This window comes from Scyliorhinus torazame, chromosome 3 (assembly GCF_047496885.1).
Source record: "Scyliorhinus torazame isolate Kashiwa2021f chromosome 3, sScyTor2.1, whole genome shotgun sequence".
Classification (NCBI taxonomy): Eukaryota; Metazoa; Chordata; class Chondrichthyes; order Carcharhiniformes; family Scyliorhinidae; genus Scyliorhinus; species Scyliorhinus torazame.
This window is the reverse complement of record NC_092709.1, coordinates 262,143,437-262,287,615: the sequence shown is the minus strand read 5'-3', so window position 1 is coordinate 262,287,615 and position 144,179 is coordinate 262,143,437. Positions and strand designations below refer to the sequence as shown.

Sequence of the window (144,179 nt, the reverse complement as noted above, 5' to 3'; positions counted from 1 at the left end):
AGCGGTGGAGAACAGGGAATCCTGCCCATCTTCACACACAGGACCCTGTCAGAAAGAACATATCCACATTCTGCCTTTTTCGACTCATCAAAAGCTTGAGGAAAAGCTTGAGGATCAGTCATCCCCTGGTTCATTCCCCATGGCAATGCCTTGACCAATCAGAGTCGATCTACCCGTTTTGAATTTGAACAACGCTGGGCAGTTAACAGTTCCATGCTGCATTCTCAATGGCAACGCCTCCACCAATCAGAGCCCACTTTCCAGCAAATCAGCACCCTCTCCTCATACAGTATAAACAGTTGGTAATTCCTTGCAAATTGTCCTGATGGGTAAAAGACAAAAAGCTTTGATCGCATGTTAATAATCAAGTTCTGTGCTATCTAATGACTATAAATTTAATTAATTAATAATTGATGAGTAAAATGCTAATCTCATTGCTAATGAGCAGGAAACTACCAGATTGTCGTACAACATATCTGGTTCACTAATACCCTTTGAGGGACTACATGTGATTCCAAACCTACGGCAATATGGGCGACTCTGAAATGTTCCTCTGAATTTGCTGAACAAGCCACTCAGTTATAGGTGGCCAACCGCCACTTGCTGAAGGCAATTGGGATGGTCAACAAATGTTGATCTTGCCAGCAATGTTCACAGTCTATGCAACAAATTTTTAAAAACCTGACCTCCATAATGTACCCTGACTCTTGTGTCAGTTTGTTCCAGGTACAAAATTGTGATACTTGATATAATTTTGCTATTTTTCCTACAATAATTTATCCATTGCTTATCTTGCAGGATAGATTTACAGGATTACTATTTGTATCCTGGTAAAATAGAAGGCAGGTTTCTGGATTGACCTCATGTTGTGAGCTCAGTGTGTGTCACCTTTGAAGTGACCAAAGGCGATAATCCCTTGCAGTTTAGGGATTTCAGATTTCACTTACTGATCTCACTTACTTAGATCTACATTACTTGGCTCGCAGCAAGAAAAGTACAGAATTGTTAGCGAGAGGCGATATTTTTATGACACAAAATATTCATAGCAGGCCAATAAACTGACCAAGGTTAGATCACAACACATACACAGTAAGCATTTCCAAAAGGCATCCTAATTCTCCCTCTGTGGACCTGAACAGATGCCGGAACTTGGCGACTAGGGGCTTTTCACAGTAACTTCATTGAAGCCTACTTGTAACAATAAACGATTGTTAACCCTTTTTTTGGACACTTAGGGCAATTTAGCATGGCCAAGCCACCTAACCCGCACATCTTTGGATTGTGGGAGGAAACCGGAGCACCCGGAGGAATCCCACGCAGACACGGGGAGAACGTGCAGACTCCGCACAGACAGTGACCCGGCCGGGAATCGAACCTGGACCCTGGAGCTGTGAAGCAACTGAGCTAACCACTATGCTACCATGCTGCCCCATGTGTGGAAGATGGCATCGGCAGATGATGGAAAGGGAGAAAGTGGGAGAAAGGACTATAGTCCTGACAGGCCTCGGTTGAGAAGTAGTGTAATAAGATAGCCGTGGCAGAGTGAGTGGGCTGACAGTAGAAATTGGTTGACAGCCTAGCCCCGTTAATGGCGTAATGCTCATATCCGCTGAACTATGTATTGACAACAAATGAGAAGGAGCATCTGTTTTGTACTCTTAGTTTTCCACTTCCTCTGTTTCTGGCACATGGAATCATAGCCCCTAAAGATTTAGTAGTGTCGGTGAAAGGGATCGGTCATTTTTCACCAATACATGTTCAGCGGCATTTGTAATAGACACTCATATCTCCAAGTCTTCCTTTTATTAGTAATAGTAAAAGTAGTAAATAGTAGAGCACCAAACATCACTGAGAATATTGATCACATGCAATGTGCACAAACTGTGCATGTGTTATTTCAAACCAGACATAACCAGCTCACAGAACAATGCCGTTCATTGATGTTAAATAAATAAATTTATAAATAACCTGTATGGCCACAAGTAGTGGGGGTTACTGGGTTATGGGGATAGGGTATAATGATAATAATAGAATAATCGCTTATTGTCACAAGTAGACTTCAATGAAGTTACTGTGAAAAGCCCCGAGTCGCCACATTCCGGCGCCTGGTCGGGGAGGCTGGTACGGGAATTGAACCCGCGCTGCTGGGCTTGTTCTGCATTACAAGCCAGCTGTTTAGCCCACTGTGCTAAACCAGGCCCTAAATACGCGGGCTGAGTGGGGTGCTCTTTGTAAGGGCCGGTGCAGACTCGATGGGCCGAATGGCCTCCTTCTGCACTGTAAATTCTATGATTCTATGAACAAAAGATTGCATTTCACCACGGATGAAAAGGCCCTCAACCACGTCCGTTCCATTGCCCACACTTCTGCTCTCTCCTTTTCCCCTCTGACCTTCTCCACTGGGAACGCTCAGTCGTAGCCTACTCTGTACACCGTACGCTTTACCAGTGGCTTCAGATTTGGGAGTGTGGGCCATTTGACTACAATCATGGAGGTACGAGTGAAATATTGACTGCTTCCTAAGGGTGACTAGAGGAAGCCAGTTGACAATTTAGGGTTGTCAACTGTGATGAAATGCATTTCTGGAGGTTTTGTCACATGACTTTCCCCTGCACTCCAGCCATTTGTCAGCCAACACACCGATCCTTGTGAAGAAGTGCTTTCCTTTACCAATTAGAAAGCAAAAAGATTCATTACCTATTTGGATTAATCTTGACAGTTAGCCAAATGAACTCCCCCCCCCCCCCCCCCCTCCATTTTCAAACTTTTTGGGCGAGATTCCCTGTCCCAGGGCATAGGGACACTCCTAACCGCCCCCCCCCGCCCCCGCCCCCGCCCGCCCCCAAACCGGTACATGAACGAGATCCGTGCCGGCAGTGGGGGGGATGTAAATAAATGCTTATAGTCTTAATGACTATTTGCATCTATTTAACAGGCCCCGGGCCTCCCGTTATTCTCTGGTCCCTGCGGTCAGGAATCAAGTGGGCGCGGATCACTTATGGTCTCAGCAATTGTGAGCCTGATGTGCTGGACCTCGCGGTGCGCTAGCCCCCTTGGTCCATCGTGAGGTCCACCACATCAGGACCATGCTGGTGGAGACCTTTTGAGGTCCCCCTCCCCGACAAAGCACTGTCTTCCCATGCCTCATCTAGCAGAACCCCCTCCCCCACAACCCCATACAGGACCTCTGTAATAGGGAGACCCCTCACAGGGCCCCCTGTAGTAGGGGGACCCCCTGAGATCTGCAAATTATGGCGTCTGAGATCTCCCGGCATGGTCTCTTCCTTCCAGACAAGGGTGATGAGTTCATACATTCATGTCAAGAATGCCTCTCCACTATTTTGTATCTCAGTGGAGATTCCATCTATACCAGATGCCTTGTTGCTTTTCAGCTGTTGGATACCTTTTTCAACCTCATGGTGGACTTGGACTGGGGTTGTGCTGGGTCGGTGATGGGTGGTGTATTGCAGATGGCAGCGAGGGCTGCGTCATGGTTTAGTTGGTCCTCGAAGTGATCTCTCCAACTGGCGTGACTGCCCCTGTCTTTGTTGAGTACATCTCCATTTTTGGCTCTCAATGGGGTAGGTCCCTGGGTATTGGACGGCAGATGGTTTGCACTGAAGAAGCTGTGCACTGCCATGGTTGTCGGTGAGTTGCTGAGTTTCCTGCACTCTTTTCACTCACCATCCGTGCTTTAGGTCACAGCTTCTTCGTTGCACCTTGGCCTTAAGTTGCCTGTAGGCTTGCCTCTTCTCGTTCGAGGTGTGATGGAGCTGCCAGTTCAGGAATGCATTGGGTTTGCAGTTTAGAAGATCATTCTCGTCGAACCAATTTTGTTGTTTCCTGGTTGAGAGACCAACCGTCTCCTCACAGATGCTGACTATGTTGGATTTTCGGGTGGACCAGACATTGTGGGCACTCTGCAGCTCTGGCTAGTTCATCATTACCAGGTTGACTGTGAGGGGCCAACTGAGTAGGTCTTTATTCTCAGGGTCTTTGAGTCCAGCAACATTTAGTCTCCTGTGACAGAGTTCCTTCTGCCAGGTTGATGAAGATTGTGCAGCAGATTAATAGGTGGTCAGGCCAGCAGTTGTCAGTTCCAGTCATGGCACGGTTACGGTCCCTCACTCGGACAATGATGCAGTCTATTAGGTCCCAGTGCTTAGAGTGGGGGTGTTGTTATGAGCTCTTGTGCATATTTCTCTGGCGGAACAGGGTTTTAAAGTTTTTGGCATTTGGTCAGGAGAAAGACTCCGTTGGAGTTTGTTTTCCCTATGCCTTCCCTGCCTCACATACCTTCCCAAAGGATGGAATGATGGCACAGTGGTTAGCACTGCTGCACCACACGCCAAGGACCCAGGTTTGATTCCGACCTTGGGTGATTGTCTGTGTGGAGTTGGCACATTCCCCCGTGTCTGTGTGAGTTTCCTCTGGGTGATCCTACAGTCCAAAATGTGCACATTATGTGGGGTACGGGGAACTGGGATAAGGCGGGGAGTGGGCCTAGGTAGGGTGCTCTTTCAGAAGGTGCAGACCTCGATGGGCTGAATGGCTTCCTTCTGCACTGCAGGAATTCTCTGGTTCTAAAAGAACTGAGTGCCGGAGGTGAGGTGAGGGTGACTGCCCCAAGCCAGCATTTGACCGAGTGTGGCATCAAGGGGCCCTAGCTAAACTGGAGTCAATGGGAATCAGGGAGAAAACTCTCCGCTGGTTGGAATCTTACCTGGCACAAAGGAAGATGGTTGCAGTGGTTGGAGATCACTCATCTCAGCTCCAGGACATCACTGAATTACTTCCTCGGGGTAGTGTCCTAGGCCCAACTATCTTCAGCTGTTTCATCAATGACCTCCGTTCCATCATAAGGTCAGAAGTGGGGATGTTTGCAGATGGCTGCACAATGTGCAGCACCATTCGCAACTCCTCAAATAATGAAGCAGTCCATGTCCAAATGCAGCAAGACCTGGATAATATCCAGGCTTGGGCTGACAAGTGGCAGGTTACATCCGTGTCACACAAGTGCCAGGCAATGACCATCTCCTACAAGAGAGGATCTAACCACCGCCCCTTGACATTCAATGGCATTACCATCGCTGAATCCCCCACGATCAACATCCTGGGGGTTACCATTGACAAGAAACTGAACTGGACTAGCTATATTAATACTGTGGCTACCAGGGCAGGTCAAATGCTAGGAATTCTACGGCAAGTAACTCATCTCCTGACCCCCCAAAGCCTGTCCACCATCTACAAGACACAAGTCAGGAGTATGATGGCATACTCTCCACTTGCCTGGATGAGTGCAGCTCCAACAACACTCAAGAAGCTCGATACCATCCAGGACAAAGCAGCCCACTTGATTGCTCCTCCTTCCATAAACGTTCAAACCCTGCACCACCAACGAGCAGTGGCGACTGTGTGTACCACCAACAAGATGCCCTGCAGTAACTCACCAAGGTTCCTTAGACAGCATCTTCCAAACCCACGACCACTACCATCTAGAAGGACAAGAGCAGCAGATACCTGGGAACCCCACCACCTGGAGGTTCCCCTCCAAGTCACTCACCACCCTGACTTGGAAATATATCACCGTTTCTTCGCTGTCGCTGGGGCAAAGTGCTGGAACTCCCTCCCCAACAGCACAGTGGGTGTACCTACACCTCAAAGACTGCAGCGGTTCAAGAAGGCTACCACCTTCTGAAGGGCAATTAGGATAATAAACATTATATTAGGGTTGGGCAATAAATGCTGCTCTATCCGGCGATGCCCACATCCATGAAGGAATAAAGAAAGGTGGCCCTCAATCTGAGCCACACAAGCTGGGAAGAAAACTTGTTCCAATTTTTAGTTTTGTGTTGAATTAATTTTCTTCCCCCTTCCATTTTTACTGTTTCACTCCCTCTTTACTTATCCTTTTTCAGAAGTGGCACTTCAGCAAAGTCGGGTTGACTCCAGCTCCCTTGCATTAGTCACAAAAACACAACATTTCCCTTATTCTTTCATGGGATGTGGGTGTCCCTAGTAATGCCACCCCTGATTGCCCTTGAACTGAGTGGCTTATGAGGCCATTTCAGAGGGAAGTTAAGAGTCAGCTACATAAGCCCTTGAAGGAAATAATCACCCCATGGCTTTAGCGTTTCAAGCGTTCGAGTGAGAAACCAATTGTAGTTTGATCATCTCTCCCCACCCCCCTCCAGCATTGCTTTAAAACTCTTATTTGAAGAGGTTTTGCCACCACATCACTTCTGATGAACGTTCTAACAAAGACAAGTTGCACGAAACAGGGGAAAGTATTTCGAGGAGATGGTGGCGTAATGTCACTAGACCAGAAGCTGAGGCTAAAGCTCTGATGCCTTGGGTTCAAATCGCACCATGGCAGGTGGATTCTGGAATTGAAAGCTAGTCTCAGTAATGGTGATGATGAAACTACTATCAATTGTTGTAAAAACCCATCTGGTTCATGTCCTTCTATTAGGAATGGTGTTTGCCATCCTTATGGCTCTGGCCTCGAGATTCACAGCAATGTAATTCACTCTTAACTGCCCTCTGCCCTAGCAACCACTCAAGGGCAATTAGGGATGGGTAAAAAATGTTGACCGTACCAGCAGTGCACACAGCCACCTGCTCCAACTGGTCAGGAAATCCAGCAAATGTAAAGCGCCACGATAAAACCCATTCCATGAACTTTCAGTTTCCAACCAGCTACAGACCTCCTCCCCCCCCCCCCCACCCCCTCCAAGCAGGTCCAGGAGTGAAAACTCTGCTCTTTTCTTGAACATAATTAATTGTGAAACAACCTTTTTACCCATCCCTTACACTTTCGCAATTAGTAAACGGAAGGGTTCAAAGAAAATGAAAAAAAAAAGCAAGTGAAGGTGCAGGATTAAGGAGTTGCACCAGATAATTGATCCATCTTCTCAGGAAGTCCATCTCCCAACCTCCATGCTGCCAACAAATGATGCAGACTGCACCGGAAGCACTCCGCATATATTTACATAAAAGGACCACAGGAGTCCCAAAGCAGCCCATCAGCTACACTAGAAATGTAAGACATGCCAACACGAATGTAACATGTTGCCCTTTTCAGCTCTAACTATTCAAATACTGCCCGAACAAGCTGTTTCTTCCAAATGACTGCAGAATAAGCTGGCTCTCAAAGGTTCAGGATTGCTCACTCGTCTGGTGCAATGAGTGAGTCTTAGAAAATAGAAGCAGGAGGAGGCCATTCGGCCCCTCGAGACTGTTCTGCCATTTAAAAAATATATATTTTTATTAGGGTATTTGCAAGTTTTTATCATAATAACAATAACAGGGACATAAACATGGTACAATAAACATTTCCACCCACATCACAATCTTCACGCACCCCAACCACAAAACAACAGTCCAGCCCTCTCTCCCCTCCCCTTTGGAATTCGGCTTCTGCTGACACTTTAATTTTCCCCCAGAAAGTCGACGAACGGCTGCCACCTCCGGGTGAACCCAACCATTGACCCTATTAAGGCGAAATTTATTTTCTCGACACTGAGAAACCCAACCATGTCACTAACCCAGGTCTCTACACTCGGGGGCTTCGAGTCCCTCCACATTAATAAGATCCGCCTCCGGGCTACCAGGGAGGCAAAGGCCAAGACGTCGGCCTCTTTCACCCCCTGAACTCCCAGCTCTTCCGACACTCCAAAGATCACCACCTCCGGACTCGGCACCACCTCTGTTTTTAGTACCATGGATATTGCCTTAGCGAAACCCTGCCAAAACCCGCTAAGCTTTGGGCATGCCCAAAACATGTGGACATGATTTGCAGGGCTTCACGTGCACCTCGCACACATGTCCTCTACCCCCAAAAACTTGCTCATCCGGGCCACCGTCATGTGTGTCCGGTGGACTACCTTAAATTGTATCAGGCTAAGCCTGGCACATGATGAGGATGTGTTAACCCTGCATAGGGCATCCGCCCACAGATCCGACTCTATCTCTCCTCCTAGCTCATCTTCCCACTTGCCCTTAAGCTCCTCCACCGGAGTTTCCTCCGCATCCAAAATGTCCTGGTAAATATCTGATACCTTCCCCTCTCCCACCCAGGTACTGCAGACAACTCTGTCCTGTATCCCCCGTGGCGGCAGCAACGGGAAGGCCGGAACCTGCCTTCTGAAGAAGTCTCGCACCTGCAAATACCTAAACCTTGCTGGCAATTCAAATTTATCCTCCAAGGCTTTCAAGCTGGGGAAGCTCCCGTCTATAAATAGATCCCCCATCCTCCTAATTCCTGCCGTTTGCCATCTCCGGAACCCACCATCCAGCCTACCCGGTACAAACCGATGGTTATTATAAATCGGAGTCCAAACCGATGCTCCCTCCACTCTCTTATATCTCCTCCACTGCCCCCAGATTTTCATAGCCGCCACCACCACCGGACTTGTGGTGTATCGGGCCGGTGAGAATGGAAGAGGTGCTGTTATCAGTGCTCCCAAACTTGTGTCTTTGCATGACGTGGCCTCCATCCGGTCCCACACCGACCCCTCCCCCACTACCCACTTTCTAATCATGACTATATTAACCGCCCAGTAGTAACTGCAAACGCTCGACAGCGCCAACCCACCCTCTCCCCGACTACGCTCCAGCAACACTTTCTTCACTCGCGGGGTTTTACCCACCCACACAAAGCACGAGATAACTTTATTCACCTGTTTAAAAAAGGCCCTCGGGATGAAGATGGGGAGGCACTGAAAGACAACCAGAAATCTGGGGAGGACCGTCATTTTCACAGCCTGTACCCTCCCCACCAGTGATAGCGGGAGCATGTCCCTTCTCTTAAAGTCCTCTTTCATTTGTTCTACGAGCCGGGATAGGTTTAACATGTGCAGTGCCTCCCATTCCCGGGCTACCTGGATTCCCAGATATCGAAAGTTCCTTCCTAGCATTCTAAAAGCTCCTGCTCTGCCATTTATTATGATAAGAAGTCTTACAACACCAGGTTAATGTTCAACTGGTTTGTTTCAAATCACTAGCTTTCGGAGCACTGCTCCTTCCTCAGGTGAATGAAGAGGTATGTTCCAGAAACATATATATATAGACAAAGTCAAAGATGCAAGACAATGCTTTGGAAGCGAGCATTTGCAGGTAATTAAGTCTTTACAGATCCTACCAACTGTCCTGGCTTGAGACAATTCACACCTCTTCAAACTGGGTTACCCCTATCTCTGGATCTGTAAAGACTTCATTACCTGCAAATGCTCGCATTCAAAGCATTGTCTTGCATCTTTGACTTTGTCTATATATATGTTTCTGGAACATACCTCTTCATTCACCTGAGGAAGGAGCAGCGCTCCGAAAGCTAGTGATTTGAAACAAACCAGTTGGACTTTAACCTGGTGTTGTAAGACTTCTTACTGTGCTCACCCTAGTCCAATGCCGGCATCTCCACATCATTTATTATGATCATGGTTGATCAGCATGTTCAATACCCTGATCCCACCTTCCCCCCATATCCCTTGATCCCTCAGCCCCAAGAGCTATATCGAATTCCTTCTTGAAATTACACAACGTTTTAGCCTCAACTACTTTCTGTGGTAGTGAATTCCACAGATTCACCACTCTCTGGGTGAAGACATTTCTCCTCACCTCAGTCCTAAAAGGTTTACCCCTTATCCTCAAACTATGACCCCTAAATCTGGGGTCCCCGTGGAGTGGAGTGGAGGTATGTCCTACGCAGAGGCGTCGTCTGTAAGCTGATCTCAGCTTGGTGGTAGTTTGGATGCTGCGAAGGGTGTCAGAGAAAGGAAAAGTCAAGGATGGGGAGAGGAAATATCAGTCAACATTTTGACCCGAGTGTTTTCCCAAGGAGGATGTTTGCAGGGATGTGCAGATTTCAGATTTGCTCATGATCTGCCAATTTGTAGTTTAATTTTCTGCTAATGCTCATTGTCCAAGTTCACACAGGAAGAATGATCACTTTGGTAATGTATGGTAGAATTTCCAGCAGCGATGGAACCGTATCCCCTATGTAGAGAGAGAGAGTGCTAGCAGTGCAACATGATTGCTGTTGTTGCAGCGCCCTCTGGTGGGCCTGGATGTTATATTCATGCATAATCGTTGGAACCTCTGTCGTTTCATGTTTCCTGCAGCAAGTCTCCAGTTTGTGGTTTTTAACTCTTGTACGCACTGCTCAACTCAAATTCATTCGCAAGCAGGGGGCGGCATGGTGGCATAGTGGTTAGCACTGCTGCCTCACAGCACCAGGGTTCAATTCCGAACGTCGGTCATTGCCTGTGTGGAGTTTTCCCTTGCTCCCGTGTGTGCGTGGGTTTCCTCCGGATGCTCCGGTTTCCTCCCACGGTCCAAAGATGTGCAGGTTAGGTGGATTGGCCATGCTTAATTACCACTTAGTGTCCAAAAGATTAGGTGGCGTTATGGGGAAGTGGTGGAGTGTGGGCCTAAGTACAGTGCTCTTCCCAAGGGTTGGCGCAGACCTGATGGGCCGAATGGTCTCCTTCTGCACTGTAGGGATTCTATGATTCTATGATATATAATTCTTCTGTCCAATCAGCAAAATGATCAACGCACACAGAATAGTTGAAGCAACAGCTTTTCTAGGCATTTCCTAACTGTAAACCGATGGGTAGGACGTCTCCAAGCTTCATGCAGTGCTGTAAACAGATTGTAGCCAAGAATGCTACAGGATCATCGATATCTGAAAAGATAAATGACAGCCTTCAGTCGAGACTCTTCACAAAACTATTAAGTGATGAACTTGCATATTTGCAAATGAAATGGTTACATTCTGTCATAACCTGTATCCATATGATATTTACGGCGTCAGGGATCTTGTACTCATAGAATCCCTGGGGGAATATGCGCTTCCCACTAAGGGGGCGGGGAGACTCATGTACGTCCGGTACAAAACTGGCCAGTCAGGGACTGGCCGACACTGATTTGGTTGGGTAGCACCGAGTGCCATATATCTAGGAAATAAAACGTTGTTATTTCATTCAACTCAGTGTGGGCTCCCCCTTCTTGCAGATACAGACCTGGCAACGAGGAGTCAATTGTCTATACTGAGGGCTCACAGCTCAGCCAACTCTTGAGTTTGTGTTGCAAGTCTGAGCCTGTGTTTCTTCGCCATGCTCCTGTTCGGACGGCTAGATGCCTTCAACGCCGGGGTCAAGGACTCGACCTGGTATACAGAGCGCATGCGCTATTATTTTTGCATCATCAATATCGCAGAGGATGAGCAGCAAACAGTGATCTGGCTAACTTGCGGGGGCCATACATTTGGGATTATCCAGAGCCTCACGTACCCGACGGTGCCGGACACCCACAGCATTAACCAGCTTGTGGAGTTCATTGATCAGCATTTTAGCCAACCACCATCCGCAATCATCCAGCGGTATAGATTTAACACAGCTGAGTGAGCCCCGGTGAGTCAGTTACCGAGTTTATCACCCAATTGCGGAAACTCGCCGAATTTTGCGAATACGGGACTTCATTATCCGAGCATTATCCGGGCAGCACGGTAGCATTGTGGATAGCACAATTGCTTCACAGCTCCAGGGTCCCAGGTTCGATTCCGGCTTGGGTCACTGTCTGTGCGGAGTCTGCACATCCTCCCTGTGTGTGCGTGGGTTTCCTCCGGGTGCTCCGGTTTCCTCCCACAGTCCAAAGATGTGCAGGTTAGGTGGATTGGCCATGATAAATTGCCCTGAGTGTTGGGTGAGGTTATGGACCACAAACCTCTACTGGGCCTCTTTCGTGAGGACAACGGATCCCGCCCATTGCATCGGCACACATCCAGTGCTGGGCACTACTACTGGCCACATATGAGTACTCTTTTGTGCATCAGCTGGGGGCCTACATAGCACATGCGGACACAGCTGGGCTGCTTGCCCCTACCAACTGAGGCCTCGCCTCCCGCTCAGGCAGACGCAGTCGAGGCCATACTGAGCTACATGGACTCCCTACTGATCACCTCATCACATCATCCGCGAATAGATCCAGGTGGCCTCCATCCATGCCACGGTGCAGCATATCGTCTTGGTTTGAGGCCAGCATCGACAGTTACCCAGAGAACTGCAGACTTTATCTTCCAGGATGTCTGAGTTCAGCCTGGAGGATGGTATCCTCCTTTGGGTATGTAGGTTGTAATCCCAGCGAAAGGCAGGAGCTCCTATTGAAAGACCTGCATATCAGGCACCCAGGGATGTCTAAAATGAGAGTCATACTAATCGGCTTTAATCAGCTAGAACTGTACCCAGCAGCTTTGATACGGAAAGTGAAGGCTGTTGGGATGGCATTGGTTCTTATACCCCGCCTCTCAGGGCGGCGCTACGTACGTTGGCCAATGGTAGACTCCTAAGTCTAGCCAATGGGCATCCACCTCTCGGGTACTGCAATACCTGGTATTACCACAGTCATCAAAACAATTTATCCAACTATCCATCTCATTGTTGCATGTCAAATCTCAATAGACATTAATTATCTTCTGGGATTCCCTACATTATCAGAGTTAGTATACTTCAAAAACAACTTGACTGTGAAGTATTTTGTGATGTCTTGAGATCATAAAATGCACTATATAAATACAAGTCTTGCTTTCATAGAAATGTAATTTAAAAAGTGAATGGCAGCAATTTCTTGAACAAAAACGTCGGTCAAAGAAGTGGGCATTGAGAAGGGTATTGAAGAAGAAAATGGAGGATGTAGTGGTAGTGGGATTCTGCTGGAGAAATTAAAACCATAAGGCCCAGGCTCAGACTCAGCTGCCATCACTGGAGGAAAGGAAGCAAAATGCTCAAGAGGCCATAGTCAGAGGGATGGAGAGATTGAGGATGTTTTAACACCAGAGGATGTTCCATAGATAAGGAAAATTGAAGGGATTTCAACTGTTTAGAATTTTAAATTGAAGTCTTTTGGACACTGGGAGCCAGCAAGGGCTGAGGTGATGGATGTGCAAGACTTGGCACTGTTTGCAATATATACACATTGATTTATTTTTTATGTTAAAGGCACTTCATAAATGCAAGTTATTGATGATGGTTGATCTTGGGTATGAGGATGTAGAATCCATATAGGTGGAGGTAAGAAATAACAAGGGGAAGAAGAGGCTGGTGGAGTAGTCCCTCACAGGCCCCCTAACAGTAGCTATATTATGGGACAGAGAATAAATCAGGGGAGAATGAGGGCATGTAAAAAAGGCAGCACCTTAATCATGGATGACTTTAATCTTCATGTGGGTTGGGAAAATCAAATTGGCAGCGTGAGTCATGAGGAATAATTCATAGAGCGCATTCAGGACCGTTCTGAGAACAATATATTGTGGATCCAACCAGTATATGGTAATGTGTAATGAGGGAGGTTTAATAACAACCTCAGAGGAAAAGGTCCCCCAGAAAACAGTGACCAGAACTTAGCATTCACCCAAGTGAGAGCCTTGGGTCAGAAACAACTGTGCTAAACTGAAGGTAGAGTTGGCTCGAGTGGACTGGGAAAGGGATTGAGCAGAAAGGATGGTTGATCAGCAATGACAGATATTTATGAAAATAGTTCATGACTCATAACAAAGATGAGGAAGAAAGATTCTAGGAAGGGAATAAATCAATCACAGCTAACCAAGGAAGTTTTTCTTATAAAATAAATTTAGAGTACCCAAATCTTTTTTTCCCATCAACGGGGCAATTTAGCGTGGCCAATCCATCTACTCTGCATATTTCTGGATTGTGGGGGTGAGGCCCACGCAGACACAAGGAGAATGTGCAAACTCCACACGGATAGTGACCTGAGGCCGGGATCGAAACTGGGTCCTCAGTGCCGTGAGGCAGCAGTGCTAACCACTGCATCACCATGCCGCTGCCTAACCATGGAAGTTAAGGATAGCATTAAACTGAAAGAAAAAAACATACAATGTGGCAGGGATTAATGGTAAACTAGAGGATTGGGAAAGTTTTAAAAACCAACAAAAGATGACCAAAAAATAAAGAGAGAGAAGATAAACTAGCAATTAATGTAAAAACAGACAGGAAAAGCTTCTTTAAATTTACCAAAGGGAACAGAGGGGCCAAAGTGAACGTAAATCCCTTAGAGGATGAGACTAGGGAAATAATAATCAGGAACCAGGAAATGGCAGAGGAGTGTCAAAACACTCACGTACAATCACCTAGTGGTATCATGAGGAGATATTCACATATGTTCATTTGGGACGGGAATTGTATTTGCCCAGTCATATTGTGTGCTTAATTGGGACTTTGTGTTAAAGAGACCACTGTAAATTAAGATTACCTTGTAATCCGTGTTAATCCTAAAACCTGTGTGTAATTGCTAAACTAAGGGGGAGTAAAGGTGTATTTGTATCATATCCAATTCAATAAATGTTAATAAATGTTTTTTTCCTGTTGTCAAAACTAATTAATGGTCCTGTGACTCTGTCCTCCACATTTTAGAATAAAAAAATATAGGGTGGGATTCTCCCAGCCCGCGCCGGGTCGGAGAAATGCCGGGCGCGTGTGAAATTCCCGCCACGCCACTCCGACGCCGGGACTCGATTCTCCGGTGACCAGAGACTCGGCGCCAATTGCGCCCGCCCGGTCGGGGGCCACATGAAATTGGCCTCTGCGATGATTCTCCGCGGGCAACTGACCGAACTCCTGTCAGCGTGGTTCCAACGTGGTGGACGTGCTAGTGGGGGAGGATCTGACTCCGGGTGAGGGGGCCTCCATGGGGTCCAGGCCCGTGATCGGGGGCTTCCGATCGGTGGGCGGCCGTGTTCTGGTAGGGGCCTACCTCCTTCCGCGCAGCCCACTGTTAGGTCCCTGACATGTTGCTCCGCGCCTGCGCAGAGACGGCAAACACGCGCATGCGCCAGCGCGGAGATGGCCGTCGCGCGCATACGCGGACCCGTGCCGGCTGTACAGGGCCACCTTTCGGGGCCGCAGCGGCGCGCAGCACTCCGGCACCATGCTAGCCCCCTGAACACCGGTACATTGCTGAGCCAGGAGGCCGATTGACACCGACGTACACCACTCCGGTGTTTACGATGGCGTCGACACTTGGTCGGGGTTTCGGAGAATCCCGGCCATGGTCTTTTGAGCCAGAGTTCCATTGATAGTACCATAGAATTTACAGTGCAGAAGGAGGCCATTCGGCCCATCGAGCCCATCCCAGTCCTTGGGAAGAGCACTCTACCTAAGCCCACACGTCCACCCTATCCCTGTAACCTCACCTAATCTTTTTTGGACACTAAGGGCAATTTATCATGGCCAGTCCACCTAAACTGCACATCTTTGGACTGTGGGAGGGAACCTGAGCACCCGGAGGAAACCCACGCAGACACGGGGAGAACGTGCCGACTCCGCACAGTCAGTGACCCAAGCTGGGAATTGAACCTGGGACCCTGGAGCTGTGAATTAACTGTGCTAACCGCTGTGCTACCGTGCCTTCCAATTCCCATTCAGGGATCTTTCGCTCCAATTATAATATCAACTGGGATTGCAATAGATCAAACCATATTGGCGTGTTTTTAAAGTATTTTTATTCATATTTTTAGCATTTCGACATTTGAAAAACATGACATCACAAAGAACAAAGAATAAAGAAAAGTGCAGCACAGGAACAGGCCCTTCGGCCCTCCAAGCCTGTGCCGACCATGCTGCCCGTCTAAACTAAAATCTTCTGCACTTCCGGGGTCCGTATCCCTCTATTCCCATCCTATTCATGTATTTGTCAAGATGCCCCTTAAACGTCACTATCGTCCCTGCTTCCACCAGCTCCTCCGGCAGCGAGTTCCAGGCACTCACTACCCTCTGTGTACAAAACCTGCCTCGTACATCTCCTCTAAACCTTGCCCCTTGCACCTTAAACCCATGCTCCCTAGTAATTGACCCCTTACCCTGGGAAAAAGCCTCTGAATATCCACTCTGTCTATGCCCCTCATAATTTTGTAGACCTCTATTAGGTCACCCCTCAACCTCCGTCGTTCCAGTGAGAACAAACCAAGTTTATTCAACCTCTCGTCATAGCTAATGCCCTCCAAACCAGGCAACATCCTAGTAAATCTCTTCCGCACCCACTCTAAAGCCTCCACATCCTTCTGGTAGCGTGGCGACCAGAATCGAACACTATACTCCAAGTGTGGCCTAACTAAGGTTCTATACAGCTGCAACATGACTTGCCAATTATTGTACTCAATGCCCCGGCCAATGAAGGCAAGCATGCCGTATGCCTTCTTGACTACCTTCTCCACCTGTGTTGTCCCTTTCAGTGACCTGTGGATCTGTACACCTAGATTTCTCTGACTGTCAATACTCTTGAGGGTTCTACCATTCACTATATATTCCCTACCTGCATTAGACCTTCCAAAATGCATTACCTCACATTTGTCCGGATTAAACTCCATCTGCCATCTCTCCGCCCAAGTCTCCAAACGATCTAAATCCTGGTGTATCCTCTGACAGTCCTCATCGCTATCCGCAATTCCACCAACCTTTGTGTCGTTTGCAAACTTACTAATCAGACCAGTTACATTTTCTTCCAAATCATTTATATATACTACGAACAGCCAAGGTCCCAGCACTGGTCCCTGTGGAACACCACTGGTCACAGCCCTCCAATCAGTAAAGCACCCTTCCATTGCTACTCTCTGCCTTCGATGACCTAGCCACTTCTATATCCATTTTGCCAGCTCACCCCTGATCTCGTGTGACTTCACCTTTTGTACCAGTCTGCCATGAGGGACCTTGTCAAAGGCCTTACTGAAGTCCATATAGACAACATCCACTGCCCTACCTGCACCAATCATCTTTGTGACCTCCTCGAAAAACTCTACCAAGTTAACGAGACACAACCTCCCCTTCAGAAAACCGTGCTGCCTCATGCTAATACGTCCATTTGCTTCCAAATGGGAGTAGATCCTGTCTCGAAGAATTCTCTCCAGTAATTTCCCTACCACTGACGTAAGGCTCACCGGCCTGTAGAACAAACAAAGAAAATTACAGCACAAGAACAGGCCCTTCGGCCCTCCCAGCCTGCGCCGATCCAGATCCTTTATCTAAACCTGTCTTCTATTTTCCAAGGATCTACTTCCCTCTGTTCCCCGCCCGTTCATATATCTCTCGAGGTGCATCTTAAATGATGCTATCGTGCCTGCCTCTACCACCTCCGCTGGCAAAGCGTTCCAGGCACCCACCACCCTCTGCGTAAAAAACTTTCCACGCACATCTCCCTTAAACGCTCTCCCTCTCACCTTGAAATCGTGACCCCTTGTAATTGACACCCCCACTCTTGGAAAAAGCTTGTTGCTATCCACCCTGTCCATACCTCTCATAATTTTGTTGACCTCAATCAGGTCCCCCCTCAACCTCCGTCTTTCCAACGAAAACAATCATAATCTACTCAATCTTTCTTCATAGCTAGCACCCTCCATACCAGGCAACATCCTGGTGAACCTCCTCTGCACCCTCTCTAAAGCATCCACATCCTTCTGGTAATGTGGCGTCAAGAACTGCACGCAGTATTCCAAATGTGGCCTAACCAAAGTCCAATACAACTGTAACATGACCTGCCGACCCTTGTACTCAATACCCCGTCCGATGAAGGCAAGCATGCTGTATGCCTTCTTGACCACTCTATCGACCTGCGTTGCCACCTTCAGGGTACAATGGACCTGAACTCCCAGATCTCTCTGTCCATCAATTTTCCCCAGGACAGACTTCCGGGTGCGGCGATGACCAGCTAAGTCGCACGTTTCGGCAGCACCCGGTGGAAAGGACTTTTGGGCTCTTGATAGGAGCCCCAACGGCAATTTTAACGGCTAAAAACACTGTGCGGTAAACCAGAAGGGAATCCCCCCTGGACACGGATGGAAAAAGGAGAGGAAAGTGGCCGGATTGCGGTGGATCCTCTAGAGCAGCGGCAAGGAAGGCAAGCACAAAGCAAGATGGCGTCGGAAGGAGGCAGTTTAATATGGGGCCCTGAACAACAAGAGTTCCTGCGGCGTTGCGTGAAAGAACTTAAAAAGGAGATGAAGAAGGAGCTGTTGGCCCCGATATTACAGGCGATTGAAGGGCTAAAGGAGGAGCAAAAGACCCAGGAGCAGGAGCTTCGGGTCGTGAAGGCAAAGGCTGCTGAGAATGAGGACGACATACAGGGCCTGGTGGTGAAGACAGAGATGCACGAGGCACAACACAAAAGGTGTGCGGAAAGGCTGGAGGTGCTGGAGAATAATGCGAGGAGGAAGAATTTAAGGATTCTTGGTCTTCCCGAAGGTGCAGAAGGGGCGGACATCGGGGCATATGTGAGCACGATGCTGCACTCGTTAATGGGATCGGAGGCCCCGATGGGCCCGTTGGAGGTGGAGGGAGCCTATCGAGTTATGGCGCGAAGACCGAGAGCTGGAGAAATTCCTCGAGCCATAGTGGTGAGATTTCTCCGATATAAGGACAGAGAGATGGTCCTCAGATGGGCAAAGAAAACTCGGAGCAGTAGGTGGGAGAACGCGGTGATCCGCGTATATCAAGATTGGAGTGCGGAGGTGGCAAGAAGGAGGGCAAGCTTTAATCGGGCCACAGGGGGGTGGCTATATTAGTGGGGAAGCGGGTAATGTTTGAGGCAAAGACCATAGTGGCGGATAGTGGGGGCAGATACGTGATGGTGAGTGGCAAATTGCAAGGGGAGGCGGTGGTCTTAGTGAACGTATATGCCCCGAACTGGGATGATGCCAACTTTATGAGGCATATGTTAGGACGTATCCCGGACCTAGAGGTGGGGAAGTTGGTAATGGGTGGAGATTTTAATACGGTGCTGGACCCAGGGCTGGACAGATCGAGGTCCAGGACCGGAAGGAGGCCGGCTGCAGCTAGGGTGCTTAAGGACTTTATGGAGCAGATGGGAGGAGTAGACCCCTGGAGATTTAGTAGACCTAGGAGTAAGGAGTTTTCGTTTTTCTCCTATGTCCACAAAGTTTATTCACGGATAGACTTTTTTGTTTTGGGAAGGGCACTGATCCCGAAGGTGACGGGAACGGAGTACACGGCTATAGCTATTTCGGATCATGCTCCACATTGGGTGGACCTGGAGATAGGGGAGGAAAAAGAACAGCGTCCACCCTGGAGAATAGACATGGGATTATTGGCAGATGAGGGAGTGTGTTTAAGGGTGAGGGGGTGTATTGAAAGGTACTTGGAACTCAATGATAATGAGGAGGTCCAGGTGGGAGTGGTCTGGGAGGCACTGAAGGCAGTGGTTAGAGGGGAGCTGATATCTATTAGGGCACATAAAGGAAAGCAGGAGGGTAGGAAAAGGGAGCGGTTGTTGAAAGAACTTCTGAGGGTGGACAGACAATATGCGGAGGCACCGGAGGAGGGACTGTACAGGGAAAGGCAAAGGCTACATGTAGAATTTGACTTGTTGACTACGGGTAATGCAGAGGCACAATGGAGGAAGGCACAGGGTGTACAGTACGAATATGGGGAGAAGGCGAGCAGGTTGCTGGCCCACCAACTGAGGAAAAGGGGAGCAGCGAGGGAGATAGGGGGGGGTGAGAGATGAGGAGGGAGAGATGGAGCGGGGAGCGGAGAGAGTGAATGGAGTGTCAAGGCATTTTATGAAAGATCATATGAAGCTCAGCCCCCAGATGGGAAGGAGAGAATGATGTGCTTTCTGGATCAGCTGGAATTCCCTAAGGTGGAGGAGCAGGAGAGGGCGGGACTGGGAGCACAGATTGAGACGGAGGAAGTAGTGAAAGGGATTGGGAGCATGCAGGCGGGGAAGGCCCCGGGACCAGACGGATTCCCAGTTGAATTCTATAGGAAATATATGGACTTGCTGGCCCCGCTACTGATGAGAACCTTTAATGAGGCGAGGGAAAGGGGGCAGCTGCCCCCGACTATGTCAGAGGCAACGATATCGCTCCTCCTAAAGAAGGAAAAAGACCCGCTGCAATGCGGGTCCTATAGGCCCATTTCCCTCCTGAATGTGGATGCTAAGATTCTGGCCAAGGTAATGGCAACGAGGATAGAGGATTGTGTCCCGGGGGTGGTTCATGAGGACCAAACTGGGTTTGTGAAGGGGAGACAGCTGAATACAAATATACGATGGCTGCTAGGGGTAATGATGATGCCCCCACCAGAGGGGGAAGCGGAGAGAGTGGTGGCGATGGATGCCGAGAAATCATTTGATAGAGTGGAGTGGGATTATTTGTGGGAGGTGCTGAGGAGATTTGGCTTTGGAGATGGGTATATCAGATGGGTACAGTTGCTGTATAGGGCCCCGATGGCGAGCGTGGTCACGAATGTACGGGGGTCTGATTATTTTCGGCTCCATAGAGGGACGAGGCAGGGATGTCCTCTGTCCCCGTTACTGTTTGCACTGGCGATTGAGCCCCTGGCCATAGCATTGAGGGGTTCCAGGAAGTGGAGGGGAGTACTCAGGGGAGGAGAAGAACACCGGGTATCTCTGTATGCGGATGATTTGTTGCTATATGTGGCGGACCCGGCGGAGGGGATGCCAGAGATAATGCGGATACTTGGGGAGTTTGGGGATTTTTCAGGGTATAAATTGAACATGGGGAAAAGTGAGTTGTTTGTGGTGCATCCAGGGGAGCAGAGCAGAGAAATAGAGGATTTACTGTTGAGGAAGGTAACAAGGGACTTTTGGTACTTGGGGATCCAGATAGCCAAGAATTGGGGTACATTACATAGGCTTAATTTAACGCGGTTGGTGGAACAGATGGAGGAGGACTTTAAGAGATGGGACATGGTGTCCCTGTCACTGGCAGGTAGGGTGCAGGCGGTTAAAATGGTGGTCCTCCCGAGATTCCTTTTTGTGTTTCAGTGCCTCCCGGTGGTGGTCACGAAGGCTTTTTTCAAAAGAATCGAGAAGAGTATTATGAGTTTTGTGTGGACCGGGAAGACCCCGAGAGTGAGGAGGGGATTTTTGCAGCGCAGTAGGGACAGTGGGGGGGGGGCTGGCACTACCGAGCCTAAGTGAGTACTACTGGGCCGCCAATATTTCAATGGTGTGTAAGTGGATGGGAGAAGAGGAGGGAGCGGCGTGGAAGAGATTGGAGAGGGCGTCCTGCAGGGGGACTAGCCTACAAGCTATGGTGACGGCACCATTGCCGTTCTCACCGAAGAAATACACCACAAGCCTGGTGGTGGTGGCTACATTGAAAATTTGGGGGCAGTGGAGACGGCATAGGGGAAGGACGGGAGCCTCGGTGCGGTCCCCGATAAGAAATAACCATAGGTTTGTTCCGGGGAGAATGGATGGGGGATTTGGAGCATGGCAAAGAGCAGGGGTAGCACAATTGAGAGATCTGTTCGTAGATGGGACGTTTGCGAGTCTGGGAGCGCCGACGGAAAAATATGGGTTGCCCCAAGGGAATGCATTTCGGTATATGCAACTGAGGGCTTTTGCGAGGCAACAGGTGAGGGAATTCCCGCAGCTCCCGACGCAGGAGGTGCAGGATAGAGTGATCTCAGAGACATGGGTGGGGGATGGTAAGGTGTCGGACATATATAGGGAAATGAGGAATTGGACGGACTCTCAGGGATGTTATTGTATATGTATAGGCACTTGTTTTAGGTAATGTATATTGGACTGTTGGATTGAATCTTTGGAGAGTATTTATTTTTGACAAGGCAGTTGCCATTTAGTTTGGTTTTTGTTTCTGTTCATATATTATTTATTTATTTGTTTAAAACTGGCCACTGTTATTTATATTGCTTTATTGTTGTTTAAAAGAAACACTACGTACTGTTATGTTTGGCCAAAAAATCTTGAATAAATTATATATTTTAAAAAGAAAATTTCCCCAGGACTCTTCCATTGACCGTATAGTCCGCTCTTGAATTAGATCTTCCAAAATGCATCACCTCGCATTTGCCTGGATTGAACTCCATCTGCCATTTCTCTGCCCAACTCTCCATACTATCTATATTTTGCTGTATTCTCTGACAGTCCTCCTTGTTATCTGCAACTCCACCAATCTTAGTATCATCTGCAAACTTGCTAATCAGACCACCTATACCTTCGTCCAGATCATTTATGTATATCACAAACAACAGTGGTCCGAGCACGGATCCCTGTGGAATACCACTAGTCACCTTTCTCCATTTTGAGACACACTACTCTCTGTCTCCTGTTGCCCAGCCAGTTCTTTATCCATCTAGCTAGCACACCCTGAACCCCATACAACTTCACTTTTTCCATCAACCTGCCATGGGAAACTTTATCAAATGCTAGTAGTTCCCTGGATTATCCTTGCTGCCCTTCTTAAACATCCCACCCCATCCCCCCAATCCACCTCCACCCTAACAGTTGACGGTAACTAGTTCTCCAGTCCTCCGGGACATTCCCTGAAGACAGTGAGGATCCAAAGAATTCTGTCAAGGCCTCAGCAATTTCCTCTCCAGCCTCCTTCAGTATTCTGGGGTAGATCCCATCAGGCCCTTGGGACTTATCTACCTTAATATTTTTCAAGGCACCCAACACCTCGTCTTTTTGGATCTCACTGTGACCCAAGCTATCAACACGCCCTTCTCCAGACTCAACATCCACCAATTCCTTCTCTTTGGTGAATACTGATGCAAAGTATTCATTTAGTACCTCGCCCATTTCCTCTGGCTCCATACATAGATTCCCTCGCCTGTCCTTCAGTGGGGCAACCCTTTCCCTGCCTACCCTCTTGCTTTTTATGTACGTACAAAAAGCCTTGGGATTTTCCTTAACCCTATTTGCCAATGACTTTTCATGACCCCTTTTAGCCCTCCTGACTCCTTGCTTCAGTTTATCACAAAAATAAACCCAACACAAAACCCCAGACCCACCCCATCCCCCCAATCCACCTCCACCCTAACAGTTGACGGTAACTTGTTCTTCAAAATGCAGAAAAAACAAACCCCATCTCTTGTAGAACCCCTCATATACCCCTCTTAGGGCAAATTTCACTTTCTCCAGGGCCAAAACCTCCGGCAGACACCCTCGTCACATTGATGCATAGGGTGGAGAAGCTGACCTCCGCCCCAACAAAATCTACCTGTGAGCGATCAGCGAGACAAAGGCTAAAACATCTGCTCCCGCTCCCGTCTGCAACTCCAGCAGGTCTGACACCCCGAATACAGCCCCCAGGGGACTAGGCTCTGTTGCTAACTTTTGGTTGGCTCTTAATTCGTAATTTGCTCTGTTTGTTTAACCTTTGCTCTAGAGTCGCCAGGTATCTTTATGATACTGCCACGAGGTTTAAGTTCAAGTACTGATCAATAACTCAACACACCAATTAGTAAGATTCAAATCAAAACGCATTTATTATATACAGTAAGTCGCTACTTATGCATAGAACTCTACTTTCTAGACTATTTCTATCACTAAAAGGCCTATACTTAGCTTTGGACTGGCCCACCAGGTCAGGGGAACAAATGGCCTTTCGTTCAGGTCCTGAGTCTGCAGGATTCAAAAGCTGGTATGGACTTGTAGCTAGGAGCGCCTATCTCGTAGCGAGCGTTGACTGGAGACTTACCTGGTTGATGTGGCCGCTTGGGCAGTTCACTCTCAGGGGTTGATTCGCGTTGTTGAGTGACCCTGCCAAGAAGGATGATTTGAACTTGGGGGCTTTACTTTATAGTCCCCAGGGGCTTCCTGCCCTTCGGGGCGGACCCCGTATCTCGTTCCAAGTAACTGGACTGCATTCCGATCACTTGGATCGATTTCTCCAATACTGGAGTTGTTCCCTGATCGCTGGGCGGTCCCTAAATGTCCGTTGGCATTCCTTTGTCTTGGCTCCTGTGGCGCCAAGGAGTCTGGCTTGGCTTTATTCACCTGAAATGTTTCCATTGTGCCTGGGAATCGCTCATTACTATGCAGATGGCTGCTGGTTTCAGTGCTGTCTGGTTTTTGCAAGTTCCAATACACAGGATTTCTGCACTTGCTCGTTTTTGCCTGTGTTGACTTAATTTCCCTTTAGTCTTTGCGGTTCTCCATTTTAAGTCGGGAAGTGGCCAACCCAGGTGGCTACACTCCCTCCTTGTGATTCCTAACGCGAAGCGTGAAGGATCACATAACTGCGTTGTCTTCATTCCCTGACCCAGCGAGCACTCTTCCATGGCCTCTACACTGACCATAACTATGCAGTAAAATTTTTTAACTAGCATTCTAAGTGGCGCTATATCATAAGCAGGGACATGCATTACAAAATATAAAAAACGTTACCTCTAACTGTCCTCAATAAACTACACTCACTAAACATTCAGTCATATTAACTTCTTAAACAATACAAAATAATAGCAGCATTTACATTTTTCCTGGCTTGGCAGTCAAGCACAGGGGAGTACAATATTTCCATTTCTTTATTTACAAAAATGCAACACAGATGGTCTTTATTGTAGATCAAGGGGTTCGGGGGCCTGGTGATAACCGAAAATAGGGGATCTTATCCTGTATACCGGGATGTGAGAGCGGTAGGCTCTCCTTCACCATTTCCTCATGCGGATAGTCTGCACGATGCTGCAGAGGATCGCCAATGCTAATAGGGATTCGACTAGGTAGGAAAGGGAGTACCATGTTATGAGCTTATCACACCATGATGGTGTGGTGTTGCCTGTTACTGGGCTCTGGGTGCTATGGGGAAGTGAATCATTAACGGCCGGGGGGGGGGGTTGGTTGGGGTCAGGGGGTTCACGTTCGCACGCAACCGAATACACATTATAATGGTGGTGATCAACACAGAGGATGTCCTCATCGTTCTTCTTCTTTCTCTTCTCGTCTTTTCTTTCCTTGGGGCTTCTGGAGTTCTGTGGGATCAAGCATAGTTTCTGTTACTATCTTGGTTAATATCTCGTCTGTAGTATGTCTGTCTGTGGTGCCAATTTCCCTTTATAATTTGTCACCATGTGTGACTCACTCATTTTTTAAAAAAAACCGAATATTCAGGACAAGACACACTTACAAATACTGAAACAGTGCGAGCCGTCTCGCAGGCTGTGCGATTTACCATCCAAATGTTTGAGGATGTAAATAGCATAGGGATGGCAACCTAAGGGTTGCCGGAAAACAAAACAAAAGTTTTTGAACCTAAAGTACCGAAATGAGGTGCGTATGGGCCGCGACCGGTAAAATTTGGATGGAATCTCCGGGTAGGACGGTGACCTATGCCGTGTGTGCCCTACCCGAGCGTAGCTGACCAGAGGGGGGTTGTCAGGCAGGGCGGGTCCCAAGCCGTTTCTCCACTGCCTGAGCAACCGGCAAGAACGGGCAAGAAATGTAGTCATCGTGGGGGTTGCCGTATTGGTTCTACCTTCGAACCAGAAGAGCATTTATGAACGGGGGCTGGCAAGCTCTCAGCGGTTTCTGCCGATGAGCGTGTTGGCAAGTTTTCATAGGTTTCGACAGACAAATATGGCGTGGGGCCGTGGAAAAAAAATTCCGATCTTACGTACAACACATAACAATAACAGTAACAAACAACATAAAACATGCGGCAGGTTCCATCAGAAAGGACACCGTTTCTCCCAAGCGGTTCCTTTTTAAAACATCATCTGGACACCTCAGTTATCGGTTGCGAACAGGGTCGCAAAGGGGTTCTCGCTTTGGGAGTCAGACTTAAAGTCGTCATCTTCTCCCGGATGCCATACTCTTGAGTGTATAAGGGCTGATAGGGCTGCATGGTGTGATTTGGGGTCCATCTCGTCGTTCCGGACGAGCCTGTATGAATTATCGTGGTGCCAAAAGGTGGAGTCTAGTTCTGTGGGGACGGAATCGTCATCGTAGGGCGGTGGTCTTTCGTGGGGTTTGTTGAGGAATGTGATGAGGAAGGGATCACTCGAATCGTGGTCATATTCGCTGGGTGTGGGTCCTGTTGCCTGGGGATAGTAGGGAGGCGTGCTGTGGCTAGTGTCTGAGTCACAGTCGTGTCGCTGCTGCCGCTGTCTGTGGGCATTCTGGGGCGGAGTCTAGAGGTCGGGGGTGGAGTCGAGGGCGAGTCCGTGGATGGGGTGGACGTGATGGGGGAGGGTAGGGATACTTTGGCTGTGGGCGGGTTGTGGTCTGCTGCGTCGAGCATGACGTGGTGTGCGTGATTGGACTGTGGGCCATATGCCTTAAGCTGCTTAATATGGAACCACACAGTCTTTCCGTTGGGGTGCTTAATTTTATAGATGGAGGGACTTACTTTGTCTGCAATGGAGTATGGACTCGAATATTTAGGTGACAGGAATGTGCTGGGGTTGTAAATGGAGAGCATGACCTGCTGTCCTACCTCAAACTCAGTCGTATGCACTGTCTTGTCGAAACAGGCCTTGCTCTGTTTCTTTCTTGTGCCTAATCTTACTGCGGCTGCTAGCTGAGCCGTTTTCACATTTTCCATTAACTGTTTGACTGCGTTCTCGTGTGTGAGGGCCGTCACTTCGGGGCTGGTCAAGTCCAATCCTAATAAAAATTCTGTGCCTTTCATGGGGCGTCCGGTCATGAGAGTGTGTGGGGTGTAACCTGTAGATGTTGAAACTGTATTTCGCAAAAACATCAGTGCAAAAGGGAGGACTGAATCCCAAGAGGTGTTGTTTTGTTGGACTATTGTTCTGAGGGTGGCTTTTATGGTCCGATTCATGCGCTTCATGATACCACTCAACTGTGGGTGGTATGTGATGTGGAATTTTTGGGTAATGCCGAATATCGTGAGGACGTTCTTCATGACACGTCCCGTAAAATGGGAACCTTGGTCGGATTCAATGCTGCGGGGGAGTCCCCATCTCGTAAAGATGTGGTGGGTTAAGATCTTTGCGGTGGTCTTTGCCGTGTTCGTTCTGGATGGGAATGCCTCTACCCATTTCGTAAAAGTGTCTATGACAACTAATACGTACTTGTAACCATTCCTGCAAGGGGGCAATGGTCCTATAAAATCAACCTGGAGGTTAGTCCAGGGGCCATTAACGGGGCGGGTGTGGCTAAGTTGAGCTTTCTTTGCGTATCTGTCCGGATTTCTTTGCGTATCTGTCCACCCTCAGAAAAATGGGCACAGATAAGGCAATTCTCAACGTAGCGCGTTACATCTTCTTTTAAACTTGGCCACCAACAGAGCTGCCTGAGGAGGGCTGTAGTGGGATCAATTCCCTGATTTCCATGACTGTCATGGAATAAACAAATAAGTTGATTCCTGTCATGTTCAGGAACCACATAAAGGGTGTCTTTTAACACCACACCGTCATGTGTGGTCAGTGCATTTTTAAACCCATCGTATGGTGCTGTAAATTGTCCTTTTAAAATCTCCCTGAGATTGCTATCCTGTTTCTGGGCCTGCACTAAATCCTCGATATTAGTCTGCGAGACCTGAACTGCATTCACTGGTGTGCTTTCGGGGGGTGTCCAAAAATATCCATGCCTGGAACCTGCCTTAGACAGTGTGTCGGCTTTTACATTTCCAGGTGGGGAGGAATGGTGGTGACTGCGATCTTTAACAATACCAAATGTCCTGTCCTGTGCTTTCTCTAAAATGTGGCGGAGCAATGAGGCTGAAGGGAGGGGTTTTCCATCTGCAGAAACAAATCCTCTTGCTTTCCACAGGGGTAGGAATTCTGTAAGGCTGTTGCAGACATAGAGGCTGTCCGAGTATATGTCTGCTGGGCTGGGGAAGGAATCTGGATGTTCCACTATGTATGCGATGGCCGCAAGTTCTGCCACCTGCGTGCCTAAGTGTCCTGGAAGTTTTATTGCTATCTCTTCTAGGGCACGTCCCTGGGCGTCCTCGACATAAATACCGCAACGTGTTATGCGCTTCCCTTCCAATATCGTGGAAGATCCATCCACATATATCTTTATGGGTTCGCATGTGTCTGTGTGCTTGGGGCTCTGGTTTGAACTACCTATCTTCCTGGGGGGGGGGGGGTCGCAATAAAGGGGCCTGTGTTGTGGTGTGGAGAGATAATTTCACATTCATGGGGGGTTCTGGGGTACTGTAGGCTGTCGGCTAAAAAAGTGTGGGTCTTTGTCCTTTTAACAGTGATGTCCCATCCCTGCAAAAGGGTCCAGCTAGCTGCACTAGTCTGACTGACTGTACCATCCTTGAGTCGCCCGTCCAGTAAAAGTTGGGTGGGGGTGTGTTCCGTGAGGAGTGTGATGGAGTTTAGTCCGGTAATGTACGGAAAATACTGTACTACCCAGAATACTGCGAGCAAGTGCCTTTCACAGGCTGAAAATCCCTGCTCCACAGCATCTAAAACTCTGGAGGCGTAAGCCACGGGCCTTAACTGGTTGTGCCATTCCTGAAGGAGCACGGCTGAAAGGGTGCGTTTGCGAACTCTATTGCATAGGGGGAAAGCGGGTCTGGAACTTGTAGTGCTGGGACTGTTATGAGTGCTCTTTTCAACGAGTCCACAGCATCCGTATGCTGCGGAAGCCATTCCCAGGGGGCTCCCTTCTTTAGGAAGTCTGAGAGGGGTGCTGCCTTGCTGGCGAAACCGTCAATGTGGTTTCGGCAGTAGCCAACCAGTCCTAAAAACGACCGGAGGGCTGAAACGTTCTGGGGAAGGGGCAATTTAGCAATCGAGTCAATCCTTTTATGCTCGATCTCGCGTTTACCGTGCGTGATAATTGTACCCAAATATATCACCTTATTTTCCAAAATCTGGGCCTTTTTGGGATTAATTTTACATCCAATTACTTGTAGGAGTTCCAGGAGTTCGGACAGAAGCTCAATGTGCTCTTCCTTGGTGTCTGTCTGCAGTAATAGGTCGTCTACGTACTGGATCAGACATTTGGGGCGAGAAAATTTGGCTAAACCATTTGCCAGCTGTCGGTGGAAAATGATGGGGGGAGTTGTGGATTCCTTGTGGAAGGCATGTCCACATATACTGCTGACTTTTAAAAGTGAAGGCAAATTTGTATTGGCATGCTTTTGCCAATGGAATGGACCAGAATCCGTTACTGACGTCCAAAACCGTAAAGTATTGTGAGTTGAGTCCCTGTTTGAGCATGGTCTCGGGACTTGTGGCTACCGTGGGGGCTGCTGCGGGGGTGACTTTGTTGAGTTCCCGGTAATCGATGGTCAGTCGCCATGATCCATCGGGCTTTCTCACTGGCCAAATCGGGGCGTTATTAGTGGAGGCTACAGATCTGAGTATGCCCTGCTCTAATAAGCTGTTGATATCTTTTGCAATTTCTCCCTCTGCCTCTTGGGGAAATCCGTATTGCTTTTGGGGTCCAGGTCAGGTCCTGTGATTTGAACGGAACCAGTCATCCGGCCACAGTCGTGTTTGTGGGTCGCGAATGCTGTCCTGTGCTTCTGCAGAACTGCCCTAACCTGCTTGTCTGTGCTAATCGTGGTCGGGTCAAACCAAAATTCGCCGACTGCGCTAATCTTGTTTGCGTATTCACCTATTGTGTGCGTTGCGGGGGCTCTTGCGGATTTTGCCATTCTCCAAACACATTGGTTTACCGGATCAAATGAAAGGTGGTGGGAGTTCATAAAGTCAATTCCCAAAATGTGTTCTGCTGTGTGGGGTAGATCGACTAAAACTATGGGGTGCTTTGTCATTATATTGCCAATCTGAATGGGTACAGGGGCTGTGATGTGTCCCTGCTGTGAGTGGCCTGTGAAGCCGCTGAGGGTGATGGTGGCTGTAGTGGGCCACGTGTCTTTCTGGAATATGGTGGAGGAATTAATTGTGGTGCGAGAGCCTCCAGTGTCGCAGAGAAATTAGATGGGCTGTCCCCATATCTTTGCTGCAACTACTGGTCGGCCGGACCTATCCCAAAGGGTGTCGCAGACCCAACTGGGGGAGTCCGAACACCGTCAGTCCGTTCCGTTCAGTTCTGTCTGGTCTGAACGGGTGCCTACACTATGTATGGGCTCTGTCCTATTCTTATTCAGAGTGCCTGCCTGCTGGGCTCTCTGTGGCTTTCGTGGGGCATTGCATTCTCGTGCAAAGTGTCCTAACTGTCCACAGTTGTAACACTCCTGTGGCTTTTGTGGGGGGCTGTTCCTGCCGTCGTTCACCCATGCGGGGTTCTGGTGCGTTTTCACCGCTTGGATGTCTGCTTCTGCCAGCTGTTCCTCTGGTTTCCTAACTGCGGGTTTGTTTTGGACAGATTGCTCCCAGGTGGGGACAATCTTTTTAAAACCTATTTCTCATTGTGGGCTTCCTCTGAGGGGTCATAATTCGTACAGGCTTTTTGTCCTGCCTCTGTGGCATGGTAGATAAGGGTGTGGGTCCATTTGGCCATACCGTCTTGGGACAAATGGGTCTAAGTTACCGAAAACTGCTGTGAAATGAATCCACAGGCGTCCAGCAAACGCTGTGGGGTGTTCCGTCTTTTTCTGCCTGCACTTATTCAGGCCTTCTATGGGGTCACCTCTGTTGCAGCCGATCGCATCTAGGATCGCTGCGTGCATTTCTGCAAGGGTGCCTCCTCCTACATTCTGTGGGTCGGGAAGGGCTGCTACGACCGAAGGGTTTAAACTCAAAACTGTGAGCTTCACGTGCTCACGCTCATCCAGGAGGTACTTGGTCGCCTGCTGCTTTACTCTAGCAAAGAAGTGGTGGGGGTCTGAGGTGGGGAGGAACGGTGAGATTTTCTCGCACGCGTCCCGTAATTGGGTCACGGTTAAGGGGGTGGTATAAAGAAATTCTGTATCTCCGTCCGGTGTGACTGTGCGATGGGTGGTTACTGGATTCATTGGAACCTGATCTGCCTGCGATGTGGAGGGTTGGGGCGCTTTTCTCTTCTGGGGCTTTCCTTGCTCACATGTTCCCTGAACATATCTATATATCATATCATGTAATTCTTCCCAATCCGGGCTGTCTTCTGTATCTAACTGAGATCCAAAGGTGCTCTGGAATCCATTCTGAACTGAAAGCAAAGACTGCAGTTCTGCAATCTGCTTCCTGCACTCCACATGATACAGTGAGCTCTGTCTCTGCTCCGTGGTGGCAGCATGGAGTGCTCGTAATGCTGCTTTCAGGTCGCCACACTGCCTTTGCAATGCCAATACCTGTTTCTCTGTTTCCTCTCTTACCAGGACTGCACGTTGCGTGTCCTTATAGGCCTTTTCGTACTGTGTTTGGAAGCTGCTTAAATGCGCCAGACAAGACTGGTGTGCCCACTTGGCATCATCCACCTCTCCGTCCTTTGCTGCTAACTTCCTTCTCAACTCTATGTTCTCTTTCTCAACCTCACTTACATCGACCTTGTTCATTCGATGTACTCCTTCTATCTCTTTACGGAGCATCCGAACGACCTCCTCTCTGCCTCGCAATTGTGCCAGACAGGACACGATTGCCATCGGCTTGCGAGCTTTTCCCAAGCTTTTCTTATGAATCTCTGACAGGTGCTCCCACCAAGTATATCCTATACACCCGGGTCCTGTTTCCTTATTCTCACAGAATTCACTCCAAAGGGGCATCCTTTCCCTTTGAGGTACTTCCTGATTTCCTCTTCCCAAACGGGACACTGTCCTTCTCTGCTGCTGGTCGCTACGACCACAAATTCTTCAGGGTTCATGAGGCGTTGCATTGCCTGCATTGTCATCTTTCCTCTCTAAATACTCTCTTAAAATTTGGAACGAGGGGTACTAAGGCAGTGCTGTAATTACGGGTATGGCTTTCGCTATTTTCCGGAATACAAACTCCCGACAGTTTTTCGCATCAAAAATCTATCAGATTTACCTTATAGCCCTGTTAGTTACGCATGCATTAACACACTTCCGAATTACGAGGATTGATCAGAACTGCTTGAACACTTGTGGTTTTTCTGTTCCCAATCGGATTTCTAATTCAAATTTTGGGTTCTCCCGGAGTGGTTAAGCCACTTCTAAGTCCGGTCCCGGCGGAGTCGCCAGTAATATGTTGCTATCTTTTGGTTGGCTCTTAATTCGTAATTTGCTCTGTTTGTTTAACCTTTGCTCTCGAGTCGCCAGGTATCTTTATGATACCGCCACGAGGTTCAAGTTCAAGTACTGATCAATAACTCAACACACCAATTAGTAAGATTCAAATCAAAGCGCATTTATTATATACAGTAAGTCACTACTTATGCATATAACTCTACTTTCTAGACTATTTCTATCACTAAAAGGCCGATACTTAGCTTTGGAATTGGCCCACCAGGTCAGGGGAACAAATGGCCTTTCGTTCAGGTCCTGAGTCTGCAGGATTCAAAAGCTGGTATGGACTTGTAGCTAGGAGCGCCTATCTCGTAGCGAGCGTTGACTGGAGACTTACTTGGTTGATATGACCGCTTGGGCAGTTCACTCTCAGGGGTTGATTCGCGTTGTTGAGTGACCCTGCCAAGAAGGACGATTTGAACTTGGGGGCTTTACTTTATAGTCCCCAGGGGCTTCCCGCCCTTCGGGGCGGATCCCGTACCTGGTTCCAAGTGATTGGACTGCGTTCCGATCACTTGGATCGATTTCTCCCATACTGGAGTTGTTCCCTGATCGCTCGGTGGTCCCTAAATATCCATTGGCCTTCCTTTGTCTTGGCTCCTGCTGGCGCCAAGGAGTCTGGCTTGGCTTTATTCACCTGAAATGTTTCCATTGTGCCTGGGAATCGCTCATTACTATGCAGATGGCTGCTGGTTTCAGTGCTGTCTGGTTTTTGCAAGTTCCAATACACAGGATTTCTGCACTTGCTCGTTTTTGCCTGTGTTGGCTGAATTTCCATTTAGTCTTTGCGGTTCTCCATTTTAAGTCATGAAGTGGCCAACCCAGGTGGCTACAGCTCCAAGTCCATATGCAAGATCGCCGACATGGTACTGAGAATCCTCCAAAATGTCTCCAACTTTGGGCAGGCCCAGAACATACGTACATGATTAGCTGGGCCCCTCCCACACCGTCCACAAATACCCTCTACCCCCTCAAACAGCCGGCTCATTCTCGACTTTGTCAGGTGTGCCCTGTCTACTACCTTTAGCTGTATCAACCCCAGCCTCGCACATGAGGTTGAGGCATTCACCCGCCGCAGCACCTCGCACAACCCCTCCTCTAGCGCCAAGCCCAGCTCCTCCTCCAGCTTGACCTTAACCCCCTCCAGAGACACCATATGTTCCTCCAATCTCCTCCCATAAATCGCCAAGATGACCCCACCCTCCAACCCCATCACCGACAACACCTCCTCCAGCTACTGGACAGGTCGGAAAGACCTTTTGCGAACCATGTTGTCTCATGGTACTTTACATATATGTCAATAAAAGTAGAGGGGGCTGGTTTAGCCACTTGGCCATCGGCGTGGGTTCACATTCCCATACCAGCTGAGGTTATTCATGAAGCCTCCATCTTCTCAAGCTTGCTCCTCACCTGTGCCGTGGTGATCCTCAGATTAAATGACCACCAGTCAGCTCTCCCTTTCAAAAGAGAAAGCAGACTATGGTGACTTTACCTTATAAGTCAATAATTATTTACACCATAAACCCTCCAGTCAGTATGTCCAATGCTCAGAAAGTCCACTTGTACAGATTTTTTTGAATGAGACCAAGCAACTCATGTCATCACTTTAGTATTACTTTGGGAATGGAATGATGGACGATGCAGTATTTGAATAAGTAAAACAATTCTAATTACTCTTTTATAATGTTTTAGCACTGTTTTATGCTTCTGATGAATGTTTATATGTATGTTTTTTCCCGTTTGCACACCAGTCGTTAGACATTCAACATTCTATAATCTCAAAAACTCTAAAATCCAGGAATGACTTGGTCCAAAGTATTCCAGGCTGGAGGTTATAGTTTAGTGGACTTTTCCTCTTTTTAAATATACCCCAGATCAAACACCAGCCCAACCTGTAGATTGCTTTATACAGAATAATAGAAAAGTACAGTACAGGAGGCTCTTTGGCCCATCTGTGTGCACCAGCCCTTTGAACAGCAATCTAGCTAGTCCCACTCCCGAGCCCTTTCCAAGTATTCCCGCAATCTGTCAGCTATGCGCCTCTCCCATTTCCGACTGGAAATTATTGTTGAGTCTGTTTCCACCACCCTATCAGACAGTGTATTCCTATCCTCACCACTTGTTGCACAAAAAGTTATACATTCTCCCTGTTTTTGATACATTACACCGGCAGGCTCTGGTTTACCGGCAGTGCGCGTGCGTAATACGCTACCCTCCTCCACCCCACCTTTGTTACTCCCACCGTAACGCATAGGGCGCATGCGCGGAGCTGGGTTCAAAATAAATTGGCACGCACGTGCGTGGGTTGCTCTGAAAAAAGTGAGGGAAGGAGGAATGGACAGACAGAGCGGGGCGGAAGGAAAGGAGGGACGGACATAGAGGGGCGGAAGGAAAGGAGGGACGGACATAGAGGGGCGGAAGGAAAGGAGGGACGGACATAGAGGGGCGGGAGGAAAGGAGGGACGGACATAGAGGGGCGGAAGGAAAGGAGGGACGGACATAGAGGGGCGGAAGGAAAGGAGGGACGGACATAGAGGGGCGGAAGGAAAGGAGGGACGCACTGAGCGGGGCGGAAGGAAAGGAGGGACGCACTGAGCGGGGCGGAACGGAAGGAGGGAACGGACCGATGGGGCGGAGCAGGAGAGAGGAGTCGCACCGACAGGGACTGTGTGGCGGTTGGGTTGATTGTATGAGGCGAGGAGCAAAAGTAGGGATGGGGAGCAGGAAGCCGTCGAGTGCGGAGCTAATGCAGGAGTACGCGGGCGGCGCGGACGGAGCCGGGCTCCCGCTCTTCGGGTGGAGGATCTGCCTGGCCCATCAGTTCAGGGAGCAGAGGAAACCGTTCGAGGCCAGCGATGTCTCCCTGGCTCACATGATCGACCACCTGGGCCTGGGGATCCGGTGAGTGGGCGGCAGGAGCCTATTTACTTCCTTTTGCTGCTCTAAAAGGCGGTGCTGTTTGGTTTTTGAGCTGTGCAAATGTGTTCAACTCCCAGTTGGTGCCGCTGACCAGCTCGGGGGTATTTTAATGTGTATTTGAATGGCAGAAATGTTACGGCGCCGAATGAGGCCACTTGGCCCATTGTGTCAGCACAAGCTCTCCAAACGACCATCATGACTGAGTGCCGTTCACTCTCACTGCACATTGTTTCTATTCGAATAACCATCTAACGATCTCTTGAATACCTCGGTTGAACCTGCCTCCATCACACTGGGCCAGGCAGTGCATTCCCGACCGAACCACTGGTCGTGTGGAGAACCTTTTTCTCGCATCACATTTGCTTCTTTTGCAAATCACTTTAAATCTGTGCCCATTCGTTCTTGATCCTTTTACGACTGGGAACAGTTTCTCCCCATCTACTCCGTCCAGCCCCCTCATGATTTGCGCATCTCAATCAAATCTCCTTTTCACCACCTTCTCTCCAAGAACAATCTCAAGCACTAATCTAACCTCGTAATTGAAGTTTCCCATTCCTGTAACCGATGTTTTCATATACTTCCTCTAGTGTGCCACCCAGAACTGTACACAATATTCCAGCTGAGATCTGTATGAGTTCAACATAAACTCCTTGCTCTTGTACTCTATGCGCCTATTAATAAAGCTCAGAATAATAATCTTTATTGTCACAAGTAGGCTTACATTATCACTGCAATGAAGTTACTGTGAAAAGCCCCTGTATACTGTATGCTTCTATTAACTGTTCTCTCCACCCGTCCTCACACCTTCAATGATATGTGCACATATACACCCAGGTTACTTTTGTATCCCTTTAAGAATTTTACCCGTTATTTTATATTGTGTCTCCATGTTCTACCTACCAAAATGCATCACCTCGCACTTCTCTGCATTGAACTTCATCTGTCACCTATCTGCCCAACTTGTCTATGTAGTTTTGAGTTTCTATACTCTCCTCTTCAGAGTTTAAAGTACTTCCAAGTTTTGGATCATCTACAAACTTTGAAAGTATTTCCTGTAGACCAAGATCTAGATCATTAGTATACATCAGGAAAATTCATGGGCAGCACGGTAGCATTGTGGATAGCACAATTGCTTCACAGCTCCAGGGTCCTAGGTTTGATTCCGGCTTGGGTCACTGTCTGTGCGGAGTCTGCACATCATCCCCGTGTGTGCGTGGGTTTCCTCCCGGGTGCTCCGGTTTCCTCCCACAGTCCAAAGATGTGCAGGTTAGGTGGATTGGCCATGATAAATTGCCCTTAGTGTCCAAATTGCCCTTAGTGTTGGGTGGGGTTACTGGGTTATGGGGATAGGGTGGAGGTGTTGACCTTGGGTAGGGTGCTCTTTCCAAGAGCCGGTGCAGACTCGATGGGCCAAATGGCCTCCTGCACTGTAAATTCTATGATCTATCTCCTTGGTTAAAATGGATGCTAAGCATTAATTAACTCAGCCATGCACCCTGCCTCCATGTGCAAATCCCATTTTAGGTCCCTAATTAATCCTACTCTTCCTTACTCTTTATATGCCTTTGAAGACTTTGGGACCCCCTGTGTCATGGCCGCCAGTCTTTTCTGATAATCCATCTTCATTTCTCTAATGTGTTTTTACACCTCCCCTCTGAACCTTCTGAATTTCTTTTGGTTTCTCAAATGCATTTTCTACTTGACACCTGTCACACTCCTTCCTTTAATTTCTATCTCCATTTTCATCCAAGGAGGTCTGGATTGTTTGCCCTACCTTTCCCTTTTAAGGGACTATAACTATGTGCCTGGAACATTTCTGTTTTGATGGTAGCCCTTTTTCAACTGCAGTTTTCCCCACGAACCTATCATTTCAGTCTAACTGGCCCAGCTTTGTTCTTGCCCCATTGAAGTCGGCACTCTACCTGTTCATTATTTTTATTGTATATTGCCTATTTTCCTTTTCTGTCATCACCCTAAACATTGCAATGTAATGACCACTCTCTCGTAAATGTTCCCTCGCTGACACTTGATCTACTTGGCCCACTTTTCCAACAATCAGGTTCAACAGTGCTTTCTTTCTTATTGAAATGGGCACACACTGCTGAGCAAACTTTCCTGAATGCAATCTAGGAACCTTTGCCACTCTCCGCCCTTTACACTACCACTGTAATAACCTACATTTGAGTGATTAAAAATCCCCTGTTTAAACTGCTCTATGATATTTGCATCTCTCTGTAACTTGGTGTTGTTTCCTTTCCTGATTTGAATTTATGACGGTTTTAGAAAGATTTCCTGAGTACAGGTGTCCCTCTACAGGAGTGAGTCTCTGGAAAATGCCACTGTAAAGACAAACACACAACATCCACTTGTACTACAAGCAACTCCTGCCCACTGGAAAAATGCCCTTGGCCTGCACTGGCAGAGGGTCATTTCGCCAGTGAAGTTCCCATATACAAATCTGGAAAAAGAATGCTTCATATAAATAATTCTACTCATTTACAATTTCCTTGGAGTTTGTTGATATTCATCATTGCCTTTTAGATTTCTATAGGTTAGTTAGAAGCAGCAATCCAATATCTTCCTCTAAAAACATTTCACTTCATGTTGCTAAAGCAAAAAATGCCTGCAACTAAAGTTACCAGCGAACACTAGTTTTACAGGGGAGAGAGATAGACCGAAACCTCCAATTCCCTAACTCTGTCCAAGTTTATTCTTGAAACGGTTAATGTGTGTTCCCAACCCCTGTTACCGTGCAGTCAATTTAAAAGTCACCAGTAGCAGACGTCCATGAATTTAAACAGGGAGTGTTATTTATTTGCAGGGACACACCCTGGACAGGTCTGTTGCTATATCAATTGCGCAATACACATCCAAGAAAAATACAATTAAAGGCAGGCAAATCATCAATAAATACTCAACAGCAGGAGTGAGGAATGAGCCAGAGCTGCGTTACAGACTGCAACACCAGGAGCATCTCATACCTGATGACCAAGTTCTTGCCCACAAGCACAAGCATTACTTTCACGTGCTCAGGTGGTGCAGTGGTTAGCACTGATGCCTAATGGCGGCGAGGACCCAGGCTCGATCCTGGCCCCGGGTCACTGTATGTGCACATTCTCCCTGGGCCTGCGTGGGTCTCCCCCAACAACCCAAACATGTGCAGTGTAGGTGAATTGGCTACGTTAAATTGCCCGTTAATTGCGGGGGTAGAAAAGAATTGGGCACTTTTTAAAATTAAAAATCACTTCCATGAGCCCAGTTTTTGTTTCGGCACTCGTATGCGCTCTTCCTATTAGTCTGACCTAATGGTGAAGTGGGCAGCGGATTGGTCAGCCCAGTTCCCAAAGAACATAGCCTTGCCCTTGGCTTTGCCACAATTTAGCTAGGTTCTGGAAGACAGTTCAGACTGGTCACAGTCGTTCACACTCTGCACGTCGACAATGGAGACAGCAAAGTTATCCATGTACAAAGAGGTTTTGACCTTCATGGCCCTGCTGCCGGGGATCATCAGCTCTCATATGCCCGCATCCTTCCTGATGGTCTCGGCAACATACTAATGAGAGCGCGTTGGGGTGGGGGGAGGGAGGGGGGGGGGGAGTGAGAGGAGATAGCCCTGATGGTCTTTCAAAGGTCTTCTGTTCTAGGCTGATGAGGCAGGTGTCCATCCCCTGTCCCACACATAGGCAATTTGAGTTGCGTAAAGCGTTATGTTGGATATAGCGCTGGGCTGGTCAGGATGGATTACCAGCTCCAGAGCAGACTTACCCCAATTACCAAAGACCTTTAACAGAATTTAGTACTCCAGACTGATGAGCAGCCAATTTTAAATTTCCTCCCTTTCCCCTTTAGGTGAGGAAGATGGCTTTTCTCATGGATTGTGACATGTCAGCCAGAAGCTCACTTCCAGTGGACCTGGGCTGATCCAGCCCCACAGAAGCCCATTCCTAACAGCACTGTGGCTGTATCTACAACACATGAACTGCAGCGGTTCAAGAATAGGGCTCCCACGACCACCTCAATGGCAATTATCGATGGGAAACAAATAAGAGTGGCATAGCTAGTGATGTCCCCATTACATTAAAAAAATAATAGGATAAAGCTTTTGTCCTGTCTCTGGACAGAAGAGGAATGAGTTGATCAGGTATACTCCGTCTCAGTGTGCGTTCCGATGAGAGTTAATTATGTAATTCAGACTCCCCTCTTTAGCTGTTATTAAATATGTACTGTAATTCTATTTTTGAACAGTTATTTGAAATGGTGGTACAGAAAAACTAGAATAGAGAAGAAGGCACCTTTTATTGACTCGTTCAATTCCATTCCATTGCGTCAGATTTATGGTAAGTGCAAATGAGTACATTTTCAAATGTTGCTGTGCAATAATTGGAAAGATTTTATTTCAGACTATAGTCTGATTTTCCAATCCCTGTTGTCAATTGAATAATAATGGGATATTTTATTCCAAAGACCGAATAGGTCGTTTACCCAGAACATAATGGGATATGTGCAAAGAATAAAGACAAGTAAGGGTAAGGTGAAGTCGCGATAGTCCCAGATGACCATGGGTTGCTTTCCCCTTTGAGGGGGGGAGCTGACTGGTGGCGATTTAACCTGAGGATCACCACACCTCTGGCGAGGGGCAAGGTTGAGAAGGCAAGGCCTTCATGTCTAACCATGAAAAGACAGAAGTACAGGTATTATCACACCTTTAGTACTGATCTTAACCAGGTAATTAGGCTGCCAAACTGATATGGTTTCTTTATAATGTGTAAGGACTAGGATGAATTTTGATAATATCAGAGTTGAAAAGGTACAGTGAATGGTAGAACTGATTTTGTTAAAATACCAGTTCTCTTTTTCTTTTCAGGGGCTCCACTAGGTGGGTTTGGAGGAGGTACTATTACAAGGGGATGGCGAGGGGAATTCTGCAGGTGGCAGTTAAACCCAGGAATGTACACTTATGACACTGTGATTGAGAACCAGGTATGTGTTTGTGTAGGAGGTGACACATGAGGGACTGTGAAATTTAACAGTATTGCTTTTGGCTGTTCTTGTAAAATTGAGCCGTTGTGAAGAAATATTCCCTGGAAAATATGTTTGGATGTATTTCCACTTGCACAATGGGTGCTGGGTAAGAAAAACAAAAATGATCTTTAGATTTCCGTTTTTTCAGTAATTATAAACCAGCTGGATTTGTATTGCCTGTAAACCCAAGTCAGATATTGGGATAGCTGATAGTTTGATATCATTTAATCTGTAAAACAGCATACTATTTTGTGCCAAGTTATTTTTAACTTTCTGGAACCTACTGTTTATTGGCTCTTAGGTTCTATCCCCAGGGTTACCACCCTGGAGATATTAAACCAGTTAAGATTCCATGCAGTGCTTGTTTACTACTTAATTAATATATTGTGGAGTATCTCTCATAAGATTTCTCCAAAGTAAAATATAGTTTTGAGTCTGCATTAGTGTCAAAACAATATTGTTACTTTGGTCATAACTGATCGTCTAAGGAGAATTAACATTATTGAAGATTTGGCTGCTAAGAAGATGAGAAACTGTTTATGGAATATTCCAAGAAATGTCCATCCTAAGTAAGGGGGCATTGATTAAAGGATTTGTTAAAAAAACAAAAGAACAGAATAGGAATAAATAGACCGTTTTCAGGTCAGCAGGCTGTTATGAGCAGGGTGCTGCACGGATCTGTGCTGGGGCCTCGCCTTGAATGAAGGAACCAAGTCGGGACTTGTGAGAAGAAACTGGAGCACCCAGAGGAAACCAATGCAGGCACGGGGTGAATGTGCAGACTCCGTACAGCCAGTGACCCAAGCCGGGAATCGAACCTGAGACCCTGGTGGTAACCACTGTACTACCATGCCGCCCAAGCAGGAAAAAAGGGGAGGCTTATGGCAGATATCGAGGGCTCAAAACAGCAGAAATCCTAGAGGCGTATAGATTGTGCAAAGTGGACCTTAAAAGGGAAATTAGGAGAGCAAAAATTGGGCATGAACGGATACAGGCAGGTCAAATAAAGGAAAATCCTAAATTGTTTTACAAGTACATTAAGGGTAAAAGGATAACTCCGGAAAGAGTAGGGCTCATTAAGGACCACAGTGGTAATTTGTGTGTGGAGCCGGAGGGTGTAGGTAGAGTTCTAAATGAGTACTTTGTGTCGGTGTTCACTTGCAAGAGGGACAGTATAGGTGTGGGTTTAAGTGGGGTACTCTTTCCAAGGTCCGGTGCAGACTTGATGGGCCGAATGGCCTCCTGCACTGCAAATTCTATGAACAGCTATGAGTAGGAGCCCTACAGATCCAAGGAAATTTGGTCAATTGGATCCAGAATTGGCTGAGTGACATGAAGCAGATGTTATGGGCCAGGGTTTAGAGGACCCCAAAGCGTATCATGGAGTTCACCTGACCCACAACTTTTAATAGATTGTGGTATGGGGAGCACACGGCCCACTCTACAGGTGTGGTACAGCAGAAATGGAAAAGTATTTTTTGAAACAATGTTTATTCTATGAACTCAAGTTAACCTTTTTAAAACACACCGTGAACATCTTAGCAACCATCAATTCAAATACAACCCCCAAAGACTACAACACTAAGTAATCCTTTAAGCTTTCCTTTTAACATCCATACGACGTAAAACACCTTGTACCAGAAGCACATCAGGTTAAAGTCTACTGTTATTAGTTTTAAATCACCAGGATCGATTTACAGTCTTTAGATTACAGAGAGAGATTCATACACCTTCTGGCTGTGACTGCAGCTATCCAGCTCTGAAAACGAAACTAAAACACACCCTACAGCAAACAGCCTAAAACGAAAGTAAAAAGCTGACATGACTGCCCAGCTCCACCCACTCTCTGACATCACTGCAGTAGTAAACACCCATTTCTTAAAGGTACTCACTACAGATATTTATATACACAGCCATTTATAAACACCCATTTCTTAAAGGTACTCTCACATGACACCTCCCCGCAAGAAAAAAAAACATCAACTTCAATATGGTTTCATTTTTCACATTTTCACTATCCTTTAAGAAATGCACACAGTAAATATACTTTATCGTTTCAAAAAACAACACATGCAAACAGGTATAATAATATAGTCCATTTTTTTTCCGTTCGTCTTCCTCCAACTGAAATCCGTCTCGATTGACAGTCTCTGAACAAGCAGCTCTGCACGATCCGTCCATTGCTCTACGCCTCGGCAGTTCTCTTTAAAGTCAGATACTTTTGTTCAATCTCATCACAGAGTTCCTTGCAATTCTCCAACACAGGAGCATTGGTTATCACAGCTTTCAGGCAGTCAAATGCCTGTTAAAAGTCCGCTGTCCATTGAAATTTTCGATGTTTCTTCTGCAAATCCATCAGTGGAGCAATCATGCGACAAAACATTTTCACAAATGTTTGATCAAATCCACTCATGCCAAGAAATCACATTATTTCCCTTTGTCTTGAGGGTATCGGAAACTCCTCAATAACTGTTAGTTTCACATCCCGTGTGACCATTCGACCCTGTCCAATTGTGTGGCCAAGGAAAGTGACTTGGGCTTTTCCAAATTCACTTTTGGCTACGTTTATCACCAAACCCACCTCCTGAAGACGATCGAATAACTCCATCAGATGTTTTAAATGTTCTTTCCATGTCTGGCTGAAAATTACCAGACCGTCGATGTATACCGCACAATTGGGTAATCCTGAAACAACTTTGCTAGTTAACCGTTGAAATGTGACTGGTGCGTTTTTCATGCCAAATGGCATAACCTTGAATTGGTATATACCATCTGGAGTCACAAAAGCTGAAATCTCCTTCGCCCTTTCGGATAAAGGTACCTGCCAGTAACCTTTAAGTAAATCCAATTTGGAAATAAAAGCTGATTGTCCCACTTTGTCAATGCAATCCTCCAAACGTGGGATAGGATAAGAGTCCGTTCTTGTAACTGCATTAACCTTTCTCTAGTCCACACACAACCGTTGGGTACCGTCTGGTTTTGGTACCATCACTGAGTGTGCTCCATTGGCTGCAACCCACTTCAATTATGCCATTATTAAGCATACTCTCAATCTCTTTGCTAACCTGTGCCAATTTTAAAGGGTTCAGTCTGTATGGATGTTGTTTGATTGGAACAGCATTTCCCACATCTACATCATGTACAGCCATTTTAGTACTTCCCAATTTATCTCCACAAATTTGCCCATGTGATATCAATAACTCTTTCAGGTCAGTCCATTTTTCCTCTGAAAGGTAACTCAACAATTTATCCCAATTTTTAAGAACATCCTCGTTTTCCAATTTAATTTGAGGTATGTCACATTCAAAGTCATCTAGATTTGGTTCGCCACTTTGAGTTAGAACCATTAAAACCTCCTCCTTTTTCTCTCCTTCCCTTTCAAAGAACCTTTTAAGCATATTCACATGACACACTCGGTGAGTCTTCCTTCTATCTGCTGTTTTTACCACATAATTCACCTCACTTAATTTCCTTTCAATCTGATAAGGTCCACAAAACCTTGTTTATAAAGGTTCACCTACCACTGGTAACAATACTAAAAGTTCATCTCCACAGGCAAAACTACGAACTTTGGATTTCTTGTTCGCTACCCGTCTCATCACCTGTTGTGCACCTTTTAAATGCTGTCTAGCCAATTCACCTGCACTATTTAATCGTTCCGTAAAATTTGTCACGTAATCCAATGATGTAATTTCCGATTGCTCACTCACCAATTTTTCCTTAATCAATTTAAGTGGTCCCCTTACCTCATGACCAAAAATTAGTTCAAAAGGACTAAATTTGGTTGATTCATTTGGTGCATCCCTAAGTGCAAACAGTACGAATGGAATTCCTTTATCCCAATCCTCTGGATAATCATGACAATAAGCCCTCAACATTGTCTTGAATGTCTGATGCCACCTTCCTAACGCTCCCTGTGATTCTGGATGGTACGCAGTTGATTTAAATTGTTTTATTCCTAAGCTGTCCATAAATTCTTTGAATAACCTTGGTAAAATTTGATCCTTGATCCGATTGTATTTCTGTGGGTAGTCCATATCTAGTAAAGAATTTAAGTAACTCCTCCACAATCTTTTTAGCTGTAATATATTACATACTGGAATGGCCTCTGGAAATCTAGTAGACACATCCATTATAGTCAAAAGATATTGATTCCCACTTTTTGTTTTAGGAAGTGGTCCTACGCAATCAATTAGGACCCTTGTAAAATGTTCCTCAAATGCTGGAATGGGTATTAAGGGCGCTGGTTTTATCACTGCTTGAGATTTCCCTATCGCTTGACATGTGTGACAAGATTGACAAAATTTAACTGCATCTTTATGTATCCAGGCCAATAAAAATGTTTTTGGATTTTAGCTTGAGTTTTCCTTATTCCCAAATGGCCTCCCACTGGTACCTCATGTACAACTCGCAACACCTCCTTTCTATACCCAACTGGCAATACTACTTGATGAACTTCTGCCCACTTTTCATCCGCCTGCATATGTAAAGGTCTCCATTTTCTCATCAAGACATTACTTTTACGGTAATAACGCTTCCTCTTCCGTGTATGCTTTCTCATACATCCGTTTTATTTCTATATCTTTTTGTTGTAACTCTGCCAATTTTCCTGAACTAAAAATATCCGCCTCGTGCTCCACCTGTTCTTGTTCTTTTTCAACCATCTGATCAAAAATCGTTTCTCATAATTGCACTTCAACTTCATCTTCACTCTGATTTCTCCTCTTGTCTTAACCTGTGACTTTGCGACCTTGTTATTACACAATCTGGAAAAATCGTAGAATATTCGTCCTTCAACACTTATGATTTTCCACTGGCTGATCAACCACAGTAGGCATCACTCCCACCTGCGATCCAGCTATATCATTGCCCAAGATAAACTGTATTCCTGGACAAGGTAGTTTCTCTATTACTCCTACTACCACTTCACCAGTCTTCACTGGACTTTCCAACCTTACTTTATATAATGGAACACTACTCCTCTCACCCCGAGTTCCACATATTACCACCTTTTCTGTCAATATTCTTCCCAGACTACATAACTCCTCATCTCTTACCATTTAAAGATTGACTAGCTCCCGTATCTCTTAAAATTGTGACTTCTTTACCTGCTCCTCCTGATACACATGAGTAAACTTTACCCACACAAGTAAATTCTTTAAAGACATCTGGCACCTTCTTAACAATTACTTCTTGATCAGGCTGTACAATATTTTGCACCTCCTTTGCTTCACTTGGGCTTTCCTTTACCACTTTAACAAACCCCACTGTCTTACCCTGTTTTACTACATCAGCTTTCCCAGTGCTTTTCTTCAACCACCTACACTGTGACTTTACATGGCCTTGTTTATTACAGTGAAAACATTTGAAATTTTTCTTTTCGTTTCCAGCCTCCTGGATTTATTTTTTAATCTGAGGTACACTCTCCTTATTAACTCCCATCAAATCACCTTTACCTTTTACCACTTGAGTATTTCTCATGTCCCAGTTTCTATTGTTGCTCTCTTTGGTGTTGTCTCTTAATTTGCCTCTGGTTAATTACGTTTGCTCAAGAGTCGGCAGGTATCTTTCGACACCACCACAAGGTTCAGAACCGAATACTGATCACAAGACCTGATACGTCAGTTAGTAAATTCAAAAGCAATGCTCTTTTATTTACACACAGTCAAATCTACTCATGCATAAACTCTACAAACTAAACTATCACTATTACTAAAGCCTGTACTTAGCTTCGGGTGCCCACTCAGTCAGAGGAACAATGGCCGTTGCTCGGTTCTGAGGCTGCTGGGTTGAGCTGTTCACAGGATAGCAACTAGGAGCGTCTATCTCGTAGCGTGCGTTGACTTGGAACTTACTTGGTCTGGAGTAGCTTTGGCAGGTCTCCTCGCTGAGAGCCAAGGCCAAAGAAGAAGGATTCTCTCTTGGGGAATACCTTTTATACCTAAAAGAGCTTTGCGTGCTTTTGGGCGGGCCTTGAACTTGACCTCAATTAATTGGGCCTTTCCCAATCATTCTTATCGATCTTTATCCAATAGAGGGGTGGGTTCCCTGGTTGCTGGGCGTGTCCTAGGTGGCCGTTGGTTTGCTTTGTTTGAGTCTCCTCTGGTGCCGGGGTGTCTGCCTTTACATTGTTTATCTAAATGTTTCCCTTTTGTCCCCGTAGATGGCTTAGCAGTTTCTGTCCTGTCTGAGAGCCAAGGCTCTAATCAACAGGGAGACCTTGCACCTGCTTGTTTCTCAGTATTGTCCAATTTTCCCTGCATTCTTTGCCAGTGTCCATTTTGTAATCTGGACGTGGCCATCCCAGATGGCTACACTATCCCTCCTTGTGATCCTCAATGCGAAGCGTGAAGGATCACACTACTGCGCCGTCTTCATTCTCTGACCAAACGGGGCACTCATACTTCGGCTCTACACTGTCCTATCCTATGCAACACAATTTTACCTAAATCATTTTAAATACATTCATTATCATAAAGCTCTACGGGGTGCTATGACATTAATACATGCATTACAGAAAAGTAAAAAAACTGGAACCTCTAACTATTCTCAATAAACTATCCTTATTCAAACAATCCAAAAATCTATACATCTTAAACTACAAAATAGCAGCACACAAATTTCTCTGGCCTGGCAGTCAGCCACCGAGGTTTACATCTCTTTATTCCACAAAATACATAAAGAAAAATGGATGCACTTTAATCCGTCCCAATGGGTTCGGGGGTCTGGTGAAATCCGAAAATGGGGGACCTAAACCTGTATACCAGGGTGCGAGAGCGATATGCTCTCTTTCGCCATTTTCTAACTCTAAACGTTTGCATGACACTGCAAAGTATCGCCAGCACTAAGAATGCTTCGACTACATATGAGAGTGAGTACCAGGTGATAAACTTATCACACCAGGTCAGAGTATTGCGAGCAGTTGCTGGGCTAGTTATCTCGGGGTTCCGTGTATTACAGGGGTGAGAATCATTTACGGTTTGTGTGGTAGGGGTCAGGGGGGGTAGCATCCGTACGCAATTGAAGGGACCCCGCTAAGATCCATGTGAACACGAAGGCTGTCTTCTTCTTTGTCGGTCTTCTTCTTTGTCTTCCTCTGGGGTTCCTGAGGTTCTGGAGTTCTGTGAACACCAGCATAATTTCTGTTATTATCTTGCTTAAGATCTCGTATGTCTGTCTGCCTGTCCTTTACTGCCAATTTCCCTTTATAATTGGTCACCATCTGTGACTCACTCATTTTATTTTTTTAATTTTTTTAAACCAAATATTTAGGACAAGACATCTAAGGAAAATACTGCCATACTGTGAGCCATCTCGCAGCCTGTGTGATTTACTATCCTAGTGGTTGAGGATGTAAATAGCATACGGAAGCAACCTAAGGGTTGCCAAAACCAAACAAAAGAATTTTGAACGTAACAAGCCAAAATGGGGTGCGTATGGGCCGCAGCGGGTAAGAAATGGGTGGAATCCCCGGGTAGGACGGTGATCAATGCCGTATGTGCTCTAGCCGAGTGTAGTCGACCAGAGGGGGGGTGCTCAGGCAGGGCGGGGACCAATGCCGTTTCTCCACTGCCTGAGCAACCAGCAAGAACGGGTAAGAATGTAGTCGTCGTGGGGGCTTCCTCTCAAATCAGGAGAGCAACTGTGAGTCGTGTTCTGTCGACAAACTATTTCCTCTGAACTATTGTCTGGGGACAAACTTGTTCCATTAACAGGAGGAGGAGTGGGGCCGTGAAAACTTTTGAGTTTACAAACAACACTTAACATTAACACTAACGAACAAACGTACAATGAAAATGGTGCAGGTTCCATCAGAAAGGACACCGTATCTCTCCATCGGTTCCTTTTTCTCCATCATCTGGACACCTCACTGCTCAATAGCGAACAGGGTCGCAAAGGGATTTGTTTGGTGGGAGTCAGTCTCTAAGTCATCATCTTCTCCCGGCTGCCAAACTCTTGACTGTAGTAACCGTGCTAAAGCTGCTTGGGGCGAATTGGGGTCCATCTCATCATTCCGGATGAGTCCGAACGAATTGTCTCGGTGCCAGAATCGTGTGTCGAGGTTGGAGCTACTATGCTTCAGTCCGTAATCGATGGGCGGTGGGTCTGGGTCAGGGCTTTGATATATGTAATGTCGAAGTGGTCAGTGGAATCATGCTCTGATTCTCTGGGAGTGGGGCCTGGTGCAGGGGTATAGTCGTAACGTGGTGTGCTGTGGCTATCGTCATCGTGATCGCTATCGCTGCTGGTTGAGGGAAGGGAGAGGCAGAGTCGTGCCTCTGGGGCGCGGAGTTGAAGTCGTGTCTGAGGGCGGGCTGGAGTGGTTGGAGGAGGGTAGGAATACGTAATCTGTGGACGGGGTGTGATCGTCTGCTGCTGCGAGCAGGATGGTGTGGTTATTCTGCGAGCCGCAAGCCTTGAGCTGGTTTATATAAAACCACGCAGACACACCATTGGGATAGGTTATTTTGTATACTGAGGGGCTGACTTTGTCCAAAATGGAGTACGGTCCGGAGACTTTTGGGGAAAGGAATGAACTGGGGTTGTAAAGGGACAGCATAACTTGTTGCCCTACTGTAAACTCAGTGGCGTGTACTGTTTTGTCGAAACAAGCCTTGTTCTGTTTCTTCCTAGTTCCAAGTCCCACAGCTGCTGCCTTTATGTTCTCTAACAATTGTTTAACCGCATTTTCATGCGTGACGGCTGTAACTGCGGGGCTGGCCAAATCCAGTCCTAATAAATACTCCGTGCCTTTCCTGGGACGTTCGGTCATGGGGGTGTGGGGGGGGTGTATCCTGTGGATGTGGCTATCGTGTTTCTTATAAACATTAAAGCAATGGGAGAACTGAATCCCAAGTGCTGATATTCTGCAGTACCATCTTCCTGAGGGTGTCTTTTAATGTCCTATTCATCCGTTCAACAATACCACTTGACTGGGGGTGGTATGCAATGTGAAACTTTTGTCGAATGCTGAAAATCGTGAGGAAGTTTTTCATAACACGTCCTGTGAAATGGGAGCCTTGATCGGGCTCTATACTGCGGGGGAGGCCCCATCTTGTAAAGACGTGGTGTGTTAATATTTTAGCCATTGTCTTGGCCGTATTAGTTCGCAATGGAAAAGCTTCCACCCATTTTGTGAAGGTGTCTATGACGACCAACACATACTTATATAACCATTTCTGCACGGGGGTAGGGGTCCTATGTAATCTATCTGGAGATTTGTCCAGGGTCCATTAACGGGGCGGGTATGGCTAAGTTGAGTCTTTTTAGCATATCTGTCCGGATTGTTCTGGGCACAGATTAAGCAATTCTCTATGTAGTGGGTAACATCGGCTTTTAAATCAGGCCACCAGCAGAGCGGTCTGAGGTGGGCTAGGGTGGGTTCAATTCCTTGGTGTCCATGATTGTCATGGAACTGACAAATGATCTGGTTCCTGTCCTGGCTGGGAACTATATAAATGCCATCCTTTAAAATCACACCGTGTGGCTATTGCGTTTTTGTATTTATCATATGGGGCTAGGAAGGTACCCGTTAAAACTTCGCTGAGTTTCTCGTCCTCTTTCTGTGCCTTTGCTAAATCCTGAATGTTGGTCTGTGAGACCTGAACTGCGTGTACTGGGGTGCTTTCGGGGGGTTCCAAAAATAACCGTGCCTGGAGCCTGCCTTCGCTAGGGCGTCTGCTTTAACGTTACCAGGGAGGGGAAGAACGGTGATGACTGCGAACCTTAATTATTCCGTATTTCCTATCCTTCGCTGTCTCTAAGATATGGCGGAGTAATGGGGTTGAGGGTAGGGTTTACCGTCCGCGGAAACAAATTCTCTTGTTTCCCACAGGGGTAGGAATTCCGTCAAACTGCTGCATACATACAAGCTATCTGAATAGATGTCTGCTGGGGTCGGGAACAAGTCGGGGTGGTCTACAAAGTATGCAATCGCTGCCTGCGAGCCGAAGTGTCCTGGCAACTTTAATGAAATCTCATCTAGGGCGCGTCCCTGCGCATCCTCTACATATATACCGCAACCGGTAATTCTCTTTCCATTTAACACTGTGGAGGAGCTATCCACATAAATCTTGAGGGGTGCGCACATGTCTGTGGGCTGGGGTCTCTGGGGTGTACTACCTGTTTTCCTGGGAGGTGTTTTGGGAATAAATGGGCCTGTGTTCTTGTGGTTATATTTTTGTGGTTATGATCTCACACTCGTGTGGGGTGCCTGCATACTTCAAATTATCGGCAAGGAGGTGTGGGTCTTGGTTCTTTTCACTGTGATGTCCCGTCCCTGTAAAAGAAGGGTCCAACGGGCTGCTCGGATTTGGCTGACTGTGCCACCCTTAAGTCTGCCGTCTAACAATAGTTGTGTCGGGGTGTGTTCTGAGAGGATGGTGATGGGGTTGAGTCCTGTAATATAGGCGAAGTATTGTACTGCCCAAAAAACTGCAAGCAGGTGCCTTTCACAGGCAGAAAATCCTTGCTTTACGGGGTCTAACACGTGTGAGGCGTATGCTACGGGGCGTAATTGGTCGTGGCGTTCCTGGAGGAGTATGGCCGAAAGGGTTTGGTCGGTTCTTGCAACTTCAATTGCGTATGGGGAAAGTGGATCTGGGTGGGACCTGTAGTGCGGGGGTTGTGCTGAGGGCTCTTTTTAAAGCATCCACGGCATCCATATGCTGTGGAAGCCATTCCCAAGGTGCCTGCTTCTTGAGAAGGTCAGAAAGGGGCGCTGCTTTTGTGGCGAAACCATCTATGTGGTTTCGGCAGTAGCCAACCAGTCCTAAAAATGACCGGAGGGCTGAGACATTGTGGGGAAGGAGCAATTTGATGATCGAGTCAATTATCTTTTGCTCGATCTCGCGTTTACCATGAGTGATCACTGCTCCCAAGTAAATCACCTTTTCTTTCGAAATCTTGGCCTTCTGTGGGTTGACTTTACAACCAATTTCTTTTAGGAGTGCTAGGAGTTCGGCGAGAAGCGAAATGTGCTCTCCTTTTGTGTCTGTCTGTAGTAACAAGTCGTCTACATACTGGGCCAGACAATCTGGGCGGGAATATTTTGTTAAACCATTTGCCAGCTGCCGGTGGAAAATGGAGGGGGAGTTGTGGAAGGCTCGTCCACGTGTATTGTTGCCCTTAGAATGTAAAGGCGAATTTGTACTGGCACGCTTTAGCCAATGGAATGGACCAAAAGCCGTTACTAATGTCCAAAACCGAAAAAAAATTTGACTGGAGTCCCCATTTGAGCATGGTCTCGGAACTCGTGGCTACGGGGCTGCTGCTGGGGTTACTTTGTTCAGTTCCCGGTAGTCAGTGGTCAGTTGCCCTGACCCATCCGGTTTTCTGACGGGCCAAATTGGTGCGTTATTTGTGGAGGCTACTGATCTGAGTACGCCTTGATGCATCAAACTCTCTATCACTTTGGAGATTTCTCCCTCTGCTTCCTGGGGAAATCCATACTGCTTCTGGGGTTTAGGGTCGGGGCCCGTAATGTTCACAAAGCCAGCCAATTTGCCATAGTCGTGCTTGTGCTGTGCAAATACTGCTTTATGTTCCTGCAGGACTGCCCTAACCTGTTTGTCTGCACTAATGGTTCGAGGGTCGAACCAGAAGTCTCCTACTGAGCTAATCCTGTTTACGGGGGCTCGTGCTGCATTTGCCATTTTCCAAACACATTTGTTAACTGGGTCAAAAGAAAGGTTATGGGAGTTCATGAAATCGATCCCAAGGATATGTTCTGCTGTCTGGGGCAGATCAACCAAAACTACGGGGTGCTTAGTCGCGATGTTCCCTATCTGTATCGCTACAGCGGCTGTGATGTGTCCCTGTTGTCAATGGCCTGTAAAACCGCTGAGTGTGATGGTGTCTGTTGTGGGCCACGTGTCTCGCTGGAACACCGTGGAGGAATTGAGTGTGGTGCGGGACCCTCCTGTGTCCCAAAGAAATTCTACGGGGTGTCCCCGAACTTTGCCTGCTACTACCTGTCTACCGGACTTGTCCCAAAGGGTGTTGCAGCCCCAGGTTGGGAGCCTGAACACCGTCGGTCGGTGCCGTTCATATCTGCATTCTCTGAACAGGGGCTAACACTATGGATCGGCTTTGCCCTATTCTTGTTTGGGGTGCCTGTATGTTGGCTTCTCTGCTGCTTTTGGGGAGTGTTGCACTGTTGTGCAAAGTGTCGTAGCTGTCCACAATTGTAACATTCCTGAGCTCTGGGCTGGGGTGGTCTGTTCCTGCCCTCATTTACCTATGCGGGGTTCTGGTGCGCTTTAACTGGGTTCATCTCTGCCTGCTCTTCATCAGGTGTTATAAATGCGGTTTTGCCTGCAATTGATTGCTCCCAAGTGCGGGACAATCTCTTCAAAACCCATTTTTCATTGTGTGCCTCATCTGAGGGGTCATAATTTGCGCAAGCTTTTCGTCCTCCGTCTGTGACGTGGGAGACTAGAATTCGGGACCATTTGGCCATATTATCTGGGGACAAATGGGCGCGGGCTAACTCTCCAAAAGCTGCTGTGAAGTGTATCCACAAGCGTCCAGAAAACGCTATGGGGTGCTCTGTCTTTTGCCTACACTTATTTAGGCCTTCTACGGGGTCTCCTCTGGTAAAGCCGATCGCATCAAGGATCGCTGTGTGCATCTCTTGGAGTGGGCCTCCTCCTACGTTCTGTGGGCCGGGAAGGGCTGCCACGACTGAAGGGTCGAGGCTTAAAACTGTGAGCTTCACTTGCTCCTTTTCATCCAGGCCGTACATGGTAGCCTGCTGTTTGACTTTCGCGAAAAATTGGTGGGGGTCTGATGTGGGAAGGAACGGTGTAATTTTTCCACCTGCGTCACGTAATTGGGTCACGGTTAACGGGGTTGTGTAAAGGAAATCTGTGTTTCCTTCTGCTGCGGCCCTGAGGTGTGTGGTTCCAGGGTTCATGGGGGTGTGTTCTGTCTGTTCGGTTGGGGGTTGGGGTTTTTCCTGCGTACATGTCCCATGTATGTATCTATGGGCAGTCTCTTTCAATTCCTGCCAGTCGGGTCGCTTTTTTGACCTAATTGTGGTCCAAATGTGCTTTAGAAACCCATTTTGAACGGAAAGTAGAGATTGGAATTCTGTAATTTGCTTCCGGCACTTTGCGTGGTCTACGGAGCTCTGCCTTTGTTCCGTCGTGGAAGTATGGAGTGCTCGGAGGGCTGCTTTTAAATCATTGCACTGTTTCTGTAATTTCTCGACTTGCTGTTCTGACTCTGGTCTTACCAAGACCTCATGTTGCATGTCCTGGTAGGCCTTATCATATTGCGTCTGAAAACTGGTCAAATGCGCGAGACAAGAGTGATGTGCCTTCTTGGCATCATCCACCTCTCTGTCCCTTGCTGCTAACTGCTCTTTTAAATCTCTATTCTCCTTCTCTACCTCTCTCACGTCTACCTCACTACTTCTGTCTCTCTCCTCTATCTCTCTAGGGAGCGTCCTAACGACCTCCTCTGTGCCTCACAATTGTGCTAAACAGGACACAATTGCCATCGCCTTTCAAGCTTTTCCTAAGCTCTTGTGTATCTCTGACAGGTTCTCCCACCAAGTATGTCCTATACTCCCGGGACCTGTTTCCTCATTATAGCAGAATTCACTCCAAAGGGGCCATCCATTCCCTTTGAGATATTTCCTGATCTCTTCTTCCCAAACAGGACACTGTCCTACTCGACTGGTCACTGCGACCTCAAATTCCTGGGGGTTCATAAGGCGTTCCATTGCCTTCATTGCCATTTTCTCTGTCTAGGTTCTCTATTGAATTTGGAACAGGGGTGATAAAAGTGGTCATGTAAACACTGGTACGGCTTACCCTAATTTCCGGCCTACAAAACTCCCGACAGTTTTGCGCAACAAAATCTCTCGGGTTTACCTTGTATCCCTGTTAGTACGCATGCATTAACATACATCTGAATCTCAGAGGCTTGATCAGTACTGTTCTTACGCTTTTGGTTTTCTGTTTCCAATTGGATTCTCAATTCAAATTTTGGGTATTCTCTGAGTGGTTAGGCCACTTCGAAGTCTAGTCCCACCAGAGTCGCCAGTAAATGTTTCCCTCTGTGGTGTTGTCTCTTAATTTGGCTCTGTTTAATTACATTTGCTCAAGAGTCGCCATGTATCTTTTGACACCGCCACAAGGTTCAGAACCGAATACTGATCACAGACTCGATACACCAGTTAGTAAGTTCAAAAGCAATGCTCTTTTATTTACACACAGTCAAAACTACTCATGCATAAACTCTACAAACTAAACTATCACTATTACTAAAGCCTGTACTTAGCTTCGGGTGCCCACTCAGTCAGAGGAACAATGGCCGTTGCTCGGTTCTGAGGCTGCTGGGTTGAGCTGTTTACAGGATAGCAACTAGGAGCGTCTATCTTGTAGTGTGCGTTGACTTGGAAATTACTTGGTCTGGCGTAGCTGCTAGGCTGGTCTCTCTTCGCTGAGAGCCAAGGCCAAAGAAGAAGGATTCTCTCTTGGGGAATACCATTTTATACCTAAAAGGCTTCGCGCGCTTCTGGGCGGGCCTTGAACTTTGCCTCAATTAATTGGGCCTTTCCCAATCATTTTTATCGATCTTCCTCCAATAGAGGGGTGGGTTCCCTGGTTGCTGGGCGTGTCCTAGGTGGCCGTTGGTTTGCTTTGTTTGAGTCTCCTCTGGCGCCGGGGTGTCTGCCTTAACATTGTTTATCTAAATGTTTCCCTTTTGTCTCCGGAGACGGCTCATTAGTATGTAGCTGGCTTAGCTGTTTCTGTCCTGTCTGAGAGCCAAGGCTGTAATCAACAGACAGATCTTGCACCTGCTTGTTTCTCAGTATTGTCCAATTTTCCCTGCATTCTTTGCAAGTGTCCATTTTGTAATCGGGACGTGGCCATCCCAGATGGCTACACTATCCCTCACAGGCTGCAACTGATGTCGGAAACCAAACTTTGATTTATGAACTAATTCATAATCATCTGCCATTTCTGCTGCTAATCTCGCAGTTTTAACCTTCTGCTCTTCCACATGAGTTCTCACTACACAGGAATTTAATTTTTAAACTCCTCCAAAAGTATAATTTCTCTGAGAGCTTCATACGTTTGGTCTGTTTTCAAAGCCCTTATCCACCTTTCAAAAGTACTTTGTTTGATCCTTTCAAACTCCATGTATGTTTGACCAAATTCTTTCCTTAAATTTCTGAACCTTTGTCTGTAGGCTTCAGGCACTATTTCATATGCACCTAAAATGGATCTTTTCACCTCCTCATACGTCCCAGATACCTCCTCCGGTAGTGATGCAAACACTTCACCAGCTTTGTTTGAATCAGTAATACCCACATGTCCTGTGGCCATTTGATTTGTTTAGCTACCTTCTCCGATTAAATGAACAAGGCTTCCACTTCCTTCTCGTCAAACCGTGGCAATGCTTGGACATGTTTAAATAGATCCCCACCAAACCTTCGACTGTGACGCTCTTTCTCACTATCCTCATCACTATCAACCAACTGTACATTTCCCTTTGCGTCTGCCAATTTTAACTGACTTATGTTTCATGGCCATTTTCTGAAGTTCAAACTCTCTTTTTTTTCCCTTTCCTCTCTATCCCTTTTTGTTTTGCTAGGGCTATTCTTTCTTTGTTTCTTTCTTCTCCTTTTCTTTTTCCCCGATCTGTATCTCCTTTTCTCTTTCTTTTTCTCTCATTGCATACTCAAGCTGCTTTAATTCTTTTTCATGTTCAAGTTGCTTAATCTGCAACTGGATCTTTGCCATTTCTAATGAGTCAGACTGTATCTCAGGCAACTTTAAATGCTTAGCCACCACCATAATTACCTCATCTTTTCACATTTTGTCAGGTAATGTTAACTGCAATGTTTTTGCCAAATCTAACAGTCTGCTTTTAGTCTCTGTCCGTAAGGTACTGCATGTGACCGTCTCCACCACCAAAAACTTCTGAGCCTCTGAAAGAGCCATTCTCCACAACACACAACCTACTTAACTGAAATACCACACCTGAAAATCAACCACAATATGCTCACACCTCACTGTTTTTTAAGTTAATAAAGCCAATCCAATAGATAGACTTTTATCCCCCTCGAGCCCCCAATTTGTTATGGGCCAGGGTTTTGAGAACCCCAAAGTGTATCATGGAGTTCACCTGACCCACAACTTTTAATAGATTGTGGTATGGGGAGCACATGGCCCACTCTACAGGTGTGGTACAGCAGAAATGGAAAAGTATTTTTTGAAACAATGTTTATTCTATGAACTCAAGTTAACCTTTTTAAAACATACAGTGAACATCTTAGCAACCATCAATTCAAATACAACCCCCAAAGACTACAACACTAAGTAATCCTTTAAACTTTCCTTTTAACATCCATACGACTTAAAACACCTTTTACCAGAAGCACATCAGGTTAAAATGAAAATGAAATGAAATGAAAATCGCTTATTGTCACAAGTAGGCTTCAAATGAAGTTACTGTGAAAAGCCCCTAGTCGCCACATTCCGGCACCTGTTCGGGGAGGCTGGTACGGGAATTGAACTGTGCTGCTGGCCTGCCTTAGTCTGCTTTCAAAGCCAGTGACTTAGCCCTGTGCTAAACAGCCCCTACTGTTAAAGCCTCTACTGTTATTAGTTTTAAATCACCAGGATCAATTTACAGTCTTTAGATTACAGAGAGCGATTCATGTACCTTCTGGCTGTGACTGCAGCTATCCAGCTCTGAAAACAAAACTAAAATACACCCTGCAGCACACAGCCTAAAACGGAAGTAAAAAGCTGACAGGACAGCCCAGCTCCACCCACTCTCTGACATCACTGCAGTAGTAAACACCCATTTCTTAAAGGTACTCTCACTACAGATATTTATATACACACCCATTTATAAACACTCATTTCTTCAAGGTACTCTCACATGACACACAGGGTGATGGTTGAGGGATGTTTTTCTGATTGGAACCCTGTTTCCAGTGGGGTCTGCAGGGATCAGTATTGGGGCCATTGCTGTTGTGATTTATATAAATGATTTAGACATGAATGCAGGAGGGTTCATCGATAATTCCGTAGATGAAACAAATATTGGTGGGGTGTTAACTAGGGAGGAGCATAGCATTAGATTACCGGAAGATATAGACTGGCTGGTCAGATGGGCTGATCGTGGCAAATGGAATTCAATCCAGATAAGTGAGGTGATGCACAAGGCAAGGGAATACATGATAAATGGCAGGACCCTGGGAAGCACTGAGGACCAGAGGAACCTTGATGTGCATGTACAGTCCCTTAAGGTAACAGGTCAGGTGGATACAGTGGTTGACAAGGCATATGGTATACTTGCCTTTATTAGCTGAAGTTTAAGAGCTGGAACTGTATGAAACGTTGGTTAGATAGATAGGATAGAATAGATAGATAGTGCAGGAGGAGGCCATTCGACCCATCGAGTCTGCACCGACCCTTGGAAGGAGCACCTAACCCTTTTGGACACTAAGAGGCAATTTAGCATGGCCAATCCACCTAGCCTGCACATCTTTGGACTGTGGGAGGTTAGACCACAGCTGGAGTGTTGTGGGTATTTCTGAAATCCACACCATAGGAGGAATCTAATAGTACTTGAAAGCAGCAGAGATTTACCAGGATGTTAGCTGTGAAGAGAGATTGGATGGACTGGGGTTGTTTTCCGTGGTGCAGAGGAAACTGAGATGTATAAAATTATGAGAGGCATAGATAGAGTAGACAGGAAGAAACCTTTCCCCTTGGTGGAGGGATCCATGACCAAGGGGCATAGATTTAACTTGAGGAGCAGGAGGATTAGAGGGGATGTGAAGAAAATGTTTTCACCAAGAGAGAAGTGGTAGTCTGGAACTCGCTGCCTGAAAGGGTGGTGGAGTCAGAGACCCTCCACATTTAAGAAGAATTTAAATGTTCTGTTGCAATGCCATGGCCTACAAGGCTTTGGGTGAAGTGCTGGAAAATGGAATTAGAATAATTAGATGGTTTTTAACCAGCGCAGACATGATGGGCCAAAGGGCCTTTTCTGTGCTGTAGTCGTCTATGAAATCAGTTTGCTGATGATACAAACCTAACTGGGGAGAACAAGCTGTGAGTACGACACAAAGATTCTGAAAGGGATGTAAAAACAGTTTGAGTGGAGGAGTAGATAGCAGTTTCTTAAATGGTTAGAAACTATTAAATATTAATGTTCAGAGGGATTTGCGTACCCTATTCCATAAGATATATATGGCTGGCCCAAGCAGCCCCTCCTATCTTTCCTTTTAAAAAAAATTAATTCTTGGAATGCTGGCAAGATGAGCATTTGTTGCCCATCCCTAATTGCCCTTGGACTGAGTGGCTTGCGAGGCCATTTCAGAGGGAAATTAAGAGTCAATCTCATTGCTGTGGGTTTGGCACCACATGTAGGCCAGATTAGGTAAGGATGGCAGATTTCTTCCCTAAATGACATATGAACTAGATGGGGTTTTCATCAGCTCACCCCTCAGCCTCAATTTTTCGAGAGCGAGGGACTCTTTATCAATTTCTTCCCGACATGTATGCCCATACATTTTTAATTATCATCGTTGGAACACTTCTCCTTTTTGCTGTCCTATACCTTCAGAACATTTATAGATGGTGTCTACTTAACGTACCCGAACTGGCAGAAAGCTGTTCTGCCTTTCTTGTCCACGATCAAAGAGAAAGTTGCACCAAATCCTCATCAGACGGTTGCTCTATGCTGACAATGCTGAACTCTAATTCCATACTGAGAAATACCTGCAGTGGCAAATTGTCAGACTGAGTCATGCCTACAAAGACTGAGTTTCACCATAACACCAGAAAGACCAATGTCATGCTCCAGGTTGTAGCCATTATACCATTTATCAGCATTGACCCCATTTATCAGCATTGACAATATGATGTTCGAGGTTGTTAACAGCTTCACATATCCAGGCTCCACGACCAGCTGCAATCTGTCACTTGATGCTGAAATCAACACATTCATTACAAAGCTGCAGAAGTTATACTCCAGCCGAGTAAGAAAGTGTGGAACAACAGCAATCTGACTGAACAGCAATTGTTTGCCTACCGAGCTTGCATCCTCTGTGCACTCTTCTACAATGGTGTGAACATATACTAGGTGGGAAAAAAGGCTGAACGGTTCCACCTTTGCTGTATCAAATATATCCTCGGCCTTTCTTGGCAGGGCAAGGTCACCAGCTGGAACATGCTAATTCCATGAGTATATATTTATTGCGGAGCCAATGATGTTTGTGCTGGCTTGGCCACATTCACCTGATGGATGACAGCCATGTACCCGAAGATTTTTTTTGTACAGGGAACTGGACACTGTCACTATCTTTTGTGTCTCCAAACTCCCTACGGGCACACCTGCAGGTGCGGTATGAAGATAGCGGACACTGACAGCCGGGAGATGTTTGCTGATGGCCATGACCGCTGGAGGTTGACTGTTTGGATGGGCATTGGAATAGGTGAACTGAAACGTAAAGCTCAGCCGACTGAGAAGAGGGCCTAGAGAAAACTGAAGCGAGTGAATTGTGTCCCTTCTCAGCCCACTGCCTTCCTCTGCAGCAAATCCCATGGTAGAGTGAGGCTCCTGAGCTATACACCAGGTGATGTTGGCCACTAGCGCATAAACCATCATCCTATGAGATGAAAGGCTACCACAAATATTCCTGCTGAGCTTAATAGGTTTTTGGCCTGTAGAGGAATCCAAGGATACAAGTTTTGGGCAGGGAACTTAAGATTGAGATTCAGCCTTGATCTCTGTTTGGTGGAACAGGCTCACGAGGTGAATACTCTATTCCTGCTCCTATTGTGTACTGGGAGAAAATCTTTTCAAAACTTTAGAACTGTTTACTGCTGAGAGAGCACTGAAACAGGATGAAGTTAATATTTTGCTAATATTTATCGATGAACTGAAAAAGTAGAACTGCCTTTCTAACTGAATATTTTGCAATGTTTCCTGTTTTGAAGAACGTATTGCTAATGACTAATTCTAGTGTGTGCACCCCTGAGAGGAAATGGAAACCGTTTAGCATTGCTAGGTGTTTAAACTGCTGAGGTATTGATCTACCCTGACCTCTGCAAAACCATTCTGAACCTTAAATGTCAAAACATTCTTTGCAATCTGGAGATAATTTCATGCTGATCGTTTTTCTATTAACTGCAACTCTCTAAAAAGAGGATTGGAGCGTTTGTAAAGCCTGCAGAAGCTAAAAGAACCTGCTAGAACTGTGGTGCCAAAGAGCAGAGAAAGCACAAGCTAACACAGTTTCTCATTATGAAAAGTACGTTTTATCTTCTCGCTGGCCATTTTGCCCATGCTGCCTCAGCTCTCAGCTGCGATGGTGAGGCTTTCTTACTGTCACAGTTCAACAGTTACTTTCTGCTCTGTGCTTTCTCTCCAAAAAATACCGGAAATTAAGGACTGGTGTGGAGGACATTGGCATAATTTGTAATCCTTCTATTATGTTCGGTTAAAAACAATGAAAGGCAAAACACTTAAATTCCTCGACGTTAATAGGTGGGTAAGGTGGCAGCTATCATTAAATGTCTCTGAATTTTCTTTTGTGCTTGGTGGTAGGCATTAGTTCTCAAATAATGGCTGCTTAATTTTAAAGAGAAATTGGACCCACAAACCAGCAACTGAATGCCATGTAATGAGAGTATGGATCAAGATTTAAAATCTTTACGTTCATCTCGATGTTAAAGCTAATTTTCAAACGATTGTACCATTTATGGTGTGTGGTGACTCTAACCTAGATTTCTGTTGTGTTCCCAGTTTACAGTCTGCTTAAGAAAGAATGGACAGACCATTTACCAACAAGTGCTTTCTGTTGAGCGGCCTCACAAGCTCCAGAGTTGGAATTGGGGATACTGTGGAGAGTATGCCTTTTACCATGCCCTTTATCCACGCGCATGGACAGTTTATAACCTTCCTGGGCAAAATGTAACTCTGACATGTCGGCAGATATCTCCAATTATTCCTCATAATTATATGGTTAGTACTATTATGTTGTCAGTGTTACAGTTAGCATAATGTGAATACATGCCTCTTTCAGATTTGAAAACATTGATTATCTTTTTGGAAGCAAAAATCTTAAGTATGAAATGTTATATGTTGAACATTTTTTACTTTTGAAAAATTTGGAACATAAATCCATAAATGCCTTCTGCACCAAAGTTGCGTAAATGTAGGTTTTGTTTCAAATGGTCAAGAAATTTAAAGCTAGTTTTATAATTTACTGGGGATGGACTTTTTTGTTCTTGCTAAACATTCGGTCCAATTCACAGTGACTCAGCCATCCAGACCTAACCATATTTGTCAAATGTACTTTCCATTGCAAGTCATCCATTTATGTAATGAGCCATAATCCAAGAGGGACTACAGATATCTTTAGGGGTAACAAAATCAAGCATGTCACAAGGAGGTGGGCCTCCATGAACTGGGTTGAACCTGTGCCATTGGTGTCATTCTGCGCCAACTGAGCTAACCAACCCCCTCACTTGATATAATCAGCTGCTTGTTAAAGTCGCGACAAGTAAATGGTGGTCGCTTTGGTTTTATTGATAAATGGTGTGCTTTTTCATACAGCTATTAAACCATGGTTAAGAAAGAATAAGACTGGCCGGCACAGTGGTTAGCACTGCTGCCTCACGGCACCGAGGAACCTGTTTTAGTCCCGGGTCACTGTCCGTGTGGAGTTTGCACATTCTCCCTGTGTCTGCGTGGGTCTCACCCCCACAACCCAAAGATGTGCAAGTGGATTGGCCATGCCAAATTGCCCCTTAATTGGAATTTTTGAAAAAATAAAATTCACCATTGAAGCTAAAAGCAAATTGCTGTAGATGCTGGAATCCAAAACAAAAACAGAAAATACTGGACAATCTCAGCAGGTCTGACAGCATCTCTGGAGAGAAAAGGTCGCTAACGTTTCAAGCCTGGGTGACTCTTTGTCAAAGCTAGAGCGAAATGGAAATAGGGTCTGATTTATACTGTTGCGTGTGGGGGATGGAGTGGTGGGCTAGATAGGTAGCCAGCAATAGGTGGAGATAGACAAAAATGTTGAGGGCAGAAGATAAAAGGAATGTAAATGGGGTTGATTAATGCTAAGAAGGGTGCTGGCAGTGGCACGTAAAGAGATTAAAATGTGAGATTAGCTGAACACAGGTGAGCAGTGTGTGAAGGGCAACTAGGAACATGGCATGGGTGACCGCTTTGCGGAACACCTTCGGTCCATCCACAAGCAGGACCGGGACCTTCCTGTCACTTGCCATTTCAAGTCACCATCCTGCTCTTATGTCCATCCTTGGCCTGCTGCATGCTCCAGTGAAGCCCAGCGCAAACTGGGGAACAGCACCTCATCTTCCAATTAGGCATGTTATAGCCTTCCAGACTTAGTTGCCCTTTACACACTTGCTCACCTTTGTTCTGCCAGTTGCACATTCTAATCTCTTAATGTGCCACTATCGGTGCCCCCCCTCCCCCCCCCTTAGCCTGAAATCACCCCCATTTACATTCCTTTTATCTTCTGTCCTCAACATTTTTGCCTATCTCCACCTATCGCTAGCCCCTATCCAGCCCCACCGCTCCACCCTCCCCCCAGTATAAATCTGACCCCATTTGCAGTTCTCTCTAGCTTTGATAAAGAGTCATCCAGACTTGAAACATTAGCTCCCATTTCTCACCAAGGTAGAACTTCAAATTCCCTTAAGCTTGCCATAGAAAGTAGCAGCACATAAGCAGTTAACTGTTCCTGCGTGTCCGAATGCAAGGGCAATCAAACCATAATCCCATTATCCTGCTCTCTCCCCATAACATTGTTTTCCTTTGCTTCAGATATTTATCCCATTTTTTTTTTCCTTAAAGGGTTTCTGTCTCAACCATAAATTGATGGCAAAGCATTCTACACTCCAAAACTCCACTATATAAATTAGTGTCTTCCAAGCTCTCCACTTTCTTGGAGGGCTATTTGACACTTTTGTTGTTGACTTTCCAAACTGAAGAAATCTTTCCCTATTCCATCTAGCAGTGAAAAGAATGAGCTTGCATTAATATAGCACCTTTCATGACAGCATGGTCGGCACGGGCTTGGAGGGCCGAAGGGCCTGTTCCTGTGCTGTACATTTCTTTGTTCTTTGTTCAGGACAGTCCAAAATACATCAACCAATGAAGGAACATAATGTAGGGGAATATACATGGCAACGTCCTACAAAAAGCAGCAAATTGATGATCTGACATTGGTTGAGGAAAGTTAGCCTGGCCTTGAACTGCTTAGGCCCTGAGGTCTTGAATTCTCCCCACTCCTCCCCTTTTAAAATTTGGCTCCCACTGTCCCAACATCTACAAGGCTCATGAGTTTTTAGAAAGTTTTAGGTTAGCAAGGTGAAGAATGATATATAAGTAGAACTTGGTGCAGCTTTGCCCAAGGGTGCAGAGTTTTAGATGAGCTGAAGCTTGTGGAAGATGGGAAGCTCTCTGGAAAAGCATTGAAATAGTTATGTTTGGATGTGACAAAGGCTTTTGTTGAATTGCAGAAAATCCTGGCTTATCCCTAGCTTTGTGTTAACCAGTGGATTGGATCTTGGGTTGTGGTGGGGAAGTAAAATCAGCCAGGTTTCATTCTTACAGATGACTTCAGGCACCAAATGTGAGAAATGGGGGTGGGCGACGATGTGGACCAAGATGGAACCAACTTGAGCTGCTGCAGGTATGCTGGCTGTGTCAGAGCAAGATTAGAACCATGTGAACTTAGTGCCACTGAGGTGGATCACAGGTCAGGGGATGCCTAAAACGACAAGTTGAGGGATAACTCATTCACCCTCTGTCTGTCTTTGACTTTAACCAGTATAGGCTCAGTGGTGTGTGGCAGAGTCAGATTGAAGATGAGAGATCGGCCCATTAGGTGATAGTCTTGCAAATTTTCATTTTTGATACAATTGTGTAGAAATTCACTCCATATAGGAGGCTTCAGGTGGCGGCCACGGGGCGACACCGGATTGAAGGCATTTATTTGGGCACTTTATACCCGTTAATGGGGTAGCTCTGGCAGGAAAGTGGTGCAGAAGGTGTCGAGGAAGAGGTTCTCCCCAAAACTGGCATGTCTACTGGCTACCAGACCCGGCAAAAAACAGTTAAGACCTGGCTAACGAATTGATGGGGACCTGTGGCACAGCAACAATTGTGAGAATGGCGGAGGGGGAAGGGTCATCGCCAGTGATCTTGCTAAATTGGAGGTCGGATACGCCGCCGGGGGTGGCGGCCTGGCTGGGGGACCTGGACGATTTTCTCTGATTGGATAAGATTGAATTTGAGTTGAGGGGGCCAGTGGAGGGCTTCGAGACACGGTGGGGGTTGTTCGCGACAATGTTTAAGGAACTGTTCATCGTTCGGGGTGGGGGGGGGTAAAAGGGGAAAAATTGTACAAACTGTGGATTGAGTTTGTGTAGTGTGTTTCTGTATATGTTACTGCTTTAACACGTGTTTGAAATAAGATACATTTATTTAAAAAAAAAAAAAAGAAATTCACTCCGTATTGAGAGGGTGATTGTGTTGGGCAGTATTATGACAGCAAGGGTATCAGAATCTAAGGTAGGTCTCTGATTTGCCAAGTTTTGCTAAATAGCTGGCTTTAAAAGCCTGCTATTTAGCCCTGTGCGAAACCAGGGGCTGGTTTCGCACAGGGCTAAATAGCTGGCTTTTAAAGCAGACCAAGGCAGGCCAGCAGTGTGGGTTCAGTTCCCGTACCAGCCTCCCCAAACAGGCGTTGGACTGTGGCTTTTCACAGTAACTTCATTTGAAGCCTACTTGTGACAATAAGCGACTTTCATTTCATTTCATTTTTCATGCCATTTGATTCTACTGAAAATGCTGACTTGGGAGTATTCCTCTTACTTTCCCTTTATATAGTAACAATACAGGGTGGAACTTGGGTATTCTTAAGCCACCCGAAAAACGCCACACAAAGCACTTCCAAAGACCCAGTTGGACTGATACCCTGTTCTGGGCCTGGTGAATACCTCATCAGTGTGCAATTCAATGCTAACTGATTTTCAAAGGTCTTCTCTTCGTGACCTTTCTGTTCCTTTCAATTGGAAAAGGCGGTGCTATTCCTCTATTTAGAGGTATTCATCTGACTTATTATTGATTTATGATGGAGAGGTTTTGATGGGGGAAACAAATTCCCTCTGGCATGTAGTTCAACAGCCAGAGGTCATAGATAGAAGGACAAAATGCAATGGTGCGGAACTAAGCACAACTGCTCCTTCGAAGAGTTAGCATAAGGCCCACAGGTTGAATGGCCTCCTGTGGTGTAAATGTCTACGCTGCATTCTTTTCCTTGATCTCCAGCCCCTCCCTGTCTTTGAGTGGCATTCTGATACTTCAAGATTCCAATGCGTCCACCACGGTGGCCCTCTTGATGTGCTATTGCAAATTTCCCCAGCGAATTGACTAAATCAAAGTTTTTTTTCATTGCCTTTGTTCAATCCCTACATTATTAAATATCACTAGTAAATCTTCTGCTTTGGGTTAGTGCAGGTACCTTTTCTCTGCTTCACTGTTACAAAGGGAATTATTAATAAATCATGCCATCAGTACCCCACTAATCATTTTTCCCTCTTGTGCTATCCCCCACTTACCTCGGTGACAATAAGCTTCTTTGACTTTATTTCTCATAGCTTTTTCTGTGTAACACTCTCATCCAATGCTGAAACCCTTTGATACTATTATTTCTATGGTCACCCTGTTTTCCACTTTATAATCAACTTGCTGAATAATCCCATTCTATCTTTGTTTATCTGTTAAACAAAATTGCATTTTGAAGAATAATCTGTGAAATATTCCTAGAACTTTAGTATTTGCCTTCTGGAGAATGGGCCAAAAGATGTGGAAAGAATTTAACAAGTGTATCACTTGTCTTCCAGGACACTAGCCTGCCCGTTGGGGTCTTTGTATGGGAAATTGAAAACCAAAATGAAGAAGACCTGGAGGTTTCACTTATGTTTACTCTGAGGAATGGTGCTGGAACCAAGGATGATCAGAAAGGGGGGCACTGGAATGAACCATTCCAATTGAATAAAGAAGGCGAGCACATTTCAGGAGTGTTGTTGCATCACTCTGCCCCTGTAAATAATTATACAATGGCAATTTCAACCAGACATAAGGTAAATATATTGCTCAGTGTTACTGTTCCAGAGTTCATTATAATTTTTGGGCTATAGAATGCTCTTTTCTATATACTGTCAGTTCAAGGGCAACTGGGGATGGACAATAATTGCTGGCCCAGCCAGCGACATCGACATCCCATGAATGAATTTTTTAAAAAATTACTGTGTATTTCTGCCACCTTGGTCTTGACATCATCTGGTTGGGGAGTCAATAACAAGAGGGTTATCAATCTAAACTAGTTATTGAGAGTGGAGAGAAGTTTGAAGAAATGTATTTTCAAAAAAGGATTGTACGAGCATGAAAAACATTGCCACAGCGTGTGTTTGAGGCAGACACTAATGCAACCTTTCAAGGGAAAATTGGACAAATATAATAATAATCTTTATTGTCACAAGTAGGCTTACATTAACACTGCAATGAAGTTACTGTAAAAATCCCCTAGTCGCCACATTCCGGCGCCTGTTCGGGTATACCGAGGGAGAATTTTAGATTGTCCAATTCACCTAACAGCATGTCTTTCGGGACTTGAGAGGAAACCGAAGCACCCGGAGAAATCCCACGCAGACTGGGAGAACGTGCAGACTCCACACAGACAGTGACTCAGCCAGGAATCGATCCCAGGTCCTTGGAGCTGTGAAACAACAGTGCTACCCACTGTGCTACGGTGCTGTTTTGTTAGTTTGTACAGAGTTCATTCACCTGTAAGGTGGTGTCCAGTTGCAAAATACCGACTAAGGCTGTTTGTGCTGCAGGATGTTTCAGGAGCTGAAAAGAAAAAACAATCGATTCTGGTTCATCCAGTTTTCCGATTCTAATCCACCCTTCTCAACAAAAGTTCTTTTATACCTGTGTGCTGGTAGTTTCATTATAAATCATTTCATTCCAAGCCCTGCAAATGGATGCATATCCCTTTGATCTTTGTTTTTGCTCAGGGGAACCTTGCACTCTTATGGGACGGAACATAAAATAAGATTGAGAGCTTCAGGCTATTAGTTGCTTGTAAGCATATCTTGTTTTGTAAATGGGAGCAATACGATGAATAAAATGGCAATGAATTAGTAACCCTGAAATTATTTTCATGACAAAAGGAAGCAATATCTGACATAAGAAATGGTTCAATTTAAAGCACTTCAATAGAAGCAACTACACATTAACTCGCGTATCGCTGGGAAAAAAGGGACATGTTGTCAAAGCTTTCTGTCTTGCATTCATCCAGATAGATTCTCAAAAAATACCACCGATAAAGGGAACAACTATTTATAATGCTAGTGCAGGGAGTGCTGATTAGTTGACAAGTGGACTCTGGTAGAGACATTGCCATGGGAATGCACCAGGAAACAGTTAACTGCCAAGCTCTTTGAAACATTTAAAGCCAGGCAGGTCTACCCTGGTCAACGCATTATCCTGGGGCATGAACCATGGAATGGCTGTCATCCAAGCTTTTGTTTAGTTGAGAAAGCTTCAATGCGCGGACATGCTCTTTTTTTCTACTTTCTTTTCAGCAATACTAAAATTTTGTACCGCCAAACAGCTATTTCCATATTTTTAACTGTAGAACTTGGACTGGTTTGTGTTCTTTTGAAAAGGATTCACATGGCTGCTGGATTCCGCAGTATTAATTAAAAATAGTGTGCTCCTAAGATGAGAAAATCTTTATTCTAGTTGCATGGAAGAAACAAAAATGTTCTCCAATCCATTTATTATTTTTGTCAACTACTGTTTGGACAGTTTATCTCTTCTGTGTATTGGTTACAGATTTTTTTGACTTCAGAAAAACCTGAACATTTATGCTAACTAGTTGCTTTTCACGGTAGCACAGTGGTTAGCACTGCTTCGCGCTGCCAGGGTCCCAGGTTCATTCCCACTTGGATCACTGTCTGTGTGGAGTCTGCACATTCTCCCCGTGTGGTTTCCTCCGGGTGGTCCAGTTTCCTCCCACAAGTCTCGAACAACTTGCTTGTTAGGTGAATTGGACATTCTGAAATCTCCCTCGGTGTACCCGAACGGCGCCATAGTGTGGCGACTAGGGGATTTTCACAGTAACTTCATTGCAGTGTTAATGTAAGGCCACGTGTGACAATAACGATTATTATTATTATTATTTTAAAAAGTCCGATGTTTGCAGTGGCTCCTGAACGTGTTTTCAGTGGATATTGCCATATTTGCGGTTCCTCTACATAATTATCCAGTCCTGTTTGATGGATGCCTTCTGTTGGATTATGCTGCTAAGTTTGCTGTAGCCAGATTATAAAATTTATAACATTTAAATAAATATTGTGAAGCCACGTTTCTTAATTGAAGGAAGGGTTACCCTACTTTACATAGTTCTGCAACAGTGAGAGCTCTCCTTGTGTGTTTTCTATATATAAAATTGCAATATAACTGTAGTTTTGAATCTAATTTGAATTGAAACTTTTGTTTCTTAAACAGCAAGGTTTAGAAATTAGTCACCAGACTGAATTTAATCCAAATGGCCTGGGACAAGAAATCTGGACAGATTTGCTTCAAGATGGGAAATTGGACTCTCTACCGGGTATGTGTACGTTAAACGTTTTTTTAAAAGTGACTTTCCTGATTTTAAATACATTTGAAAAATGGCATGCAAACTTAATCTTCACACACAAACTTTTCTTCAAACCCAAAATGCTTAGTACTAAGTATGCTAAAACACATTACCTTTAAGTTCCTGAATAATAATGGGTATCGGGCTGGTTTAGCACAGGGCTAAAGAGCTGGCTTTTAAAGCAGGCCAGCAGCACGGTTCAATTCCCGTACCAGCCTCCCTGAACAGGCGCCGGAATGTGGCGACTAGGGGCATTTCACAGTAACTTCATTTGAAGCCTACTTGTGACAATAAGCGATTTTCATTTCATTTTTCATTTCATAAATGCACAAAACTCCCCTTCAGATTACTATTAATATTTGCTTACTGAAGTGCACTGCCTGAGTGTGTGGTGAAGGCAGATTCAACTGTGGCTTTTAAAAAGGAATTGGCTGATTATCTCAATAGGGAAAAAAAAATACAGAGTGCAGGTCAGGATGAGATCAGGCATGATCGAATGGCTTAGCAGACTCGATGGGCCAAATGGCCTAATTCTGCTTGTCTCTCTTAACTTGTGAACCAGCTGAATTGCCTTTCCAAAGAGCCAACATTAACACATTGGGCCAAATTACCACCTTGCTGCAGTCATTCCATTATTGTGATGTTTCTCATTTTGAACACCTTCCAATTATCTTATCGGTCCCTAGACCATTCTTATAATTTTAAATAGGCCAACGGTAATTAAAAACTGAATGTAATGTTGAACACTTACATTTGGAAATGTTCCATTTAATGCTAATTATTTTTTTTAATCATCATTTCGCTGTACAAGGTTTACTTATCTTCCTTCCTCCCTCTCAATTTTCTCCCATCTTCTCCCCGCTGAGTAATAATGTAATCAATGACAAGATTGTGCTGTCTTTTCCTCCCGTACCTATTTCACCCCTCTTCCCCCTGTTGCAACCATATCCCAACCCCATCAGGTGTCTTATTTCCCTTGTGCGTGTACCCGATAGGTAAGTCATGCTTTTTGGCATGGGGCTGGGCTGAACTTAATGGTAGAAACTTGGCCTGTCAAAATATGTTGACTTTAATATGACTTTCCTAGCTGAAAGAAGACAGAGGGTGGTGGTTGATGGGAAATGTTCAGAATGGAGTACAGTCACAAGTGGAGTACCACAAGGATCTGTTCTGGGGCCGTTGCTGTTTGTCATTTTTATCAATGACCTAGAGGAAGGCGCAGAAGGGTGGGTGAGTAAATTTGCAGACGATACTAAAGTCGGTGGTGTTGTCGATAGTGTGGAAGGATGTAGCAGGTTACAGAGGGATATAGATAAGCTACAGAGCTGGGCTGAGAGGTGGCAAATGGAGTTTAATGTAGAGAAGTGTGAGGTGATTCACTTTGGAAGGAATAACAGGAATGCGGAATATTTGGCTAATGGTAAAGTTCTTGAAAGTGTGGATGAAAGAAGTCCATGTACATAGATCCCTGAAAGTTGCCACCCAGGTTGATAGGGTTGTGAAGAAGGCCTATGGAGTGTTGGCCTTTATTGGTAGAGGGATTGAGTTCCGGAGTCGGGAGGTCATGTTGCAGCTGTACAGAACTCTGGTACGGCCGCATTTGGAGTATTGCGTACAGTTCTGGTCACCGCATTATAGGAAGGACGTGGAGGCTTTGGAGCGGGTGCAGAGGAGATTTACCAGGATGTTGCCTGGTATGGAGGGAAAATCTTATGAGGAAAGGCTGATGGACTTGAGGTTGTTTTCGTTGGAGAGAAGAAGGTTAAGAGGAGACTTAATAGAGGCATACAAAATGATCAGGGGGTTGGATAGGGTGGACAGTGAGAGCCTTCTCCCGCGGATGGAAATGGCTGGCACGAGGGGACATAACTTTAAACTGAGGGGTAATAGATATAGGACAGAGGTCAGAGGTAGGTTCTTTACGCAAAGAGTAGTGAGGCCGTGGAATGCCCTACCTGCTACAGTAGTGAACTCGCCAACATTGAGGGCATTTAAAAGTTTATTGGATAAACATATGGATGATAATGGCATAGTGTAAGTTAGATGGCTTTTGTTTCGGTGCAACATCGTGGGCCGAAGGGCCTGTACTGCGCTGTATTGTTCTATGTTCTATGTTGCGTAGATGCAGGTGTTGGACTGGGGTAGGCACAGTAAGAAGTCTTGCAACACCGGGTTAAAGTCCAACAGGTTTGTTTCGAATCACTAGTTTTCAGAACGCACTGATTCACCTGAGGAAGGAGCTGAGCACCGAAAGCTAGTGATTCAAAACTAATCTGTTGGACTTTAACCCAGTGTTGTAAGACTTCTTAAAATATCATGTATCCATTGGGCAACAGATCAGTTGAAAGCAGGCTTCCTGACACCGGCACGCCTCCCGTTAGTAAAAGTTGTTAAAATGTGGATGGTTGTAATCCATTTTACCCATAACTGTATACAGTGTACCCACAAGCAGATTTTGGTCAATTTATAGTCTGTTTAATTGAATCCGGTAGTGGAGAAGGGGAAAGTTGACCATACACGCTTACCAGTGCCACCAGCCTCCCCTCCAATGCCCCTGACACTATCACATACCTGCCTCCCTGGTCCGCAACCACTTTCTCCACCTGGAACTGAAATTCTTTTGCTAACCAGGATCGCTACCCCTCGAGCCCTACCACTAACTCCCGAATGAAACATCTGGCTGACCCATCTAAGCCTCACCTGGTCCTTCACACTCAAGTGAGCCTCCTGCAGCATCGCCACATCGGCCTTTGAGATGCGGCAGCACCCTTAACCTCTTGACTGGGCCACTCAACCCCTCGCGTAACTATCCTAACCGGGGGGGGTGGTGTCTCACCCCCCCTCTCCTTATCCACCATCATCGTAACACCGGGCCCTGCCCCATGAGCCTGACCCACCCCTATCCATTGTTCACATCGGAACCCCCCCCCCCCCCCCCCCTGCACTTCCTCTCGCAAAGCCCTCACCCAATATAAGTACCCCCCCCGCACCTCTTGGGCCCATCAGAACCTGCTACCCAGGTTCCAATGACGCAGCCCCTCCCCCACCTCACCTCCGTTCACTAGCCGACTTAAGTTAGCTAGCGCGGGGGTCCGCGCCCAAGGCTTTCCTTCCCCTACCCTCCAGTCAGCTACTCACACCGGGGCAATTGCATCCTTCACCAATCAATGTATTCAAAGTCACATTAAAACAATCAAATTAAAACATCTCAATAAAATAACATAAAACCGCCACAATCAAAAAAAAGCTTAAACTCTATAAAGAACAATGTAGGTCAAACAATAACACGTTTACACACTCCCAACTCTCCATTCACAGTCCACGACCCCTCTTCAGTTCCAGTCTTCACTGCTATCCCAGGCCTCCTCCTTTCACAAACCCCTCCCCTGTGCCACCATCTCGAAGTAGAAATCTCTGGCGTCGTAGGTCACCCTCAGCTTTCCTGGGTACACCACACCAAATCAAACCCCGCTGTTGTATAATGCCGTCCTAACTCGCCTGAAAGCCGCTCACCTCTTTGCCAGCTCCACCGTCAAGTCCTGGTATGTGCGAACTCCAGCACCAGCCCACTGCACTTCCTGCTTCTGCTTCGCCCAGTTCAACACTTTCTCCTTCATGTGCTACTTGTGAAAGCAGATGATCACTGCACTTGGCGGCTAATTTAACTTTGGCTTCGGCCTCAGCGACCGACGAGCGCGGTGGACTTCATACCAAGAGGGCTCCTCGCCCTCCCCCATCAACCCCGCCAACATCTCGGCGAAGTGCTCCATCGGCCTCAAGCCTCCACCCCCTCGGGCAAACCCACAATCCTCAAATTTTGCCGCCTTGAGCGGTTCTCCCCCTTATTGGCCTCAACCACCCTCCGCAGCTCATCCCCCATCGAGGTGAGCTGATCGCTGTGCTGCGACAAGGTCTCCTACACTCCCGTCTTCCTCTCATTCTGCTCCCTCACCTCGGCCGATGTCTTCGACACAGCTACTCACACCGTTCCTCCACCAATGTATTCTAAGCCACCGCTATCTCCTTCCTCAATGCCTCCATGTGTTTCTCAAACTGCTTTCTTCGGCTCCAAAGACAACACCTCAGTCATCCTCTCTCTTGTGAACAGTACGGCCCCACCTGGCAGCCCAGCATCCGCCTTCTTGCCAGCTCCCTGGCTGGCCCTCTTACTCGACGGTGAACACTCCCTCCCTCCCTTCTTCATGGCTGTTTTTCTTAATCCTTTTGCCATCCTTTGCCTTCCTTGTATATTCTTTCAATCAATCATTCGCAAATTGCCTCTAGGACCGGACTTTAAACTCCTAAAAGCATGCCTCCAGCAGGAGCCACTCAGCATGCGAATTCCCCTGTACATGCTGCCACCGGAAGTCCTTAATATTGTGTAAATAATAAAGTTTTGTTTTAAAATACCAAATCCCTATTTCTGCAATCGCTCCTGGAGCGAAATATTCTTTCAGCACTGTTTTCTTTTCTAATTAAGGGGTAATTTAGCGTGGCCAATCCGCCTACCCTGCACATATTTGGGTTGTGGGGGGTGAGACCCACGCAGACACTGGGTGAATGTGCAATGGATAGTGACCCGGGGCCGGAATCGAACCCGGGTCTTTGGCCCCATGAGGCGGCAGTGCTACCCACTACGCTGCCATGCCACCCTCTTTCCACACTGTCTTCAAACTAAACTATAATATTGGGATTTTGGTCCAATATCCAAGCTGCTGTTGAGGTCTGGTCTTGAATCATAACATAGACTATGGGTTGGAGTCTGATCGGTGATGGCAAAATCGCTTTTGGCGATGGGCCAGAGATTCAAAATTCCCGACCGATTTGGTGGCGGCGCCGTTTCGCGATGTGCCGCTCCCTCCAAAGCGGCATACTCGTACCACGTATTGACAGCCTCGGGACATTGCCTGAGGCCCGCCCCCTAATGATCCGCCCCCGACCGGCCAAGTTCCCGACGGCGTGGGACACGTGCGTTCTCATCCGTCATGAACTCGGCGTGGCGGCTGCGGACTCAGTCTAGCGGCGCTACAGGTGGGGGAGGGCCGATCCGCGGGCAGGGGGGGCCTTCATCAGGGGCTTGGGACACTAAGGGAGGGTGGTCCGGCGGTGCGAGCTGACCAAAGGGGGAGGCTATTTCGCGGGCTGAGTCCGCGAGCGGCCGGCACCATGTAGCGCGGCCGCCGTCGTGCGCATGTGCAGCCATGAACCTGGCAATTCTCCGGGCCGTATCGGCAGCTAGAGCCAGGTGCTCCACGCTGCCTTCCTGCTCGTCCCCAGCAAAACGGTGAATCGTTGGCCGTTTGATGCCAGAATCAGATAATCCAACATTATATATTTCAAGATGAACGACATTGTTTTAAAGAACCACACATAGGCAAATTAATTTAACAAAAGAAATACTACTTTTAATATTTGAATACTGATAACCAAAATATTTATAGTTTTATATGGGTTACTACCAACTTCAAAATAAAGGAAAAACGTAGGTCTCTGGGCCTACATTGATCTGGCAAACTTCATTTGGTGCTTTTATGTAGCCTGGTAATTTATTTCCGATTTCCATCATCGCAGTATTTGAGTTTGTAAAACATAAGTAATTTCTATTCCTTCTTATTGTGCAGAATTTTACCAGTAGCTTTATGCAGTAGGAGGTCTTGTGAAATAACTAAATACATTTATTGATCAACTTCCGTAAATGGTTTTTAATTCATTGTTGAGTGTGAAAGACTGAACTAAATTAACATTCTTTTAACACAAGCGAAATTCAAATTCTGCAAGTGCACATTTCACAGAGCAAAAAAATGCAAATTCAACTACCCTCCAGTAGAAACAAAAGTTTATTTAATATTGCAGCAGTCAGACATTATGTAGTGGGCCACATATGTCCACAATCTCTAAACAGTTTGACCTTTGAATCCAGGCAGTTCATTTTTATTTATACTTGCATGTACTACCGTCTGAAGAAAAATAAGGGCGTCCTCTCCAGTATCCTGGCCAATATGATGGTGACTGCACTCCAAAAAATACATAATTAGGTCTAAAGCACATTGGGGTGCCCTGAGCTAGTGAAAGGCCCTATATAAATGCAACTTTTAAAACTAGCATGTTTATCCTTTTGTTTTCTTGGCCTCCTTGCCTCTGATAAATGCAGATGTATCCGAGTAAGGTATTAACTGAGACTTTGTGAAGTGCTAATGCAAATAAGCTGGTGAAAAGGTGCAGAGATGCACATAATTGATGCAAAAAGGACACGCAACGTGAGTGTAAATCTTGATCTTCCAGATACCAGTGCCTTCACAGATTGTTCTGAAAACTTGTTGGCGTTTTTGACCACTTCCGTGTCTTTCAGCAGGGTTTTATGTCTATGGAAGTTAAACTGTACTAACCATTTTTGGAGTCTGGCCTTGCCACAGGGAAGAAAACTACAGTTCAGTTGATACCAGATTAATGCTTATCTGACCCAAACTTAAAACATAGAAATAAAAGCAGAACATGCTGGAAAGACTCAGAACAAGCTGCATCAGTGATGAGAAAACTCCACACTGGGGAGACAAAAAGCAGATTGGGTGACCATTTGCGAAACAGCTCTGTCCAATCTGTAAGCTTCCAGTAGCCTGCCATTTAAGTCTGCACCTCGTTCTTGCACTGACCTCTCGATCTGATGCCTCCTACAGTGTTCCAATAAAATTCAATGCAAGCTCGAGGAACAGCACTGTATCTTTTGATTAGACCCTTTACTGCCTATCCGAGTCAACATTGAGTTCAACCATTTCAGACCACAAACTCTATCCCCATTTTCTTTCCTTTTTCTTTCCAAGTTTTGGTCTGTCTTGTTTTTCTCATTCTTTGCTCTCGGGTATCAGCTGTTCATCATTCTCCCATTAACAACATGCCGACTCACCTTTTCTTTTTTTACTTGTCACATTTTCACTCCCTTTTGCCTTGCACCATTTACTCATTGTTTAATCTCTCCTGTATTGCACCCTATCCGCAGACCTTCCCTTTTGTTCTACTTCCAAGCCTCGGCCCTTTCATTTGCTTAAAATATGCTAGATTTCAAACTTTTCCTCATCCTGATGAAAAGGCATCAAACTGAAACATTATATTTCTCTCTCTCTCTGTAGACACTGCCAAATTTAATTGCTGAGTATTTCTAGCATTTTCTGCTTTTATTTCCGATTTCCAACATTTGCAGCATTTTGAGTTTGTAAAACATAGAGCATGGTACCTAAAGGAGGGAGGAGTTATATGCAACAGACTGAAAACTATTCCAAAATACCCTGGCCGGGATTATCCAAGCGTGGGCGGGTCGGGGAATCGTCAGTGATCGGGAAATTCCCGCCATGATGCCGGGACGCAATTCTCCGGCGACCGCAGAATCGGCGGCAATCGCGCCCGGGCGGTCGACGGGGCACCAGTTGGGGGTCACTGAAGGAGGCACCCGCGGTCGACCGGCCGAATTCCCGCCGAGTTCCGGTTAGTCCTGCCGGCGTGGTTCCAACCTGGTACTACCCGGCGGGAGCTCGGACCCGTGGCCGCCCTGGTGGGGGGGGGTGCAGGGGGATCTGACTCCGGGGGAGGCCGCCACAGTGTTCAGGCCTGCAATCGGGGGCTACCGATTGGCGGGAGCCTACCTCCTTCCGCGCTGGCCCGCTGTAGGTCTCCGCCACCACTCGCATGCGCCGGCACGGAGACGACCGGTGCGCGCATGCGTGGACCCGAGCCGGCCGTACAGGGCTGTATATCGGTGCCGGAGCTGCAAGGGGCACTCCAGCGCCGTGCTGGCCCCCTGAGAACCGCTGAATCGATGTGCCAGGAGGCCCATTGACACCGGGTAATTTTAAGCCGGCGTCAACACTTCCCGGCCCCTGTGTTTTCCATGTAACTTGGTGTTTGGAAACCAAAATGGCAGTCATACAGTGAGCAATACTTCTGTCGTCATCATCCAGAGAATGGCATCTGTTTCCTGTAAGCAATTTATCAACTGCTTTTGCAAAGGTTTGCTAAGAAAACCCCAGACTGATTTAATCCATGCAACAATGAATTGAAAGTGTATTTTTGATTGTGCACCTAGGAAAATGTAAACCGACAGAGAAAGGGCAGGTCACTGCAGCAGCAATTGTAGCTACCTGCATTGTTCCATCAAAAAATCAAAATGTTGTTGAATTCTGTCTTGCGTGGGATATGCCCAAAATCCATTTTGGATCAAGGGAGAAGGAGCATGCAAGGTAAGAAAATAAACAAAAAAGTTAAAGATCACATCCATTTTTTCTGCGAATGTATTTTCCTTGGTCAGGCTGGTGTATTTTGTTTTTGGTTAGCGCAGAACGAGGAAAGACTATCTGCCCAGTTGGCTATATCATCAGATTCTACCCAGTTCACCATCTCAGAAGATTCTGTAAGATTTCTCTTTATCCTTTTACCTAAACCTAAGTACTTTTCAGCTTAAATGTACATAACGTAACCTACTCTTCATATGGCATGACATTTTACAGAATCACTGAATTGTTGCAGCACAGGTGAACGTTCGGCCCATGTCTTTACCAGCTCTCCTAATGAGCAGTACACCTACTGCCATCCCCCTGTCTTCTCTTTGTAACCCTGCATGTTTTTCTATTTCAGATAATCTAGTTCACTTTTTTGAATGCCTCAATTGAATCTGCCTCCACTGCACTCTCAGGCAGTGCATTCCAGATCTTCACCATTTGCTTCATGAAATAGTGCCTCCTCCTGTATCCATTACACCTTTTGACAAATACCTTAACTCTTTGTCCCCTGGTTCTTGATCCTTCCACCAATGGGAACAGTTTCTCCTTATCTACTGCAATTGCTCTCTAAACCTGTCCAACGACTTATGCACTTTAAGGGGAGGCAGTGGCGTAGTGATATTGTCACTGGACTAGTAATCCAGAGACCGAGTATTCTGGGGTCCCAGGTTCAAATCCTGCGACTGCAGATGATGAAATTTGAATTCAATACAAATCTTGAATTAAGAGCCTAGTGGTGGCCATGAAACCATTGTCATAAAAACCCATCTGGTTCACTAATGTCCTTTAGGGAAGGAAATCGGCCATCCTCACCTGGTCTGGCCTATATGTGACTTTAGACCCATAGCAATGTGGTTGACTCTTAACTGCCTCTTGAGGGCAATTGGGGATGGGCAATAAATGCTGGCACCGCCTGCGACGCCTACGTCCTCTGAACAAATAAGAAAAAATACACCCATTCCCTCTGATCCTGCACCATACTTAGAATTGTATCCTTTTTTTTAATTGTCTTTTCATGTTTTTCCTACCAAAATAGATCACTTGTATTTCCCCAGATTGAACTTCCATCTACCGCTTGTTGGTCCATTCCACCAACTTGTCTGTACTCTTTTGCAGTTCTACACTATCTCCCTCACAGTTCGCAATGTTTTCAAGTTTCATATCAATCACAAATTTTGAAATTGTGCCCAGTGCACAGAGGTCTAGGTCATTAATATTACTCGTGAACAGCGGGGGTCACAACACCGACTGCTGGGGACCTGCACTACAAACCTTCCTCCAGCCCAAGGAATGTCCTTTCCTGCCACTTGACCAATTTCGTATCCATGTTGTAACTGTCCATTTTATTCCATGAGCTATAGCATTGCTCACAGGTCTGTGTGGCACTGTATCAAATGCCTTTCGGAAGTCTGAGTACACCACGTCAACAGTATTAACCTTATCGACCTTCTCTGTTTCCTTTTTATAAAATTCCAAGTTAGATGAACATGATTTGCCCATATCAAATCCATGCTGCTGGCTTTCCTTAATTAATCTGCATTTGCCAAGTGACTATTCATTTCATTATTATTCATTTCATCATTATTTATTATTTCTTGAAGCTTCCCCACCACTGAAGTTAAATTGACTGGCCTGTAGTTGCTGTGTTTCTCTTTGCACTCTTTTTTTTCTTTGAACAATGGTGTAACATTTGCAATTCTCCAGTCCTCTGGCACCATCCCTGAATCTTAGGAAGACTGAAAAAACATGGCCAACGTCTCGACAATTTCTAGTCTCACTTTCCTCCGTATCTTTGGATACATCCCATTGGCAAGGTGCCTTTTCAGACTGCATGATCAATATCACCTCCTTATCAATTATAAACCTTTCAAATGCCTAGCATTCAATTGTTCTTCTATTCAAGAAAATATGTTTAATGGAGAAGTTGATGATCCTTGTCTGTTATTGTCTTTGTAACAAGACCAGCACAAAATTGATAATGATGTATTTTTTGTTTAAAAATTGATATTGCACTTGTATGCTTTAGTTTCTTCCATGTAGTATGGGAGGAAACATTCCTACCGGTTTCGATTTTACCTCGAGTTCATCTATCTATTTTGTAAATTCTCTTGCTTTTATGCTCAGTCAAAACTAGAGGCTTTACATCTAAAGTATTAATCCTCCTTAATATATTAAAATTTAAAAATCTTCTGTCTTTTTCTGCTTGAGAGCTCAGCTCATCTGGACATTCCCTTGTGCATAAATGAAATTTGGGTGTCCCGAATCATACTCACTACTCCCATGCATTTCCATGAGAGGGTTTTAGACCCAAAACGTTAACCCTGTTTCTCTCCACTGATGCTGCCAGTCCTGCTGAGTTTACCGAGCAATTTCTGTTTTTATTTAAGAATAGCTTGTTTGAACTTGGTAAACTTGAACTAGTTAAAATCCCTTGAAATCACATCTTTGTTTTCCATTGGCTAAATGCTTTCACTGAATAGTCAGTAGTCGTGTCAAATGCTATTTTGTTAATGGATATATTACTCTATATATTCTCTCGGCCACCTGACCAGATTCAACCATGTACTGATTAATATGCATTTGACATTATCCTTGATTCATTTAAAATTGTTGAGCTTATTGTCAAAAGAAAACCAGGAAAGTTTAAATTTAGTTTGTAACGAGCTGCGCAAGGTGCTTGATTAGAGAACTTAGTAACATTAATGAAGAATAAAGGGCCTTAAATTATTGAGGTATTATTATATCTTTCTCCAAATCTGCCCTAAATGTTCTGCAACCTTGAATATTTTCTAGTGTATCATCATGTACCACAAAAGTTCATGTTTATTTAACCTGTCACTAAAATATGCCATTATAACAAAACCCATCGTTTGATGGAAATGATTCGAAGAGAAATTTTGAGTTAGTAATTGTCACATCAAATTGCATGTGCATGGATTTCAACTGTTCAACCAGCATTTAGGACCTACGGAAATGGCTATTTCAAAATATTTAATCAAGTTAATTTTTAGTTGTTTCAATTAAACCTGTTTTGGATTACATCATTAAGATGGTAATGACTTATAGCACATCTTAACATTGGTTAAATTCTGTTTCTAGGCGGTACACGCATTTTTTTGGGACAAGTGGGGAAGCTGCTCCTGCTCTGAGTCACTACTCCCTAACGCATTACAGAGATTGGGAACAAAAGATTAATGATTGGCAGGATCCAATTTTAAAAAATGGGTAAATATTACAATATTTTGCAGAAGGAAAACTTGCATTGTGTATATATAAATTTGTCCTTTATTGCAACGTTTTATGGTGAAACATCAATTTCATAACACCTAATAAACTGCCTATAATCTATTGCTTGCAAACAAATGAAACCATATGTATTGTCTAATTTTGTGCCATATATATATATATATATATATACACACACACACACACACACACACACACACACACACACACACACACACACACACACACGTTGTCATCCAAGCAATTGATTGATTTTTTGCTGACAAAATTAATAACTGCTTCTTTACTGCAATAGTTGTGATCAACTTGAATATTATTTTGCACATTGTTTCTGTATCTTTCTGACGGAAGGGTTAAATGCTGATCTCATCAGAACCTGTACTTAAATCATCATGACATGGTGGAGCTAAATTGGTGAACATATAATGGAAGTGCCATGCTCTTGTTTCGATTCTGCATTTATTGTCCAGGTTCTTGTGTGTATTGATCCTCGTAGGATCAATATACCTACACTTATAATATCCTGTGCTAGTAGCTGAATGAGGGGCATAGGTGGATCAGTGTATCCTGAAAGGATAAACAAGTGAAGTCTCACTTCAAATATATACTATATATATCACCTGTTTTTTAAAAAATAAGAGTTGAAATAAAAAATAAATGAAGGCAGTCGAAAGAAAAGGAACATATCACTCTAAATTTCCAATTTTACTGGAATATACAAATTAAATTGTAATTATAGTGCTTTGTTTTCTCAATTGCTCTTTAATAAATGGGTTTATATTCTTTCCCTTTATCTTATCTTTCTCCTATTATATAAGCGAGATTACTACTTTTTCCTTGAGTTTCAGGGACAGCAGGAATCATCTACTACTTTATCCAATAAGCTATCCTTTATGTTTTAGCCTGGACAGTGACTTTTGTCAGCTGTGGAAAATATTATTTGTGTCCTTGCTTGATGTCTCTCACACAAACCTTCCAGCATGGGGGTCAATGGATTTTAATCCGGAACTTGACCCATTTTTACCTTTCACTGGGTCCAAGTAGGATGAGCTGATTCAACATTGTGCATCCCAAAACTATTGGGGAAGCTGCAATTTTTATTCCTTTTGGAAAGTTAGATTATATTTTTGAGTAATTTGCACATCTGTAGACCGATAATTACACACTAAATCTGTCAAGCGACGAATAGTATAATGAGGACAAATGAGTGGAGCAAATGTCAAAACAGTTTATGGATGGGTTGGGGAGGTGCCAAGGAAAGAATGGAAATAAGCATGGAACATTGCAGATGAGTGCTTTCCCTCAAGTTCCTGATCTCGAGGAAGAACTATAAGTCGTAAAAATATTAGTATTCTGTATAAATATTCATACCAATTGAGATCTTGCACAGCAAAGTTGTATTTTTGGATCCTGCTATTGGCTAAATATAATTTTATGTTTGCACTTTGCTTTACTGAATTTTTATAACTTTGAATAAATTGATATTTGCAAGTTGTTAAATTGTAAACACTATCTTTTTTTTAAGATAAAACTTAAAGTACTTGAAATTAATTCTTCCTCATCTGTCTTGCAATTAAAGCCAGATTGAATGTCCATTTAATTTAAAGGATACTGCTCAACTTATGAATATTTTTTGGTTAACTAACTTTAGCACATTTATTTTGTGGAAATTATCAAACATTTACACTATTAGGTTTCAACACAAAATCAAATCATTTTTTTAACTAAACCTTTAAGTTTGGAATCTTGGTGTTCACATTTTCCTGTTAATTTTACAGCCAGTTACCTGACTGGTACAAGTCAGCCTTATTTAATGAACTGTACTTCATATCTGATGGCGGGACAATTTGGCTCCAAGTGACTGATGATGTAAATATAACAAATGGCTTGACTATTCAGGACGGGATTCTACCTCTACCTAAAGTGCTGAAGGAGTATGGGCGTTTTGCATATTTAGAAGGTATATTTTTCAGTTGACGGTGTGCATATCATTGTCTGTGGTGTGGCCATCATCACTTATGTGAACTGCTTTAAAGTTATAAGCTCTTGGAGACTAATCCAATAATTGAGTTCCACATATTTTCAATATTAAAGTTGACAAGTTTAGTAATGTTTTATTTTCTGAACAGTTCAGGAATCAATGGTCTCATTTTAAATGCATTGGACAATTGACCAAATGAATGTTTTGAAATGTGTGAAATAGATTTTGTTGACGAGTAAATGATTCTGCTATTGTCTCAATTTTGCATGTAGTCTTGTAAAATCTAGTGAATTGACACAAACTTACGTGCATGGGAAGAATCTACTAAATTATCTACTGTTCTTTGTTGCTGAAATGACTATTCAGGTGCTGTAGAGAGTGTAAAATGGGTTTCTTTTGTATTGTAGGACAGGAGTATCGAATGTACAATACATATGATGTTCATTTTTATGCATCATTTGCATTAATCATGCTCTGGCCCAAACTGGAACTTAGTCTGCAGTATGATATTGGTATGTAATATCAACTCTGGTGTACCTTTCAGAAACTAAAGTGTTTTAAACTTTATGGAACTAGAATAATTGCCTGATCTTGAGAGTTACAAAAAATTCAGAAGACCACTGCAATGCAAATGGTATTTGTTCAGGGGATCAATATTCCAGTAAGCTGTGTCCTGCTAACTGTACTGCTTTAATTGTACTATTGAATTCTATTATTTCCATGAACTATTGTAATATATTTATAACATACGTGAGCTAGTTTTATCCATTAATCTTGTTTTCTGGGCATTTACTTACCTTGGCCAGTCCACCTACCCTGCACATCTTTAGGTTGTGGGGGTGAGACTCACGCAGACACTGGGAGAATGTGCAAACTCCACATGGGCGGTGACCTGGGGCCGGGGTCAATCCCGGGTCCTCTGTGCCGTGAGGCAGCAGCGCTAACCGCTGCACCACCATGACGCCCTTGGGGCATTTACATTATAATTGGAAGAAACTAATTTTACGAACCAACTCTAACAATATGTATTTTTTATCTGGCTAGTTATTGAAGTTTCTAGCAGTGACATGTGAAAGTGACTTTAAAAATTGTTTGTCAATTATAGTTAATAGATTTATATCAGTAGGCTGGTTGCACTGTCACCTCAATGAGAATTCCATTCCTACTACAGGTTGAGCATCCCTTCTCCGAAATTCCAAGAATTGAAAAATACCCACATCCACACTTTTTTTCGAATGCCGACATAACCTCACGAGTGGGAAATCCCACAAGGTTTTGGGATGGTTCCCGGGCGATGCACAGGTCGTGACGTGCCGCACATGCGCATTATCACATTATGTTCCGAAATCCGACACACACAGCCCCAAGCATTTCGGATAAGGGGTGCTCAACCTGTATGGAGTGATGCACTCATAAATGACATCCTTCAGATGCGAGGAAACCCAGGCAGACACTGGGAGAAAGTGTACTCGACACAGTCACCCAAGGCTAGAATTGAACCCGGGTCTCTGGTGCTGTGAGGCAGCAGTGCTAACCACTTATAACTCCAAATAAACCAAATTGTTGGTTTACAGTTTACTTTGTCTCATTCATGTTTCTTGTTCTTGAAGGTGGGAGAAATGCTTGCGGGCATGTGACCACATTATTGACACAAGGGGCTTCAGTGTCATGAGCCCTGTGTCACTTGATTGCATGATTAGATTTTTGAGAGTAGGAATTTGTAAGGAATGTGTGGCGAAATTCTCCCCCAACGGCGGGATGCCCGCCGACTGGCGCCAAAGCCGGCGCCAATCAGACGGGCATCGCGCCGGCCCAAAGGTGCGGAAGTCTCCGCATCTTTGGCGGCCTAGCCCCAACATTGAGGGGCTAGGCCGACGCCGGAGGGATTTCCGCCCCGCCAGCTGGCGGAAATGGCGTTTGTTGCCCCGCCAGCTGGCGCGGAAATGCGGCGCATGCGCGGGAGCGTCAGCGGCCGCTGTCAGTTTCCCAGCGCATGCGCGGGAGCGTCAGCGGCCGCTGTCAGTTTCCCGCGCATGCGCAGTGGGGAGAGTCTCTTCCGCCTCCGCCATGGTGGAGGCCGTAGCGGAGGCGGAAGGGAAAGAGTGCCCCCACGGCACAGGCCCGCCCGCGGATCGGTGGGCCCCGATCGCGGGCCAGGCCACCGTGTGGGCACCCCCCTGGGGTCAGATCGCCCCGCGCCCCCCCCCCCCCCAGGACCCCGGAGCCCGCCCACGCCGCCTGGTCCCGCCGGTAAATACCAGGTTTGATTTACGCCGGCGGGACAGGCAATTCCTGGGCGGGACTTCGGCCCATCCGAGCCGGAGAATCCAGCGGGGGGTTCCGCCAACCGGCGCGGCCGGATTCCCGCACCCGCCCAATCTCCGGGAGCGGAGACTTCGGCGGGGGCGGGATTCACGGCGGCCAACGGCCATTCTCCGACCCGGCGGGGGGTCGGAGAATGACGCCCGTGGTTTCAACCAGTGGAAGAGTTTGCTGACACTGAACCTGAGGGAATATTGTGCAAATCCAAAATGTGTAACATTTCAGATTTTATGGGGCTATTAGGCAATTTATTGTGATACATTAAAAATTTCACAGTAAATGTATCTTTTTTTTAGCTGCTGCTGTATTGAAGGAGGACAATACACAGCGCATACACTTGATGAATGGTAGATTGGCAAAAGTGAATACGGCAAATGTAGTCCCACATGATATAGGAGACCCAGGTGAGATTTGGTGTTTGTTTTTGTCAAAATTAAAAAATAATTTTGCTCCTGTTCCATGTTAGCAAAGATTTTAAAATCAAAGTATACTTTTAAGACCATTTGACATTTAAAAGATTTTTTAAAAAAAATTTATGAACCCAATTATTTTTTTCCAATTAAGGGAAATTTAGCGTGACCAATCCACGTACCCTGCATATCTTTGGGTTGTGGTGGTGAGACCCGTGCAGACACGGGGAGAATGTGCAAACTCCACACGGACAGTGACCCGGGGCTGGGATCAACCCCGGGTCCTTGGTGCCGTGAGGCAGCAGTGCTAACCACTGTACCGCCCATCATTTAAAAGATGGTAATTTCTTGTTTTGCTTTTCAATTTGGCATTTTATTGCTTTCCCCAGATGGAGACCAGCATAAAAGTCTCTGCTTTTCTATAATCGGTCTTGCATTTACTTTAGCATATTGATATCAATAGGAAAAGATTGTACAAGAGGCATGTTGTACCAGAGTGCTTTAATAATCTCTGAAATGGGCAGTGGCGATCGTGACCAGCCCAGGAGATGGCCTGTTCGTCGCCCGCTGCCCCCACCGACCTGCCCGCCAACCCATCCACCATCCGCGGCCGGTGATGGTGACGGTTTGAAGTGCGGGTCAACCGTCCTCGGCGAGAGCGTCCACAACCGGACACCCGCTCTCTGAACACCGAGCAGCGATGGAGGCGCTGATTCCCGTCATCAACAAGCTGCAGGAAGTGTTTAACACGGTCGGGGCCGATATCATCCAGCTGCCGCAGATCGTGGTGGTGGGGACCCAGTGGAAAAAGCTCAGTGCTGGAGAGTCTGGTGGGAAGAGACTTGCTCCTCCGAGGTACCGGTATTGTCACTCAAAGGCCATTGATTCTGCAGCTAGTGAATATTTCCCCTGAGGAACAGCGGAAAGCAGCTGGAGATGATGATGGAATTGATGCAGAAGAATGGGGAACATTTCATCACACAAAGCACAAGATCTACTCTGACTTTGATGAAATTAGGCAAGAAATAGAAAATGAGACAGAACGAGTTTCTGGTGGCAATAAGGGTATTAGTGCTGAACCAATTCACCTTAGGATCTTCTCACCACACGTGGTTAACCTGACGCTTGTCGACCTTCCTGGATTGACAAAGGTACCAGTGGGTGACCAACCTCGAGACATAGAGCTGCAGATAAAAGATCTGATACTGCGATATATCAGCAATCCAAACTCAATCATCTTATCTGTCACTGCTGCCAATACTGACATGGCAACCTCGGAGTCACTCAAAATTGCCAGAGAGGCAGATCCAGAAGGGCGGCGAACACTTGCTGTTATCACAAAACTGGACCTTATGGATGCTGGCACTGATGCTATGGATGTGCTTTTGGGAAGAGTTATTCAAGTCAAATTAGGTATCATTGGAATTGTCAGAAGGAGTCAGCTAGACATCAACAATAAGAAAATTGTGGCAGATGCTTTAAAGGATGAACATGCTTTTCTACAAAAGAAATACCCCTCTCTTGCTAACAGAAATGGAACTAAGCATTTGGCCAAAACTTTGAATAGATTACTAATGCACCATATCCGAGATTGCTTGCCAGAGCTTAAGACCAGGATAAATGTCCTGGCTGCTCAGTATCAGTCTTTACTGAACAGCTATGGCGAACCAGTGGAAGACAAGAGTGCAACATTGCTGCAGCTCATCACGAAGTTTGCAGCAGAATATTGCCACACAATTGAGGGAACAGCAAAATACATTGAAACTTCGGAACTTTGTGGAGGAGCGAGAATATGCTACATTTTTCATGAAACATTTGGACGTACTTTAGAATAGGAAGATGCTTTGGGTGGTCTCAACACTATTGACATTCTCACTGCAATTCGAAACGCCACTGGCCCACGTCCAGCACTTTTTGTTCCCGAAGTCTCTTTTGAGTTGTTAGTGAAACGACAAATCAAACGCCTGGAGGAGCCCAGCTTGCGATGTGTTGAATTGGTCCATGAGGAAATGCAAAGGATTATACAACATTGCAGCACATACAGTACACAGGAATTGCTCCGTTTTCCAAAACTCCATGATGCCATAGTAGAGGTTGTGACATCACTATTGCGCAGGAGATTACCTGTTACTAATGATATGGTTCACAATCTGGTAGCCATTGAGCTTGCATACATCAACACAAAACACCCTGATTTTGCAGATGCCTGTGGTGTTGTATTTTTTTTTTATAAATATTTTATTGAAAATTTTTGGTCAACCAACACAGTACATTGTGCATCCTTTACACAATATTATAACAACACAAATAACAATGACCTATTTTATAAACAAAAAATGAATAAATAATAAATAACAAAAATGAAAACTAACCCTAATTGGCAACTGCCTTATCACAAGTAACACTCTCCAAAAATATAATTTAACAGTCCAATATATAATTATCTGTCGCAACGACCTATACATATTATACAGTATATATTAACAACCCTGAGAGTCCTTCTGGTTCCTCCCTCCACCCCCCCCCCCCCCGTTCCTGGGCTGCTCCTGCTGCCTTTTTTCCATTCCATCTATCTTTCTGCGAGGTATTCGACGAACAGTTGCCACCGCCTGGTGAACCCTTGAGCCGACCCCCTTAGAACGAACTTAATCCGCTCTAGCTTTATAAACCCTGCCATGTCATTTATCCAGGTCTCCACCCCCGGGGGCTTGGCTTCTTTCCACATTAACAATATCCTGCGCCGGGCTACTAGGGACGCAAATGCCAAAACATCGGCCTCTCTCTCCTCCTGCACTCCCGGCTCTTGTGCAACCCCAAATATAGCCAACCCCCAGCTTGGTTCGACCCGGACCCCCACTACTTTTGAAAGCACCTTTGTCACCCCCATCCAAAACCCCTGTAGTGCCGGGCATGACCAAAACATATGGGTATGATTCGCTGGGCTTCTCGAGCACCTCGCACACCTATCCTCCACCCCAAAAAATTTACTGAGCCGTGCTCCAGTCATATGCGCCCTGTGTAATACCTTAAACTGAACCAGGCTTAGCCTGGCACACGAGGACGACGAGTTTACCCTGCTTAGGGCATCTGCCCACATACCCTCCTCGATCTCCTCCCCCAGCTCTTCTTCCCATTTCCCTTTTAGTTCATCTACCATAGTCTCCCCTTCGTCCCTCATTTCCCTATATATATCTGACACCTTACCATCCCCCACCCATGTCTTTGAGATCACTCTGTCCTGCACCTCTTGTGTCGGGAGCTGCGGGAATTCCCTCACCTGTTGCCTCGCAAAAGCCCTCAGTTGCATATACCTGAATGCATTCCCTTGGGGCAACCCATAATTCTCGGTCAGCGCTCCCAGACTCGCGAACTTCCCATCCACAAACAGATCTTTCAGTTGCGTTATTCCTTCTCTTTGCCACATTCCATATCCCCCATCCATTCCCCCCGGGGCAAACCTATGGTTGTTTCTTATCGGGGACCCCCCCAAGGCTCCAGTCTTTCCCCTATGCCGTCTCCACTGTCCCCAAATCTTCAGTGTAGCCACCACCACCGGGCTTGTGGTGTAGTTCCTCGGTGAGAACGGCAATGGGGCTGTCACCATAGCCTGTAGGCTAGTCCCCCTACAGGACGCCCTCTCTAATCTCTTCCACGCCGCTCCCTCCTCCTCTCCCATCCACTTACTCACCATTGAAATATTAGCGGCCCAATAATACTCACTTAGGCTCGGTAGTGCCAGCCGCCCCCCTATCCCTGCTACGCTGTAAGAATCCCTTCCTCACTCTCGGGGTCTTCCCGGCCCACACAAAACCCATGATGCTCTTTTCAATCCTTTTTATAAAAAAAAAGCCTTCGTGATCACCACCGGGAGGCACTGAAACACAAAGAGGAATCTCGGGAGGACCACCATCTTAACCGCCTGCACCCTCCCTGCCAGTGACAGGGATACCATATCCCATCTCTTAAAATCCTCCTCCATTTGTTCCACCAACCGCGTTAAATTTAACCTATGCAATGTGCCCCAATTCTTGGCTATCTGGATCCCCAGGTAACGAAAGTCCCCTGTTACCTTCCTCAACGGTAGGGCCTCTATTTCTCTACTCTGCTCCCCTGGATGCACCACAAACAACTCACTTTTCCCCATGTTCAATTTATACCCTGAAAAATCCCCAAACTCCCCAAGTATCCGCATTATTTCTGGCATCCCCTCCGCCGGGTCTGCCATGTATAGTAGCAAATCGTCCGCATACAAAGATACCCGGTGTTCTTCTCCTCGCCTAAGTACTCCCCTCCACTTCTTGGAACCCCTCAACGCTATCGCCAGGGGCTCAATCGCCAGTGCAAACAATAATGGGGACAGAGGGCATCCCTGCCTTGTCCCTCTATGGAGCCGAAAATATGCAGATCCCCGTCCATTCGTGACCACGCTCGCCATCGGGGCCCGATACAACAGCTGCACCCATCTAACATACCCCTCTCCAAAACCAAATCTCCTCAACACCTCCCACAAATAATCCCACTCCACTCTATCAAATGCTTTCTCGGCATCCATCGCCACTACTATCTCCGTTTCCCCCTCTGGTGGGGCCATCATCATTACCCCTAACAGCCTCCGTATATTCGTGTTCAGCTGTCTCCCCTTCACAAACCCAGTTTGGTCCTCGTGGACCACCCCTGGGACACATTCCTCTATTCTCATTGCCATTACCTTGGCCAGGATCTTGGCATCTACATTTAGGAGGGAAATAGGTCTATAGGACCCGCATTGTAGCGGGTCCTTTTCCTTCTTTAAGAGAAGCGATATCGTTGCTTCAGACATAGTCGGGGGCAGTTGTCCCCTTTCCTTTGCCTCATTAAAGGTCCTCGTCAATACCGGGGCGAGCATGTCCACATATTTTCTATAGAATTCGACTGGGAATCCATCCGGTCCCGGGGCCTTTCCCGCCTGCATGCTCCTAATTCCTTTCACCACTTCTACCTCGATCTGTGCTCCCAGTCCCACCCTTTCCTGGTCTTCCACCTTGGGGAAATTCCAGCCGATCCAAGAAGCCCATCATTCTCTCCCTCCCATCCGGGGGTTGAGCTTCATATAATTTTTTATAAAATGTCTTGAACACTCCATTCACTCTCTCCGCTCCCCGCTCCATCTCTCCTTCCTCATCCCTCACTCCCCCTATTTCCCTCGCTGCTCCCCTTTTCCTCAATTGGTGTGCCAGCAACCTGCTCGCCTTCTCCCCATATTCGTACTGTACACCCTGCGCCTTCCTCCATTGTGCCTCTGCAGTGCCCGTAGTCAGCAAGTCAAATTCTACATGTAGCCTTTGCCTTTCCCTGTACAGTCCCTCCTCCGGTGCTTCCGCATATTGTCTGTCCACCCTCAAAAGTTCTTGCAGCAACCGTTCCCGTTCCTTACTCTCCTGCTTCCCTTTATGTGCCCTTATTGATATCAGCTCCCCTCTAACCACCGCCTTCAACGCCTCCCAGACCACTCCCACCTGAACCTCCCCATTATCATTGAGTTCCAAGTACTTTTCAATGCACCCCCTCACCCTTAGACACACCCCCTCATCTGCCATTAGTCCCATGTCCATTCTCCAGGGTGGGCGCCCTCCTGTTTCCTCCCCTATCTCCAAGTCTACCCAGTGTGGAGCGTGATCCGAAATGGCTATAGCCGTATACTCCGTTCCCCTCACCTTCGGGATCAACGCCCTTCCCAGCACAAAAAAGTCTATTCGCGAGTAGACTTTATGGACATAGGAGAAAAACGAGAACTCCTTACTCCTAGGTCTGCTAAATCTCCACGGGTCTACACCTCCCGTCTGCTCCATAAAATCTTTAAGTACCTTGGCTGCTGCCGGCCTCCTTCCAGTCCTGGACTTCGACCTATCCAGCCCTGGTTCCAACACCGTATTAAAATCTCCCCCCATTATCAGCTTTCCCATCTCTAGGTCCGGAATGCGTCCTAGCATCCGCCTCATAAAATTGGCATCATCCCAGTTCGGGGCATATACGTTTACCAAAACCACCGTCTCCTCCTGTAGTTTGCCACTCACCATCACGTATCTGCCCCCGTTATCCGCCACTATAGTCTTTGCCTCGAACATTACCCGCTTCCCCACTAATATAGCCACCCCCCTGTTTTTCGCATCTAGCCCCGAATGGAACACCTGCCCCACCCATCCTTTGTGTAGCCTAACCTGGTCTATCAGTTTCAGGTGCGTTTCCTGTAACATAACCACATCTGCCTTAAGTTTCTTAAGGTGTGCGAGTACCCGTGCCCTCTTTATCGGCCCGTTCAGCCCTCTCACGTTCCACGTGATCAGCCGGGTTGGGGGGCTTCCTACCCCCCCCCCCCTTGTCGATTAGCCATCACCTTTTTCCAGCTCCTCACCCGGTTCCCACGCAGCTGTATCTCCCCCAGGCGGTGCCCCCCCCCGCCCATCCCCTCCCATACCAGCTCCCCCCTCTCCCCAGCAGCAGCAACCCAGTAATTCCCCCCTCCCACCCCCCCCCCAGCTAGATCCCCCGCTAGCGTAATTACTCCCCCCATGTTGCTCCCAGAAGTCAGCAAACTCTGGCCGACCTCGGCTTCCCCCCGTGACCTCGGCTCGCACCGTGCGACGCCCCCTCCTTCCTGCTTCTCTATTCCCGCCATGATTATCATAGCGCGGGAACCAAGCCCGCGCTTCTCCCTTGGCCCCGCTCCCAATGGCCAACGCCCCATCTCCTCCCCCTCCCCTCCTCCCCCATCACCACCTGTGGAAGAGAGAAAAGTTACCACATCGCAGGATTAGTACATAAAACTCCTCTTTCCCCCCTTTTTAACCCCCCTCTTTGCCCCCCACATTTGCCCCACCACTTTGTTCAAACGTTCTTTTTAATAACCCGCTCATTCCAGTTTTTCTTCCACAATAAAAGTCCACGCTTCATCCGCCGTCTCAAAGTAGTGGTGCCTCCCTCGATATGTGACCCACAGTCTTGCCGGTTGCAGCATTCCAAATTTTATCTTCTTTTTATGAAGCACCGCCTTGGCCCGATTAAAGCTCGCCCTCCTTCTCGCCACCTCCGCACTCCAGTCTTGATAAACGCGGATCACCGCGTTCTCCCATTTACTGCTCCGAGTTTTCTTTGCCCATCTAAGGACCATTTCTCTATCCTTAAAACGGAGGAATCTCACCACTATGGCTCTGGGAATTTCTCCTGCTCTCGGCCCTCGCGCCATCACTCGGTATGCTCCCTCCACCTCCAACGGACCCGCCGGGGCCTCCGCTCCCATTAACGAGTGCAGCATTGTGCTCACATATGCCCCGACGTCCGCTCCCTCCACACCTTCAGGAAGACCAAGAATCCTCAGGTTGTTCCTCCTTGCGTTGTTCTCCAGTGCCTCCAACCTTTCCACACATCGTTTCTGATGTGCCTCATGCGTCTCCGTCTTCACCACCAGGCCCTGTATGTCGTCCTCATTCTTGGCTGCCTTTGCCTTCACGACCCGAAGCTCCCGCTCCTGGGTCTTTTGTTCCTCCTTTAGCCCTTCGATCGCCTGTAGTATCGGGGCCAACAGCTCTTTCTTCATTTCCTTTTTGAGCTCTTCCACACAGCATTTCAAGAACTCTTGTTGTTCAGGGCCCCATGTTAAACTGCCACCTTCCGACGCCATCTTGGTTTTTGCTTGCCTTCCTTGCCGCTGTTCTAAAGGATCCACTGCAATCCGGCCACTTTCTCCTCCTTTTTTCATCCGTATCCAGGGGGGATTCCCTTCTGGTTTACCGCACAGTGTTTTTAACCGTCAAAATTGCCGTTGGGGCTCCTATCAAGAGCCCAAAAGTCCGTTTCACCGGGAGCTGCCGAAACATGCGACTCATCTGGTCATCGCCGCACCCGGAAGTCGCCTGTAGTGTTTTAAACAGTAACATCGAGGAGCAAAGGCGTAACCGTTTAGCAAGGGATTCACACTCTTTGTCTCGAGATAAGGTTTCAGGTAAAGCAGTTCAGGTACCGAATGGGAATCCAGATGGAGCAACAACTGGAAATTGGAGAGGCATGTTAAAAGCATCTGTATCAAAGCCAGACGAAGGACCATCTGAAGAAAAACCTAGGCTGCCCGTGGCTCCTGGCAGCCCTCATAGAGGACCTGCTGTAAATTTCCTGGATGTGCGTGTTCCTGTCTCACGTAAACTCTCCGCGCGGGAGAAGCGAGATTGTGAAGTCATCGCACGACTCATTAAGTCCTATTTTCTGATTGTGAGAAAAAACATCCAGGACAGTGTGCCAAAGGCTGTGATGAATTTCCTCGTCAATTATGTGAAGGACAATCTCCAAAGTGAATTGGTTGGTCAACTCTACAAGTCAATGTTGCTGGAAGACCTTCTTACTGAATCCGAGGTTATGGCCCAACGCAGGAAGGAGGCTGCAGACATGCTAAAGGCCTTACTACGAGCCAGCCAGGTTATTGCAGAAATACGGGAAACACATCTGTGGTGAACCTGTTGGCCACATATCGTAAAGTTACCTTGATGGATACATCTATTACTTGAATGCTGCTGAATTGAAAAAGGCACTGTTTATTTGCTTACTGTGTAAAAAATGTATTTATGAACTTTCAGCTATGGTGCTGTGAAGGAAACCACAGAAACTCAATGCCACAAATCTCATGCCCTTAATGTAGTATTTCCTATTGAACTTGTGTAATATTTGCTTCATGGTCCTGTGGTGGTAGAAAACACAATGTAAGATTAAATTGGAAAATAGAAATCTTCGGAATCACAAAATAAAAAATTAAAAAATTATCTCTGAAATGTTGGTGTACGTGCATCTGTCTGTAATGATACTACCTTCTGAACTAGAGCCAATATTCCTAATGCTGGTTCCATAATTCCTTTCCAATGCCATCTAATATTTTCTTCAAATGGTTATTTACTATTTTTTCTGAAATGCTGTGGCTGCTTCTAGCCTATAGTCTAATTGAATGGGAAAAAACTCCTTCCTTTTGAGCTATTATATTTATGGCCTCTTGCTCATTGACCCTGATTTTGCAGTCAGCACTAAAGGAACAGCATTCTTGTTCATGATGTTTACAGTTGCCCACAAATTATCCATGAGCTATTGGACGACTGATCCAGCACAGAATAACATTTTGTGGAAAAAGATGTTTTACAATTTCTTCAATGCTTACTTCAATAGGTACAGGCATCAGCTCAACTACCCATGCATGACGCTGGCAAATACGCATAGATGGGAAACCATTTGAGCAAAAGATCTGATTCAACATTGATGCCAAGCTATTGAACCCTATAAGATAATAGTCAGTGATTATACTCTTGTGGGGAAAGGATGAGGAGGGCTGCCTCACGCTGGAGCTCTGCCCAATGGGGGGCATCATCTTTACCTGCTAACTGATGGACTTGCCAAATTTGCTTTGTAGAAATGCATATAATTTAATTAAAAGTTTAGTTGAATTATTCTGGTTAAAAATGCCCTCCTTTTTAAAAATTTGTTTCGAATAGATGATGAACCATGGGAAAGAGTCAATGCTTATTTGATTCATGATACTGCTGACTGGAAAGATCTCAACTTGAAATTTGTTCTACAAGTTTATAGAGACTACTATCTAACTAATGATCGCACTTACCTCAAAGACATGTGGTCCGTCTGCAAGGTAGAGAATGTTTTATTGTTCTGTTTTAAAATTTTATGCAAAGGGAGATGTTGTTCTGTATATAATAAATCTCGTAGCTCAAGCTATAATATGAATTTGAAAAGTGGAATTTAGCCAAACGTATAATTTTCTGTGATGCAGTGGATAAATCGTGCAGGGTGTTGTTTCTTCTCTCAACCTCATATTGGTCCATTGAGTGTGTTTTCTCTAACAGTCATATTTATCTATTATACAGGATGAATGAGTAAGGCAAAATTATATTTTAAAGGAATGTAAATTAATTTACATTCCAAGGTGGAATAACTGACTTTCTGTTCAAAGAAAAGTATTGAATGTTGGATCTGTAATATTACAGATCAAAGTTACAGTATGGTACAGTAGTTGCTTTAATACATTTGAGATTTCTGAGCTTTGGCTTGAGAATTTCTGGTAATTAATATTATGGTATTGCTGTTAAATTGCATTTTGCTCAAAAGGGATAACATTTGAGCATTAAGCTTTTGAGAATGTGACTTAGGGATCATTGAAAGAATGCCCAGGAAAGTGCCTTGCCTATACTAGCTGGACATAGTGGAGGTGGTTAAAGACATTCCCAGTAAATAGTCGAGCATCATGCATTGGAATACTGTAGCTTCATTCATGCAAGTCCAGCACAGTTACCTGACCAGATTTAGGAAGGTGATGGGTTTAGCCCACCAATTGAGATAATGTAGCATGCTTTGTTTTCTGTTACAAGTAATTTTATGGATTGGATGAAATTCCACAATAGACTCTTTCTAGTTTGTATACGCATGCCTGTTGACTTATGAGTGGGCTAGTCCTAAACATGATTTTAAAAAACATTTGACCATGGCTGGCAAGGCTAGCAAATATTGCCCATGTGAATCATTTAATCTCCTGGAAACTTGGAGAAGCTGATTCTGGAGCATATAAGAGATTATAGCAACAATACTGTGACGCACTATTATATGAACATACGTGCAAATTAGGAGCCCTCGAGCCTGCTCCACCACGGAATAAGATCATGGCTGATCTGATTTTAACACCAACTCTACATTCCTGCCTACCACCAATAACCTTTCAGCTCCTTGTTAAATCAAGAATTTATCCACCTCTGCCTTAAATATTCAAAGACACTGCTTCCACCGCCTTTTGAGGAAGAACGTTCCAAAGGCTCACGACCCTCTGAGACAAAATTCTCCTCATCGTTGTCTTAAATGAACAGCATATTTTTGAGCAGTGATCCCTAGTTCTAGATTCTCCCACCAAAAGAAACATTTTCTTCATATCCACCCTGTCATAGACTCCTCAAGATGTTATGTTTCCATCGAGTTGCCTCTTGCTCTTCTGAACTCTAGTGGATACAAGCCTAGTTTGTCCAGCCTTTCCTCATAAGACAACCAGGTATTTGTGTCGTAAACATTCTCAGAATTGCTTCCATATTATTTTCATCCATCCTGTAATAAGGAGACCAACACTGCACACAGTACTACAGATGTGAAAGCATTAGCACCTTGTATAACTGAAACATAACCTCCCTACTTTTGTTTCAATTCCCCTTGCAAAAATCAATAGCATTCCATTAGCTTTCCTAATTTCTTGCTGTACCTGCAAACTAACCTTTTGCAACCAAGACTCCCAGATCCCTCTGCATCTCGGAGTGCTGCAATCTTACCATTTGTGATTTTTTTTTTTTCCCTCCCTGCCAAAATGGACAATTTCACATTTTCCCACATAATACTCTACATTTGCCAGATCTTTGCCCACTCACTTAACCTATCCAGATCCTTTTGAAGCCTCCTTATGTCCTCTTCAGAAGTGAAAAAATATTGCATCATAAAGGTAAAAATTCCTGATTGAGAAGTGTCATAGCTAATTGTAAGAGAGACCAGTGATGCTGTGACCAAGAAAATATCAGTGCAGGCCTGAGATTTATAGCATTTTCAGTTTACTAGTTGGCCACCATTATAACCTTGAAGGAGGTCTTGTGGCGCAGTGGGTAATGTGCCTGCCTCTGAGCCAGAAGCTCTGGGTTCCAGTCCCACACCTGGGGCGTCATTCTCCGATCCCCCGCCGGGTTGGAGAATCGCCGGGGGCTGCCGTGAATCCCGCCCCCGCCGGTTGCCGAAGTCTCCGGCACCGGATATTCGGCGGGTATCGGGCCGCGCCGGTTGGCGGCCCCCCCCGCTCGATTCTCCGGCCCAGATGGGCCGAAGTCCCGCCGATAAATTGTCTGTCCCGCCGGCGTGGATTAAACCACCTTTTGAACGGCGGGACAAGGCGGCGTGGGTGGGGTCCTGGGGGGGGCGCGGGGCGATCTGGCCCCGGGGGGTGTCCCCACGGTGGCCTGGCCCGTGATGGGGGCCCACCGATCCGCGGGCGGGCCTGTGCCATGGGGGGCACTCTTTCCCTTCCGCCACGGTCTCCACCATGGCGGAGGCAGAAGAGACTCCCTCCACTGCGCATGCGTGGGAAACTGTCAGCGGCCGCTGACGCTCCCGCGCATGCGCCGCCCAGGGATGTAATTTCCGCGCCAGCTGGCGGCGCAACAAAGGCCGTTTCCGCCAGCTGGCGGGGCGGAAATTCCTCCGGCGCCGGCCTAGCCCCTCAATGTTGGGGCTCGGCCCCCAAAGATGTGGAGCATTCCGCACCTTTGGGGCGGCGCGATGCCCGTCTGATTGGCGCCGTTTTGGGCGCCAGTCGGCGGACATCGCGCCGTTTCGGGAGAATTTTGCCCCAGGACCTGATAGCCAAGGAAGGTGGTTCATAACATAGTTAACTAGGATGAATATCAGCCTGAAAAATGCTTCCAACATGCCAATAGCAGGCGGTAAGAGCGGGAGAGACAAATGGTCAACCATGCTTGTTGCAGAATGGCGCCCCTCAAGCTATAAGCCTCTGGCTAATGACCTGTTCCAGGAAATTTGCTATGGGAGCAGACAAAAGTCTGCCTTGTGCAGCAGTAGGTGCAGAAAGTGAAACAACAACAATTATAACCCTGAACAGTTATGGATTCAAGTCCCATTTGGTGATGCAGCCTGACGTTTCCAGGGCTGTATTGGGGGAATGCTAACTTTATCAGAAATGTCATCTTTTAGTGAGACATTTATCTAATCTGTAAAAATATTAATCTATAAAAGTTGGCTGTTATTTTTGCTTAATTGACTACTGTAATTCATTAGATGTTAAATTTTCCTTTGGGCGTTTTGAGGACATGGGGACCTGCATTACCAAAAGATATTGTTTTTACAAACATAGTTTTGCACAATGTTTTAAACTTTTATTGAGAAGCATCAGTTGCCATGAAAGCAGTCAGTGTATTTTTCATTAAATATAACTAAAATAATTTACAGAAATAATCTTGAATGAATGACTTTTAAATTGTCAGATTATAATTGGTGTGGTTTTAGTTATTCTAATTTACTAAATGCAGTCTTACGTAGTTCATTTAGTTTCTGTCTTAACTGACTGATTTAGGCTCCTTTGAACAAAGATGGTGTTGGTTGAAAATTTGTAAAATATTTTTCTTCTCCTATTTCACATTTTCATCCAAATTTACACCCACCAACAAACAATCAACAGTAACAAATACAATGTCAATCCCCTGGCCAACAATTCCTCTCCTCCACCAACCCCCAAACAACCCTCAACATTTTAAATACGAACATCAAAGAAAAGGAATCAGGAATCCACCATACATAGTCACCAACAACATATACAGTCCAACCCCCCCCTCCCAATGTTCGATGTCATCTAACTCTTGAAAGTGCATAATAAACAAAACCCATGAATTGTAAACCCCTTCCATCTTTCCCCTCAACTCAAGCTTCACCTTCTTGAGTATTTAAAAACTCCCAACAGATCTCCCTGCCACGCCAGGACACAGAGTGGAGAAACTGATCTCCACCCCAACAGGATCCGCCTTTGGGCGATCAGCGAGGTGAAGGCTAAAACATCTGCCTCCACACCCGCTTCCAACCCTGGCCAATCCGATACCCCGAATATGGCCTCTAGAGGTCCCGGCTCAAGCCTCACATGTACCACCTTCAAAATTACCCTGAACACTCCCCCTCCAGCTTTGGACAGGACCAAAACATATGAACGCGGTTTGCGGACCTCCCCCCACATACATCCTCTATCCACTCAATGAGGCGGCTCATCCTCACCTTTGTGAGGTGCGCCCTATACACCACCTTCAGCTGTATCAGCACCAGCCTTGTGCACAAAGCTGAGGCATTCATCCTCCGGAGCACCTCACAACACAACCCTTCCTTCATGCCCTCTCCCAACTCTTCCTCCCACTTTGTCTTAATCCCCTCTATCAGTGCCTTCTCTTCTCCCAGAATCACCCAATAAATCGCCGACACCACCCCCTTCTCCATTCCCCCTGTCATCAGCACCTCCTCCCAACAGTGCGGAAGCCGGCGCCACCAGAAAGCTTTCTCCTTAGCGAAATTTCGGACCTGTATATACCTAAACATTTCCCCCTGCCCCAACCCATATTTCGCCCACAGCTCCTTCAATCCCTCAAACCGGCACCCTAGAAACAAATCCTTTAATGCCCTACTCCCATCTCCGAAGACTCCCATCCCACTTCCCTGACTCAAATCTGTGATTCCACCGAATTGGCATTGTCGGTTGAAAAATTTGATCCAACTTTTTTATTGATGGGAGATTAATGAGGAAGAATACAAGAGTGTGTGTTGTAAGTATGATGTGCTTCATGTTGAGAAGTAGGATTGGAGGTTCTATAGATGTTTAACAGAATAGCTTGATCTATTTTTCAGCATGGGAAAAAAAGGAGTGTTTCTTACTATAGGAACTAGGGTTGAAAGGTAATTTTGAACAGAAGACTATGATACAATAATTATATAAACCAGCAGGATTAACAGACTGAATGAAGTTTTCTTGCTCTGTTGATTTAGGTGAAATGTTTTAAAGAGCACTGTATTTGGGTAATTTTCTTTTGTGATGCTGTGAGGTAGGCCCACGTGAAAAGCCGAGAACTTTAACAATCTGAATTCGAGTTTTAAATTTTTCGGTGTAAGGAATTTAGAGTGAGATGACAGATTAACTATTGTAAACTGAGTTTGCAACTTCATTAATTGTTGTTTTTAGGCTGTCATGGAGTCTGAACTGAAGTTTGATACTGATGGAGATGGACTTATTGAAAACTCCGGTTATGCAGACCAGACTTATGATGGATGGGCGGTAACTGGACCTAGGTAGGGAATCAATCTGAAATTTATGATAATTTAAAACTAGTGCATTCAATAGAGAATAATTGGAATCTGTGCTTGTTTTTCTTCCAGTTTTACTTGCATCTTTCTTCTTCCCTTCTATTGGACAATGCATTATTTCTCGCAAAGAGCAACGGCAGGAAATCTGCTCATGTCTGCTGCTGTTAACAGCAGCTACACTTGTCTTTTAATATAGAAAAACATTCCAAGGTGCCTCATGGTTGGCATGATCAAATGGAACTTAACACCAGGCTGACAAGCCTGCTTACATTTTCTGAAACCTTTGGCCAAAAACTGACCTCTGTTCCAAGCTTCTTGGAGCATTGGTATTTGCAGTACACTGAACATGAACTTTGCGCTAAAGTCTTGTAATGGCCGCTACATTGCAGTATCATTGCAGTTACCAGTTTTGAAGCCTGCTTATTTGCAGTTTCACAATTAACATGGAATGTAATTCCAGTTATGAACAGTTTTATTGTGCAACTACTGTTGAAAATTATTCCGCTGTCTTTGTTCAAATTGCAGTGCCTACTGTGGAGGGCTCTGGTTAGCGTCTGTGTGTGTTATGTGCAAGATGGCCGAGATTCTGAAAAATGATGAAGAATACAAAAAATACAAAGATATACTAGAAAGAGGAAAAGAAGCATTTGAGAGGATACTGTGGAATGGTAACCTTATACTTGAATTGAGCTATTGGCACTTTGATTAAAAAGTTCATAATGAAATACTAACCCTTGAGCTGACCATAACCGATTTTTGAAATGCATGAAAACTGAACATGTTTTTGAGAGGGGAGCTCCTGTCAATAAATTACAAGAAAATGGGTGTCAAACTAAAAGGCTTTAGTGGTATTATGCTTTGAGAGCTGATGTGCTGCATTGGCACCCTCATTCTCTGCATCACTAGTTTTGGGTTTTCCATTAGAAAAAGTACTAATTAGTCAGGTTCTCCTTTCTCAGCTGCACATACTACCTAAGAGAGGACGGATCTATTTGGCGCTGCAGTAGTGGTCAACACAATGTGTGTGTTCACTCTTTTTGGAAAATTTTCAACTGTCTTTTTTCAATGAATTGATGACTAACTTGCGTCCCTCTGGGCATTTTCTTTGATCTTATGCTGTATTGTTCCTATATGCCCATTTTCTCTGTGTGCATAGGAACATAAGAGTAGGAACAGGCCATTCAAGCCCTCGAGCCTGTCCCACCATTCAATGAGATCATGGCAGATCTTTGGCCTAGCTCCGTATTCCTGCCTTTGGACCATATCCCTTAATATCTTCGTTTAACAAAACTCTAGCTATCTCAGATTTAAAATCAACAACTGTTCTAGTTTCAACTGCTGTTTGTGGGAGAGAGTTCCAAACCCCTACCACCTTTTGAGTGAAAAAGTGCTTCTTGACATCTTTCCTGAATGGCCTAGCCCTAATATTTAGACTATGGCTAAATTACTATGCAAAAATGATTCAATCCGAACCAGTTATTTAAAACAAGTCGATCAGCTTGTTTACAAGGCATATTTTAAAAATAATCTAATCCACACAAATGATTGGCGACTGAGCAACATCTGTTGAGCTGTTTGCTGAAAAATACTTTTCACTGTACCTCAGTACACGTGACCATAAACAAAATCCAAATGTAAATGCTATGGATATCGAGGGTAAGATATGGAAAGTCTCTTTTTTTGCACTTTTGGAATTTTTTACCATGTGTATAGTTTAAAGAATTAAAAAGTGTTTTTCATTCAAAGTGTGACACCTAGTGAATAATTTACTAACAGTTTGCAGTACAGTGGTGCAATTTGTGTGGGGGTATCAAACTGAACTGTCTGAAGACGTGCCATGCTTTCCTGCTGTGGCTATGACCAGTTGGTGGGTCCAGAATTTTACATTGACAAAAAAAATGCATGATTTATTGTCCTAGTCCAAAGGGTGATTTTAAAATTTATTTTAAAGTTGATGGCATTACATGTTCTGACATGTCTGCTGTCAAACTTTAGCAACACCTCTGTGCAGATCACTCCTATTGAATATGGCATTCTGCTCATCTTGCAGGAAAATACTACAATTATGACAGTAGTAAGAAGTGTTACTCGAACAGTGTGATGTCAGACCAATGTGCTGGACAGTGGTTTGTGAGAGCATGTGGCCTTGGAGAAGGTGAATATGAGGTAATTATATGCTTTACATAATTTTGCTTATTTGAAGGATTGAATGCTATTACCAAAGCTCTTAAAACTATGTCTTTTTAATGGAAGCAAAATAATCTGTGTCTAATTAACAATTCTCTCTGCCATTATAGATTTTTACTTGGTATTTGTCAGCACACATTAAACTAATTTCTATCATTTAATATGACAAAAATACACAACTGGACAATTGAATTTTTAGCTACTGTTTTTGAAACATGTATTCCAGAATTATATTGACTCATTTTTACCGCCCGTCAGTAGGAGTAGGCTACTTTTCTATGCTGTGTTGTCTTTGGATATTGAGTATGTAGAACTGACTTCGGGTCATTCAATTAAAAAGCTGCTGAAGCAACTGGAAACACTTGATAGAATCTGCTCAAACTGGTAATTGGTGCCATTAAAATTCAACAACGGTAAAGGTATGTTGAAATGTATTTTGGCCCATGTCTGCTAATATAAATTCTAAACTGGCAGCACGGTGGCACAGTGGTTAGCACTGCTGCCTCACTGCGCTGAGGACCTGGGTTCGATCCTGGCCACGGGTCACTGTCCGTGTGGAGTTTGCACATTCTCCCAATGGCTGCGTGGGTCTCACCCCCACACCCCAAAGATGTGCAGGGTAGGTGGATTGGCAATGCTAAATTGCCCCTTAATTGGAAAAAAATGAATTGGGTACATTAAATTGAAAAAATATATAGAAACTCTAAATTGAGACCAAATTAATTATTTAATGAGAACAATTATCCATGCACTTTTGTTGACACTTTCAGCACATTGTCATTTTAAATTAAACAAAAATAATGTCAAAAACCCAAGCAGACAGGGACAATGTGCAAACTCCACACAGTCACCCAAAGCCAGAATCGAATCTGGGTCCCCTGGCCCTGTGAGACAGTAGTGCTAACCACTGTGCTGCCCTAACGAGCATATGAATTAGGAGAAGGTCACTCGCCTGTTCCGCCATTTAATTAGATCATGGCTGGTCTGACTGAAACCTCAATCCCAAATTCCTGCCTACCTCTGATAACCTCTCACCTTCTTGTTAAGCCAGAATCTATCAACTGCCTTAAGAATATTCAAAGATTCTGCTTCCACTACGTTTTTAAGGAAAAGAGTTCTAAAGATGAACATCTGAAAGAGAAAGTTTCTCCTCATCTGTTTTAAATGAGTAACTCTTTAAGAGAGACTCCAAGTTCTAGATTCTCTCATAAGAGGAAACATTTATTCCACATACACCATGTCATGATCCCTTCTGATCCTAAAGGGTTCGATCAAGTGGCCTCTTACTCTTCTAATCCAGTGGATACAAGCCAACCTGTCCAACCTTTCCTGATTGCCGTACATCTTTCCAAGTGCCAGCCAAAACATTTTTAATAATGGCTTCTTCTAACATTTTCCCTAAGACAGATGTTAGACTAACTGGCCTGTAGTTTCCTGCTTTCTGTCCGTCCCTCCTTTTTTGAATGAAATAATTTAATTTGCTATTTTCCAACCTAATGGAACCTTTCCCAAATCTAGGAAGCTTTGGAAAATTAAAACCAATGCTGCTGCTTCTTTGGCAATCACTCACTAATGAGTATGATTGTCCATCTAGAAACTGGTCATGGGTTCTGTGGGTTGACGAGCACGATCCTAGAGCTCCATCTTCGAGTGGACACTTGGCAGGTGTTTCCAGGAGGTAGGATTAGTCCTTGGACTCTAGATCGCTGGTATTCCTTTCTCGGGCTCCTTTCCTGGGCCTCTTCTTGCCATTGGGTGTTCTTGAAAGAATTGTGTCACTTCCAGCGGGAGGTTCCTCCAAGTACGTCTCTTCTGAGCAAGGGTCTCCCAGGCATTGACGTCTATGTTGTACTTATTGAGGTAAGCCTTCAGGGTGCCTTTGAAGTGCTTCCTTTTGATACGGAGCTTGGCTAAAAAGATTTGCTTTGACAGTTGGGACTCTGACATCCTAAGCACACTGCCAGCACAGCAGAGTTGGTTTTGGATCATTATGCTCTTTTTAGCCTTAGTTTATTAGCTCTGATTATGTCACCTTTGCTCACGAGTCGCCAGGTATCTTTCTGATACCGCCACGTGGTTCAAGTTCAAGTTATGATTAATAAGTCAGCACACCGCTTAGTAAGATTGAAATCAACGGTCATTTATTACATACAACAAGTAATGTTTACACAATAATCCTACTATCTATATACAAAACCTGTCACTACTGGCCAATACTTAACTTTAGGAAGAGCCTACCAGGTCAGGGAAACGAATGGCTTATCCAATCGGATCTGGCCCGCGGAATTCAAAAGGCTGCTACAGGTCGATGGCTAGGAGTCTTTACCGGATAGCGATCGCTGGATTCAAACTTACAGTTGCTGGTTGCTGTTCTTGCGAAGGTCTCGAGCAGGCGAAGAAGGGGGAGAGAGAGAGATCTGAACTTGGCCCCTCACTTTATAGGGCCCAGGGGCTTCCCGCCTCCCGGGGCGGCCCTTGACCCTGAGTCCCAAGTGATTGGACCTGTTCCCAATCACTGGGGTCGATACGTCCAATTGCGAGGCGATTCCCCGCTCGGGGGGTGGTCGTTCACCTGCCTTTGTTTCGGCCACTGCAGGCGTCGACAGGTCTGGCCCGGTATTCAATTGCTAATATGTTGCAATTGTTCCCGGGGATAGCTGATTACACTGCAGATGTCTGGGTGGATGGGCTGTTAATAGCCCTAAGTATCGATCTGGGCCAATTTCCCCAGAGCCGAATATGCTATTCTGTCTGAAGCTGTCCGTTTCTGCCTTGTTACCTGCTTTTCCCAGCAGCCTTTCCGGTTAGCCATTTTAAATCGGGTTTTGGCCAATTTAATCAGGAAGCAGCCATTTTACGTGGCTACAATCATCATAACCTCGATGCGGATGCTCTTGGCTCCTTCAAGGAGGCTGATGTTTGCAATCGAAGAGTTCTTGAGATGGCAGCCTTTTATTGTTTATTTCAAGGAATTGGTCACCATTAGTTGCAAGGCGGGCGCTGGGGGGGGGGGGGGGGGGGGGGGGGGGGGGGGAGTAGGTTTGTGAGGGTCTATTCTTTTTTTCTGTTTATTATGGTTCATGCTTGTAAAACATTTTTTCCCCTATTTATTATTCATAAAATGAAACATTATAATAAAAATATTGATTTTAAGCAAAAGGACTCTGATGTTAGTGAGCCTGTCCTCCCAGCTGATGCAGACAATCCTGCTCCGACAACGTTGAAGATACCTCCCCAGGGCCTTGAAGTGGCATCTGTATGTAGTCTACGTTTCTGAACTGTGTAGAAGAGTGGGAGGACGACTGCCTTGCACACAAGGATCTTGGTGTCAGCACGGACGTCACGCTCGTCCTTAGGCATCCGAAGCAGGTGGTCAAGGACTAGCTATGATGTTGGGTCCATCAATGTCAGTTTTAGATAAGAGGTGGCTCCCCAGGTAGGGGAAATGTTCCATGTTTGGTAGGGTCCCTCTGCTGATTTTGATGGAGAGCAACACCAGATTTTGCCCCAGGGCAGGTTTGTATCTTCTGCCTGGTGGAAGAGGTTGGGAGGGCTCTTCAATTATGCTGTCCGTTTTTCCATGGCAGTGGGAGGTGTAGACAGACTCGATGGATAGGAGGTGAGTCACATGTCTGGGCTTTGTTCACGATTCTCTGTAGCTTCTTACAGTCTTGGACCGAGCAGTTGCCATACCAAGTTGTGATGCAGCCAGATGAGTGCTTTCTATGATGCATCTGTAAAAATTGCTAAGAGTCAACATGGACATCTTTAGTTTCCTGAGGAAGTATAGTCGCTATTGTACTTTCTTGGTCCTAGCATCCTCAAATGTAGTAATCTCAGGATGATTCCCAGTTCCACACGTTAGCGAAAGCAGGAATAAGAGGATAGATCAAATTAACACGTAGCTGGAGTGATCGTAGCCAGGAGGGATTCATATTCGTGAGGCATTGGGACCAGTTCTGGGGAAGGTGGGACTGTATAAACAGTGGGTTGCACCCAGACCTGGACCAATGTCCTTGTAGAAGCTTTTGCTAGTTCTGTTGGGGAGTATTTAAACAAGTGTGGCAGTGGAATGCACTCCCAGGAGTAAGATCAGATAGGTCAGATTCAGATCAGGAAAATGGAGATAGAACATTAGCTAGAAGATGTAGTGATAGACTTTGGATTACATGAGAAGCAAAATTTAAAGTGTCCAGCAAGGGAAAATGACAGGGTTAAACTGTTTATACTTCAATGCAAGGAGTATTACAAATAAGGTAGATGAATTAAGGGCATAGGTAGGCACATGGCAGCAGGATGTCATTGCTATAACGGAAACCTGGCTAAAGGAGGGGCAAAATTGGCAGCTCCATATCCCTGAATATAGAGTCTTCAGACAGGATAGGAGTGGGAGATAAAAACGAATGAGGAGGAGCACTAATGGTTAAAGAATCAATTCCAGTTGTGGGAAGGGATGGTGTACTAAACAGGTCAGCATATGAGGCTTTATGGGTTCAGCTTAGAAATAAAAAAAGGGCAGTTACACTACAAGTATACTACAGACCCCCAAATAGTGTAAGGGAGATAGAAGAGTAAATACGTAGGCAAATATGCCTGCAAGAACAAGAGGGCAATAATAGTAGATTTTAACTATCCTAATATCAACTGGGATTCAAACAATATAATGGAAACGGAGGGAGAAAAATTCATGCAGTGTGTCCAGGAATTTTTTTACCGGCCAATTAGTGGCAAACCCAATGAGAGGAGATGCAATTCTAGACCTAGTCTTGGGGAATGAAGAAGGGAAAGTGGGTGAAGTGACCGTTGGCAACCATATCGGGGATAGTAATCACAATTCAGTTAGATTTAGTATTGCCATGGAAAAGTACAGAGATAAAGCAAGAGTAAATGTTTTGAGCTGGGAACGGCAAATTTTGCAGGAATGAGTATTTGGATTTTTGTTTATTGTCATGTGTACTGAGATACAGTTTAAAGTATTTTTCTTCGAGCAGCTCAACAGATCATCAAGTACATGAAAAGAAAAGAAAATACATAATAGGGCAACACAAGGTACACAATGTAACTACATAGGCATCAGGTGAAGCAAACCGGGGTGTAGTGTTAATCAGGTCAGTCCATAAGAGGTTCGTTTAGGAGTCTGGTAACCGGGGAAGAAGCTGTTTTTGAGTATGATCGTGCGTGTTCTCAGACTTTTGTATCTCCTGCCCGATGGAAGAGGTTGGAAGAGTGAGTAAGCTGGGTGGGAGGGGTTTTTGATTATGCTGCCTGTTTTCCCCAGGAGGTGTAGATGGAGTTGATGGACGGGGGGAGGCAGGTTCGTGTGAAGGACTGGCTGAGGTGGACTGGCTAGTACTGCTAGAGGATCAATCCGTGAAAAACTAGTGGGAAGCACTACAAAACCAGATTCCAAATGTACAAAGTAGACCTATCCCCATCAAAAATCAGAGCAGTATTGCCAAATCTAGACTCCCCTGGTTGTCTAGAGGAATACAGGGGAAGATCAAACCGAAAAAGAAAGCGTACAATAAAGAACTAAGCACTGCAGATAGCCTAGACGAGTACAAAAAGTGAGGGAGGAAGTAAAAAAGGAAATTAAAGAAAGGCAATGAAAAAAATTAGTTAAAGAAAACCAAAGATGTTTTACTAATGTATTAATGGTAAAAGGATAGTTAAGGAAAAAATGGGACCTATCAGAGGTGAAGAAGGTAACTTGTGTGTAGATGCAGAGGCTGTGGAATAATAATATCATGTTTCCATATTTACAATGGAAAGGGATGATGCAGATATAATAGTCCAGGAGGAATGTTGATATATTGAATGGGATAATCCTAAAAACAGAGGAAGTACTAAAGGGTTGGAATCCTTGACATTTGATAAGTCGCCAGGGCCAGATGGATTGTTTCCGAGGCTGTTGAAGGAGGTCAGGGAGGAGATAGCAGATGCTCTGAGGATGATTTTCCAATCCTCACTAGATACAGGGGAGGTACCAGAGAACTGGTTCCATTGTTTAAAAACGGATCAAAGGAAATGCCAAACAATTATAGGCCAGTTAGTCTTTCGTCTATAGTGGCCAAGTTAGTAGAATCAGTCCTGAGATGGGAGTAATTGTCACGTAAAAAAGCATGGACTAGTCGGGGATGGTCAATATGGATTCGTTAAAGGAAGGTCTCGACTCTCAAATTTGATTGAATTCTTTGAGGAAGTGACGAGTAAGGTTGTTGAAGGAAGTGCAGTGGATGTTGTGTACATGGATTTTAGCAAGGTGTTTGACAAGGTCCCACAGGGCAGATTGGTCAAAAAAGTAAAAGCCCATCGGATACAGGGTAATGTGACAAACTGGATAAAACATTGCTTTAGTAATAGGAAACAAAGGGTAATGGTCGATGGATGTCTTTGCGAATGGAAAGTTGTTTCAAGTGTTCCACAGGGCTTGGTGTTGGGGCCCTTACTGTTTGTGTTATATATTAACGATTTGGACATGAATATGGGGCATGGTTGGGAAATTTGCAGATGGCACAAAGATTGACCGAATAGTGGATAGTGTCGAATATAGCTATAATCTCTAAAACAATATAAATGGGTTGGTGAGGGCAGCACGGTGGCACAATGGTTAGCACTGCTGCCTCACGGCGAGAAGGTCCTAGGTTTGATCCCGGCTCTGGGTCACTGCCCATGTGGAGTTTGCACATTCTCCCTGTGTTTGCATGGGTTTCGTCCCCACAACCCAAAGATGTGCAGCATAGGTGGATTGGCCACTCTAAATTGTCCCTTAATTGGAAAAAATGAATTGGGTACTCTAAATGTCTTAAATATATAAATAAATGGGTTGGTGGAGTGGGCGGTAAAGTGGCAGATGGATTTTAACGCACAAGTTTTAAGGTCATGCATTTAAGGAGGTCAAACAGTTATAGTGAGTACGCGGTAAATGGGAATATATTACGGGGGTAGATGAAGTGAGATATCTTGGCGTACAAGTACACAGATCCCTAAAGACAGCAATTCAAGTAGGCAAGGCTGTAAGTAAAGCATACGGAATGCTGTCTTTTATTGGCAGAGGTATAGAATATAAAAGTAAGGATATAATGTTGGAATTGTAGAAGACACTAGTGAGGCCACAACTGGAGTATTGTGTGCAATTCTGTCCAGCACATTACAGTAAGGACATAATTACTCTGGAGAAGATGTAGAGGATGTTTACAAGAATGTTGCCAAGGCTAGAAAAGTGTAGCTACGAGGAGAGATTGGATAGGTTGGGGTTATTTTCCTTGGAACGAAGAAGCCCGAGAGATGTGTACAAAATTATCATAGAATTTACGGTGCAGAAGGAGGCCATTTGGCCCATCGGGTCCGCACCAGCCCCGGCAAAGCACCCCACTGAAGCCCGCGTATATACCCTATCCCCGTAACCCAGTAACCCCCACTTAACATTTTTTGAACACTAATGGCAATTTAGCATGGCCAGTCCACCTAACCTGCACATCTTTGGACTGTGGGAGGAAACCAGAGCACCTGGAGGAAACCCACGCAGACACTGGGAGAACGTGCAGACTCCGCACAGACAGTGACCCAGCTGGGAATCGAACCTGGGACCCTGGAACTGTGCTAACGACTGTGCTACCGTGCTTATGAGGGGAAGAGATAGATGGACAGGATAACATTTCTTCCCATGGCGGGGAATTCTGGATCCAGGGGACATAGATTCAAGATACATGACAGAAGGTGTGGAGGGGACATGAGGAAGAACTTTTTTAAGCAGAGGGTAGTGGGTGTCTGGAATTTGCTGCCCGAGTTGGTAGTGGAGGCAGAGACCCTAAAGTACCGGGACCAGCACCTTAAATGCTGTAAGCTACAGGGCTATGGATGGTGCAGGAAGATGAGATTAGAAAGGACACCTAGGCTGGCATGGACAAGGTGGGCCTAATGACCTCCTAATATAGTTTACTCTTGGTTATTAACTTCTCTGCAAAGGGAACTAGGTCCTTCCTATTCACGCTTTTTTGGACCCCTCGAGATTTTGTGCATATCAATTAAATCTTCCCATAGCCCACCCTGCTCCAAAGAAAATGTCTTCTGCCTGTCCAATCTTCCCTTAAAGTTAAAATGTCTTCACTTTTCTAGCAAGAATTATAGCAAATCTTCTCTCTCCCTTCTCTCAAGTGTGATTCCAACCTTCCTGCAATGCAGTGACCAGAATTGTAGCCAGTGCTCTAGTTGTGGTCTAACTAGTGTTTTGGATGGTGCTAACACAACCTTCCTGCTCTTGTATCCTATTCCTTGGTTAATAAAGAAAAGTAATCCCACATCCATTTTTAACTGCCTTATTTCAGGGATATGTGGGCATGCACTCCCAAGTCCCTTCTGTCCCTCTGCACTTCTCAGTGTCCTTCCATTTATTGCATTTTCCCTTGCTTGTCCTCACATAAATGGCCTAACTTTTCTCTGGATTGATTTTAGTTTGTCCTTTTTCTGTCCACCTGACCAGTCCATTGCTAATTTTTAATAAAAGCATAATACTGCCAGCGCTGGAAATCTTAAATTTCTAATGGTTGCCCTTGGTCCAATACAATGCAAAGTACCCCTACTGCTCACACCTATTCTTAGTAGCAAGTAAATACAGCCCCCGTTGTGGTGAAATCCAGCACTCTTGGCCTTTTGGCTAAGATAAGCGTGAGGTCAGATGTAATGTCTGGATCTGGTATGTCTCTCTTGTGGGGACCATGAATTGGATTCAATTTGAATTGTTTTTTGGAGCAGGCAAGGAGTAGGATTAGCGGTTTGCCCCTGTCCACACTCTGAGCTCTGGCTTTGTAACTGATAAAGTAATAAGAAAAACAGGGGGGGAAAGGCCTAAGTAAATGTAGAACACCTTGTCATTTAGACTAAATAATGTACCAGAAAATGCACGAAGCACCAGAACCTGAGACTACTTCTGAGGACTCCACTCCCATGCCCAGACCAGTACCATGTCCTAACTGGAAAGGAAGATGAATTCATTTTATTTAATGAAAATTTGCAGACATTCTGGTCAGTTTCAAGCAGGCTGCACCACATTGCACAATGCCTGCAAGGTACCTGCTGAGGAAATGGACGCACAATAGATTGGATTTGTTTATTGTCACGTGTACCGAGGTACAGTGAAAAGTATTTTTCTGCGAGCAGCTCAACAGATCATTAAATACATGGGAAGAAAAGAAAATACATAATAGGGCAACACAACATATACAATGTAACTACATAATCGTACTGTACATAAGCACTGGCATCGGATGAAGCATACAGGGTGTAGTGTTAATGAGGTCAGCCCATAAGAGGGTCATTTAGGAGTCTGGTGACAGTGGGGAAGAAGTTGTTTTTGAGTCTGTTCGTGCGTGCTCTCAGACTTCTGTATCTCCTGCCCGATGGAAGAAGTTGGAAGAGTGAGTAAGCCGGGTGGGAGGGATCTTTGATTATGCTGCCTGCTTTCCCAGGCAGCGGGAGGTGTAGATGGAGTCAATGGATGGGAGGCAGGTTTGTGTGATGGACTGGGCGGTGTTCACGACTCTTTGAAGTTTCTTGCGGTCCTGGGCCGAGCAGTTGCCATACCAGGCTGTGATGCAGCCCGATAGGATAGCAATCTATTGGTGATTACATTTCATGTTGCATTTTCTGATGAGGAATAACCATGGCCAGATAACATCAATAATATCAGGAAGTTAAGGCTAAGATTAGCCTTCTGCTCCATTTACCTGCAAATATTGTACATGAATGGTCTTTATTCTTGGAAACCATGTTGTCAAAGTTTATAAAAAGTCTCTGCACTCCCCCCCCTGCAATTTAATGCTCCAGTACACTTTCATTGGTGTCAGCAGCCATCTAATCTAAATCATTGTTGAGACTTGTACTTTGACTGAACGGTGGGCAGGTTATTTGACTGTGCGAAGACTCACAGCTGAGCCTGATTTATGTTCATGTCATATTCTTTACTCGTGTGTTTTCCAACTCTATTCACTAGTTAGTATCAGAAGCTTTGCCTATATTATTCTTCCACGGCCCCTCAGGTTTAATGGTGTCACGTTTAATTGTTGCCTTGTTGGTGCCATGACTAACATGCTATTCAACATGTATATCAATGATTTGGATGAGGAAATTAAATATAATCTTTCCAAGTTTGCTGACGACACAAAACTAGGTGGAATTGTGTGTGGTAAAGAAAAGAAGCTGCAAGGTGATTTAGACAAGTTGAATGAGTGGGCAAACACGTGGCAGATGCAGTATAATGTGAAATTATCCACTTGGGTCGGAGAAACAGAATCGCAGAATGTTATTTAAATGGTGATAGATTGGAAAATGTTGACACACAAAGGGACACCAATTATTGAAAACAAGCAGTTAGGGAGATAAATGGCCTTCATTACAAGAGGACCTGAATACATAGAACATACAGTGCAGAAGGAGGCCATTCAGCCCATCGAGTCTGCACCGACACACTTAAGCCCTCACTTCCACCCTATCCCCGTAACCCCAAAAGCCCTCCTTACCTTTTTGGACGCTAAGGGCAATTTAGCATGGCCAATCCACCTAACCTGCACGTCTTTGGACTGTGGGAGGAAACCGGAGCACCCGGAGGAAACCCACGCAGACACGGGGAGAACGTGCAGACTCCGCACAGACAGTGTCCCAGCGGGGAATCGAACCTGGGACCCTGGCACTGTGAAGCCACAGTGCTAGCCACTTGTGCTACCGTGCTGCAGTACTTGTGGTACCGCAGCATGGTACAGGAGCAAGGATGTTTTACTGCAGTTGTACAGGGCCTTGGTGAGATCACACCTGGAGTATTTTGTGCAGTTTTGGTCTCCTTACCTTAGAAAATATACACTTTCCATAGAGAGTGCAGCAAACGTTTACCAGACTTATTCCTGGGATAGCAGATTGGTCGTTTGAGAAGAGATTGGGTGACTCCGCCTGTATTCACAGGAGTTTAGAAAAATGAGAGAGCTATTAGGCTGGACAGACTGGATGCAGGAATGATATTTCCCCAGGCTACAGGGTCTTGAACAAGGGGTCATGATATCAGGGTAGGGGTAGGCCATTAAGACTGAAATGAGGAAACATTTCCTCACTCAAGGTAATGTCTCTGCCACAGAAGCTTGTGGAAGCCATGTTGCTGAATGTATTTAAGAAAGAAATAGATTTCTAGATACTAATGATATCAAGGGGTATGGGGGAGAGTGGGTGTATGCTGTTGAGATAGAGGGTCATCCTTGATCTCATTGAATGGTGGGCAGGATCGATAGGCTGAACAGTCTACTCCTGCCCCTATTTTCTAGGTTTCTGCCTGCAAATTCAGATCAAGCAGGGATTAAACTTGAAAGATTTTGTTCTGTATTGCTTAGTACTATGGCTGGTTTGATGCATTTACTCAAGATCATTGGATGCCTTCAGTCTGTAATCCGAGCCCAAATGCTGCATGAATAGTACCTTAAGTGCTAGTCCAGTGGTACTGTATTTAGTGTGCTAACGGCATGGATCAGTAAATTTGCACCTGTAATTTCCTAGGTTCAGTTTTTAGCTGTGGTTGTATTTTCTAGAAATTAAGACTAAGCTCTTTCTCAGCCCAACGCATAACACCAGCTTGCCACCCTCCCGTTGATCCTGTCTACACTTCCCACTGCCTCGGGAAGGCAGACAGCATTGTCAGAGACCTCCCACACCCAGACTTTGCCTTCTTCCAGACCCTTCCATCAGACGGAAGTCTGAAGACCCGTACATCCAGACATAGAAACCAGCTTCTCCCCCACAGCTACTAGACTCCTCAACGAGTCTCCCTCGGACTGATCTTATCCCTGTAAGAACACTATTCACAATTTCCGATGCTGCCATTGCTCACGTATTTGCTTTGTTTGGCCCTTGTTCCGCACTGTAACCCATTACTTATTTGTCGATGTACTTTGTCGATTATTCTTTTTGTCTATTGTATATGTCCCCTTGGCCGCAGAAAAATACTTTTCACAGTACTTGGGTACATGTGACAATAAATTAATCAATCAATAATAATAAGGGGAAAGGGTGCTTGTCCACGCGAGTCGATTTTAAGAAACCATGGAAGATTAGGTTTTAGAGGCTTAAAGCTGGGTTTCTTGTCCACCCTGTTGTGTTGAGGAATAACAAAAAAATGAAGTAAATGTTATGTGTGTACGTGTGTGTATTTCAGACATTATGCTGTTCAAGTAGGTGTATCATTTACTGTTTACAGGTATTTCCAAAAACTCATGTGTTATGTGCACTAAAGACCATCTTCGACTTGAATGTAATGAGTTTTGCTAATGGGACTATGGGAGCAGTAAATGGAATGAGACCCAATGGTACAATAGACACGTCCAGTGTCCAATCAGACGAGGTTTGGATTGGGGTAGTCTATGGGCTGGCAGCCACTATGATACAAGAGGTGAGTTATTAAGATATTGTTTCAAAATCTTGGTAATGCTACAAAAATAATTTGTGTGCAGTATATGAACTTTCCATGACACTAATCTATTTTGCTGTTTATAATTCGGATGAAAGATTTAATGTTGTGAATCCAGAAACTGACAAACTGGTAGTGTTGTAAATGGTCTGGTCATTCACAAATTAGGTTTAATTACTGACCACAATTCATTACAGGACAGAACCTTTTTTTTGACCGATCTGCATTTCATCCTAATCCTGATTGTTGGTGGAAATAGTAGCATTATAGAAATGCTAATGTGACAAGGTGCATAGTTTTATGTGCAATTCACTGAAGGTTTTCATAAATGGAGATCTGCTTGGCAGAAAAGCAAGTGACTGTGATCCTGACAAAGGGATTATGCTGCAAATATTTGGCAGGCCTGGCAGCTTCTGTGGAGCTAGTGAGAGAGAGATTGATTCAACATTTCAGCACGCTTGACCCAAAATATTGGCTGGAATTTTTTGGCACCCCCCCTGACGGGATCTTCTGGTTCCGCCTAAGTCGATGGACGTTCAAATGGTGAGCCGCATCTGCCACGGGGGAATTTCAGCCATTAACTCTTTCTTTGTCATCAGGTAACTTGTCATTCCCGTAACAGCCTCCCCGAACAGGCGCCGGAATGTGGCGACTAGGGGCTTTTCACAGTAACTTCATTTGAAGCCTACTTGTGACAATAAGCGATTTTCATTTCAGGTGCTGCCCAACTTGCTGAGCTTGTTCAGCATTTTGTGTGTCTACTTTAGAGATCTAGTCAAAGGAAGTGTGTTAAAATGTTTTAGTTTTAATAAATATACCAGAGGTTTCCAGGCTTCTGTGGCTGTGGAATGGGTAACTCTGAAAACTACACTTTGTCCAGCACTTGCTTTCAATCCCAAACGCATGTTTCACCTCCCTAATTCTGCTGCACCAAAATCACCTAACTGCTACTAAACTCCAAAACCTCATTTTCAAAAGTTCCACAGAGCTACCTTCCAAGCTGATGTACATTGCCTACCATCTGTATTCTCTAACTTTTAATCTCTTGATTTTAAGCAAATAATCACTGATTTCATGTGGGAAGACCAATTACAATTTACAGGACATGGTGTTAACGGGTTGAAGAATTGTGAGGGTAGCAGCGTAAGTAAGGATGAGGTGGGTGACTGGGTGAGGAGAGCACAGACAAGAGAACGGAGGAGGAAAGGAACAGGCAATTATCAGAGTAATTGCATCCACCATAGATCCTACACAATTTCCACAAAGAGCCATCCAGTGGTCAAAGTATAGAAATAGACTATTAAATTCGAACTACCATTCATAGACGTTTACGGTGCTGAATGAAGCCATTTGGCCCATGTCCACACCAGTCACCAAAGATCTGACTACACTAATCCCGTTTTCTACCACTTGGCCCATAGACCTGGAGGTTACAGCAGTGCAAATGAAAATCTAAATAATTTTTCAATGTTACGAGAGTTTTTAACTTAACCACCCTTTCAGACAGAGTTCCAGACTCCTGCATTTCTCCTCAACTCTTCTCTTAGTCTTCTGCCTCTTTTATGCCCCCTGGTTATTGACCCCTCTACTAATGGAAAAAGTCCCTTCCTATACACCCTGGGTGGGATTCTCTACCCCTGGTGTGACGTGCCCCTGCCAGCAGTGGATTCTCTGTCCCGCCAGCCTGCCAATGGTTTCCCATTGTGGGCATCCCCGTGCCGTCGGGAAATCCCAGGGTGTGAGTGCACTGCCGGTGCAAAAGAGGATCCCACCAGCGGAGAATCCAGCCCCTTATCTCTGCCCCTCATAGAAGTGCTATCAGGTGCTCTCTCAACCTTTGTTGCTCCGAGGGAAACCGTCCCTGCCTATTCAATCTTTCCTCGTAGCTCAGAGCCTCCAGGCCAGGCAGCGTCTTGGAAAATCTCTTCTGCACCATCTCCAGTGCAATCGCATCCTTCCTATAATGTGATCAGAACTGCACATAGTACTCCAGTTGTGGCTTAACCAGCATTTTATACAGTTCCACTATGACCCCCTTGTGTTCTATGCCTCAGCGAATAAAGGCAAGTATCCCATATACCTTCTTAACCACTTTACCTATGTAGCCATCTGGGATGGCCACTTACAACCAGGAACAGAGAAACTCACAAAGCCTAGCGGGTAAAATGGACAAAGCAAGATTCAGGCAGGCTCAGAGCCTGAAATGTATATTTGCAAGCAAGGAGTCCAGACGGTATCGAAACTCTGACAAATTAGCATTTGATGGCCCATCTTCACCAAGTCAAAGGACTGGTACTCGAGCAACCGGTACAGTCCCAGACATTTCGGCGCCACTCCCTGTTCAAGGGAAGCGTAAACAACGGTGTCAGGGACCACTTGGGACACGCCCGGCCATCCAGATCCCCGCCTATTTATTGGTTAGGAATCGAACAGAGTGATCAGCGATCACCCAATTAGTGGGGTCCAAACTGAAGGACCGCCCGAAAGAGCGCGAAAACCCCCAAGCACAAGAAGAGAGTCTGCCATATGTTCAACCTCTTTTGGACCTGGCACCGCGGCAACGTCCATCTCCAATCGCAGCACCACCAGAAGCAAGTCCAAGTTCAACGCTCACTGCCAGACGGATGAGCCTAGCTGAGCAGCAGTTACTTCTCCAGACTCGATAGATCCAGAATCGGACAGTGGCCACTGTTCCTCTGACCTAAGCCGGGTGCCTGAAGTTAAGTACAGGTTGTCTTAGTCGATAGGTGTAGTTAACTAGTAGTGTTTATGTTGCATGACTAATTGTGTGTAAATAAAGTACCCTTGACCTTGAACTAATTAACTGGTGTTTGGCTCTTTGATTGATAGCCGGTTGAAACTTGTGGTGGTATCATTTGATATCTGGCGACTCTGAGCATTAGAATATAGATATCAAAGAAAGAAGGGCAAACCCACTGATTGCCGTAGTTAGAGCAGAGCCACACAGGAAAAGAAGGGCAACACCTACCTGCCCTGTAACCGGAGGAATCTGTGGATATGCCTCTGATCTTCCATACTTTTCATATTACAGCAATTCTGGAAAGTCTCTTCCCCATCTTATCTCTCCTTGTGTGTGCTCCCAAATGCATTCCCTCCACCCATTCCTTGGTTCGTGTGTATTTCTCCCCATACCCCCCTCCCCAGCATATTGTGTGTATATCTATCTATGTATGTGTGTGTGCGTGTGTGTGTGTGTATATATATATATGTATAATATTTTATATATATATATATATATATATTTTGACATGTGACCAGATAGTTGAATTTGTGAATCATAAATGGACACGGGAAAGGTTCCAGTAGATTGGAAAAATGTTCACATAACGCCCTTTCTCAAAAAGGGAAGGAGGCAGAATGTGGGAAATTACAGACCAGTTAGTTTAACATCTGTTGTTGGGAAATTGCTAGAATCAATTATCAAGTAATATCAGGATGTTTGGAAAGGGAAACCGTTATCCATCAGTGTCCGCATGGTTTTATGAAGGGCGAATCATGTTTGACTAATTTGCTTGAGTTGTTTGAAGATGTCACTGGCAAAGTGGATAATGGGGATCCTGTAGATGTAGTATATCTGTACTTCCAGAAAACTTTTGATAAGGTGCCACACAGAAGGTTAATTCACAAGGTTCGATCACATGGAATTAGGAGTAATATATTAGCTTGAATAGAAGACTGGCCGACGGACAGAATACGGAGAGTCAGGATAAATGGGTAATTTTCTGGATGGCAAGATGTAACTAGTGGGGTGCCACAGGGTTCAGTCCTTGGGCCCCAGCTATTTACAATCTATATAAATGACTTTGATACAGGGATAGAAGATTCTATAGGGACTTCCGGTTGCGGCGATGACCAGCTAAGCCGCACGTTTCGGCACCTCCCGTTTCAACGGACTTTTGGGCTCTTATCGGGAGCCCCAACGGAAATTTTTTGCGGCCAAACCCAGTGTGAGGTGACAAAGGAAGGAGTCCCCCCGGGTGTGGATGGAAAGGAGCGACAGTAGTGGCCAGATTGCGGAGGATCCTTTGGAGCAGCGGCAGAGAAGAGAAGGGAGGAGCAAGATGGCGGCCGAGGGAGCCCAGATGGTATGGGGCCCGGAACAGCAGGAGTTCCTCCGACGATGTGTGGAGGAGCTCAAGAAAGAGGTGCTGGCGCCGATGTTACTGGCAATCGAGGGACTAAAGGAAACACAAAAGGTCCAGGCGATGGAGCTCTAGAGTGAAGGCAAAGGCAGCCGAGAACGAAGACTAGATACAGGGCCTGGTGGGAAAATCGGAGCCGCACGAGGCACTACACAAGAGGTGCATAGAAAGGCTGGAAGCCCTGGAGAACAGCTCGAGGAGGAAGAACCTACGGATTTTAGGTCTCCCCGAAGGAATAGAGGGAGCGGATGCTGGGGCGTATGTGAGTACGATGCTCCATACTTTAATGGGAGCTGAGGCCCCAACGGGCCCCCTGGAAGTGGAGGGAGCGTACCGGGTCCTCGTGAGAAGACCAAAGGCAAGGGAAACACCAAGAGCAATAGTGGTGAAGTTCCATCGCTACAGGGAAAGGGAGATGTTCCTGAGCTGGGCTAAGAAGACACGGAGTAGCAAGTGGGAGAACGCGGTGATACACGTGTATCAAGACTGGAGTGCGGAGGTGGCGAGAAGGAGGGCGAGTTTCAACCGGGCCAAGGCGGTGCTCCATAGGAAGAAAGTCAAATTTGGGATGCTGCAGCCGGCGGGATTGTGGGTCACACATCAGGGCAAACACCACTACTTCGAGACGGCGGAGGAGGCATGGACATTCATTCAGGAAGAGAAATTGGACTAGACTTGAGAAATTGATGCCCGGAGAGGGGTAGCGAGGTGGTGGCACAGAAATGTAAAGTGGGAAGAGGGGAGGGCTAATGTATAATAATGTTGGACAGGGAATTCTCCTCCCCCCCCCCCCCCCCCCCCCCCCCCGATGTGGGGGACATGAAGAAATGTGGGCGCCGGTGGAAAAGGGGAATGAGGGAACTGCGGCATTAGGGGCGGGGCCGAGAGGAAGGCGCGGGTATTTTCCCGCGCTATGGAAACTATGGCGGGGAAAAGGGCGCAGGAAGGAAGGGAGCCTCACGCAGGGAGGTCAAAGGAACGGGGGAAGCCGAAGTCAGCCAGAGTTAGCTGACTTCCGGAAGCAATATGGGGGGAGTAATCAAGCTAGAGGGGGATCATGGGGGGGGGGGGATTAACTGGGTTGCTGCTGCTGAGAGTAAGGGGGAGCTGATACGAGACTAGGTGGTCGGGATGGGAGGGCGCCGTCTGGGGGACAGACGGGTGCGTGAGACCTGGGTGAGGAGATGGTTTAAAAAAGGGGATGGCTAGTCGACGAGGGGGGTGGGTAAATGGCCCCCCAACCCGGCTGATCACGTGGAATGTGAGAAGTTTAAATGGGCCGATTAAGAGGGCAAGGGTGTTTGCGCACTTAAAGAGACTGAAGGCGGACGTAGTTATGCTCCAGGAGACGCACCTGAAGTTGGCGGATCAGGTTAGACTAAGGAAAGGATGGGTGGGACAGGTATTCCACTCTGGGTTGGATGCGAAAAACAGAGGGGTGGCAATACTGGTGGGGAAACGTGTATCGTTCGAGGCTAAGACCATAGTGGTGGATAGTGGGGGCAGGTATGTGATGGTGAGTGGCAGATTGCAGGGTGAGGCGGTTGTGCTGGTGAACGTATATGCCCCGAACTGGGATGACGCGGGATTCATGAAGCGAATGCTGGGACGTATCCCGGACCTGGAGGTGGGAAACTTGTTAATGGGGTGGGGGTCTTTTACACAGTGCTTGACCCAGGCTGGACCGGTCCAGATCCAGGACCGGGAGAAGGCCGGCAGCGGCCAAGGTGCTTAAGGGATTCATGGAGCAAATGGGGGGAGTGGATCCGTGGAGATTCGCCAGACCGCTGGGTAAAGAGTTTTCCTTTTTCTCCCATGTCCACAAGGTATATTCCCGGATAGACTTTTTTGTTTTGGGAAGGGCACTGATCCCGAGGGTGGTAGGAACAGAGTACTCGGCTATAGCCGTGTCAGATCACGCCCCGCATTGGGTGGATCTGGAACTGGGAGAGGAAAGAGAGCAGCGCCCACTCTGGCGATTAGACATGGGACTACTGGCGGACGAGGGGGTATGCGGAAGGGTGAGGGGATGTATCGAAAGATACCTGGAGGTCAATGACGATGGGGCGGTCCAGGTGGGAGTAGTATGGGAAGTGCTGAAGGCGGTGGTTAGAGGAGAGCTGATTTCCATCAGGGCCCACCAGGGGAAACGAGAGGGTAAAGAAAGAGAGAGATTAGTAGGGGAAATTTTGAGGGTGGATAGGAAGTATGCGGAGGCCCCAGACGAAGGGCTATACAGGGAAAGACGAGGATTACAGACTGAGTTTGACCTGCTGACCACGGGAAAGGCAGAGACACAGTGGAGGAAGGCACAGGGGATGCAATATGAATATGGGGAAAAGGCGAGCCGGCTGCTGGCCCAACTACTTCGGAAGAGGGGGGGGCGGCGAGAGAGATTGGAGGAGTTAGGGACGAAATGGGAAAGATGGAGCAGAGAGCAGGGAAAGTGAACGAGGTGTTCAAGACATTCTATGAGAGGCTATATAAGTCCCAACCCCCGGAGGGGAAAGAGGGAATGATACACCTTTTGGACCAGCTAGAGTTCCCGAGGGTGGAGGGGCAGGAGGTGGCAGGTCTGGGGGCGCAGATTGAGGTGGATGAGGTGATCAAAGGAATTGGGAACATGCAAACAGGGAAGGCCCTGGGACCAGATGGGTTCCCAGTGGAATTTTACAGGAAGTATATAGACCTGTTGGCCCCGCTTTTGGCGAGAACCTTTAATGAGGCTAAGGAAAGGGGGACATTACCCCCGACAATGTCGGAGGCGACGGTATCGCTAATTCTGAAACGAGACAAAGACCCGCTGCAGTGCGGGTCATACAGGCCCATCTCCCTCCTAAACATAGACGCCAAACTGTTGGCCAAAGTGATGGCGACAAGGATAGAGGATTGTGTCCCAGGGGTGGTACATGCCGACCAGATAGGGTTTGTTAAGGGGAGACAATTGAATGCCAATGTACGAAGGTTGCTGGGGGTGATGATGATGCCCCCACCGGAGGGGGAGGCAGAGATAATGGTGGCGATGGATGCAGTGAAGGCATTCGATAGGGTGGAGTGGGACTATTTGTGGGAGGTGCTGAAGAGATTTGGGTTTGGGGAGGGGTTCATTAGATGGGTTAGACTCTTGTACGCGGCCCCGGTGGCAAGCGTCATTACAAACAGGCAAAGATCGGGATACTTTCGATTACATAGGGGTACAAAACAAGGGTGCCCCCTGTCCCCATTACTGTTCGCGTTGGCAATTGAACCATTGGCCATAGCGCTGAGGGACTCTAAGAGATGGAGGGGGGTGCTTAGAGGGGGAGAGGAACATCAAGTGTCACTATATGCAGACGATTTGCTGCTATATGTGGCGGACCCGGTAGAGGGGATGCCAGAGGTAATGCAGATACTCTGAGTTTGGAGAGTTCTCGGGATACAAATTAAATATGGGAAAGATCGAACTTTTTGTGATGCACCCCGGGGAACAGGGCAGGGGGATAGATGCTCTGCCGCTGAGGAGAGTAGCAAGGAATTTTCGATACCTGGGGATACAGGTGGCCAGGAACTAGGGAACCCTACATAAACTTAACCTGACGCGATTGGTAGAGCAGATGGAGGAGGACTTTAAGAGGTGGGATATGGTGCCCCTGTCATTGGCGGGCAGAGTACAGGCGGTTAAAATGGTGGTCCTCCCGAGGTTTCTTTTCGTTTTTCAGTGCCTCCCCATCCTGATTACAAAGGCCTTCTTCAAAAAAATAGATAGGAGCATTATGAGCTTCGTATGGGCGGGAAAGACCCCGAGGGTAAAGAGGGGGTTCCTGCAGCGCAGTAGGGACAGAGGGGGATTGGCACTGCCGAGTCTGAGTGACTACTATTGGGCCGCCAATGTGTCGATGGTCTGTAAGTGGATGAGGGAAGAAGAAGGTGTGGCGTGGAAAAGGTGGGAGATGGCGTCCTGTAAGGGAACGAGCCTAAAAGCGCTGGCGACGGCGCCGCTACCATTCTTCCCGAAAAGGTACACCACAAACCCAGTGGTGGTGGCGACCTTGAAGATCTGGGGGCAGTGGAGACGGCATAGGGGAGTGACGAGTGCCTAGGTGTGGTCCCCGATAAGGAATAACCACAGGTTCGTCCCAGGAGGCTAGATGGGGGATTTCAATGTTGGCAGCGAGCAGGAATTAGGAAGCTGAAGGACCTGTTTGTGGACGGGACGTTTGCGAGTTTGGGAGCATTGGAGGAAAAATACAAGTTGCCACCAGGGAATGCCATCCGATACAAGCAAGTGAGGGCATTTACGAGGCAACAGGTGAGGGAATTTCCGCGGCTCCCGACACACGGGCTCCAGGATAGAGTGATTTCGGGGGCATGGGTTGGAGAAGGTAAAGTGTCCGAATATACAGGGAGATGAGAGACGAGGGGGAGGCGATGGTAGAGGAGCTGAAGGGAAAATGGGAAGCGGAGCTGGGGGAAGAGATTGAGGAGGGGCTGTGGGCAGATGCCCTAAGTAGGGTAAATTCCTCGTCCTCGTGTGCCAGGCTTAGCCTGATTCAATTTAAGGTTCTACACAGAGCGCATATGACTGGAGCAAGACTGAGCAGGTTTTCTGGGGTGGAGGACAGGTGTGGGAGGTGCTGGGGAAGCTCGGCGAACCACACTCATGTTCTGGTCGTGTCCGGCACTGCATGAGTTCTGGGAGGGTGTGACAAGAGTGATCTCAAAGGTGGTGGGGGTCTGGGTCAAACCAAGCTGCTGGGGGTTGGCAATTTTGGGGGTTGCAGAAGAACTGGGAGTGCAGGAGGCGAAAGAGGCCGACGTCTTGGCCTTTGCGTCCCGAGTAGCCCGGCGAAGGATTCTACTTATGTGGAAAGAAGCGAAGCCCCCGGGCGTGGAGGCCTGGATAAATGACATGGCAGGGTTCATAAGACTGGAACGAATAAAATATGCGTTAAGAGGATCGGCTCAGGGGTTCACCAGGCGGTGGCAACCGTTCCTTGACTATCTCGCGGAACGATAAGAGAAAAACAGAAAAGACAGCAGCAGCAACCCAGGGGGGGGAGGATTATTCAGTGTTCTTGTTTTTTCTTAGTTAGTTGTTGATATTTGCTTTTTGTTTATTTGTTTTTCCATCTGCTGTTAGTTTAATATATTATTTAAATAACATTTAATGTATATTCCTTTATTAAGTTGTAAAAACAGAAAATCTTTGTTTGAAAAACTTCAGTAAAATATATATTTTTTTAAACATTCTATAGCCAAATTTGCAGACAATGCAAAAATTGGTGGGACAATAAGTTGTAAAGAGGAAATAAGAACCTTACAAATGGATATAGATAGGTTAGGAGAGTGGGCCATAATGTGACAGATGGAGTTTAATGTGGATAAGTGTGAGGTCATGCATTTTGATCGAAAAATGGGAAGGCAGCGTATTATCTAAAATGGGGAGAGACTTCGGGGTGCTCTGCTGCAGAGGGATCTGGGGGTCCACGTTCATGAGTCATAGAAAACTAGCATGCAGGTACATATAAAGAAAGGGAACAGAATGTTGGCATTTATAGCTAAAGGAATAGAGTATAAACGTAAGGAAGTGTTGTAACTATACAAGGCATTGGTGAGACCACACCTGGAGTATTGTGCATAGTTTGGTCCCCTTATTTGAGAAAATATATAGAGGCATTGGAGGCAGTTCAAAGGAGGTTCACTAGGCTGATTCCAAAGATGAGGGATTTTTCGCGTGAGGAGAGATTGAACAGTTTAGGCCAACACTCTCTAGAGTTTAGAAGAATAAGTTGAGATCAAATTGAGGTATACAAGATGGATCTGGAGTCACATGTCGGCCAGACCAGGTAAGGATAGAAGATTTCAACATCCAGTGTTCTCACTGGAACAATGGAGGTTGAGGGGTGACCTGATAGAGGTCTACAAAATGATGAGGGGCATAGACAGAGAGGATAGTCAGAGGCTTTTTCCCAGGGTAGAGGGGTCAATTACTAGGGGGCATAGGTTTAAGGTGCGAGGGGCAAGGTTTAGTGGGGATGTACGAGGCAGGTTTTTTTACACAGTGTAGTGGGTGCCTGGAACCCGCTGCCGGAGGAGGTGGTGGAAGCAGGGGTGATAGTGACATTTAAGGGGCATCTTGACAAATACATGAATAGGATGGGAATAGAGGGATATGGACCCAGGAAGTGTAGAAGATTTAGTTTAGACTGGCATCATGGTCGGCACAGGCTTGGAGGGCCGAAGGGCCTGTTCCTGTGCTGTACTTTTCTTTGTTCTTTGTTCTTATGATAACATATATGGATAAAGTAGAGGTGGAGCAGATGCTTCCCCTTATGGGGCATTCTAGAACAAGAGGTCATAGTCTTAGGATAAGAGGTAGCAAATTTAAAACTGAGTTGAGGAGAAACTACTTCTCCCAAAAGGTTGTGAATCTGTGGAATTTGCTCCTCCAGAGTGCGATGATGCTGGGATAGTGAGTAAATATGAGGAGGAGTTGGAGAGATTTTTAATTGGTAATAGGCTGAAAGGTTATGGAGAAGGGGCAGAATGCTGAAGTTAAGGCCACGATGAGATCAGCAATGGCGGAGCAGACTCGACAGGTCAAATGGCCCAATTCTGCTCCTATATCTTATGAACTTGTACCCCAGTATGTGGTGGGAAAGTAAACTTTAAATTAACACTCGATTGTGTGAAGAGAATGTTTCATTATGGAGCTGGGAGAACAACAAATATTTAACTGCACAACTTTGCATTCAGTGTACTAGTAATTGATGCTTGTATTCCTTTACTTAAATATGCAATTAATTGAATCCCCAGGAGTTTGTATTTGGAAGAATGAAGATGGCTTTTTAGCACTTGTTTGGTTCTTTAAATCTATGTGTTAATTGTATCCTTAAAATTATTATTGTTAAACACATCCTTTCTCTGGGGATTCATAGGGACTTGTCGATGAAGGTTTCAAGACTGCAGAGGGGACGTACAGGACAGTGTGGGAAAGACTTGGCATGGCTTTTCAGACGCCTGAAGCCTATTGCAAGAAGAATATCTATCGTTCTCTGGCATACATGAGACCTCTGAGCATTTGGAGTATGCAGCTAGCACTGGACAAAATGCATGACCAACTCAACGTGTCTGACTCTTCCACATAAATCTGAAGCTGGTCCATGCTCATTTATCAGTTACTTTCTTCATTCTTCATTCAGTAATGCACCACAACCTCGGCTTCAAATACAAGTTTGTCTATTGTCTAAATATACCAATACTTTGTTGTTTTATGTCATGTTTGTTTATATATAAAACGTGCATTCCTTTTGGGCGAATTGTTATAAGAATATCTCACCGTAACAATTCAGTGAGGAGGAGGCAGAGGGTCATGCAAAAGACCTTGCGCTGTATTCTCCCTCCCGCTGCACCCGGTTTCTGATGTGGCGCGTCCCCGCCGGCAGCGGGATTCTCTGTCCCGGCAACTAGCCAATGGGGTTTCCCATTGTGGGTGCCCCCACGCCGTCGGGAAAGCTGCCAGCGAAACGGAGGAGCCCCCCAATGGAGAATCCAGCGCCTTGTCTTTCAATTATGTAAAATGACTCCCCTTAAAGAATTGAATTAATTACAAGAACTTCATTAGTACTTTGCAGTAAAGCCCTTTCATATGTAGTAGATTTAATCAACTGAACAGCAAATAGTTGTTGCAACAAAGAAAAGTTGACAAAGCTTCAGTTCTCACATGAGCATCTCAAATTTGCTGAGTTGACAATGTAATGAAAGACTGAAACATTGTTTTTTGGGCAGCCCTGCAATTTGTTAGTTAGAACAGAGTACTTCTTTTATTTTTTTGAATGTTGAAACCGAAAAGTTGAGACCTTTTCAGGCACATGATAACTGGTACTGTGGAATATCAGGTTAGATACTATAATTTGGATTACTTTCAAACTATAAAGTACCAATGATGACTGGCTCAGACATTCAATTATTAAATATATTTTCTAATATTTTTAATCCAGATTTATATTTTAGTTCCTGAATGATATGCTTTATTACATCACAGACATTATCTGAATTGAAATATTTAAAGTTATGAATATAGATGATCATCAAATTGCATCTTTGCACTTTTATATGTACAATCAGTTAGAAAATCAGTGCAATTTTATAAATGGTTGTGAAAATGTTGAGCGAAAATGTTTCTTGGGCACATCAAATTTTCTGGTTTAACTTACTTTTGAAAAGGGGTTCAAATAAAGCACTACAGTTGTATTGAATTCTTGTGTTAGGAATGCTTACGTTTGGGTACGGAACAGACTTTTGACACTAAAACTGGTCCTCCGGTTACTTAAATCCAGGTGTGAAAATTGTACATTTTTGTAGAAACAAATTGTTTTTAGTAGGATGTTTCTTGCCTACTTGAATGCACCCACAAGTGTATTATTCAAAATGAGAGCACAAATGTTGGGTTTATTTACTGTGATGAATAAAAATTGTTATGCATCTTCACTTTCCGTTTAAATTGGACTAAACTACCCATGTGTCTAATAATTGTTACTTTTTTTAGTGCAAAGCAGTGGTCATTTGGGGGAGAAAGGTGGAGTAAAATGCTATAAACTAACCTTTCCTATCTCCAACCCTGTAGGTAAAAGATTTTCCTTCAAAGACCAATGTCAATTGCATATTGAAAAGCAGAAATTATAAAGACTTAAGGTTTAACAAAAAATGTTGGAAGTTATACAGTCAGCCACTGGAAATAGGATTTTCTAGCTATTGCCCTGACTTTCAAATGTTTAATTTTAGCATTGTCTCTGAAAACAAAGGCTTTAATATTTTGACATTTAATGCCATAGAGGCTAAACAAATTCACTGAAATTTGCTCATGTTTCAAACATGTTTGTTCATTTTGAGAATCTCAGATTTATATTTATTGTCACGTGTATCAAGGTACAGTAAAAAGTACTGTTCTGCATACAGTCCAGGCAGATCGTTCCATACATGAAAATTACTTTCTAAATCTCGGTGCACATGTATTTTCTTAAAGCTACCTAATGGATCGTTTAATTTTTATTCCAAATATACAAGTGGTCCTGCTTTCTCGCCCATTACATTTGTTATTGCAATAGGACTTATTTTATTTAGCATATTTCCAGTGGCCAAAGTGGTCTGATGGGTGTCCAGAGAAACAATATACAAAATGGGTCCTAATGAAATTTTCTGAAAGACATTTTGAGCATAAAAGTTTTTCTTTTATTTGTTTTCGTGATATGGATGTCACTAGCAACGTCGCCATTGATTGCGTTTTGCTGCTTTGAGAAGATGCTGGTGGGCCTTATGCTGGATAGGATGGCAGTGGCGTGTTTGCTGTTACCACCTTTTGGGCAGCTTTGAATTTGTCTATATATTTGTTTCTGGAACATACCTCTTCATTCACCTGAGGAAGGAGCAGTGCTCCGAAAGCTAGTGACATCGAAACAAACCTGTTGGACTTTAACCTGGTGTTGTAAGACTTCGGACTGTGCTCACCTCAGTCCAACGCCGGCATCTCCACATCACCTTTTTTATAACCACCCACTAGATTCTAGAACACATACGGCTGGTTCACCAACAAGAAGGAAAACAATATCGCATTCAACTCGAGGCATCCCTCACTGGAACAAGTGAGCACATCACTTGGTTTGATAGCACATTGGAAGCCATGTATGAAAAAAATTGAAACATAAAACTGAAGACTGTAATGGAGGTCTGGGGCAAAATTTCACTTCAGGGTGTGAAGCAGATGAGGTAGTTGACAAATTGCTACCCATTTTGAGCTGTTGCTGGAATTGAATTTCACCCCAATCCCTTGGTGTCTGTATCAATTACTGATTTTCTAGCATGTAAGTGAAAATAAGACAATCTGTGCTGCTGACATTTTAAATATTAAAAATTCAGTTCAGTAGAGCAAAAACTTAATTGCAATTGTAAACTTGATCCACCTGTTATTTTTGGGGAACAAAAATGCCACCATATAGAATAATGCGAAAAAAGATGGGAACAGGAGTCCCATTGAGCTCTCAAGCCTGTATGACAGTTCAGTTAGATAATGGCTGATCTGTAACTCTATTTACTTGCTTTGATTCCACTTCCCTTAATACACCTTCCTGCCACAAATCTATCGATCTTGGCTTCAAAATTTTTAAAGGACTTTATCTCACCTTTTTTTTGGTTTGGAACAGCAAGTAGAAATTCCTTATTTCTTCTTTAACTTCCCCCCCCCCCCATAGAAATGCAGCAGCAATCTAAGCCTAATGGATTTTATGCAGCTGCTGTTCATCTATAATTTCAGAAGTTTAGATTGAAGTGCTACCTGGCTTAAACCATTTTCTAGATTAAAATGGTTATTTACTTTTAAATTCGGGTTTTGATGCAAAGACTTGTTCGGTTATTACTGCCATTGTGTGTAATAGCTGAACAATCAGCATTAAGGACATATATAGTTTGTTACTATAAAACTTAAAATGCTTTGTATGATATTACATGAAAGTAAATTACAATTGTCTGTTTGCATGATCTATAGCCAAGTGTTTATTAAGAAGATTCTTTTTAAGTTTTGTTGCTTTTGTTTTTTTTAGCATGTAAAGTCATTCATGCTCCACTAGGACAGCAATTGGCATTTGTAAATGTAGGATTGCACTTGTCAGTATGTTGTACTTTGTAAATTTTCAATATGGTGTGAAGGATTGAAATAAAATTCAACGGAGAAGCTTTGATTGTTTTTGCATTTATAATAGAAATACAGCAACGTTATTTGATCTATTTTCTTGGTTCAACTTTGGTTTGGAGAATATTGAACAAAGGAGGCTCTAATGCATTTCAACGTTGATCCAAAATGTATACAGCAAACGCATTTGAAACTATTTCATATTTCTGTGGCGTATTCACCCCACTTGTATCACCACTAGAACTCTGCCTCTAGAACATTATCCTGTGATTGATTATCATTAAGAAACTGGTATTCGATGAAGGTATTCACCCCCACTTCTACAAGTCTAATCCTGGGAAGCAAGTTTATGGCTATTGAGACAGACAATGAAACTTAATTAAAAAGGGATGGGATAAGTATTTGAAAAGGAGAAATATAAAAGGATCAACGGGAATGGAGTTGAATGAGAGCATCAGCAAAGGGGCCTAAATGGCTGTCTCCACTGTGCTATAATCTTATTACTAATGAGAATTCCCTTTTCTTGAATCCAACCTTGATGAATGTCAGCCATGATAATTAATGGGCCAAATGGCCTCCTCTTTTCTATGTTTCTATGAATAGTTTAGAAATGTTAATGCTGAACTGAGTTGTGGACAAAGATGTGCTGAAAAAAACGCAGCATGCTGCCCTTTGTGCAATTCTTCCGGTCAGCTTCATCAGGCAAAGGCTAAGTACAGAATGGCTCTGATTAGTTCAGAATTGACACATTCAGGTAGCGCCCAAAGAGATCAGACCTTTTAAAGTAGCATTGATTAGGGAGCCTGAGTACACCTTGTACAATGCACTTGGATTCTGGAAGTAATATTTGGATGAAGTTACAGAATTGCTATTGTCATGGGAGTGCCCCTTTTAAGAAAGGTTTTTGTCTTATCACATTGCTTTAGTGTTGTCACTTTTGTGGGTGGAGCTGAGCTGTGGCTGAGAGTTTTTGGTTTCGCTTTCACATTTGGCTGCTGTGGACTCAGACAGAGAACAAAAGTGCTTTGGCCTGTCTCTCTCTCTTCAATTTAAATATCTGTTCCAGTAAAAATCACCTTGGTGGTGGCATTAGATATTATTTGCTTTCCAGAAGGGGTTAAACTTGCTGGTGAGATGGGGTCAGAATCTCAGGAAAAGCCAGTCTTATTCAACTGAGAATGCAGAGTGCTGGGCCTATGTGATTTTGTTTTTGAATTGGAACAGTTAAAGGGAATTCATTAGGTGTTATACATAGATTACTGCAGCTGTGGGGTATCTTTATGTATGTAATTGATAACAATTCTTGCTGTGTGTTTATGTAACAACTAAGTTCTTAGAATAATGCTTATTTTTTCGATGACTGTTGAATCTCTTGTGCTCATCCTAGCCAAATTCAACAAAACGTTATAGGGCAGGTGAATTCCATAATACACTTTGGAGTTTTATAAACCCTGGCCCATAACACTATTATAGAAGTATATTGGAGCGTTGCATCTATTACCATCAGAGTTGTATATTAATATTGGTGATGAGGGTAGTCTAAGTATTACTATTAGTCATCAGTGGAATTTCAATGAGTTACTATTAGTTACTGGTGGAATTGAAGTTCCTATCCCCTTTTTTCCTGAGAATTTCTTCTGGTGTCTAACCTTGAGATGTGGATGGTAGGTGTTGAACCCAAAGTTTGTTACTTTTGCACTATTCTTTATTTTAAAATAGCATTCTCTGCTCTGACCCGAAGAGCCCCAGATTCTCTTGTCTTTCCATGTATTTGACGTTTCTCGTACCTAATAAATCTTCATTGCACCCTCACTAACGTTTTGACATGCTTCTTGAAGTGTGGGGTATTAAAACTAGCCACAATACTCCTCAATACTCCAGTTAAGGCCTAAAGGTTTCTAATAGTTCCAACAGTAAAATAAAGCAGATGCTGGACATCTGAAATATGTTGGCAATACTCAGCAGATCTGGCTGCAGCGGTGGAGAAGAAAGTTAGCATTTCAGGTCATGGTTCTGATGAAAGTTCACTGGCCTGAAATGTGTTGCTCTTTTCATAGATGCTGCCTGACCTGAATATTCCATTATTTATTGTAATTTCATTTTTGTAAAGGTTTTCATAGATGCTGCCTGACCTGAATATTCCATTATTTATTGTAATTTCATTTTTGTAAAGGTTATCTATTGAGAATGGACAAGGTGGAAAGCAGTGTTCTACTAGGATTAATGCTGGAACCACTGTTATTAATGACAGAGCAGAACGGTGGCGCAGTGTTTAGCACTGCTGTCTCATAGCACCGAGGTCCCAGTTTCGATCCCGGCTCTGGGTCACTGTCCGTGTGGAGTTTGCACATTCTACCCGTGTTTGCATGGGTTTCGCCCCCACAACCCAAAGATGTGCAGGGAAGGTTGAACAAGCTAGATTGAACAAGCTAAATTGCCCCTTAATTGGAAAAAATGAATTGGGTACTCTAATGTAAAAAAAAAAATGTTTTAATATAAATTTCATGATTTGCACTTGGTTGCAAGCATCTCTAGCAAAAATTCCAGATACCAAGCTAACACTAAGGAAGAATGCAAAATAATGCGAGACATTAGAAAACTTGCAGACTGGACATTTAGTAAACTTTTAACATCGATAAATGTGAAATGATGCACTTTGACCGAGGAATACAAACATCAACTATGCCTTAGAAAATATCCAGGTGAGGAATCTTTAAAGGCATCACAAAAAATGCTAACACAGCATTGGGATTAAAAATACATAAAAAGCAAAATACTGCAGATGCTAGAAATCTGAAATAACTGAAAATGCTTGAAAAACTCAGCAAGTGTGCCAGCATCTGTGGAGGGAGAAACAGTTAATCTTCCGAGTGCGTATGACTCCTCATCAAAACTTTTTATTGCAATTTGTCTCTGGGTTAAAATTCAGTGAAACCACAAACTTGTACAGGACCCTGATCAGGCATCATTCTGGCTTCCATTGTTTTTTATTCGTTCATGGGTGTCGCAGACTGTGCCAGAATTCATTGTCAATCCCGAACAGTTTTAATAATCTATTTGTTTCACAAGTAGGCTTACATTAACACTGCAATTAAGTTACTGTGAAAATCCCCTAGTTGCCAATAGCACCTGTTCGGGTACACTGAGGGAGAATTCACATGTCCAATTCACCTGTCTCTGGCGCTGTAAAACAACAGTGCTAAACACTGCTACCGTGTCGCCCTAAAGAACCAACCACATTGCTGTCGGTCTGGTCTGGAGTCACATGTAGGCCAGACCAGGTAAGGATGGCAGATTTCCTTCCCTAAAGAACATTAGTGAACCAGATTGGTTTTTACGACAATGACTTCATGCTCATCAGACTTTTAATTCCAGATTTTTATTGAATTCAAATTTCACTATCTGCCATGGCGGGAATGGAACCTGGGTCCCCAGAGCATTACTCTGGGTCTCTGGTTTACTAACCAGTGACAATACCACTATGCCACCGCCTCCCCATACTATGAAAAGGACATAGAAGCAGAAAATGCACAAATGATCCACAAGGATGTACCAGAACTGAGAGAATATAACTATTGGAAAAGATTGAACAAGTTAAGACACTTTCTTTAGAGAAGAGAAGATTTGGAGGTGATCTGATCGATGTTTTTACATGACAAATGGGTTATACTGGCTAGATGTGGAGAATCCAAATCTAGGGTTGATGTACACTAGATAGTTACTGATAAATTACATTGGGAAATTAGGCAAAGTTTTTTTCCTCAGTGGTTCGAATGTGGAACTTGCTCCCACAGTTGAGGCACATGCACATAGCTTTTCTATTTTCAGAAGGAGGTTGGAGTACACAGCGAAAAGGGAATAAAAAAAAAATATAAGGCTTAAATAAGGTAGGTGGAATGGGAGACTTGTGGAGCATAAACACCAGCATAGGATAGCTCAGCTGAATGGCTTATTTCTGTATTGTACACTGCTGTGTAATATATACTCATAGAATTTACAGTGCAGAAGGAGGCCATTTGGCCATCGAGTCTGCACCGGCCCTTGGAAAGAGCACCCACCTTAAGCCACACTTCCAACCTATCCTCGTAACCCCACCTAACCTTTTTGAACACTTAAGGACAATTTAGCACAGCCAATCCACCTAACCTGCACATCTTTGGACTGGGAGAAAACCAGAGCACCCAGAGGAAACCCATGCAGACACGGGAGAATGTGCAGCCTCCACACGCACAATGTGACCCAGCAGGGAATCAAACCTGGGACCCTGTCGCTGTGAAGCCACAAGTGCTATAGATCCCCAATGCCTTTTCCCCATGTTCTGCCATCTTCAAACATTTGTTTGTGCACTCCCTTTAAAATTGTATCACTTGGTTTCCATTTTCAGATATTGATCTGGTCAGGCAGCAACTGTGAAAAGAGGAACATAATTAATGTTTCAATTTGATGCCCTATATTTGCCTCATTACCAAATTGAATCACTTCATACTTTTTAATCTGCCATGTGTTTGCTTGTTTCACCAATCCATGGCCTCCTAAAGTCTGTTAATAGCCGTCTAAAAATGTTTGCTGTGTTTGAGTTTTAAGAGAAACAGGCCAACCATTGACCCCTGGTGGACAACACTTCTTCTCTCATGTCTGAAAGCTTATTTCACTACTGCCCTCTCTGCTTTCTCTCCTTTAGTTCTTTTAAAAATATTCATAAATCTTGTTGACGCTCCGTGTTCCCAAATACTGAACAAGGACTTTTAACAAACAATATTTCACCAGCTGAGCAGCTACTCCATGCTTGTGTTCTGCCTTGTGCTCCACGGAGAACTCCTGTGTTCCTATCACTGTGTTCCTATCACTGTGACCCTTTTAGTAGCCGTGTCATCATGTGATCACTCTGTTTACATCTTCCCCGTTTAAGTTAGGACAATCAGTGGGTGTTATAGAACATAGAACATTAACAGTGAAGTGTACTAACAGTGGCTGTGGATGAACCCTTTTATAATGTACATATTAAATAGGCTAACAATACATACCTATTTACATATGATGAGACACAAATTAAATGTGGTGCATAGCCTATCATGCTCCCCCCCCCCCCCCCCTTCCTCTTTTGTTGTGTAAAGATGAGATATGAACGCCGGTTGGTAATGTATCCCTGGAACTTTGTGTTTGGTTTGATCACATGCTCTGAGTGTGTGGTTATAAATTGTGCTGCAATTTGACTCAGACTGGTGTCCTCAGTGTGGAAACCCTGAGGTGTTCTCCGTGGGTGCAGGGCTTGCTGCATGGGCTTCTGGAGGAGTCTCTGTCTACTGGTGTAAAGAGCCCGTGTTGTAGGCTAGGTGGCTGGGGTGCTGTGGCATCTGTTGATGGTGATTCTGATACCTGTAGTAGGTGATGGCGATTGAGTACATAGTGGGCACCATGTAACTGTTGGCTTCTGGGCCGTGACTGTGCCACCACCAACTTGTCATGGCCATGTGCAGTCTGGATCCTGACCGCTTCACCAGATGTTAGGGGGCCAACTCTTGTGGACATTCTGATCATTGTGTGTTTTGCATCTTAATCGGCATTCCATGACAGTATTATTCACATTGGTTTCATGTTTGGGCTGCAACAGAGCCTTGGCAGTAGGAATTGTGGTCCTGGAAAAAAGTCATTGTGCTGACAAGAGCAGGCCCTGTCGTCATAGATTTTGCAGGCGGAGGGATGCCGCATGGTAATTTTTGTGATTCCGGGCACATTTGTCAAAGATGTGCAGCTGAGCATACAGCCTGTTCCGCTGAACTGCGGCTGGAGGGATTGTTTGTGATATGCTCAAAGTCCCATCTGTGCAGAGTTTCTAAATTCAGTGGAGAGGAATTGCCGAGTGTTGTCTGTCATAAGGTCGGAGGGCTGTTGTGTGTGTTGAAGTGTCTTTTGACCTTGATGATGACTGCTCCTCGTCTTGTTTGGCAGGTAGTCAAATTCAAACCATCCAGAATACAAATACACTAACACTTAAGTGTTGTTTACAATTCCATTCAAAGATGTCAGTTGTTGTGAATGACCACCTAAAGTCCACGACCCTCATGCAAGTGCATAACACCGACAGGGCTACAGACCAAGAGCTGGAATGTGGAATTAGACAGAGTAGTTCTTTCTTAGAATATAAGAACTAGGAGCGGGAGTATGCAATTTAGCCTCTCGAGTCTGTTTCAATGTTCAATACAATCATAGTACGAAGTCTTACAACACCAGGTTAAAGTCCAACAGGTTTGTTTCGATGTCACTAGCTTTCGGAGCGCTGCTCCTTCCTCGGGTGAATGAAGAGGTCTGTTCCAGAAACACATATATAGACAAATTCAAAGATGCCAAACAATGCTTGGAATGCGAGCATTAGCAGGTGATTAAATCTTTACAGATCCAGAGATGGGGTAACCCCAGGTTAAAGAGGTGTGAATTGTACCAAGCCAGGACAGTTGGTAGGATTTTGCAAGCCAGATGGTGGGGGATGAATGTAATGCGACATGAATCCCAGGTCCCGGTTGAGGCCGCACTCGTGTGCGGAACTTGGCTATAAGTTTCTGCTCGGCGATTCTGCGTTGTCGCGGGTCCTGAAGGCCGCCCTGGAGAACGCTTACCCGGAGATCAGAGGCTGAATGCCCTTGACTGCTGAAGTGTTCCCCGACTGGAAGGGAACATTCCTGCCTGGTGATTGTTGCGCGATGTCCGTTCATTCGTTGTCGCAGCGTCTGCATGGTCTCGCCAATGTACCACGCTTCGGGACATCCTTTCCTGCAGCGTATGAGGTAGACAACGCTGGCCGAGTCGCAAGAGGATGTACCGCGTACCTGGTGGGTGGTGTTCTCATGTGTAATAGTGGTATCCATGTCGATGATCTGGCACGTCTTGCAGAGATTGCCATGACAGGGTTGTGTGGTGTCGTGGTCACTGTTCTGAAGACTGGGTAGTTTGCTGCAAACAATGGTTCGTTTGAGGTTGCGCGGTTGTTTGAAGGCAAGTAGTGGGGGTGTGGGGATGACCTTGGCAAGATGTTCATCGTCATCAATGACGTGTTGAAGGCTGTGAAGAAGATGACGTAGTTTCTCCGCTCCGGGGAAGTACTGGACGACGAAGGGTATTCTGTCGGTTGTGTCCCATGTTTGTCTTCTGAGGAGGTCGGTCCGGTTTTTCGCTGTGGCACGTTGGAACTGTCGATCGATGAGTCGAGTACCATATCCCGTTCGTACGAGGGCATCTTTCAACGTCTGTAGATGTCTGTTACGCTCCTCCTCGTTTGAGCAGATCCTGTGTATACGGAGCGCTTGTCCATAGGGGATGGCTTCTTTAATGTGTTTAGGGTGGAAGCTGGAGAAGTGGAGCATCATGAGGTTATCCGTAGGTTTGCGGTAAAGCGAAGTGCTGAGGTGACCGTCCTTGATGGAGACGAGTGTGTCCAAGAATGCAACTGATTTTGGAGAGTAGTCCATGGTGAGTCTGATGGTTGGATGGAACTTATTAATGTCATCGTGTAGTCGCTTCAGTGATTCTTCGCTGTGGGTCCAAAGGAAAAAAATGTCATCGATGTATCTGGTGTATAACATCGGTTGAAGGTCCTGTGCGGTGAGTAGGTCCTGTTCAAACTTGTGCATGAAGATGTTGGCGTATTGGGGTGCGAATTTGGTCCCCATGGCTGTTCCGTGCGTCTGGATGAAGAACTTGTTGTCGAAGGTGAAGGCGTTGTGATCCAGAATGAAGCGGATGAGTTGCAGAATTGCGTATGGAGATTGGCAGTTGTCGGTGTTGAGTACGGAGGCTGTTGCAGCAATGCCGTCGTCATGGGGATGCTGGTGTAGAGTGCCGAGACGTCCATTGTGACGAGGAATGTTCCTGGTTCAACTGGTCCATGGGTGCTGAGTTTCTGTAGGAAGTCCGTCGTGTCGCGACAGAAGCTGGGTGTACCTTGTACGATGGGTTTCAAGATGCCCTCGATGTTCCCTTCCAGTCGGGGAACACTTCAGCAGTCAAGGGCATTCAGCCTCTGATCTCCGGGTAAGCGTTCTCCAAGGCGGCCTTCAGGACCCGCGACAACGCAGAATCGCCGAGCAGAAACTTATAGCCAAGTTCCGCACACATGAGTGCGGCCTCAACCGGGACCTGGGATTCATGTCGCATTACATTCATCCCCCACCATCTGGCCTGCGAAATCCTACCAACTGTCCTGGCTTGGTACAATTCACACCTCTTTAACCTGGGGTTACCCCATCTCTGGATCTGTAAAGATTTAATCACCTGCTAATGCTCGCATTCCAAGCATTGTTTGGCATCTTTGAATTTGTCTATATATGTGTTTCTGGAACAGACCTCTTCATTCACCTGAGGAAGGAGCAGCGCTCCGAAAGCTAGTGACATCGAAACAAACATGTTGGACTTTAACCTGGTGTTGTAAGACTTCGTACTGTGCTCACCCCAGTCCAACGCCGGCATCTCCACATCATCAATACAATCATGGCTGATCTCATCATGGCCTCATCTCCACTGTCCTGCCCATTCTCTGTAACCCTTCAACTCACTACTAATTAAAAATCTGTCTCACTCCTCCTTATATTTACTCACTGTCCCAGCATCCACCGCAGTCTGGGGCAGCGATTCCACAGATTCATGAACCTTTGCGAGAAGTAGTTTATCCTGAGACTATGACCTCTCGTTCCAGAATGCCCCACAAGGGGAAGCGTCCGCTCCACATCTACACTGACGTCTAGCTGGTCAGTCCAAGGTCAGGAGCTTCAGCAAGGTGAATGAATGGGAGCTCAGCCAAATCAGTGAAACCACTGAGTCTCCAAGAACACTCTACTGCGAGGGTGTCGACACCATCATAGAAAAGGGTGAGATCTTCAGCTTCAGATTTCATACAGTTAACAGAATGTAAGGCCTTCAGGACAGTATTAGACTGGGGCTCGTCCAACTTGGTCCAGTGATGGATGCTCTGCAACACCGAGTGCCAGAAATAATAGAGCAGAAGGACCTCTCCAACTGTGACTGGTTAGCTATCATATGAGACTAGATGACTCAGTGTCACTAACAGTTTGTGCTCTGAGTAGAGCACCAATAGCCATGAAGCAGAAAGTCATAGAGGTTTACAGCTCAGAAAGGGCCCTTCGGACTATCGCGTCTGCGCCAGTCAACCACCTTAGTATTCTAATCCCATTTCCAACAGTTGGCCCATAGCCTTGTGTGCCTTGGCATTGCAAGTGCACATCTAAATACTTCTTAAATGTTATTCCCTTTCTGGCAATGAGTTTCAGATTCCTCACATCCTCTTGCCTTAAACCTATGCCCCCTTGTCACATCCCTCCACCACAGGGAAAATTTTCTTCCTCTCTACTCTATCTATGCCCCTCATAACATTATATATCTCAATCATGTCCACCCCCCGGCCAGGTCTCCTCTGCTCCAAGAAAAACAACTCATCTATCCAAAGTAGCCACTGAGCTGTATTAGATTATGACACTAGATGCCATAACTCCCACTAAAGAGGCCACAGAATGAGATTCAGCAATACTGGCTGCCAGTAAAGAAAGATAGCACAGTCAAGATATGCATTGACCCAGTGCACTTAAATAAAGCACTGCTCAGACCTCCCCCATGTGAAGACTGGAGCAGGTGATAGCAGAATGCCAAATGATAAGGTTTTCAACATCCTGGATGTAAAATGCAGGTTCTGGCAAATCTTGCAAAATGAAGAATCTTCAAAATTTACTACATTCATGCCTCCAGTTGGCAAATATCATTTTCTTCATATGGTCTACCTTTACTGGCAGCGAGGTCCTCCAGCGGTGAAGGCACCATCACTTTGCAGACTAACCCTGTTGAATCATTGTCGATGACATCTTGGTTTGGGGTTGCACTATGCAAGAACATGATGCACTTATTTGTCTTGTTCTTGACAGAATCAAGACCATAGAGCTGAACCATAACCCTGGGAAATGCAGATTCAGTGTCAAACAGGTTCCTTACATGGGTCATTTACTCACAGCGGATGGTGTGAAGCCAGATCCAGACAAGACAATGGCTATGTGACAGATGGCTGTTGTGTTATGCTGCTTCATGTAGCATCAGCTGTTTCCTTGATGCATACTTTGACAAAGGAAGCTCCAGACTATGAAATGAGTTCAATGTGTTTATTGAACTATTAACACAGTTCTTAAATGAGTTCGACTCTCTGCTAATCTAACTGTAGTAACTAAGTCGATCTTTACCAGCCTGCTCTAAGCCACGTGCTGGGTGTGATGCTGCTGATCAACCCTGATGTAATCTCTAGATGTCTGTCTGGAAAGCAGCAGAGCATATGTGCCCTGTCCTTTTATATGGGTTGTGAAGTGCCCCCTTGTGGTAATGCCACCTCTGGGTGTCCTGATTACCCATTGGTTGTGTCCTGTTCTAATGATCCATTGGCTGTATGTCTGCATGTCATAACATCTCTGGTGCTCCCTCTTGTGGTTACTTAGTTGTCGTGCATTTACATTAACCCCTTGTGTATATACAGTGATGCATATCACCACAATGGCCATCCCCGTGGACAAGCACCCTTTACAGTATGACAACGTATCAAATTTCCTTCCTTGTCATAGCGAGGTCACTGGACCTCTTCATCAGCTGCTCCACCAGGATGTCCAATAGTGCTGGCAGGAGACCACACAGTGATCTTAAATAGACTGAAACAGATACTCACAGCCCCACCAGTTCCACGATCTTTGACATTCGAGCACCTCCCAGCAAAGTCTTGGTGCAGTCTTCATCCAGAATGGCAGACCAACAGACTTTGCCTTAAGGGCCCTCACTTAGCACGGCGCCGAGGACCCGGATTCGATCCCGGCCCAGGCTTATTGTTCATGTGGAGTTTGCACATTCTCTTCATGTCTGCGTGGATCTCACTCCCACAACCCAAATATGTGCAGGGTAGGTGGATTGGCCACGCAAAATTGCCGCTTAATTAAAAAAAAAATAATTGGGTACTCTAAATTTATTTTAAAAAAGGGCCCTCACTGACACTGCACCTGATTATGTACAGTTTGGAAGGAACTCCTGGCTTTAGTCTTTGCCTGTCAGAAATTTCATGACTTCATATCCTGCAACTGTAGAAACTGATCATCAGTCACTCATAACTATCCTAAAAAAGCCTCTTCATGGACTTTGTGACTTCGGAAGACGCGCACGGAGGGCTCCCACTGGAAATCTGACCTTTTTACTGGTGCCACGGGTCTTTAACTTTGCTTGCTCCTTAAGAGGGACAAGGACCCGACTGAGCACAGTTAAAACCGACCCTTCTCACTCTTAAACTGCTCACTGAGATTCTGTGCTCCGGTTGGAGCCTTGCCTTCCAAGTATAATTTCGGAGGATCAAACGGGCTTTGTAAAGGGCCGTCAATTGTCAAGCAATATACATTGCCTTTTAAATGTTATCCTTTCCCCCTCCCATGCACCTGAGCCAGAGGTGATAGTATCTCTCGACGCTGATAAAGCATTTGACAGAGTGGAATGAGACTATTTATGTGAGATTCTCGGGGGATTTGGATTCAGCCATAAATTTGGCTCTTTGATCCGTTTGTTATCAATGCCCTGACAGCCAGTATTCATAAGAACACTTTATATTTAGACTACTTCACCTTGAATAGGGGCACAAGATAGGGCTGCGCACTTTCTCCACTTTTATTCACCCTGGCAATAGAACCGCGCTCTACTTAGCCTTGAGGACTTCTAATCAATGGAAGGGTATTAATCGAGATGGGGTGGAACATCAGGGGCGTCATTCTCCGACCCCCCGCCGGGTCGGAGAATGGCCGTTGGCCGCCGTGAATCCCGCCCCCGCCCCCGCCGAAGTCTCCGCTCCCGGAGATTGGGTGGGGGCGGGAATCCGGCCGCGCCGGTTGGCGGGACCCCCCGCTGGATTCTCCGGCCCGAATGGGCCGAAGTCCTGCCCAGAAATTGCCTGTCCCGCCGGCATAAATCAAACCTGGTATTTACCGGCGGGACCAGGCGGCGTGGGCGGGCTCCGGGGTCCTGGGGGGGGGCGTGGGGCGATCTGACCCCAGGGGGTGCCCCCACGGTGGCCTGGCCCGCGATCGGGGCCCACCGATCCGCGGGCGGGCCTGTGCCGTGGGGGCACTCTTTCCCTTCCGCCTCCGCCACGGCCTCCACCATGGCGGAGGCGGAAGAGACTCTCCCCACTGCGCATGCGCGGGAAACTGACAGCGGCCGCTGACGCTCCCGCGCATGCGCCGGGAAACTGACAGCGGCCGCTGACGCTCCCGCACATGCGCCGCATTTCCGCGCCAGCTGGCGGGGAAACAAACGTCATTTCCGCCAGCTGGCGGGGCGGAAATCCCTCCAGCGTCGGCCTAGCCCCTCAATGTTGGGGCTAGGCCGCCAAAGATGCGGAGCATTCCGCACCTTTGGGCCGGCGCGATGCCCGTCTGATTGGCGCCGGCTTTGGCGCCAGTCGGCGGACATCCCGCCGTTGGGGGAGAATTTCGCCCCAGGTAGCTCTTTAGTCAGCTCCTGGCTTCATCACCTGGCTTGTGATTTCAAATAAACCTGTTGGACTTTAACCTGGTGTTGTGAGACTTCCTACTATGCCCACCCCAGTCCCGCGCCGACATCGCCACATCCCAGTTAAGTAGGGTATATTCCATCACACTCCTGACTTGTGTGCTGTAGACGGTGGACAGGCTTTGGGGAGTCAAAAGATGAGTTACTTGTCACAGGATTCCTAGCCTTTGACCTGTTCTTGGAGCCACAGTATTTATATGGCTAGTCCAGTTCAGTTTGTGGTCAATGGTAACCCCATGATGTTGATTGTGGGGGATTCAGTGATGGTAATGCCATTGAATTTCAAGCGCTGATGGTGTGATTGTCTCTTATTGGAGATGGTCACTGCCTGGCACTTTTGTGCCACGAATGTTAGTTGCCACTTGTCAGCCCAAGCCTGAATATTGTCCAGGTCTTGCTGCATTTGCATGTGGGCACTTGTGTATGGTACATTATCAAACACTTTTTTTGAAAGTCCATATATACATTAACTTCAGTGCCCTTATTGATGCTCTTTGTTACAAAGAACAAAGAACAAAGAAATGTACAGCACAGGAACAGGCCCTTCGGCCCTCCAAGCCCGTGCTGACCATGCTGCCCGACTAAACCACAATCTTCTACACTTCCTGGGTCCGTATCCTTCTATTCCCATCCTATTCATATATTTGTCAAGATGCCCCTTAAATGTCCCTATCGTCCCTGCTTCCACTACCTCCTCCGGTAGCGAGTTCCAGGCACCCACTACCCTCTGCGTAAAAAACTTGCCTCGTACATCTACTCTAAACCTTGCCCCTCTCACCTTAAACCTATGCCCCCTAGTAATTGACCCCTCTACCCTGGGGAAAAGCCTCTGACTATCCACTCTGTCTATGCCCTGTTACTTCATCAAATAACTAAAATCAAAGTTGGTCAGGCACGGGTTGTAACAAATCCATGCTAATATTCATTTATTAACAATTTTCAAAGTGACAATAAATTTTGCCTTGATTATTGCCTCTCAAGTTTCCCCGCCCGATTGCTGTGTTTCTCCCCGTCTCCTGGGTTGGGGGGAGCGGTTAACACCTGCCACCTTCCCAATTGTGGCAAGTTTCCCAGGATTGTCTGCAAGCAGATCTTCAACATCTTCAACCACTCCCTACTCCGCTCTGAGGTCCCCACCTGCTTCAAGAAGACCACCCTCATATCGGTGCCAAAGAAGAATCAGGCAACTTGCCTCAATGACTATCATTTGGTGGCCTTGACATCGATCGCAATGAAGTGCTTCGAGGTTGGTCATGACGCACATCAACTTCATTCTCCCAGAATGCCTAGATCCAATGCAATTTGCATACCGCCACAACCAGTCCACAACGAATGCCATCTTCCTGGCCCTATACTCATCCCTGGAGCATCTCTTCAATAAGGACTCCTATTTATTGACTAAAGCTCCGCCTTCAACACCATAATTCCAGCCAAGCTCATATAAAAGCTCCAAAACCTAGGACTTGGCTTCTCACACCTGCAACTGGATCCTCGACTTCCTGACCCATAGACCACAAACAGTAAGAATAAACAACACCTCCTCCACAATAGTCCTCAATACCGGAGCCCCGTAAGGCTGTGTACTTAGCCCCTTACTATACTCCCTAAACACACACATGACTGCGTGGCAAAATTTGGCTCCAACTCCATCTACAAGTTTACTGATGACACAACCGTAGTGGGTCGGATCTCGAACAATAATGAGTCAGAACACAGGAGGGAGATAGAGAACCTAGTGGAGTGGTGTAACGACAACAATCTCTTCCTCAATGACAGCAGAATTAAGGAGCAGATCATTGACTTCAGGAAGCAAAGTATTGTACACACCCCTGTCTGCATCAACGGGGCAGAGTGAAGATGGTTGACAGCTTCAAATTCCTAGGTGTGCACATCCCCAATAATCTGTCCTGGTCCACCCACATCAGCACTACGACCAAGCACAACAGTGCCTATACTTCCTCAGGAAACTAAGGAAATTCGGCATGTCCACATTGACTCTTACCACCTGTTACAGATGCAACATAGAAAGCATCCTATCTGGCTGCATCACAGCCTGATATACCCCTCCCACCCAGCTTACTCACTCTTCCAACTTCTTCCATTGGGCAGGAGATACAAAAGTCTGAGAGCACACACTAACAGGTTCAAAAACAGCTTCTTCCCCGCTGTTACCAGACTCCTGGATGACCCTCTTATGGACTGATCTGATCTCTTCACACATCTTCTCTACCACGTAGTACTACACTGCATATGCTTCACCCGATGCCTGTGTCTATGTATTTACATTGTGTATTTTATGTTTGTCCTATTATGTATTTTCTTTTCATGTACGGATTGATTTGTGTGAGCTGCATGCAGAACAATACTTTTCACTGTACCTCCATACAGGTGCAATAAACAAATCCAAATCCAGATCTGGCAGCATTTGTGAAGAGGGCAAGTTACCACATCCACACTGCCACACCTGCTGCTGAGCTTTCCCAGCAGTTTCCT

The 144,179-nt window shown here is 45.5% G+C and overlaps 2 protein-coding genes across 3 annotated transcripts; both read left to right on the top strand.

The window, feature by feature from the left end:
- Window positions 1-34,466: 34,466 nt before the first annotated feature.
- On the top strand, window positions 34,467-129,148 carry gba2 (glucosidase, beta (bile acid) 2). Of its 2 annotated transcripts, XM_072497177.1 has the most exons (18): window positions 34,467-34,753; window positions 39,017-39,108; window positions 39,636-39,751; window positions 60,578-60,796; window positions 65,722-65,961; window positions 68,396-68,498; window positions 76,603-76,756; window positions 76,855-76,926; window positions 79,895-80,020; window positions 81,820-82,001; window positions 82,430-82,534; window positions 84,641-84,748; window positions 94,258-94,409; window positions 99,528-99,634; window positions 100,175-100,317; window positions 101,700-101,815; window positions 114,069-114,260; window positions 125,359-129,148. In XM_072497177.1, the coding sequence occupies exons 1-18, from the start codon at window positions 34,479-34,481 to the stop codon at window positions 125,566-125,568; spliced, it is 2,712 nt and encodes a 903-aa protein (XP_072353278.1). In that variant the 5' UTR covers window positions 34,467-34,478; the 3' UTR covers window positions 125,569-129,148. The 2 variants fall into 2 exon arrangements, with proteins under 2 accessions (XP_072353278.1, XP_072353279.1); XM_072497178.1 differs by lacking the exon at window positions 76,855-76,926.
- On the top strand, window positions 85,281-93,540 carry LOC140409082 (dynamin-1-like protein). Its single transcript, XM_072497179.1, is given in 3 exon segments — window positions 85,281-85,555; window positions 85,557-86,962; window positions 92,640-93,540. Coding segments are annotated over 3 exon segments (2,103 nt in total). The 5' UTR covers window positions 85,281-85,454; the 3' UTR covers window positions 93,236-93,540.
- Window positions 129,149-144,179: the final 15,031 nt, after the last annotated feature.

Excerpts from the sequence above, each read along its gene's own strand:
- gba2 (XM_072497177.1), top strand. The coding sequence starts at position 34,479 with ATGGGGCGGAGCAGGAGAGAGGAGTCGCACCGACAGGGACTGTGTGGC. Across the intron at positions 60,797-65,721 it reads TTATTCCTCATAATTATATG|GACACTAGCCTGCCCGTTGG; the intron begins GTTAGTACTATT and ends CTTGTCTTCCAG. Across the intron at positions 82,535-84,640 it reads TAGTCTGCAGTATGATATTG|CTGCTGCTGTATTGAAGGAG; the intron begins GTATGTAATATC and ends TCTTTTTTTTAG.